General features: G+C 40.9%; 1 protein-coding gene across 1 annotated transcript; it reads left to right on the top strand.

Annotated features, from left to right (window-relative positions):
• The first annotated feature begins 49,855 nt into the window (after positions 1-49,855).
• LOC134358662 (deleted in malignant brain tumors 1 protein-like) lies at positions 49,856-135,592 on the top strand. Its single transcript, XM_063071116.1, has 42 exons — positions 49,856-49,919; positions 50,270-50,287; positions 53,507-53,533; positions 57,458-57,484; positions 61,412-61,438; positions 67,965-67,976; positions 69,489-69,611; positions 70,945-70,971; positions 72,786-72,812; positions 75,404-75,526; positions 76,855-76,881; positions 78,696-78,722; positions 81,325-81,447; positions 83,066-83,089; positions 84,912-84,938; positions 87,541-87,663; positions 89,282-89,305; positions 91,128-91,154; positions 93,757-93,879; positions 95,498-95,521; positions 97,344-97,370; positions 99,972-100,094; positions 101,715-101,738; positions 103,561-103,587; positions 107,265-107,387; positions 109,128-109,157; positions 113,412-113,534; positions 114,284-114,313; positions 116,482-116,604; positions 117,356-117,385; positions 120,603-120,629; positions 120,749-120,871; positions 122,227-122,250; positions 123,466-123,477; positions 124,224-124,368; positions 126,777-126,985; positions 128,658-128,805; positions 130,647-130,855; positions 131,504-131,679; positions 133,553-133,953; positions 134,752-135,023; positions 135,108-135,592. Exons 1-41 carry the CDS (start codon positions 49,856-49,858, stop codon positions 135,002-135,004), a joined length of 3,411 nt encoding a protein of 1,136 aa, XP_062927186.1. The 3' UTR covers positions 135,005-135,023; positions 135,108-135,592.
• The last annotated feature ends 8,587 nt before the right edge of the window (positions 135,593-144,179 follow it).

Genomic DNA, 144,179 nt, shown 5'->3' with positions numbered 1-144,179 from the left:
CTTCATAACTCGGAGTATTGAGTATAAGAGTTGCTTTGTTATGTTGAGGTTGTATTGGTGGGATCTATATTGTGTGCAGTTCTGGTCACCTACCTACAGGAAAGATATCAATAAGATTAAAAAGGCACAGTGAAAACTTACAGGGATTTTGCCGGGTCTTGAGGACCTGAGTTATCTGGAAACATTTAATTTTATTCACTGGAAGGCAGGAGAACGAGAGAAGACATAACAGAAGTATACAACACTGTGAGGGGTATAGATAGGGTAAATGCAAGCAGACTTTCCCCACTGAGGTTGGATGAGACTAGAACTACAGGACATAAGTTTAGGGTGAAAAGGGAAATACTTAAGGGGAACCTGAGGGGGGAACTTCTTCACTCAGAGGTTGGGGCGAGTGTGGAATGAGCTGACGCTGGAAGTGGTGGATGTGGGTTTGATTACATCGTTTAAGCGTAGTACGTAGATGAGAGAATGGGAGAGCTATGGTCCAGATGCCGGTCAATGGCACCAGGCAAAATAGCAGACTGGCATGGACTAGATGGGCCTGTCTCTGTGTGGTAATCCTCTATAATTTTATGTCCTTTGCAGAGTTACTCAAATAATTTTTGCAATTGTTTTAAAAGTAGAAGCATCCATCATTGTCTGATTTTGTTAAAGTTAATTAATAAATAAATAAAAATTATTGTGAAATTCATTTTCAAACTGTCATCATTCTCTTAATAGCCTGGAAGTTTCATCAGGTTGTCATTATGATTATGTTGCAATATATGACGGACCTTCTACATCTTATAATTTGCTTGAAAAACTCTGCCGTGCTTCAAATGGAACATTTACATCATCATCCAACAGTATGACAGTCCATTTTCGAACAGATTCTAGCGTAACTAGACGTGGTTTCGCTGCAAATTACCGCTCTCTGCCCATCAATAATGGTGAGCTTTCTGAAATTACTTGTTCAAAGTTCCATACTAGAAAGATTAGGAAATGGATCATGTTATAACCTAAGTTGCCTTAAAACATTTTATATTTTTGAATTCAAAAAATCCAAAAATTCGAAAAAGAGATAACTGCAGAAATTATAATTGTAATCAAGAATCTTGCGAATGCCTAGTGTGCTTTAGGACCACACATAAAATGCTGGAGGAACTCAGCAGATCAGGCAGCTTCTATGGAAACGAAGAGACATAGAAACATAGAAAACCTACAGTACAGTATAGGCCCTTTGACCCATAAAGCTGTGCCGAACATGTCCTTAACTTCGAAATTACCTAGGCTTACCCATACCCCTCTATTTTTCTAAGCACCGTGTACTTATCTAAGAGTCTCTTAAAAGACCCTATCATATCTGCCTCCACCACCGTCACCGGCAACCCATTCCATGCATTCACCAACCTCTGTGTAAAAAACTTACCCCTGATGTCTCCTCTGTACCTACTTCAAAGCACCTTAAAACTATGCCCTCTCATGCTAGCCATTTCAGCCCTGGGGAGAAAAACCTCTGACTATCCACATGATCAATGCCTCTCATCAGCTTGTACACCTCTATCGGGTCAGACATTTGATGTTTCAGGCCAAGACCCTTCTTCAGGACTGAGAAGGAAGGGGAAAGATGCCAGAATAAAAAGGGTGGAAGGGATGGGGGTGTTTGGGGGGGGGGGGAAGAAGCTAGTTGGAAGGTGATGGGTGAGGCCAGGTGGGTGGGAAAGGTCAAGGGCTGGAGAAGAAGGAATCATGCACATTTTAAATTTTGAAATCTATGTTAATATAATTGTGAAATACCTTGTAACTATGTGTTAATGAATCTAATCCACAAATTTTATAAATAATAAAAGTACAGTGTCCTTAACTTTGAAACATTTTAGAGCTTCAACGTATTTACATTGCCATTGTTTCAAGTTACAATAGTGTTACAATTTGTATTAGTAAACACAGAATGGAAGTTGGTAGCTCATTGTTAATAAGCCAGTAGCCCGCTGAACACCAACGCCATCTAGTCAAAACATTTTAATTTTGCCATTCAGTCTGCCAGTTGTGTTGCTTGCTTGACATAGTTTGTTTGTGTTGTGAATTGTAGTTTGTGTTTGTTCGATATGCATATAACAAAAAAAGAACAGTTAAAATGCCATGCAATTTTCAGGCTGTGTAAAAAAATAAATAAATAAATAAATTCCTCCTCGGAGCAATGGTTGGTTCATGCAGCTATAAAAAAAAATTGAGGGAAAGTTGCAATGTACAAGTTTCTTGCATTTATAAGTTACAATGTGGCAAGTTTATCCCATCCAGTCAATAAGTGTGATTTTAAGATAGGAAATTCCCAGAGTCTATATCCTTTTGAAGTACCTTCACTGCAGAAGGGCACAGAAAAGGATGTTATAATTGGCCACAGCATCCAGATTAGAAGGGATGCAATCTAATGATTCATTGAGACCAGGAATTGTCATTGTCAAGGTTCAGTAAATCACCAGTAGGACATGCTGACAAGCTGCTTTAGAAAATTATTGCAATGAAGAGTAATTGAATTGAACAATGAATGTAAAGAAAGTTTTAAGGGAAAGACAAAGAAAAAATATTTTTACTATATTTTCTTACCTAGACATATCCATTTCCTTATTGGTCACAGGTTATTCATGTGGCGGTTTCCTTGATGAGGCCTTTGGATCCATTATGAGTCCTAATTATCCAAACTTGTATCCAAATAGCGCAGAATGCACTTGGTACATAAGAACAAACAGCTCAAAAGTAATATATTTGCGGATCACTGACTTAGAGTAAGTGAAGTTGCTGTCACCTTCTCTTTATAATTTTTATTTTATGAAGTTCAAAGTCAATGTATTATCAATCTACATATATGTCACCATGTACAACCCTGAGATTCATTTTCTTGCAGGCATAATCAATCAATCTATAGAACAATAGCCATTAACAGAATCAATGAAGGACCATATCAGTTGGGATGTTCAACCAGAGTGCAGAAGACAACAAACTGTGCAAATACATAAATAAATTAATTAAATAAATAAATAAGCAATAAATCTTGAGAACATGTGATGAAGTGTCCTTAAAAGTTAGTTCCTATGATCATTTTGCCTAAATTTTTGTATATATTCCAATCAGTCCCAATTTTCATCCCAAAATCTTATTTGATAATGTAGATTCAAAAATTTCCTCATATATTTGGCAGAATAAAAATCCTAGGTTAGGTAAAAGGTATTTACAGAAGTCTAAAAAGGAGCGGGGGCTTGCCCTCCCAAATTTTAGATTCTATTATTGGGCAATTAATATTCGATATTTAAAATTTTGGTTACGAGATCTGGACGTATCTTTAAACCCCCATTGGGTAAATCTTGAATCTAATTCATTACAAGGGCTTTCCTTGGGTTCGGTTTTAGGAACTTCACTTCCTTTTACTTCTTTTAAATTATATAAACAAATGAATAACCCAATAGTTAAGCATACTTTACGTATATGGTTTCAATTTCGAAGATTTTTTGGGTTCAATCAATTTATCCTAGCAAACCCTATCTTGTCAAACTTTCTTTTTCAACCTTCCACGATGGATCAAGCCTACTCTGATTGGAAAATTAAAGGTATAATATCTTTTCGCGATTTATTTATGGATAATAGTTTTATGTCTTTTGATCAACTTTCTAATAAATATAACTTACCCAGATCTCATTTTTTCAGATATTTACAAATTAGGAACTTTTTAATTACTGTTTCCCCTAATTTCCCACATCCATATCCAATGGATATTTTGGAAAAAATTTTAGATTTAAATCTCTCTCAGAAAAGTGTTGTAGCAATCATATATGATATAATTTTGAATTTATGTCCTGATGCTTCTAATAAAATTAAAGCTGACTGGGAAAGAGAACTTGAGATTAACATACCGACTGAAAAATGGGAAAAAATTCTTCAGTTGGTGAATTCATCCTCGGTATGTGCTAAGCATGTGTTGATACAGTTTAAAGCAGTGCACAGGGCTCATATGTCCAAAGATAAACTATCTCGTTATTACTCTTATATTAATCCAATATGTGACAGATCTCATTCCGAGATAGCTTCTTTAACCCACATGTTCTGGTCATGTCCCTTGTTGCAGAAATATTGGAAAGATATTTTTGATATTATTTCAACGGTTTTAAATATAGACTTACAACCGCATCCAATTACTGCTATCTTTGGGCTACCAATGATAGATTTAAATAATTTAACCTCTTCATCACGAAGAATGATTGCATTTCTTACTTTAATGGCCAGAAGGTCTATTTTATTGAATTGGAAAGAGATTAACCCTCCTAAGGTATTTCATTGGTTTTCACAAACTATGCTGTGTTTGAATTTGGAGAAAATTAGAAGTGCAGTTTATGACCCTTCCATCAAGTTTGAAAAAACTTGGAGGCCATTCATTGAGCATTTTCACTTAATGTAATATCTTTATTTCCAAACCTATTCTATTTCTCTGTATTGTTGTTGGAGGGGAATGGAGTCGTCGGCACTGAGGTTTTCTTCTTTTTCATTTTGAAGTTCTTAGATTTGCCCAAGTCTTTTAGTTTAGTTGATTAATTTTGTCTTTCTTTTGGGTTGGGTTTTTTTTTTTGGTTTTGGTTTTTTTTTTCTTTTTCATGTTTTTTTTAGTTTTTTTTTGATCTGTATTATCCGTTGTTAGTTTTACATGATTGGGAGTTTTGTCAAATTTCAATTTTGGACTTTACGATTACTGTTTGTAAGTGTAACAATTTATCTCCTATTATTTTATCATTGCTATGTTTTGTTTATATATTCTAAAATTAATAAAGAGATTGAAAAAGAAAAGTTAGTTCCTTGGTTGTGGGAACATTTCAGTGATGGATAAATGAAGTTGAGTGATGTTATCTCATTGGGTCCAAGAGCCTGATGGTTGAGAGGTAGTAACTGTTTCTGAACATGGGATGAATCATTTGAATTTGTGTGCAAAAGAAGCTGTGTTGGAACTTAGGACTCTCCACTTTTACCAAGCATATTGACTGTGTTTGATTTCTCTGAATATGTCTAATTGCCCTGCCAAAACTTCTTTAACTAGAGGTTTTAGTCTTGATCATATGATTAGTGTTAAGTACACTGTCCTGTAGTTTTGTTTTTCATGTCACCCACCCTTTCTAAAACAAACTGATCTGAATGTGGTAACTGTTCATTAATTATGGATGTTCTTTGCCTAGAAAACTACTGGATTTGAGGATAACCCAATCAGAAGTGATATGGTAGCATGAATGCTACGTTACTGGACTATTCTCTGGCGGGGGGGGTGGTGCTGGACCAATGAGGTGGTGAGATGAGGTTGAATCTTACAATGGTGACTAGAGAATTCATGGGCCATCAAACTTTACAACTCCTCCCTTGGAGGGTCAGACATCTTGAGCCAATAGGCTGGTCCTGGACTTATTTCATAATTTACTGGCATATTACTATTTAACTATTTATGGTTCTATTACTATTTATTATTTATGGAGCAACTGTAACGAAAACCAATTTCCCCTGGGATTAATAAAGTATGACTATGACTATGAAATAAATCTAGAATAAAGATCACAGTTGGTTTGGATATATTAAAGGCTCAAGGGTTCATTTAATATTAGAGAATGTATACAATAAACATCCTGAAACTCACAGACATCACAAAACAAGAACCCCATAGAATGAGTGATAGAGAAATCAAAGCCCCGAAGCCTCCCCTTCAAAACAAACAAAATTGATCTCATAAGGGAATGATTGGAAAATAGAGATTGATGGGTAATAGTTACAGTGAGTATGTGAAGTAAAGATTTTTTTTAACAAGCGTGCGTCTTAGATTCTGATCTCACTGATGGAAAGTGAGTCAACGCAAGCTTTCATAAGGGAATTGGACAGCCAGGCGAGAAAAAGAAAAATTACAGACATAAGGGAAAGTGGGGAATATTGGGACTAATTGGACTGCTGTACACACAGCTGGCATGAACCTTATTATCCACATATGTAGCCTTAAGTATTCTATGCTAGGTTATATCACAAAGTTGGAGTTAATATCAGGAGGCATATTCAGTATAGAAAGAAGCTATTTAATCTGATTTGAGAGTAGAAAGGTAAGGAGCAGTATATTAATATTTGGGAAGGAAGAAGGCTGTGATAAGTAATCAGAGGAGAAGTTGGATAATATTCTGGCAAATGCTGATTCACCTTGAAGGATTAGAGAAGTGATTTTGCACGTGAGAATGTTAAAATTTTTGCTAATACAAATATACTGAAGGAATAGACTGAGTATCAAACTCTAGCCAGTTTTTTTTCTTCTGCTCTTTTTTAGCTATTTTGCCTTATTTATTAACTCTGGTTATTTTCTTGACAGGCTCGAGGCTCCATCAAGTTGCCCGTATGATTTTGTTGCAGTGTATGATGGACGTACAAGAAATTCTCCTCTGCTTGCCAAGTTTTGCCATGAGCCAAATTCGGCTTTCACATCATCATCCAACAGTATGACAGTTTATTTCCGGACAGATGGCAGTGTAACCAAACGTGGCTTCACTGCAAGCTACCACACTCTGCCCAGCAATTACGGTTAGTTTTATTAAAATACTTGTCTCAACTAGAACACAAATTTTAACTAAAATTACTTATCCATTTGCTTCTATTTCCATTAATTTCTTGCAAAGAAATATATTGACTGTAATTAAAAAGTGGAACAATAAAGCATTTTCAAAGCATGACACAACCTGGTCAGTTTTTTACTTTAAAGTTCTAAGTTCAAAGTAAACGTATTATCAAAGTATATATATAAAATGCCACCATGTACAACCCTGAGATTAATTTTCCTGTGGGCTTACTCAGCATACCTATAGAATAGTAACTATAACAGGATCAATGAAAGATCAGTCAGAGTGCAGAGGATAACAAACTGTGGAAATGCAAATATAAATAGATAGCAGTAAATAGTGAGATAACATTATAAAGAGTCCTTAAATTAAGATCATTGGTTGTGAAAACATCTCAATGGATGGGCAAGTGAGTGTAGTTATCTGCATTTATTCAAGAGCCTGATAGCTGTGGGGTAGTAACTGTTCTTGATCCTGCTGGTGTGAGTCCTGAGGCTCTTGTTCCTTTGATCTGATGGCAGCAGCAAGATGGAAGTGTGATCCAGGTGGTGGGGATCTCTGATGTTTCATGTAGATGTGCTCAATGGTTGGAAGAGCTTTACTGTGATGTACTGGTCTGAATCCACTACCTTTTGTTTGATTTTCCATACAAGGGCATTGGTAATTCCATACCTGGTCATTCTGCAGCCAGTCAATACATTCTCCACTACATATGTATAGAAATTTGTTAGTTTTAGATGTCATGCTGAATCTCCACAGACTTCTAAGGAAGCAAAGGCACTGACGTGCTTTCTTCCCAATTGCATGTGTTGAGACTTCATTTTATTAATATAAAATTAAAAACGCAAAGTGTTGGAAACACTCATCAGGTCACACTTGTTAATGTTTCAGGTCACCAGCAATTAACAAGTCTTCACATTCCTCTCTTAGCTTGCCTTACCACAGTTTGCCTTATTCAGTCTCTTCATCCCTTCCAATTGATACTTCCTTTTCTGTGTCCTAATGGTACCTGAGTTGCAAGTTGGTGAAACATAATTTCCTGCTCTTAATCAAATTGGCTCTACTTGATTGAATTATGATATTCTAAATATGCTATTTGCACCATATAAATAATAAATTCCACCATTCCCCCAAAAGTCTCTGATTTCCTGCATTTTATCTCTCTCTTTCCCTGAATGGGAGAATTACCTTTGTGGTTTTCCTATCTTCAGTGTCTTCTACTATAAAGACTAATCTACATTAATTGCTTAGATTTTCAGTGGTTATCTTTATTTCCCATTATTAATTCTTCAGTCCATCTTTCAAGGGCCAATATTTACTTGAAGTACACTCTCAATTTTTGCTTACCTGTGGAATCTTTTATTGTCTCATAATATTAATTCTTATTATTGTCTTTCTTCTTTCTTCTTCCTGCTTTGGTCATTGTCTGTTGACTTCAGAGAAGTTTCCAATCCTCTGACCCATCATTATTCTCGGCAATTTTATATAGCTTTTCTTTTAATTTGGTATCATCCTTAACTTTCTTAGGATGCCACAAATGGTACATGCTTCTTCTGGAGCTATTCCTCCTCACAGCAATACAGATTTTAAAATATCTCCTTAAATGGCTGCCAAATTTGAGCTGGCTTTTAATCTATTTTCTCAGTTTATTTTAGAGCACAAGACCATAAGACATTGGAGAAGAATTAGGTCATTCGACCCATCAGGTCTGCTCCATCATTCAATCATGGCTGCTTTATTACTCCTTTTCAATCCCATTCCCCTGCCTTTACTCCATAACCTTTTACTAATCAAGAGCCATCAAACTCTGCTTTAAATATACCAGTGACTTGGCCTCCACAGCCCTCCTCATATCATAGTAATTGTGACCAGGGAACAAGAAAGTAGTCTTTCAAATTGCCTAACTGGTATGAGATAATCTAATCTAATACCTCCTACTTCTGTGGATGAGACCAAGGACCTCAGAAAGTTGAGTAAACTAATTATTTATTATGGTGTCGGATCTGTTCAAGTGGAGGTAGTGAAAAGGACTATGCTAGTTGCTGGGCTGATATAGTTAGAGGATATATGCACCCTGCATCTAGAATCAGAAGTCCCAATGGAAACTGTCCATTTGCTCCTCAGCAACCATTGAAGTCAAAATGAAGTTCTGCTAAAAAGAATTTGAGGGACTTGGGAGCAAAGTGTAAAGTAAGGGTGACAACGATAACAAACAATTAGGCACGGTGGTTACATAGCGGTTAGTCGATGCTATTCAGCTTGGGGCATTGGAGTTTGGAGCTCAATTCCACTGTCATCTGTACGTCCTCCCAGTGGAAAACATGGGTTTTCTCTGGATGCTCCAATTTCCTCTCACAGTCCAAAGACGTTAGTAGGTTAATTAGTTATTGTAAATTGTCCTGTGATTAGACTAGGGTTGATTGGGTTTATCGGGGGTTGCTGGGGCGGGTGTGGCTTAAAAGGCCAGAAGGGCCTACTCAGAGCTGTATTACTAAATAAATAAATGTACCAGTTGGTAGGTTAGTTTGTCATTGTAAATTGTCCCGTGATTTGGCCGGGGTAAAATCCAGGGTTCCTGGGTAGTGTGGCTTGAAGGACTGGGAAGGTCTATTTCGTGCTGTATCTCAGTCAATCAATCAATCAATCAATAAATAAATAAATAAATAAATAAATAAGGTAATGTTCTAGGGATTGTTCCTTAAGATTCCCAAGAATTTACAGAGTGTCATACAAATCAGGCAGTTTAATGCTTGGCTTAGGATTTTCATCAGTTCAATACAGTGAATTTGCAATTTCAGAAGACTTTTCCAAAGGTCCCACACAAGTATTGACCAGTATGGTTAAAGAGGGATATTATGCTGACATTGATTGGAAAAAATGGTTATTGGTTGGTAAGCTGTGACAATGGTGGTACCACAGGGCTCAATTTGGCCCCAACTATTTATTATAAACAATCTATGATAATGATCTGCACAACAGCACCAAATGTCTTATTTCTAGTTTTGCTGATTATATTAATCGGATGGGATTGTGTGTGGGGAAGTGCAGGCAAATAGAGGGCTTTAAGGGGGTAGAGAGAAGCAGCATGAATAGCAAGATGCGATGCAGTACACAAAACAGAAAAGCTGAGTAATTTTTAAAATAGTGAGCGGTTGAGTAATATTTGTTTTCAAAGGGATCTAAGTATCTCAACACACAAGTCACTGAAAGCCAACGAGTAGCTGTATCAGGTGACTAGAAAGATAGATGGTCATACCGTCATATAGCTGTACAGAAATGGGTACTTAAGCCCACCTTGTCCATGGGGAATGTTGGCCTTTATTGAAATAAGATTCGAATACAGGCTTGATGCTGATTTATGCAATTATACAGGGCCTTGGTGAAACAATGTAACATTTTGGTCTGCTTATCACATGCTATGTTTTTAGAAACATAGAAAACCTACAGCACAATACAGGCCCTTCGACCCACAAAGCTGTGCTGAACTTGTCTTTACCTTAGTACTACTTTGGCTTACCCATGGCCCCCTATTTTTCTAAGCTCCATGTGCTCATCCAGGAGTCTCTTAAAAGATCCTATCATTTCTGCCTCCACCACCGCTGCCGGCAGCCCATTCCACGCACTCACCGCTCTCTGAGTAAAAACTTACCTCTAACATCTCCTCTGTACCTACTTCCAAGTACCTTAAAACTATTCCCTCTTGTGCTAGCCATTTCAGCCCTCGGAAAAAGCCTCTGATTATCCACACGACTAATGCCTCTCATTATCTTGTACACCTCTATCAGGTCACCTCTCATCCTCCATCGCTCCAAGGAGAAAAGGCCAACTTCACTCAACCTACTCTCATAAGGCGTGCTCCCCAATCCAGGCAACATCCTTGTAAATCTCTTCTGCACCCTTTCTATGGTTTCCACGTCCTTCCTGTAGTGAGGCGACCAGAATTGAGCACAGTACTCCAAGTGGGGCCTGACCAGGGTCCTATGTAGCTGCAACATTACCTCTCGGCTCTTAAACTCAAACCCACAGTTGATGAAGGCCAATGCACCATATGCCTTCTTAACCACAGAGTCAACCCACGTAACAGCTTTGAATGTCCTATGGACTCGGACCCCAAGATCCCTCTGATCCTCCACACTGCCAAGAGTCTTACCATTAATGCTATATTCTGCCATCATATTTGACCTACCAAAATGAACCACTTCACACTCATAATAGGACTTTCTGTAGAACTTCTTGCTCACCACTGACCAGGAGAGACTTTGTGCTATCCAAGAAAATCTAGCTCGGAAATGAGACTTTAAAATTCTGCTTTCTGAATATCCCACAAATCTTCGTTCTCATGAGAGGTATATATGGAATAGTTATGATTAAATTCAGGAGAGGAATTTATGAAATACACATTTACTCTTTTACTGGTTGCAATAAACCAACATGGTTCAACAATGGATTTTTTTAATTGACAGATGCCATTCAACATTTAACAAATTAACTCAATAAATCACAGTGAAAGGCGCTAAATACAGCATTTATTCAGATTAACAATTATATCATCAACATAAGTTAACTGAGAATTATTATGAAAGAATTTAAACAGTTTGCCTTTGTAATGTACGGATCTGTTTCTTTTAGAGCAATGACTACCCTTAGCACTATGTATGAACTGTTGTCTGTGCATGTGCCTTGATTGATTGTCTATGCATGCACGTTGTTTTCTCTCTCTCTCTCTCTCTCTCACTGCAATGTGAATACACCCATTAAAAACATCTCCCATGTGTGTGATGATGAAGCATAGAGTTTCAGACATTTTTTTAATTGAAACATTGCTGAATCAGAATGTAGGACAGTGAGCAGAAAATGAGAGTTTAAGGAATGGATGACATTGTAATGGACTTCTTAAGTTTCTGGAAACTGGAAAACAGAAGAAAGACCAAGATTGTACTGGAAGAGTGAAGTCTAAAGAGCACTTAAGGATAAGCAGTTTCAGTAACAGAGGAGAGGTCATGTGGTATAGTATAGGAAAGGAGTCTTAATCATGGCATAGTTATACATCTGAAGAGAGCTCCATTATCTCAAATAACCATATGAGGGGAAAAAAGGAAATAGACTTCAAATCCTAAACAAGCATTGAATTTGATCATGGCTAAAATTTGTAATTGTTTGCAATTTTCTTGAATATGCTACTTAACAACTCAATCCATTAACTAGTAATATCACAAACATGAGAAAATCCGCAGATGCTGGAAATCCAAAGCGACACACACAAAATGCTGGAGAAACTTCATTTGTCCTGATGAAGGGTCTCAGCCCAAAATGTTGACTGTTTGCTCTTTTCCATAGATACTGCCTGGCCTGCTGAGTTCTTCCAGCATTTTGTGTGTGTTCCATTAACTTGTAATGCAATTTCAATATATTGTGAAGATTCTTTTTTGTGAACACTCAGTGCTGTTGCCCAATTTCTTAAGTTTATTTTGAATACATAATGTGACAATACAGCTTTCTGTGAATCTCAAAATGTTAAGTTATCCACTTAATTTAAACATAGCTGAGACCTTTATTAATTTATCGGCTTGAAATATGTGCTAAGACTTAAATAGGTTGGAGATAATTCAGAAGGTATGAAGCTCAGACTGTTGATGGTTGGGCTGAGTTGTTCTCCAGTCTTGGCTATTTACTTGCAAACATTTTGTCACTATGCGAGGAGATATCATCAGGGTGCTGTTAATTGTGGCATCCTCTGAATACTTGGCCTTTATATACATATGAATCAGCTGATTAGTCATCATTACAGAAACTCAATTGTAATTTGGGGATGAAATCTTGGTCAAACTGGGAGAAAATTATCCGTAAGTATCCATGAACATCAACTTGCTATAGAGCAGCATGACGAACTCTCCCTCGTCTCTACCCAAGACCACCTCTCCCTAGTCTCTACCCACGAAGATCGAGAGAGACACAAATTCAACTGGGCATCAGTGAAAGTTATGGCACAAGCAAACACCTGACATGCAAGAGAATTCCTAGAAGTGAGACTTTCCGTGAACAATTCTGTAAGCAAACACATAGACCTTGATCCTCTTTATGAGCTGATGATGGCAAAATTCCAGACCACAATGCTTAAAGTTTGCCACACAGCCAATCAATGACGAGATATCCTCCCCCCAGCTGAGTTTCCAAAATAGCAACCAGTCAGCTGATCGATAATAATATAAAGGCCAAACATTTGTGGGACACACCACAATTAACAGCCGCATTGACAATGTCTTCTTGTATGGTGATGAAACATTTGCAAGTAAACTGCCAAGATCAGAGAACAACTCAACCCAACTCAGATAGGTATTACACTTGCATTTTATGATCGTGAGCAGAGAACACCAAAGTATACAGCAAAGAAAATCTGTATAGCGGAATCTAAAATTATTCTGTCACATTAACCTTATAGCTAGCTTTGTTCCAAATATTTACTTAGTTTCCATTTTAAAGTTGCAACATTTACCATCATAATTTCCATACCAGTGATCCACATCACTACCCATTGTCAAGGACATAAATACAGAAAGGTGCCAGATAACAGCCAGAGCATCATGAAGGATCCCACCCACCTTGCTCATGGACTATTTGTCCCACTCCCATCAGGGGGGAGTCTGCATAGCATCCATGCTGGGACCACCAGTTATTAGTAATCTTCATCACATGTTCTCAATATTTATTGCTTATTTATCTATTATTATAATTTCTTCCTTTTCCTTTTGCACAGTTTGTTGTCTAGGTGGGTGGTCTTTCATTAATTCTGTTATGGTTATTATTCTATAGATTTATTGAATATTCCCACAAGAACTGAATCTCAGGATTGTACATGATAACATAAATGTACTTTGATAAATTACTTTGAACCTTGAGTCTTGAGTTACGGACTTTGAAAAGGATAATTGAGACTGTTTTGTATCTGTCACTCAGAAGGTTCAAACATTCATTTTATTGTCAACGTAGGCAGGTACAATACAACACTGATATTTGTCTTCTCTAGAAAGCCATTAAATACAGGAAGGCCATGAGAGATGATGAAAGTAAAGACATCAACTCCCCACCCGGCACGATAAAGAAAATAAATAAAGTTTTCAGACCCCAAATCCGCCCTTCCCCTGCAGCAAAAACAGTGACAATAACAGTCCCCGACCCCCTCAGTCGCAGAAAAGAACAGTGACAGTAGCACCAAACACCCTCCCACACTCACATATACACACAAATTAACAGATCACCAACCTGCCAATTCGCCACAAGAAAGAAAACACTGAAAAGCTGAAGGAAGCCAATATAAAGTACAGTCCAATAATCACATAAACCTCAGAATATGAGAAACGTCTTTTCATCTGCATCCGAGAAGAGGAACCGCATGAGTTAGTCCTTCCATAAAGAGTGACCACAGACTCAGGTCCTAATGCTGCCAATCTGGCTGCTTCTGTTGGGGACCATTGCTGACCCCCCACCCCCAGCGTATTCACCTTAATGCTTCAATCCCTCTCTCCATTTCGAGATGGCGTTACTCATGACTTCGCGCCTCGCCTCTGCTCTTTTCCACGAGTCAGCTTCTGTTCTCAGTCCTTTTCGCCCCTCCCCCCATCTCTAATGTCCACGGGGCAGCTTTCCGGACACAGTATCAGTCTGGAGCCTGCCGTCGAGTTCCGAACTGTACGTCATTGGCTCCAACAGGTTCCGTAACTCCAACAACACAAAAAGAACAAGCAGGAGGCATAGAAAAGTGAAATAATTGGAGAGATGTGCTATCAGGAAAATATTGCCCGAAGAATCATTGTTTGCTGGTGCTGTCTTGCTCGGAAGTCTTCATTTCGACTGGATAAAGCAGATCCACGTGGAGATATCAGGTCTGCGTAGTGGCACAACCTTGCAGAGACCTGGGTTCATTACCAACCTAAGGTGCAGTCTGTATGGGGTATGCATATTCTGTCTCGGACCACGTAGATTTCCCATCTCAACTTATCTTCCACATCTCACACAGGTTGGTCAGCGAGTTGGCCACAGTTAATCATGACTGAGTAGTAGAAGTTGGATAGAGAACGTGGAGGGAATAAAAAAATCGGGTGAATTCTTTTGAAAACATAGAAACATAGAAACATAGAAAATAGGTGCTGGAGTAGGCCATTCGGCCCTTCGAGCCTGCACCGCCATTTATTATGATCATGGCTGATCATCCATCTCAGAACCCCGCCCCAGCCTTCCCTCCATACCCCCTGACCCCCATAGCCACAAGGGCCATATCTAACTCCCTCTTAAATATAGCCAATGAACTGGCCTCAACTGTTTCCTGTGGCAGAGAATTCCACAGATTCACCACTCTCTGTGTGAAGAAGTTTTTCCTAATCTCGGTCCTAAAAGGCTTCCCCTCTATCCTCAAACTGTGGCCCCTCGTTCTGGACTTCCCCAACATCGGGAACAATCTTCCTGCATCTAGCCTGTCCAATCCCTTTAGGATCGTATACGTTTCAATCAGATACCCCCTCAATCTTCTAAATTCCAACGAGTACAAGCCCAGTTCATCCAGTCTTTCTTCATATGAAAGTCCTGCCATCCCAGGAGTCAATCTGGTGAATCTTCTTTGTACTCCCTCTAAGGCAAGGATGTCTTTCCTCAGATTAGGGGACCAAAACTGCACACAATACTCCAGGTGTGGTCTCACCAAGGCCTTGTACAACTGCAGTAGTACCTCCCTGCTCCTGTACTCGAATCCTCTCGCTATAAATGCCAGCATACCATTCACCTTTTTCACCGCCTGCTGTACCTGCATGCCCACTTTCAATGACTGGTGTATAATGACACCCAGGTCTCGTTGCACCTCCCCTTTTCCTAGTCGGCCACCATTCAGATAATAATCTGTTTTCCTATTTTTGCCACCCAAGTGGATAACTTCACATTTATCCACATTAAATTACATCTGCCATGAATTTGCCCACTCACCCAACCTATCCAAGTCACCCTGCATCCTCTTAGCATCCTTCTCACAGCTAACACTGCCACCCAGCTTCGTGTCATCCGCAAACTTGGAGATGCTGTATTCAATTCCCTCATCCAAGTCATTAATATATATTGTAAACAACTGGGGTCCCAGCACTGAGCCTTGCGGTACCCCACTAGTCACCGCCTGCCATTCTGAAAAGGTCCCGTTTATTCGCACTCTTTGCTTCCTGTCTGCTAATCAATTCTCCACCCACACCAATACCTTACCCCCAATACTGTGTGCTTTAAGTTTGCACACTAATCTCCTGTGTGGGACCTTGTCAAAAGCCTTTTGAAAATCCAAATATACCACATCCACTGGTTCTCCCCTATCCACTCTACTAGTTACATCCTCAAAAAATTCTATGAGATTCGTCAGACATGATTTTCCTTTCACAAATCCATGCTGACTTTGTCCGATCATTTCACCACTTTCCAAATGTGCTGTTATCACATCCTTGATAACTGACTCCAGCAGTTTCCCCACCACCGACGTTAGGCTAACCGGTCTATAATTCCCCGGTTTCTCTCTCCCTCCTTTTTTAAAAAGTGGAGTTACATTAGCCACCCTCCAATCCTCAGGAACTAGTCCAGAATCTAACGAGTTTTGAAAAATAATCACTAATGCATCCACTATTTCTTGGGCTACTTCCTTAAGCACTCTAGGATGCAAACCATCTGGCCCTGGGGATTTATCTGCCTTCAATCCCTTCAATTTACCTAACACCACTTCCCTACTAACATGTATTTCGCTCAGTTCCTCCATCTCACTGGACCCTCTGTCCCCTACTATTTCTGGAAGATTATTTATGTCCTCCTTAGTGAAGACAGAACCAAAGTAATTATTCAATTGGTCTGCCATGTCCTTGCTCCCCATAATCAATTCACCTGTTTCTGTCTGCAGGAGACCTACATTTGTCTTTACCAGTCTTTTCCTTTTTACATATCTATAAAAGTGGCTGGTTGATGCTCAACATGGACTTAGTGCGCCAAAAGGCCCGTTACTGTGGTGTATCTCTGTGTGAAACTATTAGACTGTGAACTTGCAGTGTTCAAATTACATTTATTATTGAAGTATGCATGCAGTACACAACTCTGAGATATGTCTTCCCACAGACAGCGACGAAACAAAGAAAAACATCAAACTCCCAACACACAAACAAAAGAACTAATTGTGCAAACGGCAAAGAAGTGTGAAAAACACAGAATGTAAAACATCAATCCACCAAAGTCATCGAAAATGTCCAGACCTATTCAGTTCAGCTCAGTCTAATGCAGTGTTGTATTTTACTGAAGGCGCAGAGCCAATCCGCCCAGACCAAAAGTGCACAAAATAGCAACAAACAAAGGAGCAACCAGAAAACAGAAGCACATCAAGACATGAACCACAGAGCCCAATCCACAAACTGAGTCAATTAAACCTTGCACAAGACCCAAGACTCTGACACCATCGTCCGGCAGCTTCAAGTGAGAGGGAGAGAGAGGGACCGTTCCTCCAGAGGCACCATCCTCCTGGAGCAACAGGTGAGAGTGAGAGAGAGACCGATCACATGCAGGTAGACAGCGCTGAACACCCACTCACCTTCTGCCTTCCTGCTCATTGAAATCAATCTTCCTCGACACTTTAAATCAGCGAGATCGACAAGAAATGGAGTCGATCATGGGCTGATGCCCCATCTCCAGGCTGCATACTTTGCTCTAAACCTTGCTAAACCCCCTTGGAGACAGCAGAGCGCCAAATCACTCAGTCAGCCAGAAAACACACCAGTAAAATGCAGATCACAGGCTCCAACACTAGCAGCACCATATTTGAAAGAAAAAGCAGTAAAAGAGGTTAAAGAAGTAGTTTTGTGAACTGCCTGGAGGACGTCGCACTTGGTCACATTGTTCACTGGCGCCATCTTCCTCATCTGGAAAGTTAACTTACATTAAGTTATTTGTTGAATAAGACAACCTAATTTGTTCTTCATCCTATTCTTTTCAGAGATGAAAAAAATGTAACAGTCTAATGTTAGAGACTGATACTTAATAAAGTAGGGAAAGTGGAAATGCAGCTAGAGTCAGCGTTTAGCATCTTTTCATCCATCACTAATTTTCTGTGCCTAAGCCCTTGTAAGCCAACTTCATCCTGATTAGATACTGAGGCAGGTAACTTTATTTCAGATCTGTAATAAAGTGGAAGTAATGGAATCCGATGTCGTTAAGACTAATAGCTAATGTGGCCTGTAGTGCAATAACTCATTCAGATTTAGACTCTATAATTTACTTATCACGGCTCCAAGTTGGCCAGACATTCCTATTTCTAAACAGCTCTCTCCCTTTCTCTCTGTTGATTCAGCTGAGAATAATTACACAAAATAGACATAAATATTGGTTGACTTCTGTCCGACAATTTAATATGAATATGTAACTATACAGCACTGAACATTTTTGATTAACCTTTAAATTGTGTTACAAATGCTCATGGCATAAAATATATGCATCAGCTTCTGTGGCAGTGAATTTTTCCGGACTTCATCTGTAACACCAGTGGGCGTAACTTTGACGAAAATCCCAATTTAAACAGTAAATTGGCATTCCACTGAAGTTGCAGTAAAGGGATTGAAGAGGACCTCAATATATTTACTTCACATCTGATATTAATTCTGTAGATTTATGAGGGCAGACATGCAGAAAATCAAAACTAATCCACAATGTTCAATGTCACCTATGTTCAGACTTTTAAATTATAAAATTATGTATTTATTTAGCAATACAGGTTGAAAGAGTGCAGAGACAATTTACAATGATGTTGCCGGGTCTGGAGGACCTGAGTTATAAGGGAAGATTGAATAGGTTGGAACCTTGGAACGTAGAAGATTGAGGGGAGATTTGATAGAGATAGACAGAATAATGAGATGTATGGATAGGACAAATGAAAACAGGCTTTTTCCACTGAGGGACTACAACTAAGATTATGGGTTAAGGGTGAAAGGTGAAAGGTGAAAAGCTTGAAGTGAACATAAGGGGAACGTCTTCACTCAGAAGGTAGTGAGAGTGTGGAACAAGCTGCCAGCGCAAGTGATGCATGCAAACTCAATTCCAACGTTTTGAGAAAAGTTTGGATAGGTACATGGATGGTAGGGGTGCAGGTCAATGGGAGCAGGCAATGTAAATGGTTCAGCATGGACTAGGTGGGCCAAAGGGCCTGTTTCTGTGTTGTATTTTTCTGTGTTGGATTTTCAGAAGGCATTTGATAAGGTGCCACAGGTGAGGCTGCTTAACAAGATAAAATCCTATGGTGTTACAGGAAAGATACTGGCATGGATAGAGGCATGGCTGATAGGCAGGAGGCAGTGAGTGGGAATAAAGGGGACCTTTTCTGGTTGGCTGCCAGTGACCAGTGGTGTTCCTCAGGAGTCAGTATTTGGACCACTACTTTTCACATTGTTTTGTCAATGATTTAGATAGTGGAATTGATAATTGATGGTTTTGTGGCAAAGTTTGGGGATGATACAAAGATAGGTGGAGGGGTAGGTAGTGCTGAGGAAACAATGCAGTTGCAACAGGACTTAGACAAATTGGAAACACGGGTAAAAAAGTGGCAGATGGAATACTGTGTTGGGAAATGTCTGATAATGCATTTTAGTAAAAGGGACAATAGTGCAGACTGTTATCTAAATGGGGAGAAGGTTCAAACGTCAGAAAAGCAGAGGGACTTAGGAGTCCTCATGCAATCCTCCCAGAAGATTAATTTACAGGTTGAATCTGTGGTAAAGAAGGCAAATGCAATGTTGGCATTTATTTCAAGGGGAATAGAATATAAAAGCAAGGAGATAATGCACTATCAGGCTGCTCTTGGAGTATTGTCAACAGTTTTGGGCCCCATATCTCAGAAAGGATGTGTTGTCATTGGAGAGAGTCCAGAGAATTTTCACGAGGATGATTCTGGGAATGAAGGGGTTAACGTATGAGGACCGTTTGGCAGCTTTGGGCCTGTACTCACCGGGATTTAGAAGAATGCATCGAGACCTCATTGAAACATACTGAATGTTGAAAGGTCTAGACAGGGTGGATGTGGAGAGGATGTTTCCTATGGTGGGGGTATCCAGAACAAGAGGCCAGAGCCTCAAAATTGAGGTGCGACCTTTTAGACCAGAGGTAAGGAGGAATTATTTTAGGCAGAGAGTAGTGTATCTGTGGAATGCTCTGCCACACACTGTGATGGAGGCTAAGTCTGTGGATATGTTTAAGGCAGAAGTTGATAGTTTCCTGATTGGTCAGGGCATCAAAGGATATGGTGAGAAGGCAGCTGTATGGGGTTGAGTGGGATCCGGGATCAGCCATGATGGAATGGTGGAGCAGACTAGGATGAGTGGCCTAATTCTGCTCCTGTGTCTTTGGCCTTATGGACTATCTTTGGACAGTGGGAGTAAGCTGAAAGACTTGGAGAAAAGCCACGAGTTCCCTAGGGAGGACATACTGAGACTCCTTATAGAAACTATATACTATATATTCTATAAATGGCATGATAACCCGATAATAAAGATTATTTAATCATTTTTTGAGTCTTTCTGATAGAGCTCAATGCTAAAAATCATAGCTGCAGTTTTGTGTGATGAACAATTATTAAATACCAGTGGTAAATAGATATATCTAGTTACTTACAAAGATGATGTAAACACACATAAGTAAAAATTTGGTTTAAGGAAAATATTTATGTTTTTCTGGTTTATCTCCGGCCAATGGTGTAGTGGTATTCGCACCAGACTTCAAGGCCGGTGCTCCCAGGTTTGAATCTAACCTGCTCCTTGCACACTTTCCATTCGTGCTGGATTGAGTGTCGAGCTAGCAACTTGGCCACATAAAAAACAGACAAGGATGCTAAAGAAACAGAAAAGTTGCTGCCAGATGCGCCACAAAGCGTGCAAAAAAATGGGGAGGGGGTTAGTTCTGTGCAATGCATGCAACATTCTTTCTGTGCTTCTTATGAATTTACAAAGCCTTTCAAGTCTATGTACTGTAAATTCACTTTTGATTTGAAGCAGATTGTGCTCCTCGCCAATGCCAGCTTACATAACTATACAGCACACCAGCTGAAGCTTAACGACTCGATACCAACTAACAAGAAGCCTTTTACTGTCAATAATATGCATCTGCTTGTTATTGTTGTTCCATTCATTCTAAATTGGTCAATGATTTAATCAAAAAAATGCCAGAGGAATGTCAAGGGAACATTTGAACTATTCATTTATGAAGATTGTCAACTGTCTTTCCTGGATTTTAAATCTGATCCATTGAAATTTGATCTCCATGCACATATAATCTGGCCTGTAATGGACTACCTCCAAACCAGACCTGTTCGCATTTTGATACACACAACAGATTCTGCAGATGCTGGAAATCAAGAGTAACACATACAAGATGTTGGAGGAACTCAGCAGGTCAGGCAATGGAAAGGAATAAACAGTTGATGTTTTGGGCCTGATAAAGACACTCGACCTGAAACTTTATTTATTCCCTTCCATAGATGCTGCCTGATCTTCTGAGTTCCTCCAGCATTTTGTGTGCTTCCATTTTGAGCAAACGGCATCAATGATGATACTTCATTCTAACCAGAATGGATCTTCAGTATAATTCACCATCACATAATATGGAGGAGATGTGTCTTGCAGCTAACAAATTAGCCTCTAGTTTGATTTTCCAGTGGAGGGATGAAAAAGCATGGATCTTAAATTACAACTATTTTATTGACCCTGATCTATTTTCATAATTATGTTCTATGGTGCTAAAATACAAACCAATTGAGGCAATTCTGATGCCATGTTCTCAATGGGAGCTTTGCCCAGCAGGAATACACAGCAGAAATCCACAATCCCTGTGCATTAAAAAATTAAGCCATACTGCATGCAATATAAATATCTGTTTTGCACGGACTGGACTAGCACCACAATCTCACTGTCCTGAGCAAAGCAACAAATTCCTATTCTATTCCATTCTAATATTTTCCAATTGTTTGAGTTCAAGGTCAGAAATCACTTACAGTCTGTGGTTAGAAATAAACTACCTCGAAGTATCTTGGATTTGTTTGTCTGGATTTGAAAGTTTAAACAGCAAAATTTTTTAAAGTGCTCAAGAATCTTTCTTCAGGAGTTCTTTCTGACGTTATATTAATTGTTAGGTACCCCGTAACTGGGTTGCCAAACCAGCAGAAATGGGCCACTTAGTTGGAGTCTGGATTACTGGAACTAAGAAAGTTTTATTAAAGAAATAAGTAACACAGTACTCTAATAGTAAGGATATAAATGCAACAGGTTAGCAATGAATAAACACACATGTACACAGAACTAGGATAATAGGATCAATCAAGCTCTATCGCAGTCTAGGGGTAAAATGATCAGTCTCAAGTGACACAGAGTTCAGTTCAATTTAGTTCAGTTCGCAGTAATCGCTGTTGTGCCGTTGGGGAGCGAGAGAGAGCGAATGAATATGCAGATCGGATTCCAAACAGACCTTCGATATTCCTCGCAGTTAGCTTTCGGGCGAGCCCTTTGTAATGTCTTCTGAGGTCACCGACTGTGACCCCTCCGTTCCGGATACAATCGTTCTTCTGCGGTGAACCCGGCACCCAGGCAAGGGCGGACACACACACCGGGTTCCCGCCCGACCGTACCTTTCCACCCCGTGCGTCTATGGCTGGACCCATGACCAGACCTCCAAAAACTCTCACCAACTTGTGGGGGCACACCGCTTCCAGGGTCTCGGTACCTCATGGTGTCATGGTGTCTGTTGCCTTAGCGAACCTGTCCCTTTTATCCCCCTGCTGGGGTATCGCCTGTCCATCAAACTTCAAACAGTTCAGGTTCAAAGCAACCGGTCTTGACAATACTCGGAACTGTGTCTCCCTTTCGTTAATCTCTTTCGTCTCCAATTAACATTTCTGAATGTTCCCCCATTGTCCTCTTATCGGCATCAATCTTCTGATAATTTGGTCTGTTGTCACATAATGCAGTGACTTTGTGTAGTTGCCAATGACAACAACCGTCAGTTCCCTCTGTGAAGCTCTTAATGTAATAATCAGTTATAAAAATAGGAGAGAATAGCTTTATTTCTCAGAGTACATTAAAACATCAGTTTCCAATGTTGAAACAGCAGGAAGGATTATTTTTTAAGACGATTACTTTTAGCTGAAAATATGATTTGTGTGAAGGTATTTCCTGTCTTAAGTTCAAATTATCTTTATGCTTGACAACAATAGCTGTCACTGTAAATTTTTGGGCATATTGTATGAGTACGCAACCCAGTTTCCATTGTTACCAAGTACACTGGAAACTGTAAATAAATTGGCATCTGATTTAAACAACTGCAGTTAGTCTGCGGAATCTGCTTAGTAAACTGGAGATACTCCTCTACCTCAGCCAAGGTTCTACCTCGGCCAAGGTTCTCCTTCACCCTCTCTCTGGCCTGTCTGTTTGATATTTCCTTTCTTTTTTTAATAATTTGAAGTCGTTAGCGAGTTATTTAGGGGCGGCACAGTAATGTAACACTACTACAGCACCAGCGACCTGGGATCAATTACACCACTATCTGTGAGGACTCTCTCCATGACCGTGTGGGTTTCTCCAGGTGCTCTGGTTTTCTCCCAGATTCCTAAGACATGGAATTGTAGGATGAGGGCCTGTTACTGTGCTGTGTCTCTAAATAAAACAAAGCATTTCAGAATGAATTTTAAGTATTATATTCCTTGTGAATTCTCTGTCATTGATAAATAAAGTTGTCATTCCACTTTCCTCCTGTATATTTTTTTTACCCAAGACTTGGGTCTATTTATATTTCATCTGTAGTTGAGTAGTGTGCTAGCAGGAATCATGGCTGATTAAACGTGCTGGAGACTGATCAGGCTTAATTAATTAGAAAAGGGATTATAACAGTGATATTTCTTCACTCATTGGAGGCAGATTGCCTCACAATTTTATTACACTGTTCACAATCTTGAGAAGTCCCAAAAGCATTCTACAAACAACAAAATACTTTTAACGTATGGTCATTGACATGTTAAAGAAAGCACGGTAGGCGAGTTAGTATACTGCAAGGGGAAGGGACGTTGGCCCCAGAGCTCATTGTTTGTGCCAACTGCTGAGTGGCCTGTATTTATAGGACAACCTTACAGAGGCAAAAAATTTGTGCATTTTCTGAATCAATGTCTGGACTTCTAAATAAAGAAAGGGGGAGTTGCTGACTGTAGTCCAAACATTCCGTGGCCTAAAAATGCAGCCTAGCAACTATTTCTGTAGGAATGCCCTGCATTGATTTTAGTTTTCTGGAACAGATAGGAGCTGTTGGTTCCCAAAATTTTTTTTCCACATTGTATTGGAGTATGCTTTTCAACTATTTCACACCACCTCTACATCACAGCATCTCCTCTTTGTAGCCAAAACCCTGCATAAGACTCAATGATGGTATACAGAACAGATGGAAATCTGGTACATCAGCGACAATATATGTACGTGTCATTCTCAAGAGGCTCTGATGTGACCAACCATGATGGGGTAATTAGGAAGCTGTTATATTACCTCAATGTTTATAGTCTTACATTTTGGTAGATTTTATTTTCTGAACAGAATGGGATAAAAAAGTCAAAATACTTTAGGACCATAGAACCATAGAACATTACAGCACAGAAACAGGCATTTTGGCCCTTCTTGGCTGTGCTGAACCATTTTTCTGCCTCGTTCCACCGACCTGCACCTGGACCATATCCCTACATACACCTCTCATCCATGTACCTGTCCAAGTTTTTCTTAAATTTTAAAAGTGAGCCCGCATTTACCACTTCATCTGGCAGCTCATTCCACACTCCCATTTTATTATTAATGGCCGATGATATACAGTATTTTAATATCGATTCATAGAAACTATCTACTATATATATAGGGGAGCAGCGTCGGTGCTGGTGATGCAAAAAGTCTAAATAAACTCATCAAAAAGGCTGGAATCGTCCTTGACTACAACCTGAACTTTTTTGAGTTAGTGGTGGAGAGAAGGTCACTAAACAAACTACTATCTATTATGGACAATCAGGCACATTCTCTCCATGACTTACTGAATGAGCAGCCGAGCACCCTTTTGAACAGGCTCATTCAGCTCCGCTGTCACAAGGATCGTTACAGATAATCTTTCCTACCAAATGCAATAAGCAACCGTTCACCTCAGTGTAACAGGAGAACATACATCATACTACAACAGTCTCTGCTTCATTGTTTCGTACATTATTATTGTGTATATTAGTGTTCTGTACATTATTGTTACTTAAGTCTGTGCACTGCTAAGTATGTTTTTAAATGTTGCTGCTGTAACGAAAGTATTTCCCACTCAGGACCAGTAAAGTACTTATTATTATTTTATGCACAGATGTTTTTGTGATTAAATAAGACAGTGAATGAATTAGTGAGGGTTTTGTACTTTGAACATTTTCACTTCTGTAAGTCAGACAAGTGCAGATGGTAAAAAATCTGAGGGCTGACCAGAAATATTAACTCTTTGCACAAATACTGCCTGACCTGCTGTGTATATCCAACATTTGCTGTTTTTATTGATTGCCTGTGAATTTACTGACAATGAATTTCAGTTTCAAAAAATTCTTATGATTTGGGCATTATCCACTGTATAAAGCTTCTCTGTACTCTTTGTTCAAATAGTCTCTATTTAATGCTAGAATCTGATACCTTCTGCTTTGTGTTTGCCAGTCACCAGTTTGTAAAATATCATTAAAGGCTTTCAAGTGTTTTGCTCAATGCTTCTCTTGTCCCCTCTTACAGTCATGCTTCTGTTCATTCCTTTTTCACGTTCTACAGGTTGATGGGAGTAGGTGGTTTAAATGGCTCAGCACAGACTGGATGGGCCAAAGGGCCTGTTTCTGTGCTGTACTTCTTTATGACTCTTCTCAACACTCATATCACAGCACCTTCATCCAAAGTGAAATGGTTATAAAAGCTGTAAGACTCATCACATGTTGTGGAACATGGAATGAAACTGAAATTCAAAGAATGCTTTTACTTTTACTTTTGGGATATTGATGGGCCAGTACCCTTTGCCTCCTTTCCCATGTCTCTCAAGAAACATAATTCCATTCTGAGTCCCTTTCATTCTCCTCATCTGACCATCGCCTTCCTCTGGTGCCCCTGCTCCTTGCTTTCCTGCCATGGTCCATTCTCCTCTCCTATCAGATTTCTTCTTTTTCAGGCCTTTACCTCTTCCCCCTCTCTTTATCCCCCCTCCACTACACACCCATCTTTCCTGTCACTTGGTTTCATCTATTACTTGCTTGCTTGTACTCCTTCTCCCCCACCCCCCACCCCAACTTCTTATTCTGGCTTCTCCCTCCTTCCTTTCCATTCTTTTCCAGTCTCAGCCTGAAATGTTGACTGTTTATTCCTTTCCATTGACTTGCTGAGTTCCTCCACCGTTTTTTGTATGTTGCTCTGGATTTCCAGCATCTGCTGAGTCCCTTGTGTTTACATTACCTCTGTTCCTCGTCTCCCTTCCTCACCACCAACTTCTCCAAGTTTATCCACCACCTGAGACTCTCCTCCTGTCCCTTAATCTCCCTCAACCTTCGAGAATCCGATTCACTTGTTTTAATTAATGAATCCCATTCACAAGCAGATAAAAACAGGGAAAATGTCAAAAATAAAAATAATATTACAAATAAACTGCCAACATTTGAAAAGAACTGACACATGAAAAGCACATGCACACAGACACATGCATTGGTGTATTTAAACTTACTGAATTAAATCAAAATATCTGCTTGCTCTTTCATCTTCAGCTGTTAGTTCTAACGTTTCACTGCTCTATTTTCACCTGGTTGAACCTGGCATGTAGGAACTGAGGAGAACTGCACTGACCTACTGGTCTCCAATGCTGCACTAAGGTTTCAATATCCAAACCAATCTCCCAGCTTTACGTGGAAAATTGAGCCATTTTCCCAACATAGACACCGAGCCACGGTTTCTAATTCCTTTAATTTCTCTTGCAATTGTCTGAGGCAGCAATGCACTGTTCACAAATTGGCATCCATTTTCACCAGGAGTTACACTACACCACCAAAACAGCCATAGTTAACTCCCTAACAATGTCTGCCTCCAGATTTACTCCAGCTCATATCTTATGGAAACCTTTATCAATGCATTTTCTTATATCTTTATAACCAATCATTCCAGTTCCCTCAGGGGATGGTTTCCCAGGTTACACCCATAAGTTCATAAACTCATCCAGAACGCTGCCTCTAATTAGTATTATGTCTCACTTGCAAATCACCATCCCTAATATAGCCCAGCACCACACCCCATCTCAGTACCCAACCATACTCATCAACCTTCGAACATCACACTGTTTATTAATTTCTGGCCTTTTGTATATTTTTAAATTTTTATTACCTTGCATTGGCAGCAAAAGCCTGAGTTCTAGGATGTCATGCTATACATAGAAACATAGAAAATAGGTGCAGGAGTAGGCCATTCGGCCCTTCGAGCCTGCACCGCCATTTATTATGATCATGGCTGATCATCCAACTCAGAATCCCACCCCAGCCTTCCCTCCATACCCCCTGACCCCCGTAGCCACAAGGGCCATATCTAACTCCCTCTTAAATATAGCCAATGAACTGGCTTCAACTGTTTCCTGTGGCAGAGAATTCCACAGATTCACCACTCTCTGTGTAAAGAAGTTTTTCCTAATCTCGGTCCTAAAAGGCTTCCCCTCTATCCTCAAACTGTGGCCCCTTGTTCTGGACTTCCCCAACATCAGGAACAATCTTCCTGCATCTAGCCTGTCCAATCCCTTTAGGATTTTATACGTTTCAATCAGATCCCCCCTCAATCTTCTAAATTCCAACGAGTACAAGCCCAGTTCATCCAGTCTTTCTTCATATGAAAGTCCTGCCATCCCAGGAATCAATCTGGTGAACCTTCTTTGTACTCCCTCTATGGCAAGGATGTCTTTCCTCAGATTAGGGGACCAAAACTGCACACAATACTCCAGGTGTGGTCTCACCAAGGCCTTGTACAACTGCAGTAGTACCTCCCTGCTCCTGTACTCGAATCCTCTCGCTATAAATGCCAGCATACCATTCGCCTTTTTCACCGCCTGCTGTACCTGCATGCCCACTTTCAATGACTGGTGTATAATGACACCCAGGTCTCGTTGCACCTCCCCTTTTCGTAATTGGCCACCATTCAGATAATAAACTGTTTTCCTATTTTTGCCACCAAAGTGGATAACTTCACATTTATCCACATTAAGTTGCATCTGCCATGAATTTGCCCACTCACCCAACCTATCCAAGTCACCCTGCATCCTCTTAGCATCCTCCTCACAGCTAACACTGCCACCCAGCTTCGTGTCATCCGCAAACTTGGAGATGCTGCATTCAATTCCCTCATCCAAGTCATTAATATATATTTTAAACAACTGGGGTCCCAGCACTGAGCCTTGCGGTATCCCACCAGTCACCGCCTGCCATTCTGAAAAGGTCCCGTTTATTCCCACTCTTTGCTTCCTGTCTGCTAACCAATTCTCCACCCACACCAATACCTTACCCCCATTAGCGTGTGCTTTAAGTTTGCACACTAATCTCCTGTGTGGGACCTTGTCAAAAGCCTTTTGAAAATCCAAATATACCACATCCACTGGTTCTCCCCTATCCACTCTACTAGTTACATCCTCAAAAAATTCTATGAGATTCGTCAGACATGATTTTCCTTTCACAAATCCATGCTGACTTTGTCCGATCATTTCACCGCTTTCCAAATGTGCTGTTATCACATCCTTGATAACTGACTCCAGCAGTTTCCCCACCACCGACGTTAGGCTAACCGGTCTATAATTCCCCGGTTTCTCTCTCCCTCCTTTTTTAAAAAGTGGGGTTACATTAGCCACCCTCCAATCCTCAAGAACTAGTCCAGAATCTAACGAGTTTTGAAAAATAATCACTAATGCATCCACTATTTCTTGGGCTACTTCCTTAAGCACTCTAGGATGCAGACCATCTGGCCCTGGGGATTTATCTGCCTTCAATCCCTTCAATTTACCTAACACCACTTCTCTGCTAACATGTATTTCGCTCAGTTCCTCCATCTCACTGGACCCTCTGTCCCCTACTATTTCTGGAAGGTTATTTATGTCCTCCTTAGTGAAGACAGAACCAAAGTAATTATTCAATTGGTCTGCCATGTCCTTGCTCCCTATAATCAATTCACCTGTTTCTGTCTGCAGGGGACCTACATTTGTCTTTACCAGTCTTTTCCTTTTTACATATCTATAAAAGCTTTTACAGTCCGTTTTTATGTTCCCTGCCAGTTTTCTCTCATAATCTTTTTTCCCCTTCCTAATTAAGCCCTTTGTCCTCCTCTGCTGAACTCTGAATTTCTCCCAGTCCTCAGGTGAGCCACTTTCTCTGGCTAATTTGTATGCTTCTTCTTTGGAATTGATACTATCCCTAATTTCTCTTGTCAACCACGGGTGCACTACCTTCCTTGATTTATTCTTTTGCCAAACTGGGATGAACAATTGTTGTAGTTCATCCATGTAACCTTTAAATGCTTGCCATTGCATATCCACCGTCAATCCTTTAAGTGTCATTTGCCAGTCTATCTTAGCTAATTCACGTCTCATACCTTCAAAGTTACCCCTCTTTAAGTTCAGAACCTTTGTTTCTGAATTAACTATGTCACTCTCCATCTTAATGAAGAATTCCACCATATTATTGTCACTCTTACCCAAGGGGCCTCTCATGACAAGATTGCTAATTAACCCTTCCTCATTCCTCAAAACCCAGTCCAGAATAGCCTGCTCTCTAGTTGGTTCATCGACATGTTGGTTCAAAAAACCATCCCGCATACATTCCAAGAAATCCTCTTCCTCAGCACCTTTACCAATTTGGTTCACCCAATCTACATGGAGATTGAAGTCACCCATTATAACTGCTGTTCCTTTATTGCACACATTTCTAATTTCCTGTTTAATATCATCTCCGACCTCACTACTACTGTTAGGTGGCCTGTACACAACTCCCACCAGCGTCTTCTGCCCCTTAGTGTTACGCAGCTCTACCCATATCGATTCCACATCTTCCCGGCTTATGTCCTTCCTTTCTATTGCGTTAATCTCTTCTTTAACCAGCAACGCCACCCCACCTCCCCTTCCTTCATGTCTATCCCTCCTGAATATTGAATATCCCTGAACATTGAGCTCCCATCCCTGGTCACCCTGGAGCCATGTCTCTGTGATCAGAACTATAACATAATCATTAATAACAATCTGCACTTTCAATTCATCCACCTTATTACGAATGCTCCTTGCATTGACACACAAAGCCTTCAGGCGCTCTTTTACAACTCTCTTAGCCCTTATACAATTATGTTGAAAAGTGGCCCTTTTTAATGCTTGCCCTGGATTTGACGGCCTGCCACTTTTACTTTTCTCCTTAGTACTTTTTGCTTCTACCCCCACTTTACACCCCTCTGTCTCTCTGCACTGGTTCCCATCCCCCTGTTGTGAATTAACCTCCTCACGCCTAGCCTCTTTAATTTGATTCCCACCCCCCAACCATTCTAGCTTAAAGTCACCTCAGTAGCCCCCGCTAATCTCCCTGCCAGGATATTGGTCCCCCTCGGATTCAAGTGTAACCCGTCCTTTTTGTACAGGTCACGCCTGTGCCAAAAGAGGTCCCAATGATCCAAAAACTTAAATCCCTGCCCCCTGCTCCAATCCCTCAGCCACGCATTTATCCTCCACCTCATCGCATTCCTACTCTCACTGTCGCATGGCACAGGCAGTAATCCCGAGATTACTACCTTTGCGGTCCTTTTTCTCAACTCCCTTCCTAGCTCCCTATATTCTCCTTTCAGGACCTCATCCCTTTTCCTACCTATGTCATTGGTACCTATATGTACCACGACCTCTGACTCCTCACCCTCCCACTTCAGGATATCTTGGACATGATCAGAAATATCCCGGACCCTGGCACCAGGGAGGCAAACTACCATCCGGGTCTCTGGACTGCGTCCACAGAATCGCCTATCTGACCCCCTTACTATCGAGTCCCCTATCACAACTGCCCTCCTCTTCCTTGCCCTACCTTTCTGAGCTACAGGGCCAGACTCTGTGCCGGAGGCACGGCCGCTGTCGCTTCCCCCGGGTAAGCTGTCCCCCCCAACAGTACTCAAACAGGAGTACCTATTGTCAAGAGGCACAGCCACCGGGGTACTCTCTATTACCTGACTCTTCCCCTTCCCCCTCCTAACCGTGACCCACTTGTCTGCCTCCCGTGTCCCCGGCGTGACCACCTGCCTGCAACTCCTCTCTATCAACTCCTCACTCTCCCTGACCAGATGAAGGTCATCGAGCTGCAGCTCCAGTTCCGTAACGCGGTCCCTTAGGAGCTGCATCTCGATGCACTTGGTGCAGATGTAGACGTCCGGGAGGCTTGGAGACTCCAGGGCCTCCCACATCCGACACCGAGAACAGCAAACTGCCCTCCCACTCATACTGCCCCTCCCCTCAAATAACAACAGAAAATGAGTGCCAAACCTTCCTCGCCTCGCCCGTTTCTGCCTAAGCCCGTTGAGCCGAAGCCCTTAAGTCTTCACTCTGCTCCCGGCTCACTCCGCCACCCGCAAACTATGCTGCCCGCTCTATGAGGCTCTGTTCCTTTTAAATCTGCTGCACTGCACTGCCCGACGTCACATGCCTTCCATCTTTCCTTCCTCCTTGACCACCTGCCCTATTGTTCGGGCTTCGTGGTAAGGTATTGGTCACATGCTCTAGTATAACATTATGGGGTTCACTGTTAATTGTTCTTTGTCTGATTTTGTTCTTGTGGAACGATAATGCTCTTTTGAAGCATCTTGGTCCATTTAAAAGCACGTTTAGATTGAAATTAATTTTGCGTAGAATCGCGGTATGAAAATGCGAGGACAGTGCCATCTAATAACTAAAAATTTAAATACAATACAGTGCATTCCGGTTAACTGGGACACATAGGGGCCAGGACATTTTGGCCCAATTAAGCGGCTGCTTCAACTAGCTGGACACTCAGTTCTCATCTGTGGCAGGGTCCATTATCTAGTTCAGATAACAGACTGCCTTCATACAGTGCTTTCAATGATTGCCCTCTCCAAATCTTAATCTTCATTGTAGTATTCAAGATGATTGTTAATACTTTCAAATTCTTCATAGTTCCTAACTTGTTAAAGTAGTGAAATCATTTCATTTTGACTCCTGGTCATGTCTAGCAACCCCAAGCTTGAATGCTTGAAACCACAGTGAGCAAAACAATTCTAAATTGTCTTGCTGCTTATGTCTCACCAGTTATCAGTGACAAAAATCACTGTTTTCTGAACACAAGCACATGCAACTGACACTGAAAACTGTTCGCTCTAAAGCATGGTATAGCGTTTAATGGCTACACAAGTTCATACAACAGCTATTAGTTAGAAATCGATTGGCAGCTATATCCTGTCCCAATTAAGTGGCATAGTGACCCAAATAAATGAGGGGAATCCTGGCTGTTTTCTGGATTAGTTTTTGCTCTTTAAGAGTTTTCCCAAAGAAGCAGCTGTTCTGATTTACTGGCGCTAAGTTAAACACAATCCAAAGTACACAATTTCTGAAGTAAAGCTAATACAGCATAAACACCAACCCCACATACACTTAATTAGAAACAAAAACTAAACATTAAAAATAGTAAAACAACTGTAATGTTCTTAACTTTCCTCCTCTGAACTGTAAGTGCTAGGAAATTCCAATTTGTGATCATCTTATCTGGCAGAACTTATTTTTGGACAAATGTCTGCAATTCCGAGGAAATAAAATAGATTTTTGAAGATTAATCGTAATATTCTGGGAATTTCAATGCATGGAAAGAATGGATTTAATGTCAGATAAAGAGAAAAATAAAATGACATAACATTAGATCTTCCTTCGGCAATGTATTGGGATTAAGGATGACATATTCCCAGTCTAGTTACATTGATTCAGAGTTGAATATTGAGGCCTATGAGAGATCCACAAAATTTTCCATGAAAGGGACAGAAGGTGACTGATGGGTGGGTAGGACGTGCATTGATTGATGTTTATGTAGGTTTTCTGTGTGCGCCCAGTATAGATACCTGAGATTCTCAATGCTGATTCTCCATACTGAGTGGCAAATGGCTCAGCTTTCTCGGGAGTTAGGGGGATGTTCCATTTTTTTAAGTTCTTCAGCACATCCTTGAATCTTTTTGTTCAAAATTCAGAGTAAATTTATCATCCAAGTACATGTATGTCACCATATACAACCCCAAGATTCATTCTCTTGTGGGATTACTGAATAAATCCTTAATGGAATAATAACCCTAATAGAATCTATGGAAGACTGCATCAACTTAAGTGCTCAACCAGTGTGCAAAAGACATAAACTGTGCAAATACAAAAAGAAAGAAATAATAACAATAAATAAATAAGAAACAAATATTGAGAACTTGAGATGAAAGTCCTTTGAAAGTCAGCCACAGGTTGTGGGAATGTTAAATGATGGGGCAAGTGAAGTTATCCCCTTTGGTTCAAGAGCCTTATGGTTGAAGAGTAATAACTGCTCCAGAACCTGGTGGTGTGAGTCCTGGGGCTCCTGTACCTTCTTCCTGATGGCAGCAGTGAGAACAGAGCATGTCCTAAGTGGTGGGGGTCCTTGATGATGGATGCTGCTTTCCTGCGACAACAGTTCGTGTAGATGTGCTCAGTTCTAGAGAGGCCCTTGTCCATGATAGACTGGACCATATCCACTACTTTTTGTAGGATTTGTTTTTCAAGGGCATTGGTGTTTCCATACCAGGCTGTAATGCAGCCAATCAATAAACTCTCCAAGGTGCATCTATAGACATTTGTCAAAGTTTTAGATGTCATGCTGAATCTTTGCATCCATCTCCAGTAATCCCTTCCATTACAGAGCTCAAAGTTTGTTGCACGAGTCTGGTGTTGAACAATGCAAGAATACTAAATAACTATAATTGTCATAAGGAGGTGGCTGGGAACGGGCTCAAGTGCAAGACACAGACACTGAAGTACTAGGGACAGGACTAGGATACAGGGTGAGAGCAAGGACATGGACATGAAAACCAGGAACCCGGAACAGAACTGGACAAGAAAGCTAGGAGCCTGGGCTTGGACTCCGAGCCAGAGACTGGACAAGGACGAAGTACCTGGGTCTTGCCTCTGGCTCGGACCCCAGAACTAGGCAAGGATGAGGCTTGGCTGGCAGGCAGGACGAGGCTTGTCAGGAGGCAGGAGATTCGAGGCAAGGATTGGCAGGAGGCAGGAAACTCGAGGCGAGGCTTGGCAGGAGGCAGGAGGCTAGAGACTCGAGGCAAGGCTTGGCAGGAGGCAGGAGGATAGAGACTCGAGGAAAGGCTTGGCAGGAGGCAGGAGGCTAGAGACGCGAGGTGAAGCTTGGCAGGAGGCTAGAGACTCAAGGCGAGGCTTGGCAAGAGGTGAGAGACTCGAGGCGAGGCTTGGCAGGAGGCGAGAGACTCGAGGCGAGGCTTGCAGGAAGCAGGAGGCGGGAGGCTGGAGCCTTCAGGCTTGAGGCTAGGCGGGCTCCTTCTGGGCAGGGCGCGGATCACCACCCGATGGAGGCATGGAACAGGAAAGGACAGAACCAACCGCAGGTAACTGCAAGATGGCCTGGCTTACCCGACGGAGGCAAGGGACAGGAAGGGACCTAAGTACAGGGTGGCTCCAGGACAAGACTGCAGGCGAGATGAGGCGAGAGTTACCAGCAAGACAAAGCAAGGCTTCGGGCAATGCAAGGCGAGACGAGAACTTCAGGTGAGGCGAGAGTTACCGGCAAGACAAGGCAAGGCTTCTGGCAAAGCAAAGCTAGACGAGAACTTCAGGCGAAGCGAGAGTTACTGGCAAGACAAGGCAGGGCTTCAGGCGAGGAAACAGAAGGCAGAGGAAGGGATACAAGAGGTAAGGACAAGAGCAATCCACCACCTGCGCCCTGGTCTCTGAAGGTATTTATGCAGCCAGCCCCAATGAGCAACAGTGGCCTCAATTAGAGCTCAACAAGAACAGAAACAGGGTAGACAGGAAAACCTGGAGCAAGGGTCGATGGACCAGACCGTGAACCGGAATATGGTCTTCACGGACCGGACCAGGACAGTATCCCCCCTCTACGGGAGCCTCCTGGCAACCAAACAGGGTATCCAGACTATGGACGACCCATGTGGGTGGGAGGGTATTTAACAGAAAGGAACCCTGGGTGGCAAGAGGAAAACGACAGTGTCTGTGTCACTGGGTCCATGGGTGGCTGGATCGTTCTGTCGTAAGGAGGTGGCTGGGAATGAACTCAAGATTAAGACACAGACACTGAAGTAGTAGGGACAGGACTAGGATATAGGGTGAGAGCAAGGACATGGACACGAAAAACGGGAACCCAGAACAGGACTGGACAAGACAGCTAGGAGCCTGGGCTTGGACTCCGAGCCAGAGACTGGACAGGGACCCAGTACCTGGGTCTTGCCTCTGGCTCAGACCCCAGACCTAGGCAAGGACGAGGCTGGAGTCTTAGAGACCTGAGGCTTGAGGCTAGGCAGGAGGCTGGAGGCTAGAGACCCAAGGCTTGAGGCTAGGTAAGAGGCTGGAGGGTAGAGACCTGAGGCTTGAGGCTAGGCAGGAGGCTGGAGGCTAGAGACCCAAGGCTTGAGGCTAGGCAGGAGGCTGGAGTCGTCAGGCTTGAGGCTTGACATGAGGCTGGAGTTGTCAGGCTTGAGGCTGGCCATGAGGCTGGAGTCATCAGGCTTGAGGCTGGCCATGAGGCTGGAGTCATCAGGCTTGAGGCTGGCCATGAGGCTGGAGTCGTCAGGCTTGAGGCTAGGCAGGAAGCTGGAGTCTTCAGGCTTGAGGCTAGGCAGGAGGCTGGAGTCTTCAGGCTTGAGGCTAGGCAGGCTCCTCCTAGGCCGCGCGCGGATACTCCTGGGCAGGGCGCAGATACTCCTGGGCGGGGCACGGATCACCACCCGACGGAGGCATGGAACAGGAAGGGACAGAACCAACTGCAGGTAATGGCAAGATGGCCTGGCTTACCCGACAGAGGCAAGGGACAGGAAGGGACAGAACCAACCGCAGGTGACGGCAAGACAGCCTGGCTTACCCGACAGAGGCAAGGGACAGGAAGGGAGCTAGGTACAGGGTGGCTCCAGGACAAGACTGCAGGCAAGACGAGGCGAGAGTTACCAGCAAGACAAGGCAGAGGAAGGGATACAAGGAGTAAGGACAAGGGTAACCCACCACCCACACCCTGGTCTCTGAAGGTATTTATGCAGCCAGCCCCAACGAGCAACAGCTGCCTCAATTAGAGCTCAACAAGAACAGAAACAGGGTAGACAGGAAAACCTGGAGCAAAGGTCGATGGACCGGACCATGAACCGGAATACGGACTTCACGGACCGGACCATGACAATAATTGAGAAATAAAAACAGGCTACTGAAGGAACTCAGTGGGTCAGAGAGCATCTGCTTGGCAGTTGGCATTTTAGATTAAGTGAGACTGTAAAGAGGTGAGGGGGATGCAACAGCAGACAAACAATAGATGAATCCAGGTGAGGATTGATCAGAACCACATTGACACCAAATTACACACACAAAATAGTTTAATTTGAGCCTGGTGCATGGCTTTCTTCCATCAGAGAATGTTCCCCTTTTCCACCTACTGCCGTATCTCATCTTCACTGCTACCTAGACCAACGTGTTTCACCCTTTCTCAAGTTCAATGAAGCATCCCTTATATGAGACATTTAACTATTTCTCTTTCCCCAAATTCTGCTTTATCTGTCTTTTTCCCATTTTTTTCCAATTTTTTGTTTTATAACATGTCAACTCAGTTTTTCTTATTCTGCTTGTATAGTCTGATCTCCCCAACAGGCCCCACAACTGTACCATTAACAACTCATTGCACAAACCAAGATATTTAAAATGCTGGTAAAATACACCCCTCCCCTTTATACCTATTCAACTCTAACAGAGATATTCCCTTATTTCTACACACCCCTCCCCCAACCTACTCTCTCATTGACAAATAACAAACTTCTCTCTTTCCCAGTTCTGATGAAGGATTGCAGACCGGAAGTATTAACTGTTTCTCTGACCATCATTGCTGCCTGACCTGCTGAGTTTTTCCAGTATTTCCTTCCTCTTTACATAATATTGTACTCACTGCCCAGGAGGGCTACCTCGAGTAAATTGAACATTGTTCTCACCTCATAAGCCTCTCAAAATCTGCAGTCTTCATTGATTGTCAGTTCAATTGCTGCTGGTACCTATTGTGCTTGTGCAAAATGATCATGTCTGTTACATTCATTTCGGTGATTTACTGTTTAAAATAAACTAGGTTAAAGGAGTTAAGCTTTTATGTATTTACTGGATAATATATGTTAGTTTTCTGACTGGATTTTTGCCCTTGTGTTGCAACAAGGTAAATCTGAGTCTGTGAGCTGGTGCGAAACACTCAGATGTTGTATCCTGGTTCAATAAGACTGCTAATTCCAAATGATTACTTTTATGACTTAAGTGCTCACTAGAAAAGTTTTATCTTTATTTAAGCAAGTTTAGACAGATACGAAGAGTACACAACACAGTCAAGATGATAGTAAATTGCAGATTAGAATGGGAACAACGTCATATTGAATTCATTAATAAACATGCATGTTTATAAAAGCTAATAAAAGTACGACTAAATAATACATTGCTCTGTGCGGGTGCAAACACAAAAGGGCGTCTTCTATGTAAAGAGAGTAACAACTTCCTATTACACAGAAGCATTTTACTAATAATGCCCTCTCCTCTGAACAGACACTGCTGAGGATTTGACTTGTCCAAATATTGCTTCTGCTTTTGATCTGTACAGAGCTTTCTGTTTATACAAAAGACAATTTTCAGCCTTCCTATCCACCCCTGTGAGGATTATATCCCACTCTCACAACTACTCCTACAATACTTACCGTCTTCCAAATGTTACAGCAACAGAGCAGCTAGTGAGAAACTATTACTGTTCCATAGTTTGGAGTTCAATTCTGTTCTGCAAGGAGTCTCTGTACATTCTCCCCGTGGAATATGTGCATTTTCACTGGGTGCTCTGGTTTCCACCCACAGTCCAAAGATGTACCAGGTAGGTTAATTGGTCACTGGAAATTGTGTGATGAAGTTAGAGTTAATCAGGGCTCTGGAGTTGTTGGGGTGGTGTAGCTCAAAGGGCTGGAAGGTCCTATTCCACACTATATCAATAAATAAAATAAGAAAATCTAATCCCAGCTGTCATCCATGGGAAAGATGAGGGTAAAGTGTGAACAACTGACCCTAATAAGCAACAGGCTCAAAATGCTGGAGGAATTCAGTAAGTCAGGCAGCATCTATGGAAATGAATAAACAGTCAATGTTTTTAACCAAGAACCTTCTTCAGGATGAGGCTGAGGATATTTAGGTCCTTCTGAATTTAGTTAACAAACTCTGCCCCAGAAAATAATCCTGTGGCTCACTCCTGCTCCTATTTTCTTATGTGTATCTTCACGCTATTTTTCTGATCTAGAACCAGGCCTCACTTGGGTCCGTTGCTCACAAAAATGGAAGTCAGGAGAAAATGAAAGGGGGCAGATGATTGCTGTCTGGCTGCTTGTCTGACAATGAGGGGATGTGTTATAAATCAAAACCTGGTAGTGGAGAGGGAGCTCTCAGTTGGTAACAGGAGGGTGAGATGTGATCACGTGAATAGGGAAGTTACTATCAAGAGGAAGAGTGACTCTTGGAGAGGGGAGCAGGACTAAGGTCAGGAGGGAAAGTAGGAGACATTTAACATGGAGGAAAAGCTGTGATTGGAGGGTGGGGATGGGCCAAAGGCTCTGTCTTGAGTGGTATTGGTAGAGGCTGTTATATAAAGTGAATAACAGTTGCAATCAACAGAAGGGAAAGGGACTATGGTTGTGAGAGGAGAGGCTAGATTGAGAAATGGGCAAAACATCCACATTTAGGATTGTCGAGAGAGACTGGAAATGAGATGGACAAAGAAACTGTGATATATAATGGGAGCAGAGAAGTGGTTGATTCAATGCACCGTTTTAAATTGGACTTGATTTACATATAAATGGGGCATCATGGTAGTGTAGTGATTAGCACAATTCTTTACAGTACAGGCGACCTGGGTTCAATTCCCACCACTGCCTGTAAGGAGCTTGTAAGTTCTCCCCGTGACCGCGTGGGTTTCCTCCTGGTAAGGCATACTGGTTCATAGGTTAATTGGTCATTGTAAATTGTCCTGAGATTAGGCCAGGATTAAATCAGGGGACTGCTGGGTGGCGTGGCTCGATGGGCCGGAAGAGCCTATCCTACGCTGTATCTCAATAAATAAATCAACAAACAAACAAACAAATAAATAAATAAACTAATGCAAATTGAACCTATTTGTGGTAGGATAGCGACTTGCCCAATATCAGCTATTGTATAAAAAGTAATGTGTTTGTACCACTCAAACAGATGTTTCCTATTCTTGACCCCTTAACATTCTGTTCCCTTCCTTGAAACTTTGCGAAGCTTAAAACGCAAGTACCACTGCAGTTAATTGACATCTTCCAGTGAGCAGATGAGATATCTTAACATTGATACATTCAGAGTTCAGGTTTACTCTGTATCTCGAAGTTGTGCATAAGACCATAAGACATAGGAATGGAATTAGGCCATTTACCTCATTGAATCTTCTCCACCATTTCACCATGGCTGACCCACTGTCCCTCTCAACTCCATTCTCCTATCGTCTCCCCATAACTTTTCACGCCCTGACTAATCAAGAATTGATCAACCTCTACCTTAAGCTACTGAAAATCTGAGCAACACACACAAAATGCTGGAGGAACTCAGCAGGCCAGGAAGTATCTATGGATAAAAGTACAGCTGATGTTTTCGTCCGAAACCCTTCAGCTGGACAGAAGGAACTTCCAACTTAAATTCACCCAATGACCTGGCCTCCACAACTGCCTGTGGCAAAGAATTCCACAGATTCACCATTATCCGGCTAAAGAAATTCCTCCTCATCTCCATTCTAAGTGGACGTCACTCCATTCTGAGGTTATGCCCTTTGGTCCTAGACTTCCCCACAACAGGAAGCATCTTCCCCACATTCACTCTATTTAGGCCTTTCAACTTTCAATAGATTCTTCTAAATTTCAGTGAGTAAACACCCAGAGCCATCAAATGCTCCTCATGCAGTAAGCCTTTCGCTCCTGGAATCATTCTCGTGAACCTCCTTTGAACCCACTCTAATGTCAGCACATCCTCACTAAAATAAGGGGCCCAAAATTGCTCAAAATTCTCCAAGTGAGGCCTCACCAGTACCTTGTAAAGCTTCAGCATTGCAACCTTTCTTTTATATTCTAGTGCTCTTCAAATGAATGCTAACATTGCACTTGCCTTCCTCAGCACTGACTCAACATGTAAATTTACATTTAGGGAATCCCCAGTCCTCCCAAGTCCCTTTGTGTCTTGGATTTTTGAGTTTATCTAAATTTAGAATATATTCTATGCTTTTATTCCTTCTACCAAAGTTCATGACCATACACTTCCTGACACTATTCCATCTGCCACTTACTTGCCCATTCTCTTAAACTGCCTATGTCCTTTTGCAACCTCTCTGCTTCCTCAACTCTACCTACCCCTCCACCCCTCCACCTACCTTTGTATCAACCTCAAACTTGATCTCAAAGCCATCAATTCCATCATCCAAATTACTGACATACAACAGAAAAAGAAACAGTCCTATCACAGACCCATGTGGAACACCACCAGTCATCAGCTGGCGACTAGAAAAGGCTCCCTTTATTCCCAGTCTTTGCTTCCTACCAATCAGTTAACTCTCTATCCATGCTAGTATCTTTCTGGTAATACCATGGCTCATGTGTGGCACCTTGTCAAAGATATTCTGAAAATCCAAATACACAACATCAACCTGTGAATTTGTCTATCCTGCTTATTAGTTTATCAAAGAATTCCAATAGATTTGTCAGGTAAGATTTTCCCTTAAGGAAACTATGCTGACTTTGCCTACTTTATCATGTGCCTCCAAGTACCCCAAAACCACATCCTTAACAATCAACTCCAATGACTTCCCAACCACTGAAGGCAGGCTAATTGACCTATACTTTCCATTCTTCAGCCTAGCTCCCTTCGTGAAGAGTGGAATGACATTTACGATTTTCCAGTCCTCCAGAAACATGCCAGAATTACTATTAATGCCTCCACAATCTCTTCAGCCACCTCTATCATAACCCTGGGGAGTAGTCCATCTGGTCCAGGGGACTTAGCTACCTTTAGACCTTTCACTTTCGTAAGCACGTTTTCCTATAGTAATAACAACTGCACTCACTCCTGCCCCCTAATACTCTTGAACTTCCAATTTTCTGCTAGTGTCTTCCACAGTGAAGGGATGCAAAGTAGTTGTTCTGTTCATCCGCCATTTCGTTGTCCCCTATTATCTCCTCTTCAGCGTCATTTGCCAATAGTCCAATATCTACTCACTTCTCTTTTACTCCTTATATATCTGAAAAAAAGTTTTAGTATCCTCTTCGATATTATTGGCTTCATACGCATTTAATCTTTTCACCTTTTTTAGCTGGCTTCTATTTTTAAACGTTTCCCAATCGCTTAAAATCTCACTAATTATTAATCTATTATGTGTGTGTTGCCCTTAAGGAATTTATTTGACTTTGTTGAGTCTATGCTTTAAATGATATGTTTGTAACTATTTTCTAGTTAAAGTTAAAGGTTGATAACTACGTTACAGTCTAACAAAGGTAAATTCGTTGTCTATGGTACACCGCGGCCATGTGATGACGTCCTTCCGGTTTTGCCGCGTCTCGGTTCGGAGAAGGTGTGAAGGTGGGCGCATGCGTGCGGCATGATCGTGAAGAGCTCCGTTTCTACCCACAAAGAAACATTATAGAAGCAACGCCGTAAGTTCATAAGAATGTATTTGAAGTAAATATATTAACGCGGTTTCTGTTAAGGAAGCGGCGGTTGGGGCGGCGCGCGTGCCGGCTTTTCAATTTCAGACGCGGGGTGGGCTCGAGCCGGATGGTGGTTTGACGCGACCCCCTCGCGCGCTTCTTGGGGTGGCTGGAGACTCTCGCGCAAAGAGAGAGCTCCTGGTCTCCAGAATGAAACAGACGCTGTCTATGTTTGCGTTTCTTTAGCAACAGTTTTCACCATACGATGTTAGTATGGAAGAGTGCACAGTAAATGGTTAACCTTACTATGACTCTGTCTTCATTGGCTCGGGTTTAACTTGGTGTTTAGCCAGAGTTTCAACACACTGCATGAGAACACTACAATGAAAAGGCGAGATCATTAGACGTTTCAACAAGTGGTACGATGGCTTTGCGATCAGTCGTCAAGTCACTTGCACTCCGCGCCAAGAGCAGTAGGACGTCGACAAGTGTGGCTGCCCTCGCAGGAGCTAAAGCAGAAGCCGCCAAGATGCGAGCATCATACGCTAACCAAGAAGCAAAACTGAAAATGGAAAAGGCTGCCAGAGAAGCGGAAAACCAGTTGGAAAAGGCAAGGATAGATACAGAGTTAGAAGTGCTGACGCTAGAATGAGAAGCTGATGGGGCCACAGTGGAAGCACATGTGTTGGAAAACGCTGAAGAAATGCATGTTCTAGATGAAACAGGAAAATCTATGTCAGAAAGGGCCAAATTGGAACGCACCAGCGAATATGTCCAATCTCAAATTGACCTGCAGATTCATTCTCTCTCTCCGTACTTGCCTGTTGGCTTCCCATCTCATGTGAAATCACAGGGAAGCTTCGTAGCATTGCATCCAGAACGAGGGGTCACAGTTTGAGGATAAAGGGGAAGCCTTTTAGGACCGAGATTAGGAAAAACTTCTTCACACAGAGAGTGGTGAATCTGTGGAATTCTCTGCCACAGGAAACAGTTGAGGCCAGTTCATTGGCTATATTTAAGAGGGAGTTAGATATGGTCCTTGTGGCTACGAGGATCAGGGGGTATGGAGGGAAGGCTGGTGCAGGGTTCTGAGTTGGATGATCAGCCATGATCATAATAAATGGCAGTGCAGGCTCGAAGGGCCGAATGGCCTACTCCTGCACATATTTTCTATGTTTCTATGTTTCTATGTCCACCTGGGGAAGACAACTCACAATTGCACCCTTGCCACAAACTCAAGTATGAAAGGGCTGACTACAAATACTTCCCAACACCAAACTTACCAGATCCGGTGCAATCAGAGACAAAGGCTGAAGTCAGAACATCAAATCCCATCATGAACGTACACGCTCAGTCATATGTTCCCCAACATATTCCCCCAGCTAGCACACCACCTGCAGCAGAACCCTTGGCACAGTATTTAGCGCGACGAGACCTCGTCAATTCAGGACTGTACCAGTTTGATGATAAGCCTGAAAATTACCATGCGTGGTACTCCTCATTGACCAGTGCCACCGGCGGAGTCCGGCTCACAGCAGCCCAAGAGTTGGACCTTATGACTAAATGGCTGGGAAAGGAATCGAATGAACAGGTGAAATGCATACGTTGACTGTACGTCAGCAACCCCAAACTAGCCTTACACAAAGCATGGGAGAGACTTTGGGACTGCTATGCGGCCCCTGAAATTATTGAGAGGGCGCTATTTCAACGGCTAGCCAATTTTCCTAGGGTTTCAGCCAAGGACCACACTAGATTACGAGAACTCGGAGATTTACTCATGGAGATTCAAGGTGCTAAAGAAGACGACTATTTAACTGGCCTGTTGTATCTGGATACCTCACGCGGAGTTGGACCTATTGTGAGCAAGCTTCCATTTGGGCTGCAGGAAAGATGGGTGTCTATTGGCTCAGAGTACAAGGAAGAGAACGGTGGTCGATTCCCTCCCTTTGAGTATTTTAGTAGGTTTGTGTGCAAGGAGGCGAAGAGACAAAACAACCCTAGCCTTATGAATCAAGGCAGCACCACAACTCACACCAACCCAGTCAAACCCATTTTGAACAACTTTGTCATCAATAAACCCGTCTCAGTGCATAAAACCGGTCTCCGTAATCAACGATGACCCTTGCAAGAATTGTCCATTGCACAACAAACCCCACCCCCTCAAAAAATGCAGAATGTTTCAAAGCAAACCCTTTGATGAAAGAAAGGCCCTTCTCAAGGAAAAACGAATATGTTTTAAGTGCTGTTCCTCTACCTCCCACCTCGCTAAAGAGTGTACGTTCCTCGTAAAGTGCTCAGAATGTAACAGCACTAATCACGATGGAGCCATGCATCCTGGCCCGTCACCGCAAACTGCCAAGGCTCCTCTGCTCCCACAAGAGGATGGTGGGGAGGGAGAGCATCACTCTGATACAACTATTGTCAGCTCGAGCTGCACAGAGGTTTGCAGTCCAGGTCAGTCCAGTCGTTCGTGCTCAAAGATCTGCCTCACTAAGGTATACCCTAAGGAAGCCAAAGGCAAGGCCATCAAGGCCTATGTAATTGTGGATGACCAGAGCAACTGCTCACTAGTGAGACCAGAATTCTTCAAGTTGTTCAGCGTAAAGGGTAATCCATTCCCATACTACCTCAGAACTTGCTCTGGCATCGCAGAAACATATGACAGGAAGGCAGAAGGCTTCCAGCTCGAGTTGCTGGATGGCAAAGTCGTCATTAGTCTCCCTCCACTCTTAGAGTGCAATGAGATCTTAAATAACCGATCTGAGATTCCAACGCCAAGCGCAGTGCTACACCAGCCCCATCTCCACCACATTGCCAAGCACATCCCAGAACTGGATCCGGAAGCAGAAATACTCCTGCTACTCGGAAGAGACATTCTTAGGGTGCACAAAGTCAGGCAGCAGGTCAATGGACCACACGACGCCCTCTTCACCCAACGTCTGGATCTGGGCTGGGTGGTGATAGGAGAGGTGTGCCCTGGCAATGTGCACAAACTGACAGTTAACACGTTCAAGACTAACATGCTAGAGAGAGGCCACCGTTCAATTTCTCAGCCCTCCACAAGTGTTATGTGTATGAAGGAAGCACAAAAAAGGCACGAGCATAGTAAAGTAACTGAGAAGGCACTGGGACAGTCAGTCTTCGCTCAAACTGAGCACGATAATAAACTTGCTCCACCGGTGGAAGACGCCATCTCCTTAAAAATAATGAACACAAGGGTCTTTAGAGACGAAGCGAACAACTGGGTCGCCCCACTACCATTCAGAGTACCATGCCAGCGCTTGCCAAACAACAAAGAGCAGGCAGTCAACCAGTTTACATCTTTACAACGACCCCTGAAAAGGAAACCTGAGACCAGTTACAGAGGTTGTTCTACTTCTACCTAAAGACTGATCTAGAGACTAAAGTTCTATACCATGTTTATAGTGACCTTACAAAGGTCAGGTGGGGAGTGTGTTGCCCTTAAGGCATTTATTTGACTTTGTTGGGTCTACGTTTTAAATGATTTGTTTAACTATTTTCTAGTTAAAGGTTTACATATAAATGGGGCATCATGGTAGTGTAGTGGTTAGCACAATTCTTTACAGTACAGGCGACCTGGGTTCAATTCTCACCACTGCCTGTAAGGAGCTTGTAAGTTCTCCCTGTGACGGCATAGGTTTCCTCCTAGTAAGGCATACTGGTTGGTAGGTTAATTGGTCATTTTAAATTGTCTTGAGATTAGGCCAGGATTAAATTGGGGGACTGCTGGGTGGTGTGGCTCGATGGGCCGGAAGAGCCTATTCTACGCTGTATCTCAATAAATAAATAAACAAACAAACAAACAAATAGATAAATAAACTAATGCAAATTGAACCTATTTGTGGTAGGACAGTGACTTGCCCAATATCAGCTATTGTCTAAAAAGTAATGTGTTTGTACCACTCAAACGGATGTTTCCTATTCTTGACCCCTTAATATTCTGTTCCCTTCCTTGAAACTTTGCGAAGCTTAAAACGCAAGTACCACTGCAGTTAATTGACATCTTCCAGTGAGCAGATGAGATATCTTAACATTGATACATTCGGAGTTCAGGTTTACTCTGTATCTCGAAGTTGTGCATAAGACCATAAGACATAGGAATGGAATTAGGCCATTTAGCTCATTGAATCTTCTCCACCATTTCATCATGGCTGATCCACTTTCCCTCTCAACTCCATTCTCCTATCTTCTCCCCATAACTTTTCACGTCCTGACTGATCAAGAATTGATCAACCTCTATCTTAAGCTACTGAAAATCTGCAGATGCTGGAAATCTGAGCAACACACACAAAATGCTGGAGGAACTCAGCAGGCCAGGAAGTATCTATGGATAAAAGTACAGTTGATGTTTTCGTCCGAAACCCTTCAACAGGACAGAAAGAACTTCCAACTTAAATTCATCCAATGACCTGGCCTCCACAACTGCCTGTGGCAAAGAATTCCACAGATTCACCATTATCCGGCTAAAGAAATTCCTCCTCATCTCCATTCTAAGTGGACGTCACTCCATTCTGAGGCTATGCCCTCTGGTCCTAGACTTCACCACAATATGAAACATCTTCCCCACATTCACTCTATTAGGCCTTTCAACTTTCAATAGGTTCTTCTAAATTTCAGCGAGTAAACACCCAGAGCCATCAAATGTTCCTCATGCAATAAGCCTTTCGTTCATTCTCATGAACCTCCTTTGAACCCACTCTAATGTCAGCACATCCTCTCTTAAATAAGAGGCCCAAAATTGCTCAAAATTCTCCAAGTGAGGCTTCACCAGTGCCCTGTAAAGCTTCAGCATTGCAACCTTTCTTTTATATTCTAGTGCTCTTCAAATGAATGCGAACATTGCACTTGCCTTCCTCAATACTGACTCAACATGCAAATTTACATTTAGGGAATCCCCAGTCCTCCCAAGTCCCTTTGTGTCTTGGATTTTTGAGTTTATCTAAGTTTAGAATATAATCTATGCTTTTATTCCTTCTACCAAAGTTCATGACCATGTATTTCCTGACACTATTCCATCTCTTAAACTGCCTATGTCCTTTTGCAAACTCCCTGCTTCCTCAACTCTACCTACCGCTCCACCTACCTTTGTATCACCGTCAAACTTGACCACAAAGCCACCGATTCCATCATCCAAATTATTGACATACAACAGAAAAAGAAACAGTCCTATCACAGACCCATGTGGAACACCACCAGTCATCAGCTGGCGACTAGAAAAGGCTCCCTTTATTCCCACTTTTTGCTTCCTGCCAATCAGTCAACTCTCTATCCATGCTGATACCTTTCTGATAATACCATTACCAAGGTGTGGCACCTTGTCAAAGGCATTCTGAAAATCTAAATACACAGCATCAACCGATCCTCCTTTGTCTATCCTGCTTATTAGTTTATCAAAGAATTCCAATAGATTTGTCAGGTAAGATTTTCCCTTAAGGAGCTATGCTGACTTTGCCTATTTTATCATGTGTTTCCAAGTACCCCAAAACCACATCCTGAACAATTGACTCCAACAACTTCCCAAGTACTGAAGGCAGGCTAATTGGTCTATAATTTGCCTTCTTCAGCCTCGCTTCCTTCTTGATGAGTGAGGTGACATTTACAATTTTCCAGTTCTCCAGAAACATGATAGAAACACTACTAATGCCTCCACAATCTCTTCAGCCACCTCTATCATAACCCTGGGGAGTAGTCCATCTGGTCCAGGGGACTTGGCTACCTTTAGACCTTTCACTTTCGTCAGCACTTTTTCCCTAGCAATAGCAACTGCACTCACTCCTGCCCCCTAATACTCTTGAACTTCCAATTTTCTGCTAGTGTCTTCCACAGTGAAGGGATGCAAAGTAGTTGTTCTGTTCATCCGCCATTTCGTTGTCCCCTATTATCTCCTCTTCAGCGTCATTTGCCAATAGTCCAATATCTACTCACCTCTCTTTTACTCCTTATATATCTGGAAAAGACTTTTGGTATCTTCTTTGATATTATTGGCTAGCTTACCTTCATATGTATTTAATCTTTTCACCTTTTTTAGTTGGCTTCTATTTTTAAAAGTTTCCCAATCCCTTAATGTCACACTAATTATTGCTCTATTATATGATATGCCCTCTTTTATTTTTATGTTGACTTTGACTTCCTTTGTCAGCCTCAGTTACATCATCCTGCCTTTTGAAAAGTTCTTCTTTGGGATGTATCTATCCTGTGCCTTCCAAACGGCTCCCAGAAACTCAAGCCTTTGCTGCTCTGCTATCATCCCTGCTAGTGTCTTCTTCCAGTCAACTTTCACCACCTCCTCTCTCACACCTTCGTAATTCCCTTTTCTCCACTGTAATACTAATATTTCTGACTTTAGCTTCTCCCTTCCAAGTGCAGGGTGAATTCTATCATATTATGATCACTGGCTCCTAAGGGGCCCCCTTGCCTTAAGCTCCCTAATCAAATCTGGTTCACTCAACACCCATCCAGACTTGACTTTCCCCTAGTGGGCTCAACCACAATCTGCTCTGTAAAGCTACCCTGTACGCATTCTACAAATTCTCTGCCTTGGGATCCAGCATCAACCAGATTTTCCCAATCTACCTGAATATTGAAATCCCCTATGACTATCCTAACATTGCCCTTTTTACATGCCTTTTCTATGTCCCATTCTAATTTGTATCCCACACCCTGGCTTCTCTTCAGAGGTCTGTATGTAACTCCAATCAGGGTCCTTTTACCTTTGCAGTTTCTTAACGCTACCCACGAGGATTCAACATTTTCCGATCCTATGATGCTTCTTTCTAAGAACTTGATATCACCTTTTACCAACAGGGCCATGTCACCCCCTCTGCCTACCTGCCTGCCTTTCAATACAATCACTTTCAGGCTGGCCTCTTTCTCCTCTCTGCACCTTTTTATTCTGGGATCTTCCCCCTTCCTTCTCAGTCCTGAAGAAGGATCTTTGCCTGAAATGTTGACTATATATTCATTTCCACAGACGCTGCCTGAGCTGCTGAGTTCCTCTAGCATTTTGTGTGCATGGCTTTGAATCTTAATCACACTGTAGATTTAATATAAAAGAGTACCCATAAACCTCTTCATGTCTGCCTTTCTGAGATATCTTCAGCATTAAAGCCTCTCTTCCTGAAAACAACCTTAATCTGGGTAATTTTTGCCCCTATTTCACTGCTTTAACTCCTATCCTAAAGTAGAAAATTCAGTTTCTTCTGGGTTCTCCTGATTAGCTGGTTCAATATTATGAAAACTTAATTTGAAACTTTGTTAAAGTTGCCGTGAACAAAATATCTAATTAATATAACAAATTTCACACGATTGTCTAATTTATGCTTAAAATCATTATTCCTTCTTTATAAATAATATATATTACTTTTGAAATTCCCCTTTATTAATCAGTACTCCATTGTTCAATGGGCTAGAAATTATGCTATACTTAAATAACAGGACTGAATGCAATGGGCTTGGTTTAATGAACTAGATTGATTTAGATTAGAGTTACATTTAGGTTGATTTACTATCAGAGAATGTATACAGTATATAACCTGAAATTTGTAGTCTTCACAGACATCCACGAAACAAGAGACCCCACAGAATGATAGAACATTGAAGTCCCTAAACAAACTCTCCCACCCTTTTCAAAAATAGCAACAGCAAAATCATCAACACCCCCTCCGCCCACCTATTTGTGATGGTAAATGCAACATAGAAGTACATTAATACTTTGAACCAACTTCTTATGAAATGTTTTAATATCAATGCAGATCAAATTTAGCTGATATTATTTCACTCAACAGAGTAGTACAAAATAGTGTAGAATAAAATCAAGCAATATCATGATATGAGAAATGCACATACAGTAATAGCAGGCATGGGACCAATTGTGATTAATCAGTTTGCGTAAAATTGTAAGGAAATCCTTATTTAAAAAGATAATGCAAGATGTTTTTGTTCACAAATAATAAAACTAAACTTTATAGTCAATGTCCAACATGGATAACATTTGAAAGTCCAATAAAGTAACAGTTGTCCAATTCCCATGCCTATGTTTGAAATTAACAAACATTCTAATTTACACATATGTGTTTATTGGGTAGTGTATTCAAAACATCAATACGTTTCAGGAATTAAGAAATTATATTACTTAATTTAGTGGGAGATAATGACACACCCATTCCACTAGTTTAAGTATAAATGAAAGGTGTGTATCGGTGTCTTATGCCAGATGAGAAAATGGCTTTGAAAGCAAGAGTTCTTTTATGTGCCTTTCTCATTACCTTCTTTGCGCCGAGCCATGGTAAGTCAGAAATTATGCATTGTTAAGACATTTAGTGTTCAAAAGTAATATTGTTACTTGATGAAAGGACAATTCTTCTTATTGTATTGGGTTGATTGAGTGTCTTTAAGATAAAAAGTACAAATTAAAACTGAACAAAATGCAGGGTATGTTTTCCTATTTTAATTTTATTAGTCTCATCATAATTTTAAGAGAGAAAAGCAGAAATAAAGGTGAACTGAACAATGTGTGTGACCCATTTGGTGTTCAAGGGTATATATCGTTGTTGTTAGATTTCTTTATTTGTTGATGAGCTTTAACGTGTGTTGAAGTAATTTTACTAACTGAAATTTTGTTTGCAATACCCACAGAATACACAATAATAGCAGGTAATGAAAATATCCTTCATTTATAGTTTATGTTTTTGAGACTGTCATATAGAAGTGAAATGAGGTTGGTTGAATAATATTTTTGACATAAACAATTGGCACCAGTTCCTGTGCCTCTCCTCGGAAGGCACTGGTTTATGTATAATTGCTATTCCTTCAGTTAGTTACTGTCCAGCCTTTTTGCCATTGGCATTTTACTTCAGTGTTCTCGCATGTCTTTTTTTTCTGCATTGCCTCTTTTTGGCTGAAACCTTGTTAATTCACATTGCTATCACTTTCTTCTGAGTACAAGATGTTAGCACATAAGGGTGGATGAGACTCCTTTTGGGTGTTCTGTGATTCTGGGGGATGAGGAGAACCATTCTCCAATCTAATGTAATATCTTCTCCAATGTAATATCTTCCAATCTAATTATACTTCAAGCTCGAACTTTAATTCTATCAATTAAAGTTGATAGAACTTGCGGTTACAGTAGATATTCCTGCTTTCTAAATATATCACAGGAATTCACTATTCACTGTTTACACAATGCAGGTGTTGTAGTCAGGAAATTCTATTTGCATATCTGGTGGATGTAGGAGGGATGGGGAGGTGAAAGAATGGCCGATGCAAACTGCTTCTCAATGGCATTATAGAATTAAGCTTCTATGCAAGCAGAAGCTTTTCCTCCACTGTATCAAATGATAGAGAATCCTGCTTGCACTTCATACTGTTAAAAATTGTCATTGATATTATAATTCAGAGGTTCATCACTTCTATGACTTTCTCAGTGAGGTGAAGACATCTTCTGGAAAGGACATAGAATTTCTGGAAGCAGTCAAGACCATGCCAATGATGATGAGCTTAATGTTTTCTGACCTGCAACATAGCCAATATTCCAAAAGGGAGGAAAATCTGTGTTAGGAAGTTAGTCTTGGGTAGTGGAGATGTTATAGGATCGCTGTGGCCTTAAACCACTTCATTTGGATTTATAGATATTGAGAGGGAGCGAATTCATGAGTTATATAACCAGTTGCATTGTCTTAGTCAACTGCAGATATTCCTCCATTGATCTTGGGGACAATGAACCTAGGTAACTGAAAAGATAGCCTGAACAGAAAGATAGCCTTGGCTACTTGAAGGACTACTCTCCTTCATGCACTTCCTGCAGAAAGACCATCAACAAATTAAACATAAGCAAGATGGTTTCATTATTATTGGGAATTTGCCTATTTTAGCCAAGAACATTATGCAGTCACCCCACTCCCAGGTGCGAACTGGCAGCTCACCAGTCAGAGGCACCCGAGATCCGAAAAAAGAATGAAATGACTTGCATTTCTGTAGCAGCTTCCTAATTCCAGGATTGCCCAAATGTGCATTATAGCCATGTACTGTGCAAAATACAGTAGACAATTGCATCCGACAAATTCTCAAAAGTAGCATTTTAATAGTTTAACAAATCATCTGTTTTTGTTGAGGTAAAATTGAGAGCCAATTTCCTTCTTTTTCTTAGAATAATAAAAAGGATTTTTTTTCGCTTTCACAAATGGGCAGCTTACTCCAGTTTCTTGACTGGAAGACATTGCTTTCAATTTTGTTTTATTATTTATATGAAATACTTGTGTTCCCTTCAACACCTCTTTATACTTTACAACCATGAATATGTCCAACATTGGAAATAACTGAAAATGTGCAGCTTGGGTGGTTGATGGTTGGGTTGAGTTATTCTTCAATATTGGCAATCCATTTGCAAACGTTTCATCTCCATTTGAGGTGACATCATGAAATATTCCATCTGTGAGCAGGTTCTTCAGAATTGTATCAGTCCTGGATGGGATTTTTTAAATGGTAATTTCTCAGATATTCTTGGCCTTGCGAAACCCTCGCAGTCTACCTCAAACCCTCTATTTCTTTGATCCAATGATGTGTTGTCAGTGTCCCACTGAGCTTCAAAAATCAAAATAAATATACACTGCTGCTGAAAAGCTAAAATAAAAAATCAGGAAAAGCAGGAAAACCTCTACACGTCAGGTAACTTCTGTAGAAAGAGAAACAGTTAATGTTTTACATCTAGGACCTTCCACCAGAAGTTCCGTCAAAATAAAAGTTATTTTGCTGTTATCAGTGGAAAGAATGCCCAAATATTAGAAATAAGTTTAGCATCACTCTTCAAGGGCTTTACTGCACAGGACTGAAATAAGCTGCAGAGTTTGTAAACTCAGTCAGCGCCAGCATGGGCACTAGTCTCCATAGTATCGAGGATATCTTCAAGGAGCAGTGCCTCAAAAAAGTGGTGTCCATCATTAGGGAGTCCCACCACCCAGGATACGGCCTATTCACATTGCTACCATCAGGTGGAGGTACAGGAGCCTGAAGGCACACACTCAATGATTCAGAAACAGATTCTTCCCTTCTGCCATCCAATTTCTGAGTGGACAGCGAACCCATGAAACTAACTCACTACCTTTTTATTTTGATTTTTGCATACTTATTTAACTATTTATTAACTATTTTTTCTATTATTATGTACTGCATTGTACTGCTGCTGCACAACAACAAATTTCACAACATATGTCAGTGATATTAAACCTAATTCTGATCCTGATTCATTCCTCCCTTCCAACCCAGCCCCAGATGAACAAATGCAAAACATCACCTACCTTCAGTAGGGGACAGGAATAAATACTTGTGTTCCATGACATTGTCTGAGCGGGTGTAAAACAAACAGTAAAATAAACCTGAAGCTCCATTTCAGAGTATCTGAGCTGTGATCTTTAGGAGCATCATTTACAAACATCACTGATGAGGATTCAGTTCTAGCATTCCAATCATCTGAAGGCCCCTCGTCTCTTCAGGACATAACAAATTGATGATTCCCTTCAAGACCTCATGTCCCCACATATGGTATTGGGAAAGGAGATGTAATTTTCAAGTCTGAATAAAGACACATCCTTTTTAAATCTGAATGGTTGATGCTTTCTATTCATTAAGGTAACTCAATGTTAAATGCTGAACAGCACGAACACGCTCTGGTCAGTAATTAGAAACATTATTTACCTTTTGGGATCTGTTCTGGCCAAGTGAGAAATCCAGACTGTTGGACCTCCTTCCTATTTGATTCTTTTTGTGATGGGAGTGCATTCCTATAGAAATAGGTTCTTTCAGAGCATAATATTTGAAAAAATAGTTTGAGACTTAAACAGAAATAGACTATTCTAACTTCTTTTTGTATTGTAACAGACACGACTGAAACAACAACTGGAACAGGTATGAAATCAAAGTTTAAAGTTCAAAGTAAATTTATTATCAAAGTACATATATGTCACCAATACAACCCTGATATTCATTTTTGTGGGCATACTCAGCAAATACAAGAATCATAATATAATTAATGACATTTCAGTGGAATAAAGGAAATTACAATGGCATTGGAGGGGAACTGGCCAAAGTTGACTGGAAAGGGACATTTTCAGGAAGGACAGCAAAGCAGCAATGGCTGGAGTTTCTGCGAAAAATGAGGGAAGTGCAAGGCAGATATATTCCAAATAAGAAGTTTTCAAAGGGAAGAAGGACACTACCGTGGCTGACAAGTGAAATCAGAGCCAAAGTAAAAGCAAAAGAGAGGGCATACAAGGAAGCCAGAGCTAGTGGGAAGATAGAGGATTGGAGAGCTTTTAAAAACTTGCAGAATGAAGCTAAAAAGGTCATTCTGAAGGAAAAGATGAATTATGAAAGGAAGCTGGTGACTAATAACAAAGAAGATACTAAAAGCTTTTTTAACTATATAAAGGGTAAAAGAGAGTCGAAGGTAGATATAGGATCAATACAAAATGACGCTGGAGATATTGTAATGAGAGAAGTAGAAATGGCAGAAGAACTGAATGCGTATTTTGCATCAGTCTTCACAGTGGTAGGACGTCTGCAGTATACTGAACATTCAAGAGTGTCAGGGAAGTGAAGTTTGTGCAGTGAAAATTATGACTGAGAAGTTGCTGAGGAAGCTTAATGATCTGAAGGTGGATAATTCTCCTGGACCTGATGGAATGCACACTCGGGGTCTGAAGGAAGTAGCTGGAGAGATTGTGGAGGCATTAACAATGATCTTTCAAGAATCGGATGACTAGAAAATTGCAAGCATTACTCCTTTATTTAAGAAGGGTTGGGAGGCAGCAGAAAGGAAACTATAGACCTGTTAGCCTGACATCAGTGGTTGGGAAGTTCTTGGAATTGATTGTTAGGGATGAGATTACAGAGTACCTGGAGGCACATGATAAGATAGGCCAAAGCCAGCATGATATCCTGAAAGGAAAATCCAGCCTGACAAACCTACTGCAATTCTTTGAGAAAATTACAAGCAGAGTAGACAAAGGACATGCAGTAGACGTGGTCTACTTAGATTTTCAGAAGGCCTTTGTCAAAGTGCCGCACATGAGGCTGCTTAGCAAGACAAGAACCCATGGAATTATGGGGAAGTTACTAGAGTGGGTGCAGCATTGGCTGGTCCGCAGAAAACAGAGTGTGGGAATAAAGGGATCCTATTCTGGCTGGCTGCCAGTTAGAAGTGGAGTTCCACATGGGTTGGTGATGGGACTTCTGCTTTTTACAATGTATGTCAATGATTTAGATTATGGTATTAATGGGTTTGTGGCTAAATTTAGTGATGATACAAAGATAGGTGGAGGAGCGGGTATTGCTGAGGAAACAGAGTGCCTGCAGTGAGACTTAAATAGTTTAGGGGAATGAGCAAAAAAGTGACAAATTAAATACAATGTTGGAAAGAGTATGGTCATGCACTCTGGTTGAAGAAATAAATGGGCAAACTATTACTTAGATGGGGAGAGAACTCAAAATGCAGAGGTGCAAATTGACTAGGGAGTCCTTGTGCAAGATGCACTAAAGGTTAACCTCCAGGTTGAGTCGGTTGTGAAGAGGCAAATGAAATGTTTGCATTCATTTCTAGAGGTATAGAATATAAGAGCAGGGATGTGATGCTTCACTTCATTCACAGTTTACAGTTCCAAACCCATCTCCAAACTTTGCTCAAAGAAGTTGTTTTTACCAAGTTTATCAATGCATTTTTCATCCCTAAGATTTTGCACTTTGACTACCTAACCCCTTTCCTCACCTGTGTTAAGACCTCATCAAACTTGTGTATTTCCTGAATCAACAGTCTCCATCAGAATCAGAAGGCAATATGTCATTCTTCATGGGCATGTGACCTCCTTCCCCAATTATCTGTGTCACCATTATGAAAAGGAAGAAGAAAAACAACACAAAATAAAGTGACGACAGGAACAATGGATCGATGAGATTGTCAAGCTCCCTATCAGCATCCAGTTAATCAGACTTGGGCTATATCAGTACCTAAATGAAAGACCATCCTACAGTAGGCTTGCTGCTAGCCAAATAGATGATTCAATAAGAACAGTGAATTCATATCCCACCATGAATCGTAGTCCATGGCCTCCTCTTGTGCCAAGATGAGGCCACCCCGGGGTGGAGGAGCAATACCTTATTTTCCATCTGGGTACCCTCCAGATTGATGGCATGTATATTGATTTCTGCTTCCAGTAAACAAATTCCAGCCCCCGTCAGGTAACTTCTGTAGAAAGAGAAACAGTTAATGTTTTACATCTAGGACCTTTCACCAGAAGTTCCATCAAATTAAAAGTTATTTTGGTGTTGTTGGTGGAAAGAATGCCCAAATATTAGAAATTAATTTAGCATCACTCTTTGCTTTCTCATTAACAACTTTGTATTCTAACTACACGATACAACCTACCTTGAGAAATTTCTTTAGTTCACTTCCACCAAACCAAAGAGATTTCATTCAAAATCAAAGTTGAAAGTGATTTTTATTATTAGAGTACATATATGTCACCACATATAACCCTGAGATTCAATTTCCTGCGGGCGTACTCAGCAGATCTATAGAATAGAACCTATAACAGGATCAATGAAAGATGAAGTAGAGTGCAAAAGATAGCAAACTATCCGAATGCAAATATAAATAAATAGCCATAAATAACGAGAACATGAAATAACAAGTTAAAGAGCCCTTAAAGTGAGATGGTGGAACAGTTCAATGATGGGGCAAATGAGTGTAGTTATCACCTTTTGATCAAGAACTTCAAGGGCTTTACTGCACAGAACTGAAATAAGCTGCAGAGTTGTAAACTCAGTCAGCTCCAGCATGGGCACTAGTCTCCATAGTGTCCAGGACATCTTCAAGGAGCAGTGCCTCAAAAAAGTGGTGTCCATCATCAGGGAATCCTATCACCCAGGATACGGCCTATTCACATTGTACCGTCAGGAGGAGGTACAGGAGCCTGAAGGCACACACTCAATGATTCAGAAACAGATTCTTCCCTTCTGCCATCCAATTTCTGAATGGACACCGAACCCATGAAATTAACTCACTACCTTTTTATTTTGATTTTTGCATACTTATTTAACTATTTATTAACTATTTTTTCTATTAATATATACTGCATTGTACTGCTGCTGCACAACAACAAATTTCACAACATATGTCAGTGATATTAAACCTAATTCTGATCCTCATTTATTCCTCCCTCCCAATCCAGCCCCGGATGAACAAATGCAAAACATCACCTACCTTCACTAGGGGACAGGAATAAATACTTGTGTTCCATGACATTGTCTGAGAGGGTATAAAACAAACAGTAAAATAAACCTGAAGCTCCATTTCAAAGTATCTGAGCTGTGATCTTTAGGAGCATCATTTACAAACTTCACTGATGAGGATTCAGTTCCAGCATTCCAATCATCTGAAGGCCCCTCGTCTTTTCAGGACATAACAAATTGATGATTCCCTTCAAGACCTCATGTCCCCACATATGGTATTGGGAAAGGAGATGTAATTTTCAAGTCTGAATAAAGACACATCCTTTTTAAATCTAAATGATTGATGCTTTCTATTCATTAAGCTAACTCAACGTTAAATGCTGAACAGCACGAACAGGCTCTGGTTAGTAGTTAGGAACATTATGTACCTTTTGGGATCTGTTTTGGCCAAGTGACAAATCCCTGTTGGACCTCCTTCCTATTTGATTCTTTTTGTGGTGGGAGTGCATTCCTGTAGGTTCTTTCGGAGCATCATGTTTGAAAAAATAGTTTGAGACTTCAACAGAAATAAACTATTCTAACTTCTTTTTGTTATTGTAACAGACACGACTGAAACAACAACTGGAACAGGTATGAAATCAAAGTTTAAAGTTCAAAGTAAATTTATGATCAAAGTACATATTTGTCACCAATACAACCCTGATATTCATTTTTGTGGGCGTACTCAGTAAATCCAAGATTCATAATATAATTGATAATATTTCATTGGAATAAAGGAAATTACAATGGAATTGGAGGGGAACTGGCCGAAGTTGACAGGGACATTTTCAGGAAGGACAGCAAAGCAGCAATGGCTGGAGTTTCTGCGAAAAATAAGGGAATTGCAAGGCAGATATATTCCGAATAAGAAGTTTTCAAAGGGAAGAAGGACACTACCCTGGCTGACAAGTGAAGTCAGAGCCAAAGTAAAAGCAAAAGAGAGGGCATACAAGGAAGCCAGAGCTAGTGGGAAGATAGAAGATTGGAGAGCTCTTAAAAACTTGCAGAAGGAAACTAAAAAGGTCATTCGGAAGGAAAAGATGAATTATGAAAGGAAGCTGGTGACTAATATCAAAGAAGATACTAAAAGCTTTTTTAAGTATATAAAGGGTAAAAGAGAGTCGAAGGTAGATATAGGATCAATACAAAATGATGCTGGAGATATTGTAATGAGAGATGCAGAAATGGCAGAAGAACTGAATGCATATTTTGCATCAGTCTTCACAGTGTTAGGACGTCTGCAGTATACTGAACATTCAAGAGTGTCAGGGAAGTGAAGGTTGTACAGTGAAAATTACGACTGAGAAGGTGCTCAGGAAGCTTAATGGTCTGAGGGTGGATAATTCTCCTGGACCTGATGGAATGCACCCTGGGGTTCTGAAGGAAGTAGCTGGAGAAATTGCGGAGGCATTAACAATGATCTTTCAAGAATCAGATGACTGGAAAATTACTAATGTTACCCCTTTACTTAAGAAGTGTGGGAGGCAGCAGAAAGGAAACTATAGACCTGTTAGCCTGACATCAGTGGTTGGGAAGTTCTTGGAATCGATTGTTAGGGATGAGATTACGGAGGACCTGGAGGCACATGATAAGATAGGCCAAAGCCAGCATGGTTTCCTGAAAGGAAAATCCTACCTGACAAACCTGCTGCAATTCTTTGAGAAAATTACAAGTTGGGTAGACAAAGGAGATGCAGTAGGCGTGGTCTACTTGGATTTTCAGAAGGCCTTTGTCAAAGTGCCGCACATGAGGCTGCTTAGCAAGATGAGAACCCATGGAATTATGGGGAAGTTACTAGAGTGGGTGCAGCATTGGCTGGTCTGCAGAAAACAGAGTGTGGGAATAAAGGGATCCTATTCTGGCTCGCTGCCAGTTACAAGTGGAGTTCCACAGGGGTTGGTGATGGGACTGCTGCTTTTTACGATGTATGTCAATGATTTAGATTATGGTATTAATGGATTTGTGGCTAAATTTAGTGATGATACAAAGATAGGTGGAGGAGCGGGTATTGCTGAGGAAACAGAGTGCCTGCAGTGAGACTTAAATAGTTTAGGGGAATGAGCAAAAAAGTGACAAATTAAATACAATGTTGGAAAGAGTATGGTCATGCACTCTGGTTGAAGAAATAAATGGGCAAACTATTACTTAGATGGGGAGAGAACTCAAAATGCAGAGGTGCAAATTGACTAGGGAGTCCTTGTGCAAGATGCACTAAAGGTTAACCTCCAGGTTGAGTCGGTTGTGAAGAGGCAAATGAAATGTTTGCATTCATTTCTAGAGGTATAGAATATAAGAGCAGGGATGTGATGCTTCACTTCATTCACAGTTTACAGTTCCAAACCCATCTCCAAACTTTGCTCAAAGAAGTTGTTTTTACCAAGTTTATCAATGCATTTTTCATCCCTAAGATTTTGCACTTTGACTACCTAACCCCTTTCCTCACCTGTGTTAAGACCTCATCAAACTTGTGTATTTCCTGAATCAACAGTCTCCATCAGAATCAGAAGGCAATATGTCATTCTTCATGGGCATGTGACCTCCTTCCCCAATTATCTGTGTCACCATTATGAAAAGGAAGAAGAAAAACAACACAAAATAAAGTGACGACAGGAACAATGGATCGATGAGATTGTCAAGCTCCCTATCAGCATCCAGTTAATCAGACTTGGGCTATATCAGTACCTAAATGAAAGACCATCCTACAGTAGGCTTGCTGCTAGCCAAATAGATGATTCAATAAGAACAGTGAATTCATATCCCACCATGAATCGTAGTCCATGGCCTCCTCTTGTGCCAAGATGAGGCCACCCCGGGGTGGAGGAGCAATACCTTATTTTCCATCTGGGTACCCTCCAGATTGATGGCATGTATATTGATTTCTGCTTCCAGTAAACAAATTCCAGCCCCCGTCAGGTAACTTCTGTAGAAAGAGAAACAGTTAATGTTTTACATCTAGGACCTTCCACCAGAAGTTCCATCAAATTAAAAGTTATTTTGGTGTTGTTGGTGGAAAGAATGCCCAAATATTAGAAATTAATTTAGCATCACTCTTTGCTTTCTCATTAACAACTTTGTATTCCAACTACGCGATACAACCTACCCTGAGAAATTTCTTTAATTCACTTCCACCAAACCAAAGAGATTTCATTCAAAATCAAAGTTGAAAGTGATTTTTATTATTAGAGTACATATATGTCGCCACATATAACCCTGAGATTCATTTTCCTGCGGGCGTACTCAGCAAATCTATAGAATAGAACCTATAACAGGATCAATGAAAGATGAAGCAGAGTGCAAAAGACAGCAAACTATGCGAATGCAAATATAAATAAATAGCAATAAATAATGAGAACATGAAATAACAAGTTAAAGAGCCCTTAAAGTGAGATCGTGGAATAGTTCAATGATGGGGCAAATGAGTGTAGTTATCACCTTTTGATCAAGAACTTCAAGGGCTTTACTGCACAGGACTGAAATAAGCTGCAGAGTTGTAAACTCAGTCAGCTCCAGCATGGGCACTAGTCTCCATAGTGTCCAGGACATCTTCAAGGAGCAGTGCCTCAAAAAAGTGGTGTCCATCATTAGGGAATCCTATCACCCAGGATACGGCCTATTCACATTGTACCGTCAGGAGGAGGCACAGGAGCCTGAAGGCACACACTCAATGATTCAGAAACAGATTCTTCCCTTCTGCCATCCAATTTCTGAATGGACACCGAACCCATGAATCTAACTCACTACCTTTTTATTTTGATTTTTGCATACTTATTTAACTACTTATTAACTATTTTTTCTATTAATATATACTGCATTGTACTGCTGCTGCACAATAACAAATTTCGCAACATATGTTAGTGATATTAAACCTAATTCTGATCCTGATTCATTCCTCCCTCCCAACCCAGTCCCAGATGAACAAATGCAAAACATCACCTACCTTCAGTAGGGGACAGGAATAAACACTTGTGTTCCATGACATTGTCTGAGAGGGTGTAAAACAAACAGTAAAATAAACCTGAAGCTCCATTTCAAAGTATCTGAGCTGTGATCTTTAGGAGCATCATTTACAAACATCACTGATAAGGATTCAGTTCTAGCATTCCAATCATCTGAAGGCCCCTCATCTCTTCAGGACATAACAAATTGATGATTCCCTTCAAGACCTCATGTCCCCACATATGGTACTGGGAAAGGAGATGTAATTTTCAAGTCTGAATAAAGACACATCCTTTTTAAATCTGAATGATTGGTGCTTTCTATTCATTAAGGTAACTCAATGTTAAAAGCTGAACAGCAAGAACATGCACTGGTCAGCAATTAGGAACATTATTTACCTTTTGGGATCTGTTTTGGCCAAGTGACAAATCCAGAATGTTGGACCTCCTTCCTATTTGATTCTTTTTGTGGTGGGAGTGTATTCCTACAGAAGTAGATTCTTTCAGAACAGAATGTTTGAAAAAATAGTTTGAGACTTCAACAGAAATAAACTATTCTAACTTCTTTTTGTTATTGTAACAGACACGACTGAAACAACAACTGGAACAGGTATGAAATCAAAGTTTAAAGTTCAAAGTAAATTTATTATCAAGGTACATATATGTCACCAATACAACCCTGATATTCATTTTTGTGAGCATACTCAGCAAATCCAAGAATCATAATATAATTATTGATATTTCATTGGAATAAAGGAAATTACAATGGCATTGGAGGGGAACTGGCCAAAGTTGACTGGAAAGGGACATTTTCAGGAAGGACAGCAAAGCAGCAATGGCTGGAGTTTCTGTGAAAAATGAGGGAAGTGCAAGGCAGATATATTCCAAATAAGAAGAAGTTTTCAAAGGGAAGAAGGGCACTACCGTGGCTGACAAGTGAAGTCAGAGATAAAGTAAAAGCAAAAGAGAGGGCACACAAGGAAGCCAGAGCTAGTGGAAAGATAGAAGATTGGAGAGCTTTTAAAAACTTGCAGAAGGAAACTAAAAAGGTCATTCGGAAGGAAAAGATGAATTATGAAAGAAAGCTTGTGACTAATATCAAAGAAGATACTAAAAGCTTTTTTAAGTATATAAAGGGTAGAAGAGAGTCGAAGGTAGATATAGGATCAATACAAAATGTCGCTGGAGATATTGTAATGAGAGATGCAGAAATGGCAGAAGAACTGAATGCGTATTTTGTATCAGTCTTCACAGTGTTAGGACGTCTGCAGTATACCGAACATTCAAGAGTGTCAGGGAAGTGAAGTTTGTGCAGTGAAAATTACGACTGAGAAGGTGGTCAGGAAGCTTAATGATCTGAGGGTGGATAATTCTCCTGGACCTGATGGATTGCACCCAGAGGTTCTGAAGGAAGTAGCTGGAGAGATTGCGGAGGCATTACCAATGATCTTTCAAGAATCGGATGACTGGAAAATTACAAACGTTATTCCTTTATTTAAGAAGGGTGGGAGGCAGCAGAAAGGAAACTATAGACCTGTTAGCCTGACATCAGTAGTTGGGAAGTTCTTAGAATCGATTGCTAGGGATGAGATTACGGAGTACCTGGAAGCACATGATAAGATAGGCCAAAGCCAGCATGGTTTCCTGAAAGGAAAATCCTGCCTGACAAACCTACTGCAATTCTTTGAGAAATTTACAAGCAGAGTAGACAAAGGAGATATTGTAGGCGTGGTCTACTTGGATTTTCAGAAGGCCTTTGACAAAGTGCCGCACATGAGGCTGCTTAGCAAGACAAGAACCCATGGAATTATGGGGAAGTTACTAGAGTGGGTGCAGCATTGGCTGGTCTGCAGAAAACAGAGTGTGGGAATAAAGGGATCCTATTCTGGCTCGCTGCTGGTTACCAGTGGAGTTCCACAGGGTTTGGTGTTGGGACCGCTGCTTTTTACGATGCATGTCAATGACTTAGATTATGGTATTAATGGATTTGTGGCTTAATTTGCTGATGATACAAAGATAGGTGGAGGAGTAGGTATTGCTGAGGAAACAGAGAGACTTAGATAGTTTAGGGGAATGGGTAAAGAAGTGACAAATGAAATACCATTTTGGAAAGAGTATGGTCATGCACTTCGGTGGAAGAAATAAATGGGCAAATTATTATTTAGATGGGGAGAGAACTCAAACTGCAAAGGTGCAAAGAGACTTGGGAGCCCTTGTGCAAGATACACTAAAGGTTAACCTCCAGGTTGAGTCGGTTGTGAAGAGGCAAATGAAATGTTGGCATTGATTTCTAGAGGTATAGAATATAAGCACAGGGATGTGATGTTGAGGCTCTATAAGGCACTTGTGAGATCATACTTGGAGTATTGTGTATAGTTTTGGGCTGCTTATTTTAGAAAGGATATACCGACATTAGAGAGGATTCAAAGAAGATTCACAAGAATGATTCCAGGAATGAAGGGGATACTGTATTAGGAACATCTGGCAGCTCTTGGGCTATATTCCCTGGAGTTCAGGAGAATGAAGGGGGATCTCAAAGAAACATTTCAAATGACGAAAGGCCTGAACAGATTAGATATGGCAAAGTTATTTCCCATGGTAGGGGATTCTAGGACAAGAGGGCATGACTTCAGGATTTAAGGGCATCCATCTAGAACTGAGATGCACAGAAATTACTTTAGTCAGAGGGTGGTAAATTTGTTGCCACAAGCGGCTGTAGAGGCCAAGTCATTGGGTGTATTTAAGGCAGAGATAGATAGGTTCTTGATTAGCTAGGGCATCAAAGGGTATGGGGTGAAAGCAGGGGAGTAGGGATGACTGGAAGAATTGGATCAGCTCATGATTGAATGACAGAGGAGATTCGATAGGCCAAATAGCCTACTTCTGCTCCAATATCTTATGGTCTTAAGGTCTTATGATAGACAACACCAACAAGGCGGACAAACAACCAACAAACAGGGCAAATACAAAAGAGAAATAGGAACAATAATAATAATTTTAGAAATCAATTGATATTCATATTGGCTATCTTCAAGCAATCAATTTTATTTCCTAAAGATTTTCTACACTGTGTAAAATCTTAGAACAATTCCATAGTAAATGAGTGTGTTGTTGATTATATTTTTTGATACATTTCCTCTGAGGATTAGAACTTTATCCAATACTTGCTGTAAGATTGAAATTAGACTCACTGTCCTGTACATACCTGGCTGTTTTTATGCTACCTATATTGGATAAAGGTACTACATTTATTGTCCTCTTCACTTCTGTTTCCTATTCTGTGAACAGAAGGGTAGTGAAATTTATTTTCAGTATTCTCTCTTGATTCCAATTGTAGCCTGGGAACATCTCATCACGCCAAGGTTGATTCTCTAAATGCCTATAGATCCTATCTCTAAGAATTGATAGGATGCAGAAGTGGGCTGAGAAGTGTCAGATGGATATCAACCCGGAGAAGTGTGAGGTGGTACACTTTGGAAGGACAAACTCCAAGGCAGAGTACAAAGTAAATGGCAGGATACTTGGTAGTGTGGAGGAGCAGAGGAATCTCGGCGTACATGTCCACAGATCCCTGAAAGTTGCCTCACAGGTGGATAGGGTAGTTAAGAAAGCATATGGGGTGTTAGCTTTCATAAGTTGAGGGATAGAGTTTAAGAGTCGCGATGTAATGATGCAGCTCTATAAAACTCTGGTTAGGCCACACTTGAAGTATTGTGTCCAGTTCTGGTCACCTTACTATAGGAAGGATGTGGAAGCATTGGAAAGGGTACAGAGGAGAATTACCAGAATGCTGCCTGGTTTAGAAAGTATGCATTATGATCAGAGATTAAGGGAGCTAGGACTTTACTCTTTGGAGAGAAGGAGGATGAGAGGAGACATGATAGAGGTGTACAAGATAATAAGAGGAATAGATAGAGTGGATAGCCAGCGCCTCTTCCCCAGGGCACCACTGCTCAATACAAGAGGACATGGCTTTAAGGTAAGGGGTGGGAAATTCAAGGGGGATATTAGAGGAAGGTTTTTTACTCAGAGAGTGGTTGGTGCGTAGAATGCACTGCCTGAGTCAGTGGTGGAGGCAGATACACTAGTGAAGTTTAAGAGACTACTAGACAGGTATATTGAGGAATTTAAGTTGGGGGGTTATATGGGAGGCAGGGTCTGAGGGTTGGCACAACATTGTGGTCCGAAGGGCCTGTACTGTGCTGTACTATTCTATGTTCTATGTTCTATCAATGTCTCTCTGCAATCTTCGATAATCCTCTACACTATCTACAACACCACCAACCTTTGTGTCGCCTGCAAACTTGCCAACCCACCCTTCTACCCCCACATCCAGGTCATTAATAAAAATCACGAAAAGCAGAGGTCCCAGAACAGTGGGACACCACTAGTCACAGTCCTCCAATCTGAATGTACTCCCTCCACCACCACCCTCTGCCTTCTGCAGGCAAGCCAATTCTGAATCCACCTGACCAAACTTCCCTGGATCCCATGCCTTCTGGCTTTCTGAATAAGCCTACCGTGTGGAACCTTGTTAAATGCCTTGCTAAAATCCATACAGATCACATCCACTGCACTACCCTCATCTATATGCATTGTCACCTCTTCAAAGAACTCTATCAGGCTTGTTAGACACGATCTGCCCTTCACAAAGCCATGCTGACTGTCCCTGATCAGATCATGATTCTCTAAATGCCCATAGATCCTATCTCTAAGAATCTTTTCCAATAGCTTTCCCACCACAGACATAAGGCTCACTGGTTTATAATTATCCGGACTATCCCTACTACCTCTTTTGAACATGGGGACAACATTCGCCTCCCTCCAATCCTCTTGTACCATTCCCGTGGACAAGGAGGACATAAAGATGCTAGCCAGAGGCTCAGCAATCTCTTCCCTTGCCTCGTGGAGCAGCCTGGGGAATATTACGTCAGGCCCCGGGGACTTATCCATCCTACTGTATTTTAACAACTCCAACACCTCCTCTCCCTTAATATCAACATGCTCCAGAACATCAACCTCACTCATAATGTCCTCACCATCCTCAAGTTCCCTCTCATTGCTGAATACCGAAGAGACGTATTCATTGAGGACCTCGCTCACTTCCACAGCCGCCAGGCACATCTTCCCACCTTTATCTCTAATCAGTCCTACCTTAACACCTGTCATCCTTTTTTTCTTCTTCACATAATTGAAGAATGCCTTGGGGTTTTCCTCTACCCTACTCGCCAAGGCCTTCTCATGCCCCCTTCTTGCTCTTCTCAGCCCCTTCTTAAGCTCCTTTCTTGCTCTCTATATTCCTCAATAGACCCATCTGATCCTTGCTTCCTAAACCTCATGTTTGCTGCCTTCTTCCACCTGACTAGGTTTTCCACCTCACTTGTCACCCATGGTTCCTTCACCCTACCATTCTTTATCTTCCTCACCGAGACAAATTTATCCCTATCATCCTGCAAGAGATCTCTAAACATCGACCACATTTCCCTGCAAAAACATCATCCCAATTCACACCCGCAAGTTCTAGTCTTATAGCCTCATAATTTGCCCTTCCCCTATTAAAAATTTTCCTGTCCTCTCTGATTCTATCCTTTTCCATGATAATACTAAAGGCCAGGGAGCGGTGGTCACTGTCCCCTAGATGCTCACCTACTGAGAGATCTGTGACCTGACCCGGTTCATTACCTAGTAGTAGATCTAGTGTGGCATTCCCCCTAGTCGGCCTGTCCACATACTGTGACAGGAATCCGTCCTGGACACACTTAACAAAGTCTGCCCTATCTAAACCCTTGGAACTAATCAGGTGCCAATCAATATTGGGGAAGTTAAAGTCACCCATGATAACAACCCTGTTATTTTTGCACCTTTCCAAAATCTGCCTCCCAATCTGCTCCTCTGTATCTCTACTGCTACCAGGGGGCCTATAGAATATCCCCAATAGAGTAACTTCTCCCTTCCTGTTCCTAACTTCCTGCCCCGGCACTCCTTCTCTGCCACCTGTCTCACACCTCTCCTGCAGCACTCCACCCTCACCATTGTCAATATCCTTTGCTCCCACCATATTTACAAACTTGTTTTCTGCTCCACATGGAGAGACACAGTTCTCTGCTAAAGTCTTAGTCATCCTTCACTTCTTATGTGTGAATAAGACTTTTGCACAGTACTGTATATCTATTTGGATTTAAAATCGTCAATACTCCCGAGGATCAACATCAATTAAGACAAGATATTTTGCTTCCATCTCAATTATCTTAGACAGATATCTCTTTAGTTATTGGATGCTGTGTGATATTTTACAAAATGTAATGCAGTAACCTATTTGGGCAACCTTGAAAGCGGCTTCACCCAAGGGAAAAGGACAGAAGGTTGATATGTAAAACTCCCATCTAAATCTGATTTGCAAACATATTAATATTCCTCATCATTACCAGATCATCCTCCTAGTATTCCCAATCTAAAGATGCAAGGGGAGCAATCGAAGGACTGTAACTATTGGAGTTGTCTCCCATCAGTATTTCTCAACAATATGTAGGTGTGGCAATGAGAGTTAGCTTTGCTACAGGCACCAATCTGTGAGAATGGATCCAAAAAAATGAATTAAAGAAATGGTCTTTACCCAACATTATAATGAACAGCACAGCTACTAGGGTCAGTCTGGATTCCTGAAATAATGAGCACTGAGTAATCATTAAATAATTTGATTATATGTGATTTACATAATTGAAAATGCAGACAGTACTCATTTAGACTTGTGAAGCAATGATGCAGGATAGATGGAAACCAAGAGTGTAGAATAAGCGAAATAATCAAGGAAAATGGTGAGATTTAGAAAATGTCAGAAAAGGAGGTATAATTCACTTTTACACTGAGGAACTGAGGCAAAAGTTGAAATATCTTTCAAGATTAGATTGAATGTGTGGAAGAGGAATTGAAGGAATTTGGAAACAGGAAGTGTTAATGTAATTAGAACTTTTGATGTCTGTGTAGACAAATTTGACCTTGATGTTGACATTTTGGTGAGCAATAAAACGTTAAATCTTCAATAGTTTGCACACTTTAATAGATACCCTGTCAAAAATTGTTTATTATTGTGTATGGTAATTATGTTTTCTAATTTTAATCTTTTTCCTTCTTTACAGAACCAATAACAGGTAACTAATTTCAAATGCTATGCATCTTTACCTAAAACTATAGATATTTCTGCAAAAAGTCAATGTACATGATGATTTATGACTGGGTCCAGTAATTCCTACAAAGGGGATATGCATGTCTTCACCAAATAAGTGTTTTCATTTCTGACACTTAAATGTTCATGAAAACTTAACAATAAAAACACTATATTAAACAAACCAACACAGTTTATCAATATAGATCTATGGCAGTCCGGAAGATACAGTGATCCAATAACCTGTACTGAAGCAACAAACGACAACAGGTGATTGAAGATGATTGGACACTTTTTTGAATAAACTCTTGCAGTCCATTCACACCTTCTGATCAAAAACTTATTCTTCTGCATACTTACCACAAGTGGCCTCATTTTTGTTGATTATTGCAGAGACGGATAACATTGGGCTCCAGCAAGAGCTCTGGACAAATAAGGTTTAAAAAATGAGATTTTCAGATTTGATTCTATTATAATCAGCTTATCTAAAGCACACTGATCTTGCCAAGTTGTTATAATTGGAGGTGCCCAGTTTGCAAATGAAAGAAAATTAAATAAGTCTGCTCTGGCCAATTGCCAAAGACAGCCAATAACTGTTCCTGCTACAATTAATAAAGCGTTCAGGGAGCAGACAGTCAAGCAAGTGAACAAATGGCCAGAGACACAAGCGACTGTAGATGCTGAAGTTTGAATCACCAAACAATCTTCTGGAGGAACTCAACTGGTTGAGCATCATCTGAGGATGAAAAGGAGTTTTCCTCCAGCTGATCATCTGTTGCTCCAAAGACAGCTTCCTTCAGTAGTGACACAATCAAAATGCTGGAGGACGTCAGCAGGTCAGGCAGCATCTGTGGAGGGAAATAAACAGTTTGCTTTTCGGGCAAGGACCCTTCTTCAGGACTGGAAAGGAACGGGGCAGATACCAGAATAAAGGTGGTGGAGGGTAGGAATACAAGCAGGCAGTGATAGGTGAGACCAGGTGAGGGGGAACCCTCCATCAGTGAGATTCTCCAGCATTGTATTTATTTAGAGGTACAGTGTGTAGCACGCCCTTCTGGCCCAACACAGACCCCCTCTGAATCAGCTCTAGCCTGATCAGAGAGCAATTTACAATAACCACTTAGCTTACCAGATGGTATATCTTTGGATTGTGGGACGAAACTGCTCCACTATCTTCTCAATATATACAGCATCTCTTGTGAATCCCTTCAATATGCACATTTCCGTGTAACAGATGGATATTAGCTGCACTGCTCATTTGTACATTAATTTCTTTCCAGAAATTTTGAACAAAGTTTGGAGATTGAACAGAAAGAGACAATTCTGACTTTATTATTTTGAGAGGGGCACCGAGAAAGAATAGGGGGAACAGGCATTAAAACATCCTTAGAGAAAATATGGATCATCTGTAAAGAGATAACACCTTTATTGCCTTTAATTGAAAATTGTGAAGTTTCAAAACTCAATTAATAGTAACTTGTCATTTACTGGATCACAGGAGACGGTTCCTGCCGATACAACTGTGGGAGATATTCATATGGTTGCTCCTGTGATTACAACTGTCGTTACTATGGCAACTGTTGTATGGATTTCTGTGACTACTGCGCCTACATGGATTATGGTAAAGATACATTTATAACGCAAACTAATATTTAAATATACGCTCAACTTAGAATATTTGTTTCCAAAAGGGACTCCAATTTATTAAAGAGAATCATTTGGAAAGTTGTTACATGAAAGCAGTTTGGCTTGGGCCAGACGATATGAGAGAGCAGTGTATAATGTGATCTTTAGCATCGAGATTTCTCTCCTGTATATCAAATACAGGATGGAAACAAGCCATTTGGTCCAGTTGGCCCATGCGGAATAAAACATTTAATCCAGTCCCATTTGCCTGCATATAGTCTGTATCTGTACATTCTAAACTGTTCCTGTCCATGTGTGTGTCCAAATGCCTCATAAACGAGATACACAATGCATATAACTGTGGTTCTGAACAGGTTTTTTTGTAGTTTATTGTACTTGAGAATATTTACAGCAAGCTTTTGACTTCTCGAGTGAATGCTGATGCACTGGTTTACAATGATTTTCAGACCATGGGACTCCTTAACTAATATTGATTGGATGTAAATTTTATTTTATCTTTACTGACATACAGAGTGGAGTACTTCCTTCCGGCCCTTTAAGTCGTGCTACCCAGAAATACTCCAGATTAATCCTAGTATAATCACGGGACAATTTACAATGACCAATTAACCTACCATCCGGTTTTTATTATAATGTGGGAGGAGACCAGAGCACCTGGAAGAAACCCACACGGGGAGAATGTACAGATTACTTACTGGCTCCAGAAGGAATTGTACCCAGGTCACTGGTACTGTATAAGCATTGTGGTAACAAGAACGCTACCATGTCACCCCGTCCTCGCTTTCTCTCCACCACCATGAGAATGTAATTGCTCACTTAAGGCAATGCAAAAATTCTGGGTGATGTGTGAAATTGGGGCTGTGTATGTAGCAGAGTAAGGGGTGGAGATTTGTACACTGGGTTTGACATTTTGGTCTTGAGAATATGTGGGAGCTCTGTATAATGTGATTGTTAGCATAGAGACGCAAACAACAGGAATTCTGCAGATGCTGGAAATTCAAGCAACACACATCAAAGTTGCTGGTGAGTGCAGCAGGCCAGGCAGCATCTCTAGGAAGAGGTACAGTCGACGTTTCAGGACCTGACGAAGGGTCTCAGCCTGAAACGTCGACTGTACCTCTTCCTAGAGATGCTGCCTGGCCTGCTGCGTTCACCAGCAACTTTGATGTGTGTTGTTAGCATAGAGATTTTGCTGGATGTTCCATCTGCACTTGCTGAACTTTATTGTTTCAATTCTGTCACATATTCAATTAATTCAGAAAAAGCAGTGAATACAGCAAGTAATTCAATCTTTGTCTGACCTCTAGGATACTGTGGTGTTCCACCTACAGAAGGTCAGTGATATTTTAAGTCGATTTTCTTATAAAATTATTAGTCTATTCATGTAGGTATTTTTTAGAGATCAATTGATATTCGTATTGGCTATCTTCAAGAAATAATTTTTATTTCCTAAATATTTTCTACACTGCCTAAAATCTTAGAACTGTTCTATATTAAATTAGTGTGTTGATTATACTTTTTTGATGCATTTCATCTGAGGATTAGAACTTTATCCAATACTTGATGTAAGATTGAAATTAGACTCACTGTCCTGTAAATACCTGTTTTTTTTCGTGCTACCTATTTTGGATAAAGATACCATGTTTATTGTCCTCTTTACTTCTGCTTCCTGTTCAAAAAGTTGTGAAATTTTCCGTTGTAGATCCAGCAGTCTTCTCTCTTGATTCCGATTACAGTCTGGGAATATCTCAGCTAGCCAAGGGGATATATGTATTTTTAAGTCGGCGAACACATCTTATACCTCCTCCTTTAAAATAGCTATCTATTTTCAAATATCACTGTACTTATCAATGAGTTCTCCAATGAACGTCTTCCTCTCTCGTACGTACAAAGGCAACATATTTATTATGCCTTCATCTTGATCTTCCAGCTCAATGCACAGATTCCACATTGGTCTCCAATTGACCTTCAATGACCTATTTCTTGAGAATCATTTCAAGCAATTTGTTGCCACTTACAAAAAAGATGCTCATCCTGTGGGCTTCAAAGCAAGAATGTGACAAAGGCTTTATTTCCAGCAGTTTATGAGGTTATGTCCAGATTCCAATTACAGAATGACAAGGTTCACTAATGAAGTTCAACGTTCAAAGTACTCTTATTATCAGAGTATGTATACTATAGAGAACCTTGAGATTCATCTCCTTACAGGCAGCCACAAAACAAAGAAACCCACTAGAATGCACTAACAAAGAAAACCGTCAAACACCCATGGTGCAAAAAAAAATCAAATGGTGCAAACAGTAAAAATAAACAAATGATATTCAGAACTGAAGTTCACAAAAGTTCACAATCACAGAGCCAGTCATGACTGTAGAAAATGCAGTCCCTTTTCTCATGTTAATTGAGATGAAATGTTATATTTTACAATATTACCCTTCAGCTGATCAAATTCAAAGTGCTATATGTAATTAGCAGTGAATCACTAGTACACCATGACATTGTCAGAGGAGTTATGGAAGAGTGCAAGCAAACTATTAAAAAGATGGTGTAGGTCCACTTTCCAAAAGTTCCCACGCCATCATCTTTAGAAACATGATTTACAAATTGCACCTGTGGAGATTCAGTCCCCATGAATTACCTGTTGTCCTTCTCTTTTCAGGACATAATGAACAGACAATTTACTATAAAAACTAGTCAGCTTTACAGCTAGCACTGGAGAAAAGAGAAGTCGTTGTTAATTTTGTACAAAGACAAATCAAGTCCATTTTTCATGTGAAATAGTAACACTTACCTTGCACTGACCTGACAGTGAGAGCTGCTGAGTACCACAAGCACATCAATAATTATTATCAATTATGATTGTAATCAAGTATTACAAGCACGTCAATTATTAGATACAACATTCACAGCTAAGGAGCTGAATTGACCAACTGACACACACAGACTGTGGCATCACCTTCTTACACTTCCTAGGGATGCAGAGATCAGACTGGCAGTCTTCCATCTTCAATATACACATTCCCAATGAATGGATATTTCCTCGCCCGGCCATTTCTACTGTATTTCTTTCCTATTAAGAAAGTTTGATAAATGTTTGAGGCTTCAACAGAAATAAATGATTCTGCCTTTATTTATATTATTTTTACAGTGTCAACGCTGATATGGGAGACAACAGGTAATAAACAATTTTTGAGAATATATTGATCCTCCTTAAAACATATAATATCTTTACATCAAAATTGTAGATTTCAAATTTCAAAATCAAAATCTCAGAAGATACAGTGATCCAATAGTTTGTTCTGAAGCATGAGTAAATTTTTTGGATAAACTTCTGTAGCCCTTTCATATCTACTGATCAAAAACTTAATCTTTTGGATAATTAACACAAGTGGCCTCCTGAAATCAAATACTTATGGAAACATTTTTGTTTATTACTGTGGAGCAGGGTAACATTGGCCCCATTGAGCGCTCTGGAAAAGTAGGATTTAGAAAATAAGATTCTCAGATTTGATTCTGTTATAATCAGCTCATTTCAAGCACACAGAGTTTGTCAAGTTGTTAGAATTGGAAGTGCCCAGTATGGAAAGTAAAGCAAATTCAATAACAAAACGAATTCTGCAGATGCTGGAAATTCAAGCAACACACATCAAAGTTGCTGGTGAACGCAGCAGGCCAGGCAGCATCTCTAGGAAGAGGTGCAGTCGACGTTTCAGGCCGAGGCCCTTCGTCAGGACTAACTGAAGGAAGAATTAGTAAGAGATTTGAAAGTGGGAGGGAGAGGGGGAGATCCAAAATGATAGGAGAAGACAGGAGGGGAAGGATGGAGCCAAGAGCTGGACAGGTGATTGGCAAAGGGGATACGAGAGGATCATGGGACAGGAGGTCCGGGGAGAAAGACGGGGGGGGGAACCCAGAGGATTGGCAAGGGGTATAGTCAGAGGGACAGAGGGAGAAAAAGGAGAGAGAGAAAGAATGTGTGTATATAAATAAATACGGGATGGGGTACGAGGGGGAGGTGGGGCATTAGCGGAAGTTAGAGAACACCTACGCTCTGTCCGCCAGAGAAAGCAGCATCTCCCAGTGGCCACACATTTTAATTCCACGTCCCATTCCCATTCTGACATGTCTATCCACGGCCTCCTCTACTGTAAAGATGAAGCCACACTCAGGTTGGAGGAACAACTCCTTATATTCCGTTTGGGTAGCCTCCAACCTGACGGCATGAACATTGACTTCTCTAACTTCTGCTAATGCCCCACCTCCCCTTCGTACCCCATCCATTATTTATTTATATACACACATTCTTTCTCTCACTCTCCTTTTTCTCCCTCTGTCCCTCTGACTATACCCCTTTCCCATCCTCTGGGTCCCCCCCCCGCCCGTCTTTCTCCCCGGACCTCCTGTCCCATGATCCTCTCATATCCCCTTTGCCAATCACCTTTCCAGCTCTTGGCTCCATCCCTCCCCCTCCTGTCTTCTCCTATCATTTTGGATCTCCCCCTCCCCCTCCCACTTTCAAATCTCTTACTAACTCTTCCTTCAGTTAGTCCTGACGAAGGATCTCGGCCTGAAACGTCGACTGTACCTCTTCCTAGAGATGCTGCCTGACCTGCTGCATTCACCAGCAACTTTGATGTAAATTCAATAAATTGGTTCTGGCTGATTGCCAAACATAGCCAATAACTGTTCCTGTTACAATCAACAAAGTGTTCATGAAGCAGGCATTCAAGCAGATGGACAAGTGTCCGGAGACACAAGAAACTGCAGATGCTGGAGTCTAAAACACCAAACCTCTGCTGGAGGAACTCAGCTGGTCGAGCAGCATCTGAGGATGGAACGGAATTTTCCTCCAGCAGATCGTTTGTTGCTCCAAAGACGGCTTCCTTCAGTAGTAACACACACACGTCAACAGGTCAGGCCGCATCTATGGACGGAAATAAACTATTGACTTTTTAGGCTGAGACCCTTCATCAGGACTGGAAAGGAAGGGGGCTGATACCAGAATAAAGGTGGTGGAGGGGAGGAATACAAGCAGGCAGTGATAGGTGAGACCAGGTGAGGGGGACCCTCCACTGATGCTGTCTGACCTGCTGAGATTGTGCAGCAGTTTATTTATTTAGAGATACCGTGTGGAGTAGGCCCTTTTGGCCCATCGAGCTGCACAGCCCCAATTCTACCCTGGTCTAATCATGCGACAATATACAATGACCAACTAACCTGCTAAGTGGTACGTCTTTGGATTCTGGGAGGGAACTGGAGCGCCCAGAGAAAACCCATGCATTCCACAGGAGGGATGTACTGACACCCTGCAGAGGATGCTGGAATTAAACTTCAAACTCAAATGCACACTGTAATACCATCATGCAAACACTGCACTATTCTCTCAAAGTATCCAGGATCTGCAAAAGCTCTTGTGGATACACACATGTTCAATACACACATGTCCAATGTAACAGATGGATTATTGGCTGTCCTGGTCTTTTCTACATTAGTTTCTTTCCTTAATGTACTAGTCATTTTACTTCAGTTTCTTAACTTTATGCTGTTCTGAAATTTTGAACAAAGTTAGGTGATTGAACAGAGACAAACAATACTGTCTTTATTATTTTGAGATGTGCACTGAGAAGGAAATTAGGGAACAGGTATTAAAACAACCCTTGTAAACAAATGGCTCGACAATAAAAAGATAAAACTTCATTACATTTATTTGAAAATTGTTAAGTTTCAAACCTCATTTATTGCACATTTTCATTTACTGAACCACAGCATATGGTTCCTGCCGATACAACTGTGGGGGATATTCATCTGATTGCTCCTGTGATTACAACTGTCGTTACAATGGCAACTGTTGTATGGATTTCTGTGACTACTGCGCCTACATGGATTACGGTAAAGATGCATTTGTCAGGCAAAGTAATATCTAAATATATGCTCAATTTAAAATATTTCTTTCCTGTAGGCTCTCCAATTTATTGAAAGGAATTAGTTGGAAGATTTTAACATGAACACAGTTTGGCTTGGGCCAGAGGATACGAGAGAGCAGTGTATAATGTGATCTTTAGCATCGAGATTTCTCTCCTGTACATCAAATACAGGATGAAAACAAGCCATTTGGTCCAATTGGCCCATGCGGAATAAAACATTTAATCCAGTCCCATTTGCCTGCATATAGTCTGTATCACTCTGAACTGTTCCTGTCCATGTGTGTGTCCAAATGCCTCATAAACGAGATATACAATGAATATAACTGTGGTTCTGAACAGGTTTTTTTGTAGTTTATTGTACTTGAGAATATTTACAGCAAGCTTTTGACTTCTCGAGTGAATGCTGATGCACTGGTTTACAATGATTTTCAGACCATGGGACTCCTTAACTAATATTGATTGGATATAAATTTTATTTTATCTTTATTGACATACAGAGTGGAGTAGTTCCTTCCGGCCCTTTAAGTCTTGCTACCCAGAAATACTCCAGATTAATCCTAGTATAATCACGGGACAATTTACAATGACCAATTAACCTACCATCCGGTTGTTATTATAATGTGGGAGGAGACCAGAGCACCTGGAAGAAACCCACGCGGGGAGAATGTACAGATTACTTACTGGCTCCAGAAGGAATTGTACCCAGGTCACTGGTACTATATAAGCATTGTGGTAACAAGAACGCTACCATGTCACCCCGTCCTCGCTTTCTCTCCACCACCATGAGAATGTAATTGCTCACTTAAGGCAATGCAAAAATTCTGGGTGATGTGTGAAATTGGGGCTGTGTATGTAGCAGAGTAAGGGGTGGAGATTTGTACACTGGGTTTGACATTTTGGTCTTGAGAATATGTGGGAGCTCTGTATAATGTGATTGTTAGCATAGAGACGCAAACAACAGGAATTCTGCAGATGCTGGAAATTCAAGCAACACACATCAAAGTTGCTGGTGAGTGCAGCAGGCCAGGCAGCATCTCTAGGAAGAGGTACAGTCGACGTTTCAGGACCTGACGAAGGGTCTCGGCCTGAAACGTCGACTGTACCTCTTCCTAGAGATGCTGCCTGGCCTGCTGCATTCACCAGCAACTTTGATGTGTGTTGTTAGCATAGAGATTTTGCTGGATGTTCCATCTGCACTTGCTGAACTTTATTGTTTCAATTCTGTCACATATTCAATTAATTCAGAAAAAGCAGTGAATACAGCAAGTAATTCAATCTTTGTCTGACCTCTAGGATACTGTGGTGTTCCACCTACAGAAGGTCAGTGATATTTTAAGTCGATTTTCTTATAAAATTATTAGTCTATTCATGTAGGTATTTTTTAGAGATCAATTGATATTCGTATTGGCTATCTTCAAGAAATAATTTTTATTTCCTAAATATTTTCTACACTGCCTAAAATCTTAGAACTGTTCTATATTAAATTAGTGTGTTGATTATACCTTTTTGATGCATTTCATCTGAGGATTAGAACTTTATCCAATACTTGATGTAAGATTGAAATTAGACTCACTGTCCTGTAAATACCTGTTTTTTTTCGTGCTACCTATTTTGGATAAAGATACCATGTTTATTGTCCTCTTTACTTCTGCTTCCTGTTCAAAAAGTTGTGAAATTTTCCGTTGTAGATCCAGCAGTCTTCTCTCTTGATTCCGATTACAGTCTGGGAATATCTCAGCTAGCCAAGGGGATATATGTATTTTTAAGTCGGCGAACACATCTTATACCTCCTCCTTTAAAATAGCTATCTATTTTCAAATATCACTGTACTTATCAATGAGTTCTCCAATGAACGTCTTCCTCTCTCGTACGTACAAAGGCAACATATTTATTATGCCTTCATCTTGATCTTCCAGCTCAATGCACAGATTCCACATTGGTCTCCAATTGACCTTCAATGACCTATTTCTTGAGAATCATTTCAAGCAATTTGTTGCCACTTACAAAAAAGATGCTCATCCTGTGGGCTTCAAAGCAAGAATGTGACAAAGGCTTTATTTCCAGCAGTTTATGAGGTTATGTCCAGATTCCAATTACAGAATGACAAGGTTCACTAATGAAGTTCAACGTTCAAAGTACTCTTATTATCAGAGTATGTATACTATAGAGAACCTTGAGATTCATCTCCTTACAGGCAGCCACAAAACAAAGAAACCCACTAGAATGCACTAACAAAGAAAACCGTCAAACACCCATGGTGCAAAAAAAAATCAAATGGTGCAAACAGTAAAAATAAACAAATGATATTCAGAACTGAAGTTCACAAAAGTTCACAATCACAGAGCCAGTCATGACTGTAGAAAATGCAGTCCCTTTTCTCATGTTAATTGAGATGAAATGTTATATTTTACAATATTACCCTTCAGCTGATCAAATTCAAAGTGCTATATGTAATTAGCAGTGAATCACTAGTACACCATGACATTGTCAGAGGAGTTATGGAAGAGTGCAAGCAAACTATTAAAAAGATGGTGTAGGTCCACTTTCCAAAAGTTCCCACGCCATCATCTTTAGAAACATGATTTACAAATTGCACCTGTGGAGATTCAGTCCCCATGAATTACCTGTTGTCCTTCTCTTTTCAGGACATAACAAACAGACAATTTACTATAAAAACTAGTCAGCTTTACAGCTAGCACTGGAGAAAAGAGAAGTCATTGTTAATTTTGTACAAAGACAAATCAAGTCCATTTTTCATGTGAAATAGTAACACTTACCTTGCACTGACCTGACAGTGAGAGCTGCTGAGTACCACAAGCACATCAATAATTATTATCAATTATGATTGTAATCAAGTATTACAAGCACGTCAATTATTAGATACAACATTCACAGCTAAGGAGCTGAATTGACCAACTGACACACACAGACTGTGGCATCACCTTCTTACACTTCCTAGGGATGCAGAGATCAGACTGGCAGTCTTCCATCTGCAATATACACATTCCCAATGAATGGATATTTCCTCGCCCGGCCATTTCTACTGTATTTCTTTCCTATTAAGAAAGTTTGATAAATGTTTGAGGCTTCAACAGAAATAAATGATTCTGCCTTTATTTATATTATTTTTACAGTGTCAACGCTGATATGGGAGACAACAGGTAATAAACAATTTTTGAGAATATATTGATCCTCCTTAAAACATATAATATCTTTACATCAAAATTGTAGATTTCAAATTTCAAAATCAAAATCTCAGAAGATACAGTGATCCAATAGTTTGTTCTGAAGCATGAGTAAATTTTTTGGATAAACTTCTGTAGCCCTTTCATATCTACTGATCAAAAACTTAATCTTTTGGATAATTAACACAAGTGGCCTCCTGAAATCAAATACTTATGGAAACATTTTTGTTTATTACTGTGGAGCAGGGTAACATTGGCCCCATTGAGCGCTCTGGAAAAGTAGGATTTAGAAAATAAGATTCTCAGATTTGATTCTGTTATAATCAGCTCATTTCAAGCACACAGAGTTTGTCAAGTTGTTAGAATTGGAAGTGCCCAGTATGGAAAGTAAAGTAAATTCAATAACAAAACGAATTCTGCAGATGCTGGAAATTCAAGCAACACACATCAAAGTTGCTGGTGAACGCAGCAGGCCAGGCAGCATCTCTAGGAAGAGGTGCAGTCGACGTTTCAGGCCGAGGCCCTTCGTCAGGATTAACTGAATGGAAGAGTTAGTAAGAGATTTGAAAGTGGGAGGGGGAGGGCGAGATCCAAAATGATGGGAGAAGACAGGAGGGGAAGGATGGAGCCAAGAGCTGGACAGGTGATTGGCAAAGGGGATACGAGAGGATCATGGGACAGGAAGTCCGGTGAGAAAGACAGTGGGGGGGAGAACCCAGAGGATGGGCAAGGGGTATAGTCAGAGGGACAGAGGGAGAAAAAGGAGAGAGAGAAAGAATGTGTGTATATAAATAAATACGGGATGGGGTACGAGGGGGCGGGGGGGCATTAGCGGAAGTTAGAGGACACCTACGCTCTGTCCGCCAGAGAAAGCAGGATCTCCCAGTGGCCACACATTTTAATTCCACGTCCCATTCCTATTCTGACATGTCTATCCACGGCCTCCTCTACTGTAAAGATGAAGCCACACTCAGGTTGGAGGAAGAACACCTTATATTCTGTCTGGGTAGCCTCCAACCTGATGGCATGGACATTGACTTCTCTAACTTCTGCTAATGCCCCACCTCCCCTTCGTACCCCATCCGTTATTTATTTATATACACACATTCTTTCTCTCACTCTCCTTTTTCTCCCTCTGTCCCTCTGACTATACCCCTTTCCCATCCTCTGGGTTCCCCCCCCCCCCGCCCACCGAGTTTCTTCCCGGACCTCCTGTCCCATGATCCTCTCATATCCCCTTTGCCAATCACCTGTCCAGCTCTTGGCTCCATCCCTCCCCCTCCTGTCTTCTCCTCTCATTTTGGATCTCCCCCTCCCCCTCCCCCTTTCAAATCTCTTACTAACTCTTCCTTCAGTTAGTCCTGACGAAGGATCTCGGCCTGAAACATTGACTGTACCACTTCCTAGAGATGCTGCCTGACCTGCTGCGTTCACCAGCAACTTTGATGTAAATTCAATAAATTGGTTCTGGCTGATTGCCAAACATAGCCAATAACTGTTCCTGTTACAATCAACAAAGTGTTCATGAAGCAGGCATTCAAGCAGATGGACAAGTGTCCGGAGACACAAGAAACTGCAGATGCTGGAGTCTAAAACCCCTAACCTCTGCTAGAGGAACTCAGCTGGTCGAGCAGCATCTGAGGATGGAACAGAATTTTCCTCCAGCAGATCGTTTGTTGCTTCAAAGACGGCTTCCTTTAGTAGTAGCACACACACGTCAACAGGTCAGGCCGCATCTATGGACGGAAATAAACTATTGACTTTTTAGGCTGAGACCCTTCATCAGGACTGGAAAGGAAGGGGGCTGATACCAGAATAAAGGTGGTGGAGGGGAGGAATACAAGCAGGCAGTGATAGGTGAGACCAGGTGAGGGGGACCCTCCATTGATGCTGCCTGACCTGCTGAGATTGTGCAGCAGTTTATTTATTTAGAGATACCGTGTGGAGTAGGCCCTTTTGGCCCATCGAGCTGCACAGCCCCAATTCTACCCTGGTCTAATCATGCGACAATATACAATGACCAACTAACCTGCTAAGTGGTACGTCTTTGGTTTCTGGGAGGGAACTGGAGCGCCCAGAGAAAACCCATGCATTCCACAGGAGGGATGTACTGACACCCTACAGAGGATGCTGGAATTAAACTTCAAACTCAAATGCACACTGTAATACCATCATGCAAACACTGCACTATTCTCTCAAAGTATCCAGGATCTGCAAAAGCTCTTGTGGATACACACATGTTCAATACACACATGTCCAATGTAACAGATGGATTATTGGCTGTCCTGGTCTTTTCTACATTAGTTTCTTTCCTTAATGTACTAGTCATTTTACTTCAGTTTCTTAACTTTATGCTGTTCTGAAATTTTGAACAAAGTTAGGTGATTGAACAGAGACAAACAATACTGTCTTTATTATTTTGAGATGTGTACTGAGAAGGAAATTAGGGAACAGGTACTAAAACAACTCTTGGAAACAAATGGCTCGACGATAAAAAGATAAAACTTCATTATATTTATTTGAAAATCGTTAAGTTTCAAACCTCATTTATTGCAAATTTTCATTTACTGAACCACAGCATATGGTTCCTGCCGATACAACTGTGGGGGATATTCATCTGATTGCTCCTGTAATTACAACTGTCGTTACAATGGCAACTGTTGTATGGATTTCTGTGACTACTGCGCCTACATGGATTACGGTAAAGATGCATTTGTCAGGCAAAGTAATATCTAAATATATGCTCAATTTAAAATATTTCTTTCCTGTAGGCTCTCCAATTTATTGAAAGGAATTAGTTGGAAGATTTTAACATGAACACAGTTTGGCTTGGGCCAGAGGATACGAGAGAGCAGTGTATAATGTGATCTTTAGCATTCAGATTTCTCTCCTGTACATCAAATACAGGATGAAAACAGGCCATTTGGTCCAATTGGCCCATTCAGAATAAAACATTTAATCCAGTCCCCTTTGCCTGCATATAGTCTGTATCGCTCTGAACCATTCCTGTCCGTGTGTGTCCAAGTGCCACATAAACGTGATATGCAATGCATGTAACTGTGGTTCTGAACAGGTTTTTTTGTAGTTATTGTACCTGAGTGTTGGTGCGTGGCCAAGTGGTTAAGGTGTCGGTCTAGTGATCTGAAGGTCGCTAGTTTGAGCCTCAGCTGAGACAGCATGTTGTGTCCTCGAGCAAGGCGCTTAACCACACATTGCTCTGCGACGACACCAGTGCCAAGCTGTATTGGCTCTTGTGTCCATCCCTTGGACAACATCGGTGGCATGGAGAGGGGAGACTTGCAGCATGGGCAACTGCCGGTCTTCCATACAGCCTTGCCCAGGCCTGCGCCCTGGAAACCTTCCAAGGTGCAAATCCATGGTCTCACGAGATTAACAGATGCCTATTGTTCCTGAGAATATTTACAGCAAGCTCCTGATTCCTCGATGATGCACTGGTTTACAATGACTTTCAGACCATGAGACTCCTTAACTAATATTGATTGGATATAAATTTTATTTTATTTTTATTGACATATGGTGTGGAGTAGTTCTTTCCAGCCCCTTGAGCTGCCTACAAATACCCCAGGTTAATCCTGGTACAATCACGGGACAATTTACAAGGACCAATTAACCTACCATCTGGGATGTCCTTGAAGGTGGGAGGAAACCAGAGCACACAGACAAAACCCACACAGAGAGAACTTACAAATTCACTACCGGCAACAGTGGGAATTGAACCCAGGTCGCTGGTACTGTAAAAGCATTGTGCTAACCATTATGCTACCGTGCCACCCCGCCTTCTGTTTCTCTCCGCTTCCATGAGAATGTAATTGCCTCACTTAAAGGCAATACAAAAATTCTGGGGTTCGTGTGAAATTGGGACTGTGTATGCAGCAGAGTGAGGGGTGGTGACTTGTACACTGGGTTTGACATTTTGGTCTTGAGAATATGTGGGAGCTCTGCATAATGTGATTGTTAGCATAGAGACATAAACAACAGGAATTCCGCAGATGCTAGAAATTCAAGCAACACACATCAAAGTTGCTGGTGAATGCAGCAGGCCAGGCAGCATCTCTAGGAAGAGGTACAGTCAACGTTTCAGGACGAGACCGTTCGTCAGAACTGTATCTCTTCCTAGAGATGCTGCCTGGCCTGCTGTGTTCACCAGCAACTTTCATATGTGTTGTTAGCATAGAGATTTTGCTGGATGTTCCATCTGCACTTGCTGAACTTTATTGTTTCAATTCCGTCACATATTCAATTAATTCAGAAAAAGCAGTGAATAAAGCAAGTAACTTAATCTTTGTCTTTACCTCTAGGATACTGTGGTGTTTCAACTGCAGGTTAGTGATATTTTAAGTCAATTTTCTTATAAAATTATTAGTCTATTCATGTGGGGATTTTTTAGAAATCAATTGATACTCTTATTAGATATCTTCAAGCATTCATTTTTAATTTCCTAAATATTTTCTGCACTGCCTAAAATCTTAGAACAAGTCCATAGTAAGTTAGTGTGTTGTTGATTATACTTTTTTGATGCATTTCATCAGAGGATTAGAACTTTATCCAATACTTGATGTAAGATTGAAATTAGACTCACTGTCCTGTAAATACCTGTTTTTCTTTCATGCTACCTATTTTGGATAAGGATACCATGATTATTGTCTTCTTTACTCCTGCTTCCTGTTTGAAAAGTTGTGAAATTTTCCGTTGTAGATCCAGCAGTCTTCTCTCTTGATTCCGATTACAGTCTGGTAATATCTCATCTAGCTAAGGGGATTTATGTATTTTTAAGTCAGCGAACACATCTTATACCTCCTCCTTTAAAATAGCTATCTATTTTCAAATATCACTGTACTCATCAATGAGTTCTCCAATGAACGTCTTTCTCTCTCGTACGTACAAAGGCAACATATTTATTATGCCTTCATCTTGATCCTCCAGCTCAATGCACAGATTCCACATTGGTCTCCAATTGACCCTCAATGACCTATTTCTTGAGAATCATTTCAGGCAATTTGTTGCCACTTACAAAAAAGATGCTCATCCTGTGGGTTTCAAAGCAAGAATGTGACAAAGGCTTTACTTCCAGCAGCTTATGAGGTTATGTCCAGATTCCAATTACAGAATGACAAGGTTCACTGATGAAGTTCAACGTTCAAAGTACTCTTATTATCAGAGTATGTATACTATAGAGAACCTTGAGATTCATCTCTTTACAGGCAGCCACAAAACAAAGAAACCCACTAGAACCCATGAACAAAGAAAACCGTCAAACACCCATGGTGCAATAAAAATCAAATGGTGCAAACAGTAAAAATAAACAAATGACATTCAGAACTGAAGTTCACAAAAGTGAGTTCACCATCACAGAGCCAGTCATGACTGTAGAAAATGCAGTCCCTTTCCTCATGTGTATTGAGATGAAATGTTATATTTTAAAATATTACTCTTCAGCTGATCAAATTCAAAGTGCTATATGTAATTAGCAGTGAATCACTAGTACACCATGACATTGTCAGAGGAGTTATGGAAGAGTGCAAGCAAACTATTAAAAAGGTGGTGTAGGTCCACTTTCCAAAAGTTCCCACGCCATCATCTTTAGAAACATGATTTACAAATTGCACCTGTGGAGATTCAGTCCCCATGAATTACCTGTCGTCCTTCTCTTTTCAGGACATAACAAACAGACAATTTACTATAAAAACTAGTCAGCTTTACAGCTAGCACTGGAGAAAAGAGAAGTCGTTGTTAATTTTGTACAAAGACAAATCAAGTCCATTTTTCATGTGAAATAGTAACACTTACCTTGCACTGACCTGACAGTGAGAGCTGCTGAGTACCACAAGCACATCAATAATTATTATCAATTATGATTGTAATCAAGTATTACAAGCACGTCAATTATTAGATACAGCATTCAAAGCTAAGGAGCTGCATTAACCAACTGACACACACAGACTGTGGCATCTCCTTCTTACACTTCCTAGGGATGCAGAGATCAGACTGGCAGTCTTCCATCTTCAATATACACATTCCCAATGAATGGATATTTCCTCGCCCGGCCATTTCTACTGTATTTCTTTCCTATTAAGAAAGTTTGATAAATGTTTGAGGCTTCAACAGAAATAAATGATTCTGCCTTTATTTATATTATTTTTACAGTGTCAACGCCAATATGGGAGACAACAGGTAATAAACAATTTTTTGAGAATATATTGATCCTCCTTAAAACATATAATATCTTTACATCAAAATTGTAGATTTCAAATTTCAAAATCAAAATCTCAGAAGATACAGTGATCCAATAGTTTGTTCTGAAGCATGAGTAAATTTTTTGGATAAACTTCTGTAGCCCTTTCATATCTACTGATCAAAAACTTAATCTTTTGGATAATTAACACAAGTGGCCTCCTGAAATCAAATACTTATGGAAACATTTTTGTTTATTACTGTGGAGCAGGGTAACATTGGCCCCATTGAGCGCTCTGGAAAAGTAGGATTTAGAAAATGAGATTCTCAGATTTGATTCTGTTATAATCAGCTCATCTCAAGCACACAGAGTTTGTCAAGTTGTTAGAATTGGACGTGCCCAGTATGGAAAGTAAAGTAAATTCAATAACAAAACGAATTCTGCAGATGCTGGAAATTCAAGCAACACACATCAAAGTTGCTGGTGAACGCAGCAGGCCAGGCAGCATCTCTAGGAAGAGGTGCAGTCGACGTTTCAAGCCGAGGCCCTTCGTCAGGATTAACTGAATGGAAGAGTTAGTAAGAGATTTGAAAGTGGGAGGGGGAGGGCGAGATCCAAAATGATGGGAGAAGACAGGAGGGGAAGGATGGAGCCAAGAGCTGGACAGGTGATTGGCAAAGGGGATACGAGAGGATCATGGGACAGGAAGTCCGGTGAGAAAGACAGTGGGGGGGAGAACCCAGAGGATGGGCAAGGGGTATAGTCAGAGGGACAGAGGGAGAAAAAGGAGAGAGAGAAAGAATGTGTGTATATAAATAAATACGGGATGGGGTACGAGGGGGAGGTGGGGCATTAGCGGAAGTTAGAGGACACCTACGCTCTGTCCGCCAGAGAAAGCAGGATCTCCCAGTGGCCACACATTTTAATTCCACGTCCCATTCCTATTCTGACATGTCTATCCACGGCCTCCTCTACTGTAAAGATGAAGCCACACTCAGGTTGGAGGAAGAACACCTTATATTCTGTCTGGGTAGCCTCCAACCTGATGGCATGGACATTGACTTCTCTAACTTCTGCTAATGCCCCACCTCCCCTTCGTACCCCATCCGTTATTTATTTATATACACACATTCTTTCTCTCACTCTCCTTTTTCTCCCTCTGTCCCTCTGACTATACCCCTTTCCCATCCTCTGGGTTCCCCCCCCCCCGCCCACCGAGTTTCTTCCCGGACCTCCTGTCCCATGATCCTCTCATATCCCCTTTGCCAATCACCTGTCCAGCTCTTGGCTCCATCCCTCCCCCTCCTGTCTTCTCCTCTCATTTTGGATCTCCCCCTCCCCCTCCCCCTTTCAAATCTCTTACTAACTCTTCCTTCAGTTAGTCCTGACGAAGGATCTCGGCCTGAAACATTGACTGTACCACTTCCTAGAGATGCTGCCTGACCTGCTGCGTTCACCAGCAACTTTGATGTAAATTCAATAAATTGGTTCTGGCTGATTGCCAAACATAGCCAATAACTGTTCCTGTTACAATCAACAAAGTGTTCATGAAGCAGGCATTCAAGCAGATGGACAAGTGTCCGGAGACACAAGAAACTGCAGATGCTGGAGTCTAAAACCCCTAACCTCTGCTAGAGGAACTCAGCTGGTCGAGCAGCATCTGAGGATGGAACAGAATTTTCCTCCAGCAGATCGTTTGTTGCTTCAAAGACGGCTTCCTTTAGTAGTAGCACACACACGTCAACAGGTCAGGCCGCATCTATGGACGGAAATAAACTATTGACTTTTTAGGCTGAGACCCTTCATCAGGACTGGAAAGGAAGGGGGCTGATACCAGAATAAAGGTGGTGGAGGGGAGGAATACAAGCAGGCAGTGATAGGTGAGACCAGGTGAGGGGGACCCTCCATTGATGCTGCCTGACCTGCTGAGATTGTGCAGCAGTTTATTTATTTAGAGATACCGTGTGGAGTAGGCCCTTTTGGCCCATCGAGCTGCACAGCCCCAATTCTACCCTGGTCTAATCATGCGACAATATACAATGACCAACTAACCTGCTAAGTGGTACGTCTTTGGTTTCTGGGAGGGAACTGGAGCGCCCAGAGAAAACCCATGCATTCCACAGGAGGGATGTACTGACACCCTACAGAGGATGCTGGAATTAAACTTCAAACTCAAATGCACACTGTAATACCATCATGCAAACACTGCACTATTCTCTCAAAGTATCCAGGATCTGCAAAAGCTCTTGTGGATACACACATGTTCAATACACACATGTCCAATGTAACAGATGGATTATTGGCTGTCCTGGTCTTTTCTACATTAGTTTCTTTCCTTAATGTACTAGTCATTTTACTTCAGTTTCTTAACTTTATGCTGTTCTGAAATTTTGAACAAAGTTAGGTGATTGAACAGAGACAAACAATACTGTCTTTATTATTTTGAGATGTGTACTGAGAAGGAAATTAGGGAACAGGTACTAAAACAACTCTTGGAAACAAATGGCTCGACGATAAAAAGATAAAACTTCATTATATTTATTTGAAAATCGTTAAGTTTCAAACCTCATTTATTGCAAATTTTCATTTACTGAACCACAGCATATGGTTCCTGCCGATACAACTGTGGGGGATATTCATCTGATTGCTCCTGTAATTACAACTGTCGTTACAATGGCAACTGTTGTATGGATTTCTGTGACTACTGCGCCTACATGGATTACGGTAAAGATGCATTTGTCAGGCAAAGTAATATCTAAATATATGCTCAATTTAAAATATTTCTTTCCTGTAGGCTCTCCAATTTATTGAAAGGAATTAGTTGGAAGATTTTAACATGAACACAGTTTGGCTTGGGCCAGAGGATACGAGAGAGCAGTGTATAATGTGATCTTTAGCATTCAGATTTCTCTCCTGTACATCAAATACAGGATGAAAACAGGCCATTTGGTCCAATTGGCCCATTCAGAATAAAACATTTAATCCAGTCCCCTTTGCCTGCATATAGTCTGTATCGCTCTGAACCATTCCTGTCCGTGTGTGTCCAAGTGCCACATAAACGTGATATGCAATGCATGTAACTGTGGTTCTGAACAGGTTTTTTTGTAGTTATTGTACCTGAGTGTTGGTGCGTGGCCAAGTGGTTAAGGTGTCGGTCTAGTGATCTGAAGGTCGCTAGTTTGAGCCTCAGCTGAGACAGCATGTTGTGTCCTCGAGCAAGGCGCTTAACCACACATTGCTCTGCGACGACACCAGTGCCAAGCTGTATTGGCTCTTGTGTCCATCCCTTGGACAACATCGGTGGCATGGAGAGGGGAGACTTGCAGCATGGGCAACTGCCGGTCTTCCATACAGCCTTGCCCAGGCCTGCGCCCTGGAAACCTTCCAAGGTGCAAATCCATGGTCTCACGAGATTAACAGATGCCTATTGTTCCTGAGAATATTTACAGCAAGCTCCTGATTCCTCGATGATGCACTGGTTTACAATGACTTTCAGACCATGAGACTCCTTAACTAATATTGATTGGATATAAATTTTATTTTATTTTTATTGACATATGGTGTGGAGTAGTTCTTTCCAGCCCCTTGAGCTGCCTACAAATACCCCAGGTTAATCCTGGTACAATCACGGGACAATTTACAAGGACCAATTAACCTACCATCTGGGATGTCCTTGAAGGTGGGAGGAAACCAGAGCACACAGACAAAACCCACACAGAGAGAACTTACAAATTCACTACCGGCAACAGTGGGAATTGAACCCAGGTCGCTGGTACTGTAAAAGCATTGTGCTAACCATTATGCTACCGTGCCACCCCGCCTTCTGTTTCTCTCCGCTTCCATGAGAATGTAATTGCCTCACTTAAAGGCAATACAAAAATTCTGGGGTTCGTGTGAAATTGGGACTGTGTATGCAGCAGAGTGAGGGGTGGTGACTTGTACACTGGGTTTGACATTTTGGTCTTGAGAATATGTGGGAGCTCTGCATAATGTGATTGTTAGCATAGAGACATAAACAACAGGAATTCCGCAGATGCTAGAAATTCAAGCAACACACATCAAAGTTGCTGGTGAATGCAGCAGGCCAGGCAGCATCTCTAGGAAGAGGTACAGTCAACGTTTCAGGACGAGACCGTTCGTCAGAACTGTATCTCTTCCTAGAGATGCTGCCTGGCCTGCTGTGTTCACCAGCAACTTTCATATGTGTTGTTAGCATAGAGATTTTGCTGGATGTTCCATCTGCACTTGCTGAACTTTATTGTTTCAATTCCGTCACATATTCAATTAATTCAGAAAAAGCAGTGAATAAAGCAAGTAACTTAATCTTTGTCTTTACCTCTAGGATACTGTGGTGTTTCAACTGCAGGTTAGTGATATTTTAAGTCAATTTTCTTATAAAATTATTAGTCTATTCATGTGGGGATTTTTTAGAAATCAATTGATACTCTTATTAGATATCTTCAAGCATTCATTTTTAATTTCCTAAATATTTTCTGCACTGCCTAAAATCTTAGAACAAGTCCATAGTAAGTTAGTGTGTTGTTGATTATACTTTTTTGATGCATTTCATCAGAGGATTAGAACTTTATCCAATACTTGATGTAAGATTGAAATTAGACTCACTGTCCTGTAAATACCTGTTTTTCTTTCATGCTACCTATTTTGGATAAGGATACCATGATTATTGTCTTCTTTACTCCTGCTTCCTGTTTGAAAAGTTGTGAAATTTTCCGTTGTAGATCCAGCAGTCTTCTCTCTTGATTCCGATTACAGTCTGGTAATATCTCATCTAGCTAAGGGGATTTATGTATTTTTAAGTCAGCGAACACATCTTATACCTCCTCCTTTAAAATAGCTATCTATTTTCAAATATCACTGTACTCATCAATGAGTTCTCCAATGAACGTCTTTCTCTCTCGTACGTACAAAGGCAACATATTTATTATGCCTTCATCTTGATCCTCCAGCTCAATGCACAGATTCCACATTGGTCTCCAATTGACCCTCAATGACCTATTTCTTGAGAATCATTTCAGGCAATTTGTTGCCACTTACAAAAAAGATGCTCATCCTGTGGGTTTCAAAGCAAGAATGTGACAAAGGCTTTACTTCCAGCAGCTTATGAGGTTATGTCCAGATTCCAATTACAGAATGACAAGGTTCACTGATGAAGTTCAACGTTCAAAGTACTCTTATTATCAGAGTATGTATACTATAGAGAACCTTGAGATTCATCTCTTTACAGGCAGCCACAAAACAAAGAAACCCACTAGAACCCATGAACAAAGAAAACCGTCAAACACCCATGGTGCAATAAAAATCAAATGGTGCAAACAGTAAAAATAAACAAATGACATTCAGAACTGAAGTTCACAAAAGTGAGTTCACCATCACAGAGCCAGTCATGACTGTAGAAAATGCAGTCCCTTTCCTCATGTGTATTGAGATGAAATGTTATATTTTAAAATATTACTCTTCAGCTGATCAAATTCAAAGTGCTATATGTAATTAGCAGTGAATCACTAGTACACCATGACATTGTCAGAGGAGTTATGGAAGAGTGCAAGCAAACTATTAAAAAGGTGGTGTAGGTCCACTTTCCAAAAGTTCCCACGCCATCATCTTTAGAAACATGATTTACAAATTGCACCTGTGGAGATTCAGTCCCCATGAATTACCTGTCGTCCTTCTCTTTTCAGGACATAACAAACAGACAATTTACTATAAAAACTAGTCAGCTTTACAGCTAGCACTGGAGAAAAGAGAAGTCGTTGTTAATTTTGTACAAAGACAAATCAAGTCCATTTTTCATGTGAAATAGTAACACTTACCTTGCACTGACCTGACAGTGAGAGCTGCTGAGTACCACAAGCACATCAATAATTATTATCAATTATGATTGTAATCAAGTATTACAAGCACGTCAATTATTAGATACAGCATTCAAAGCTAAGGAGCTGCATTAACCAACTGACACACACAGACTGTGGCATCTCCTTCTTACACTTCCTAGGGATGCAGAGATCAGACTGGCAGTCTTCCATCTTCAATATACACATTCCCAATGAATGGATATTTCCTCGCCCGGCCATTTCTACTGTATTTCTTTCCTATTAAGAAAGTTTGATAAATGTTTGAGGCTTCAACAGAAATAAATGATTCTGCCTTTATTTATATTATTTTTACAGTGTCAACGCCAATATGGGAGACAACAGGTAATAAACAATTTTTTGAGAATATATTGATCCTCCTTAAAACATATAATATCTTTACATCAAAATTGTAGATTTCAAATTTCAAAATCAAAATCTCAGAAGATACAGTGATCCAATAGTTTGTTCTGAAGCATGAGTAAATTTTTTGGATAAACTTCTGTAGCCCTTTCATATCTACTGATCAAAAACTTAATCTTTTGGATAATTAACACAAGTGGCCTCCTGAAATCAAATACTTATGGAAACATTTTTGTTTATTACTGTGGAGCAGGGTAACATTGGCCCCATTGAGCGCTCTGGAAAAGTAGGATTTAGAAAATGAGATTCTCAGATTTGATTCTGTTATAATCAGCTCATCTCAAGCACACAGAGTTTGTCAAGTTGTTAGAATTGGACGTGCCCAGTATGGAAAGTAAAGTAAATTCAATAACAAAACGAATTCTGCAGATGCTGGAAATTCAAGCAACACACATCAAAGTTGCTGGTGAACGCAGCAGGCCAGGCAGCATCTCTAGGAAGAGGTGCAGTCGACGTTTCAAGCCGAGGCCCTTCGTCAGGATTAACTGAATGGAAGAGTTAGTAAGAGATTTGAAAGTGGGAGGGGGAGGGCGAGATCCAAAATGATGGGAGAAGACAGGAGGGGAAGGATGGAGCCAAGAGCTGGACAGGTGATTGGCAAAGGGGATACGAGAGGATCATGGGACAGGAAGTCCGGTGAGAAAGACAGTGGGGGGGAGAACCCAGAGGATGGGCAAGGGGTATAGTCAGAGGGACAGAGGGAGAAAAAGGAGAGAGAGAAAGAATGTGTGTATATAAATAAATACGGGATGGGGTACGAGGGGGAGGTGGGGCATTAGCGGAAGTTAGAGGACACCTACGCTCTGTCCGCCAGAGAAAGCAGGATCTCCCAGTGGCCACACATTTTAATTCCACGTCCCATTCCTATTCTGACATGTCTATCCACGGCCTCCTCTACTGTAAAGATGAAGCCACACTCAGGTTGGAGGAAGAACACCTTATATTCTGTCTGGGTAGCCTCCAACCTGATGGCATGGACATTGACTTCTCTAACTTCTGCTAATGCCCCACCTCCCCTTCGTACCCCATCCGTTATTTATTTATATACACACATTCTTTCTCTCACTCTCCTTTTTCTCCCTCTGTCCCTCTGACTATACCCCTTTCCCATCCTCTGGGTTCCCCCCCCCCCGCCCACCGAGTTTCTTCCCGGACCTCCTGTCCCATGATCCTCTCATATCCCCTTTGCCAATCACCTGTCCAGCTCTTGGCTCCATCCCTCCCCCTCCTGTCTTCTCCTCTCATTTTGGATCTCCCCCTCCCCCTCCCCCTTTCAAATCTCTTACTAACTCTTCCTTCAGTTAGTCCTGACGAAGGATCTCGGCCTGAAACATTGACTGTACCACTTCCTAGAGATGCTGCCTGACCTGCTGCGTTCACCAGCAACTTTGATGTAAATTCAATAAATTGGTTCTGGCTGATTGCCAAACATAGCCAATAACTGTTCCTGTTACAATCAACAAAGTGTTCATGAAGCAGGCATTCAAGCAGATGGACAAGTGTCCGGAGACACAAGAAACTGCAGATGCTGGAGTCTAAAACCCCTAACCTCTGCTAGAGGAACTCAGCTGGTCGAGCAGCATCTGAGGATGGAACAGAATTTTCCTCCAGCAGATCGTTTGTTGCTTCAAAGACGGCTTCCTTTAGTAGTAGCACACACACGTCAACAGGTCAGGCCGCATCTATGGACGGAAATAAACTATTGACTTTTTAGGCTGAGACCCTTCATCAGGACTGGAAAGGAAGGGGGCTGATACCAGAATAAAGGTGGTGGAGGGGAGGAATACAAGCAGGCAGTGATAGGTGAGACCAGGTGAGGGGGACCCTCCATTGATGCTGCCTGACCTGCTGAGATTGTGCAGCAGTTTATTTATTTAGAGATACCGTGTGGAGTAGGCCCTTTTGGCCCATCGAGCTGCACAGCCCCAATTCTACCCTGGTCTAATCATGCGACAATATACAATGACCAACTAACCTGCTAAGTGGTACGTCTTTGGTTTCTGGGAGGGAACTGGAGCGCCCAGAGAAAACCCATGCATTCCACAGGAGGGATGTACTGACACCCTACAGAGGATGCTGGAATTAAACTTCAAACTCAAATGCACACTGTAATACCATCATGCAAACACTGCACTATTCTCTCAAAGTATCCAGGATCTGCAAAAGCTCTTGTGGATACACACATGTTCAATACACACATGTCCAATGTAACAGATGGATTATTGGCTGTCCTGGTCTTTTCTACATTAGTTTCTTTCCTTAATGTACTAGTCATTTTACTTCAGTTTCTTAACTTTATGCTGTTCTGAAATTTTGAACAAAGTTAGGTGATTGAACAGAGACAAACAATACTGTCTTTATTATTTTGAGATGTGTACTGAGAAGGAAATTAGGGAACAGGTACTAAAACAACTCTTGGAAACAAATGGCTCGACGATAAAAAGATAAAACTTCATTATATTTATTTGAAAATCGTTAAGTTTCAAACCTCATTTATTGCAAATTTTCATTTACTGAACCACAGCATATGGTTCCTGCCGATACAACTGTGGGGGATATTCATCTGATTGCTCCTGTAATTACAACTGTCGTTACAATGGCAACTGTTGTATGGATTTCTGTGACTACTGCGCCTACATGGATTACGGTAAAGATGCATTTGTCAGGCAAAGTAATATCTAAATATATGCTCAATTTAAAATATTTCTTTCCTGTAGGCTCTCCAATTTATTGAAAGGAATTAGTTGGAAGATTTTAACATGAACACAGTTTGGCTTGGGCCAGAGGATACGAGAGAGCAGTGTATAATGTGATCTTTAGCATTCAGATTTCTCTCCTGTACATCAAATACAGGATGAAAACAGGCCATTTGGTCCAATTGGCCCATTCAGAATAAAACATTTAATCCAGTCCCCTTTGCCTGCATATAGTCTGTATCGCTCTGAACCATTCCTGTCCGTGTGTGTCCAAGTGCCACATAAACGTGATATGCAATGCATGTAACTGTGGTTCTGAACAGGTTTTTTTGTAGTTATTGTACCTGAGTGTTGGTGCGTGGCCAAGTGGTTAAGGTGTCGGTCTAGTGATCTGAAGGTCGCTAGTTTGAGCCTCAGCTGAGACAGCATGTTGTGTCCTCGAGCAAGGCGCTTAACCACACATTGCTCTGCGACGACACCAGTGCCAAGCTGTATTGGCTCTTGTGTCCATCCCTTGGACAACATCGGTGGCATGGAGAGGGGAGACTTGCAGCATGGGCAACTGCCGGTCTTCCATACAGCCTTGCCCAGGCCTGCGCCCTGGAAACCTTCCAAGGTGCAAATCCATGGTCTCACGAGATTAACAGATGCCTATTGTTCCTGAGAATATTTACAGCAAGCTCCTGATTCCTCGATGATGCACTGGTTTACAATGACTTTCAGACCATGAGACTCCTTAACTAATATTGATTGGATATAAATTTTATTTTATTTTTATTGACATATGGTGTGGAGTAGTTCTTTCCAGCCCCTTGAGCTGCCTACAAATACCCCAGGTTAATCCTGGTACAATCACGGGACAATTTACAAGGACCAATTAACCTACCATCTGGGATGTCCTTGAAGGTGGGAGGAAACCAGAGCACACAGACAAAACCCACACAGAGAGAACTTACAAATTCACTACCGGCAACAGTGGGAATTGAACCCAGGTCGCTGGTACTGTAAAAGCATTGTGCTAACCATTATGCTACCGTGCCACCCCGCCTTCTGTTTCTCTCCGCTTCCATGAGAATGTAATTGCCTCACTTAAAGGCAATACAAAAATTCTGGGGTTCGTGTGAAATTGGGACTGTGTATGCAGCAGAGTGAGGGGTGGTGACTTGTACACTGGGTTTGACATTTTGGTCTTGAGAATATGTGGGAGCTCTGCATAATGTGATTGTTAGCATAGAGACATAAACAACAGGAATTCTGCAGATGCTAGAAATTCAAGCAACACACATCAAAGTTGCTGGTGAATGCAGCAGGCCAGGCAGCATCTCTAGGAAGAGGTACAGTCAACGTTTCAGGACGAGACCGTTCGTCAGAACTGTATCTCTTCCTAGAGATGCTGCCTGGCCTGCTGTGTTCACCAGCAACTTTCATATGTGTTGTTAGCATAGAGATTTTGCTGGATGTTCCATCTGCACTTGCTGAACTTTATTGTTTCAATTCCGTCACATATTCAATTAATTCAGAAAAAGCAGTGAATAAAGCAAGTAACTTAATCTTTGTCTTTACCTCTAGGATACTGTGGTGTTTCAACTGCAGGTTAGTGATATTTTAAGTCAATTTTCTTATAAAATTATTAGTCTATTCATGTGGGGATTTTTTAGAAATCAATTGATACTCTTATTAGGTATCTTCAAGCATTCATTTTTAATTTCCTAAATATTTTCTGCACTGCCTAAAATCTTAGAACAAGTCCATAGTAAGTTAGTGTGTTGTTGATTATACTTTTTTGATGCATTTCATCAGAGGATTAGAACTTTATCCAATACTTGATGTAAGATTGAAATTAGACTCACTGTCCTGTAAATACCTGTTTTTCTTTCATGCTACCTATTTTGGATAAGGATACCATGATTATTGTCTTCTTTACTCCTGCTTCCTGTTTGAAAAGTTGTGAAATTTTCCGTTGTAGATCCAGCAGTCTTCTCTCTTGATTCCGATTACAGTCTGGTAATATCTCATCTAGCTAAGGGGATTTATGTATTTTTAAGTCAGCGAACACATCTTATACCTCCTCCTTTAAAATAGCTATCTATTTTCAAATATCACTGTACTCATCAATGAGTTCTCCAATGAACGTCTTTCTCTCTTGTACGTACAAAGGCAACATATTTATTATGCCTTCATCTTGATCCTCCAGCTCAATGCACAGATTCCACATTGGTCTCCAATTGACCCTCAATGACCTATTTCTTGAGAATCATTTCAGGCAATTTGTTGCCACTTACAAAAAAGATGCTCATCCTGTGGGTTTCAAAGCAAGAATGTGACAAAGGCTTTACTTCCAGCAGCTTATGAGGTTATGTCCAGATTCCAATTACAGAATGACAAGGTTCACTGATGAAGTTCAATGTTCAAAGTACTCTTATTATCAGAGTATGTATACTATAGAGAACCTTGAGATTCATCTCTTTACAGGCAGCCACAAAACAAAGAAACCCACTAGAACCCATGAACAAAGAAAACCGTCAAACACCCATGGTGCAATAAAAATCAAATGGTGCAAACAGTAAAAATAAACAAATGACATTCAGAACTGAAGTTCACAAAAGTGAGTTCACCATCACAGAGACAGTCATGACTGTAGAAAATGCAGTCCCTTTCCTCATGTGTATTGAGATGAAATGTTATATTTTAAAATATTACTCTTCAGCTGATCAAATTCAAAGTGCTATATGTAATTAGCAGTGAATCACTAGTACACCATGACATTGTCAGAGGAGTTATGGAAGAGTGCAAGCAAACTATTAAAAAGGTGGTGTAGGTCCACTTTCCAAAAGTTCCCACGCCATCATCTTTAGAAACATGATTTACAAATTGCACCTGTGGAGATTCAGTCCCCATGAATTACCTGTCGTCCTTCTCTTTTCAGGACATAACAAACAGACAATTTACTATAAAAACTAGTCAGCTTTACAGCTAGCACTGGAGAAAAGAGAAGTCGTTGTTAATTTTGTACAAAGACAAATCAAGTCCATTTTTCATGTGAAATAGTAACACTTACCTTGCACTGACCTGACAGTGAGAGCTGCTGAGTACCACAAGCACATCAATAATTATTATCAATTATGATTGTAATCAAGTATTACAAGCACGTCAATTATTAGATACAGCATTCAAAGCTAAGGAGCTGCATTAACCAACTGACACACACAGACTGTGGCATCTCCTTCTTACACTTCCTAGGGATGCAGAGATCAGACTGGCAGTCTTCCATCTTCAATATACACATTCCCAATGAATGGATATTTCCTCGCCCGGCCATTTCTACTGTATTTCTTTCCTATTAAGAAAGTTTGATAAATGTTTGAGGCTTCAACAGAAATAAATGATTCTGCCTTTATTTATATTATTTTTACAGTGTCAACGCCAATATGGGAGACAACAGGTAATAAACAATTTTTTGAGAATATATTGATCCTCCTTAAAACATATAATATCTTTACATCAAAATTGTAGATTTCAAATTTCAAAATCAAAATCTCAGAAGATACAGTGATCCAATAGTTTGTTCTGAAGCATGAGTAAATTTTTTGGATAAACTTCTGTAGCCCTTTCATATCTACTGATCAAAAACTTAATCTTTTGGATAATTAACACAAGTGGCCTCCTGAAATCAAATACTTATGGAAACATTTTTGTTTATTACTGTGGAGCAGGGTAACATTGGCCCCATTGAGCGCTCTGGAAAAGTAGGATTTAGAAAATGAGATTCTCAGATTTGATTCTGTTATAATCAGCTCATCTCAAGCACACAGAGTTGGTCAAGTTGTTAGAATTGGACGTGCCCAGTATGGAAAGTAAAGTAAATTCAATAACAAAACGAATTCTGCAGATGCTGGAAATTCAAGCAACACACATCAAAGTTGCTGGTGAACGCAGCAGGCCAGGCAGCATCTCTAGGAAGAGGTGCAGTCGACGTTTCAAGCCGAGGCCCTTCGTCAGGATTAACTGAATGGAAGAGTTAGTAAGAGATTTGAAAGTGGGAGGGGGAGGGCGAGATCCAAAATGATGGGAGAAGACAGGAGGGGAAGGATGGAGCCAAGAGCTGGACAGGTGATTGGCAAAGGGGATACGAGAGGATCATGGGACAGGAAGTCCGGTGAGAAAGACAGTGGGGGGGAGAACCCAGAGGATGGGCAAGGGGTATAGTCAGAGGGACAGAGGGAGAAAAAGGAGAGAGAGAAAGAATGTGTGTATATAAATAAATACGGGATGGGGTACGAGGGGGAGGTGGGGCATTAGCGGAAGTTAGAGGACACCTACGCTCTGTCCGCCAGAGAAAGCAGGATCTCCCAGTGGCCACACATTTTAATTCCACGTCCCATTCCTATTCTGACATGTCTATCCACGGCCTCCTCTACTGTACAGATGAAGCCACACTCAGGTTGGAGGAAGAACACCTTATATTCTGTCTGGGTAGCCTCCAACCTGATGGCATGGACATTGACTTCTCTAACTTCTGCTAATGCCCCACCTCCCCTTCGTACCCCATCCGTTATTTATTTATATACACACATTCTTTCTCTCACTCTCCTTTTTCTCCCTCTGTCCCTCTGACTATACCCCTTTCCCATCCTCTGGGTTCCCCCCCCCCGCCCACCGAGTTTCTTCCCGGACCTCCTGTCCCATGATCCTCTCATATCCCCTTTGCCAATCACCTGTCCAGCTCTTGGCTCCATCCCTCCCCCTCCTGTCTTCTCCTCTCATTTTGGATCTCCCCCTCCCCCTCCCCCTTTCAAATCTCTTACTAACTCTTCCTTCAGTTAGTCCTGACGAAGGATCTCGGCCTGAAACATTGACTGTACCACTTCCTAGAGATGCTGCCTGACCTGCTGCGTTCACCAGCAACTTTGATGTAAATTCAATAAATTGGTTCTGGCTGATTGCCAAACATAGCCAATAACTGTTCCTGTTACAATCAACAAAGTGTTCATGAAGCAGGCATTCAAGCAGATGGACAAGTGTCCGGAGACACAAGAAACTGCAGATGCTGGAGTCTAAAACCCCTAACCTCTGCTAGAGGAACTCAGCTGGTCGAGCAGCATCTGAGGATGGAACAGAATTTTCCTCCAGCAGATCGTTTGTTGCTTCAAAGACGGCTTCCTTTAGTAGTAGCACACACACGTCAACAGGTCAGGCCGCATCTATGGACGGAAATAAACTATTGACTTTTTAGGCTGAGACCCTTCATCAGGACTGGAAAGGAAGGGGGCTGATACCAGAATAAAGGTGGTGGAGGGGAGGAATACAAGCAGGCAGTGATAGGTGAGACCAGGTGAGGGGGACCCTCCATTGATGCTGCCTGACCTGCTGAGATTGTGCAGCAGTTTATTTATTTAGAGATACCGTGTGGAGTAGGCCCTTTTGGCCCATCGAGCTGCACAGCCCCAATTCTACCCTGGTCTAATCATGCGACAATATACAATGACCAACTAACCTGCTAAGTGGTACGTCTTTGGTTTCTGGGAGGGAACTGGAGCGCCCAGAGAAAACCCATGCATTCCACAGGAGGGATGTACTGACACCCTACAGAGGATGCTGGAATTAAACTTCAAACTCAAATGCACACTGTAATACCATCATGCAAACACTGCACTATTCTCTCAAAGTATCCAGGATCTGCAAAAGCTCTTGTGGATACACACATGTTCAATACACACATGTCCAATGTAACAGATGGATTATTGGCTGTCCTGGTCTTTTCTACATTAGTTTCTTTCCTTAATGTACTAGTCATTTTACTTCAGTTTCTTAACTTTATGCTGTTCTGAAATTTTGAACAAAGTTAGGTGATTGAACAGAGACAAACAATACTGTCTTTATTATTTTGAGATGTGTACTGAGAAGGAAATTAGGGAACAGGTACTAAAACAACTCTTGGAAACAAATGGCTCGACGATAAAAAGATAAAACTTCATTATATTTATTTGAAAATCGTTAAGTTTCAAACCTCATTTATTGCAAATTTTCATTTACTGAACCACAGCATATGGTTCCTGCCGATACAACTGTGGGGGATATTCATCTGATTGCTCCTGTAATTACAACTGTCGTTACAATGGCAACTGTTGTATGGATTTCTGTGACTACTGCGCCTACATGGATTACGGTAAAGATGCATTTGTCAGGCAAAGTAATATCTAAATATATGCTCAATTTAAAATATTTCTTTCCTGTAGGCTCTCCAATTTATTGAAAGGAATTAGTTGGAAGATTTTAACATGAACACAGTTTGGCTTGGGCCAGAGGATACGAGAGAGCAGTGTATAATGTGATCTTTAGCATTCAGATTTCTCTCCTGTACATCAAATACAGGATGAAAACAGGCCATTTGGTCCAATTGGCCCATTCAGAATAAAACATTTAATCCAGTCCCCTTTGCCTGCATATAGTCTGTATCGCTCTGAACCATTCCTGTCCGTGTGTGTCCAAGTGCCACATAAACGTGATATGCAATGCATGTAACTGTGGTTCTGAACAGGTTTTTTTGTAGTTATTGTACCTGAGTGTTGGTGCGTGGCCAAGTGGTTAAGGTGTCGGTCTAGTGATCTGAAGGTCGCTAGTTTGAGCCTCAGCTGAGACAGCATGTTGTGTCCTCGAGCAAGGCGCTTAACCACACATTGCTCTCTGCGACGACACCAGTGCCAAGCTGTATTGGCTCTTGTGTCCATCCCTTGGACAACATCGGTGGCATGGAGAGGGGAGACTTGCAGCATGGGCAACTGCCGGTCTTCCATACAGCCTTGCCCAGGCCTGCGCCCTGGAAACCTTCCAAGGTGCAAATCCATGGTCTCACGAGATTAACAGATGCCTATTGTTCCTGAGAATATTTACAGCAAGCTCCTGATTCCTCGATGATGCACTGGTTTACAATGACTTTCAGACCATGAGACTCCTTAACTAATATTGATTGGATATAAATTTTATTTTATTTTTATTGACATATGGTGTGGAGTAGTTCTTTCCAGCCCCTTGAGCTGCCTACAAATACCCCAGGTTAATCCTGGTACAATCACGGGACAATTTACAAGGACCAATTAACCTACCATCTGGGATGTCCTTGAAGGTGGGAGGAAACCAGAGCACACAGACAAAACCCACACAGAGAGAACTTACAAATTCACTACCGGCAACAGTGGGAATTGAACCCAGGTCGCTGGTACTGTAAAAGCATTGTGCTAACCATTATGCTACCGTGCCACCCCGCCTTCTGTTTCTCTCCGCTTCCATGAGAATGTAATTGCCTCACTTAAAGGCAATACAAAAATTCTGGGGTTCGTGTGAAATTGGGACTGTGTATGCAGCAGAGTGAGGGGTGGTGACTTGTACACTGGGTTTGACATTTTGGTCTTGAGAATATGTGGGAGCTCTGCATAATGTGATTGTTAGCATAGAGACATAAACAACAGGAATTCTGCAGATGCTAGAAATTCAAGCAACACACATCAAAGTTGCTGGTGAATGCAGCAGGCCAGGCAGCATCTCTAGGAAGAGGTACAGTCAACGTTTCAGGACGAGACCGTTCGTCAGAACTGTATCTCTTCCTAGAGATGCTGCCTGGCCTGCTGTGTTCACCAGCAACTTTCATATGTGTTGTTAGCATAGAGATTTTGCTGGATGTTCCATCTGCACTTGCTGAACTTTATTGTTTCAATTCCGTCACATATTCAATTAATTCAGAAAAAGCAGTGAATAAAGCAAGTAACTTAATCTTTGTCTTTACCTCTAGGATACTGTGGTGTTTCAACTGCAGGTTAGTGATATTTTAAGTCAATTTTCTTATAAAATTATTAGTCTATTCATGTGGGGATTTTTTAGAAATCAATTGATACTCTTATTAGGTATCTTCAAGCATTCATTTTTAATTTCCTAAATATTTTCTGCACTGCCTAAAATCTTAGAACAAGTCCATAGTAAGTTAGTGTGTTGTTGATTATACTTTTTTGATGCATTTCATCAGAGGATTAGAACTTTATCCAATACTTGATGTAAGATTGAAATTAGACTCACTGTCCTGTAAATACCTGTTTTTCTTTCATGCTACCTATTTTGGATAAGGATACCATGATTATTGTCTTCTTTACTCCTGCTTCCTGTTTGAAAAGTTGTGAAATTTTCCGTTGTAGATCCAGCAGTCTTCTCTCTTGATTCCGATTACAGTCTGGTAATATCTCATCTAGCTAAGGGGATTTATGTATTTTTAAGTCAGCGAACACATCTTATACCTCCTCCTTTAAAATAGCTATCTATTTTCAAATATCACTGTACTCATCAATGAGTTCTCCAATGAACGTCTTTCTCTCTCGTACGTACAAAGGCAACATATTTATTATGCCTTCATCTTGATCCTCCAGCTCAATGCACAGATTCCACATTGGTCTCCAATTGACCCTCAATGACCTATTTCTTGAGAATCATTTCAAGCAATTTGTTGCCACTTACAAAAAAGATGCTCATCCTGTGGGTTTCAAAGCAAGAATGTGACAAAGGCTTTACTTCCAGCAGCTTATGAGGTTATGTCCAGATTCCAATTACAGAATGACAAGGTTCACTGATGAAGTTCAACGTTCAAAGTACTCTTATTATCAGAGTATGTATACTATAGAGAACCTTGAGATTCATCTCTTTACAGGCAGCCACAAAACAAAGAAACCCACTAGAACCCATGAACAAAGAAAACCGTCAAACACCCATGGTGCAATAAAAATCAAATGGTGCAAACAGTAAAAATAAACAAATGACATTCAGAACTGAAGTTCACAAAAGTGAGTTCACCATCACAGAGACAGTCATGACTGTAGAAAATGCAGTCCCTTTCCTCATGTGTATTGAGATGAAATGTTATGTTTTAAAATATTACTCTTCAGCTGATCAAATTCAAAGTGCTATATGTAATTAGCAGTGAATCACTAGTGTACCATGACATTGTCAGAGGAATCATGGAAGAGTGCAAGCAAACTATTGAAAGGATGGTGTAGATCCACTTTCCAAGAGTTCCCACGTCGTGATCTTTAGAAACATGATTTACAAATTGCACCTGTGGAGATTCAGTCCCCGCCAATTTCCTGTACTCCTTCTCTTTTCGGGACATAACAAACAGACAATTGATTATAAAAGCCAGTTAGCTCCACGACTAGCACTGGAGAAAAGAGTAGTAGTTGTTAATTTTGTGCAAAGACAAATCAAATCCATTTTACATGTGAAAGAATAACACTTACCTTGCACTGACCTGACAGTGAGAGCTGCTGAGTACCACAAGCACATCAATAATTATTATCAATTATGATTGTAATCAAGTATTACAAGCACGTCAATTATTAGATACAGCATTCAAAGCTAAGGAGCTGCATTAACCAACTGAGAAATGCAGACTGTGGCATCTCCCGCTTACAATTCCTAGCAGTGCATAGATCAGACTGGCACTCTTCCATCTTCAATATACACATTCTCACTGAATGGATATTTCCTCACCCAGACATTTCTACTGTATTTCTTTCCTATTTAGAAAGTCTGATAAATGTTTGAAGCTTCAACAGAAATAAATGATGCTGTCTTTATTTATATTATTTTGACAGGACCAACGACGGCATGGGAGACAACAGGTAATGAACAATTTTTGAGAATATATTGATCCTCCTTAAAATATATAATATCTTTACATTAAAATTGTAGATTTCAAATTTCAAAATCAAAATTTCAGAAGATGCAGTGATCCAATAGTCTGTTCTGATGCAACAAAGGACGAAATACCTTTGGGAAATGAATAAATTTTTTGGATAAACTTTTGTAGCCCATTCATATCTACTGATCGAAAACTTAATCGTTTGGATATTTTCCACAAGTGGCTTCCTGAAATCAAATACTTATGGAAATATTTTTGTTGATTATTGTAAAGAGGGATTACATTGGGCTAAACCAAGAGCTGGAAAAATAAATTTTAAGAAGTAGTCAGTGCAATAGTTTGGTATAGACTGGATGTCCGTAGGGCCGATTAGTGTGCTGTAGTTTTCCTTGAATGTGTCACTAAGACCATTATGCCTGCTTGCTAAGTACTAAACTATATCATCCCAATTCCAGTACTCAGCCTGTAGTCTTCTATATCCTGGCACTTAAACATCTAAATACTTGTTAAATGTAATCAAAGTCAATGTCTCCTTCGCTTACTTAGTTTGGAATCACACTCTGATCCTCAAGCCCCTCTGAAAATCCGTCATCATCATCATCATCATCATCATCATCATCATGTGCCATGCCCAGTTTGAGCTTTGACTGCCATGGCCCACACACTCCTGTTTCGGGTCAAGTGGATCAATTCATTGGTACTCATTTCCAGTTCTCTGGCTGCTGTCTCCATCATCATTTATCTTTGCCTTCCTCTTGCTTTCTTCCCTTCAATCTTTCCCATAATTACTGTACATTCTAACTCCTCTTTCCTAATCACATGTCCAATGAAATTACGTTGCCTTTTTATGATCTCATACATTATTGCTCTTTTTGTGCTTGCTCTGTTCATGACATCCTCATTAGATATTCATCTTGTCCACGATATTCTTTGCATCATCCTCAAAAACCACATCTCTGCTGCCCCAATTTGTTTCCTCATTTTACTAGATATTGTCCAACATTCTGAACCATATAACATAACTGGATAAACGTAACATTTCAGTACTCTGAGACAGGTTGTCATGCCTAGTTTAATGTTGGTCATTATACTCTTCATTCTCGTAAAGGTGTCTTTTACCGTCCCTATTCTTCTTTCGATGTCCATGTCACACCTGCCTTCTGATGTCACCCAACTTCCTAAGTAGCAGAAGTTCTGTACTTGTTTTATGTTTTCCCCATTTATTTTCAGCCTGCAGATTGGACTCTCCTTTTTGGATATCACCATATATTCTGTCTTTTTGCAATTGATAGATGGACCCATGTTTGCACTTTCTTCAACAACTATATCAATTAAGTTTTGTAGTTCTTCCTCCATATGTGCAATTAACACAGTGTCATCCGCATATCTGAAATTATTGACGTTTTCACCGCCAACTTTGATTCCCAAGATGTCTCTTATTTTTTGTAATATTATTTCACTGTACACATTGAACAATTCCGGGGAGAAAACACACCCTTGTCTCTCTTGATTTTTGTAAACTGACTCACTTCTCCATCTATTCTTCCAGCAGCAGTGTGTTCCCAGTACAGATTTCTGATAGGTGGAGGTCTTTCAAATCTAGATCTAGAGTTTCCTGTAATATTTCAAATAACTTATTGTGCTTCACTTTATCAAATGCTTTTGTGTAGTCGATAAAACAAACAAACAAATCTTTTTGCACTTGAATAGCTCGTCTGATAGTATCCTTAACATCAATATTGCGTTTCTTGTACCTTTTGTCTTTCACAAAACCACATTGTTCTTTACCTATTTCAGCTTGTATCTTACTTTTAGCCCTTGTCATCAAAATTCTTAGAAGTATCTTAGTGATATGACTCATTAAACTTATGGTCCTATGTAATTTACATTCTATTGTTCCAGATTTCTTAGGAAGAGCGATAAATACTGATTTTTTCATCTCTTCTGGTATTATTCCAGTCTCATAAATATCATTGATTAAACAAGATATTTTGTTTCCGTTACAATTATCTTAGACAGTCACCTGTTCGTGATTGGATGCTGTGTGTATATTTTACAAGCTGTAGTGCAGTAACCTATAGTGGCCACTTTGAAAGCAGCTTAACCCAAAGGAAAAGGGCAGAAAGTTAATATGTAAAACTTCCATACAAATCACACTATAATCGGATTTGCAAACATATTAACATTCCTCATCATCACCAGATCATCCTCCTGGTATTCCTAATCTAAAGATGCAGGGTAGATGGAAGTAAATAGTTTCCAGTAATAGACAACCCAGAGTGGAGAACAAGCGAAATAACCAGAAAGGGTGAGATTTAGAAAATGTCAGAGAGAAGGTATAATTCACTTGTAAACTGAGTGACTGAGGCAAAAGTTGGATCATCTTTCAATATTAGATTGAATGTGTGGAAGAGGAATTGTAGAAATGTGGAAACAGGAAGTGTTAATGTAATTAGAACTTCTAATTTTTATGTAGATAAATTTTGACATTGATTGAAATGTTAAAGCTTCAAAGCATGTGGGTTCATACTCTTATCTACCTGTGTGCTCCCTACTAGAACCCCTGACACTCCATGAACAGTCAATGAAGAGAAAAATATATTACCCGGGAAAGCAGTCTACGCTGGCCAGGTGATCTCCATGTGTCCGTGGGGTCCTCCTTATCCGCAATGATTGGTTTCTGGCCGCTGGAGTGTTATCGCCCCTATGTATTTGGAGCTCCTAAGCTGGATACTGTTCCTCATCAATTGAACCATTGGATCTCCATCCCAATGGCTCAAGGTCACCTGACCTACCTGGTCATTGTACAGGGCTACAGCCAACATTGTTCCATGGCTCTGCCCACCCCAGCCATGTGTATTTGTGTCTTTGCACTCTGACTGGTCCAAACCAGTTAAATGAGGCAACCCAGACAAACAAGATTACCAATTGCAGGTCTGGCATTTTAAATAACAAGTAGCTACTCCTCTGAGAATGCTCTCAGGTATATTTCTCTGATTAGATTGTCCCAGAACAAGAATCAGTTCAGAGTCCATGCCCTTTACGTAACAATTGGCTACTTATTTGAGAATGGTCTCTGGTTCAGCAGAACATTACCTGAAGCTTCCTATGTCCACATTCAGTTGCTCTGAATAGATTATCCAAGACCAAGAAACTGTTCAGAGTCCACAAAATGTGGGGAAACAAAGACAACTGGCTTGTCTGCTTCCCCTGTCCTTGATCCGACTGCAGTTTCTTCGGGCCAACAGGACTCTGGGAGGGAACTGGAGCACCCAGAGAAAACACATGCATTCCACATGAAGGATGTACTGACACTGAAAAAAGAATGCTGTAATACCATCATGCAAACACTGCACTATTCTCTCAAATGATCCAGCATCTGCAAAATCTCTTGTGAGTTCCTTCAATACACACATGTCCAATGTAATAGATGGATATTGGCTGTCCTGATCTTTTCTATATTACTTTCTCTCCTTAATGCTGCTCAGAAATTTTGAACAAAGTTTTGAGATTGAACTGAAACAAGAAATTCTGACTTCAAAACGTCCTTAGAGAAAATATGGATTGACTACAAAAAGATAAAACTTCATTACTTTTATTTGAACATTCATGTTTCCAACCTTATTTAATTGCAAATTGTCATTTACTGAATCACAGCATACGGTTCCTGCCAATACAACTGTGGGGGATATTCATCTGATTGCTCCTGTGATTACAACTGTCATTACAATGGCAACTGTTGTACGGATTTCTGTGACTACTGTGCCTACATCGATTATGGTAATGATTCTGATTCCTCTAGTGAATGGTGATATCCATTAATGATTTCGATGAAGGGATTAAAAGTAACATTAGCAAATTTTCAGATGACACAAAGCTGTGTGAAATGTAAGGAGGATGTTGAGATAATGCAGGATGACTTGGACAGGTTGGGTGAGTGGGAAGATGCATGGCAGATGCAGTTTAATGAGGATAAATGTGAGGTTATCCACTTTGGTGGCAAGAACAGGAAGGCAGGTTACTATTTGAATGGTGTCAAGTTAGGAAAAGGGGAAGTACAACGTGATCTAGGTGTCCTAGTTTATCAGTCGCTGAAAGTAAGCATGCAGGTACAGCAGGCAGTGAAGAAAGCTAATGGCATGTTGGCCTTCATAACAAGCGGAGTTGAGTATAGGAGCAAAGAGGTCCTTCTGCAGTTGTACAGGGCTCTGGTGAGACCGCACCTGGAGTATTGTGTACAGTTTTGGTCTCCAAATTTGAGGAAGGACATTCGTGCTATTGAGGGAGTACAGCGTAGGTTCACGAGGTTAATTCCCAGGATGGCGGGACTGTCATATGTTGAAAGATTGGAGCGACTGTGCTTGTATACACTGGAATTTAGAAGGATGAGAGGGGATCTGATTGAAACATATAAGATTATTAAGGGTTTGGACACGCTAGAGGCAGGAAACATGTTCCCGATGTTGGGGGAGGCCAGAACCAGAGGCCACAATTTGAGAATAAGGGGTAGGCCATTTGGAACGGAGTTGAGGGAAAACTTTTTCACCCAGAGAGTTGTGGATCTGTGGAATGCTCTGCCCCAGAAGGCAGTGGAGGCCAATTCTCTGGATGCTTTCAAGAAAGAGTTAGATAGAGCTCTTAATGATGGCGGAGTCAAGGGATATGGGGAGAAGGCAGGTATGGGGTACTGATTGTGGATGATCAGCCATGATCACAGTGAATGGCGGTTCTGGCTCGAAGGGCCGAATGGCCTACTCCTGCACCTATTGTCTATTGTCTGTTGCCTATCTCTATTGTGATGCACTAGTTTACATTGATATTCATGAATTAAATAATTTTGATCGGATACAAACTTTATTTTTTATTTTTATTGGCATAAAGCATGGAATAGACCCCTCCAGCACTTCAGGCTTTGCAGTTTGCAGAGGAAGGAAGCTGATAGGAGAGGAGAGTTGACCTTAGGAGAAAGGGAAGGAGGAAGGGCCACCAGAAGGAGGTGACAGGCAAGTGAGATGAAGTAAGAGGCCAGAGTAGAGAATTGAAGAAGAAGAGAGGGGAAAGGAAAATTTTTTTAACTGGAAGGAGAAATTGATGTTTATGCCATCAGGTTGTAGGCTACTGAAACGGAATATAATGTGTTGCTCTTCCACCCTGAGGGTAGCCTCATCTTGGCACGAGGAGGCCGTGGATGATCATGTTGGAACGAAAATGGGAATTCAAACCTTTGGCCAACAGGATGTGCCACATTTAGCAGATGGTGCGGAGTTGCTCGATGAAGCGGTCTCACAATTGAAATACTTGGGAAATCAGTAATTTTTTCAGATAATAGAACCTTATTGAAGAATAGTGAGGTACAGTGGATGTGAGCAATTTCTCAGCAATACATAATGTGATCGTAGCTGAAGGTGATAATTTCCTTTCTATCATGTGTTCAATTAGTATTTTTGAATATGACTGGAAACTGATTGACAAAAAAAACTGAAGGTAGCAAATGACTGATGTCTTTGTCTTTATCTATAGGATACTGTGGTCTTACCACCACTGCACCAGGTCAGTAATATTTAAGTTCAATCTGCTTTATGAATTTGTTATTTTACACCTTGACAGAATCTTTGTAAATCAATTGATGTTCACAATGATGAGGAATTCTGCAGATGCTGGAAATTTAAGCAACACACATCAAAGTTGCTGGTGAACGCAGCAGGCCAGGCAGCATCTCTAGGAAGAGGTACAGTCGACGTTTCAGGCCGAGACCCTTCGTCAGGACTAACTGAAGGAAGAGCTAGTAAGATATTTGAAAGTGGGAGGGGGAGGGGGAGATCCAAAATGATAGGAGAAGACAGAAGGGGGAGGGATGTAGCCAAGAGCTGGACAATCCCTTGTTCAATCCCTTCCTACCTATGTTCGTGACACTTCTCACGCTCTTAAACTTTTCAATGATTGTAAGTTCCCTGGCCCCCACCGGTTTATTTTCACCATGGATGTCCAGTCCCTATATACTTCTATTCCCCATCAGAAAGGTCTCAAAGCTCTCCGCTTCTTTTTGGATTCCAGACCTAATCAGTTCCCCCGTACCACCACTCTGCTCAGTCTAGCGGAATTAGTCCTTACTCTTAATAATTTCTCCTTTGGCTCCTCCCACTTCCCCCAAACTAAAGGTGTAGCTATGGGCACCCGCATGGGTCCAAGATATGCCTGCCTTTTTGTTGGCTTTGTGGAACAATCTATGTTCTGAACCTATTCTGGTATCTGTCCCCCACTTTTCCTTCGCTACATTGACAACTGCATTGGCACTGCTTCCTGCACGCATGCTGAGCTCGTTGACTTTATTAACTTTGCCTCCAACTTTCACCCTGCCCTCAAGTTTACCTGGTCCGTTTCCAACACCTCCCTCCCCTTTCTAGATCTTTCTGTCTCTATCTCTGGAGACAGCTTATCTACTGATGTCTACTATAAGGCTACTGACTCTCACGGCTATCTGGACTATTCCTCTTCTCACCCTGTCTCTTGCAAAAATGCCATCCCCTTCTCGCAATTCCTCCGTCTTCGCTGCATCTGCTGTCAGGATGAAGCTTTTCATTCCAGGACGAGGGAGATGTCCTCCTTTTTTAAAGAAAGGGGCATCCCTTCCTCCACCATCAACTCTGCTCTCAAACGCATCTCCCCTATTTCACGCACATCTGCTCTCACTCCATCCTCCCGCCACCCCACTAGGAATTGGGTTCCCCTAGTCCTCACCTACCACCCCACTAGCCTCCGGGTCCAACATATTATTCTCCGTAACTTCCACCACCTCCAACGGAATCCCACCACTAAGCACATCTTTCCCTCCCCACCTCTCTCTGCTTTCCACAAGGATCGCTCCCTACGTGACTCCCTTGTCAATTCGTCCCCCTCATCCCTCCCCACTGATCTCCCTCCTGGCACTTATCCTTGTAAGCGGAACAAGTGCTACACATGCCCTTACACTTCCTCCCTTACCACCATTCAGGGCCCCAGACAGTCCATCCAGGTGAGGCGACACTTCACCTGTGAGTCGGCTGGGGTGATATACTGCGTCCGGTGCTCCCGATGTGGCCTTCTATATATTGGCGAGACCCGACACAGACTGGGAGATCATTTTGCTGAACACCTACGCTCTGTCCGCCAAAGAAAGCAGGATCTCCCAGTGGCCACACATTTTATTTCCACATCCCATTCCCATTCTGACATGTCTATCCACGGCCTCCTCTACTGTAAAGATGAAGCCACACTTAGGATGGAGGAACAACACCTTATATTCCGTCTGGGTAGCCTCCAACTTGATAGCATGAACATTGACTTCTCAAACTTCCGCTAATGCCCCACCTCCCCCAGTACCCCATGCGTTATTTATATACACACATTCTTTCTCTCACTCTCCTTTTTCTCCCTCTGTCCCTCTGACTATACCCCTTGCCCATCCTCTGGGCTTTTTCTCCACTCCCCCTTTTCCTTCTCCCTGGGCCTCCTGTCCCATGATCCTCTCATATCCCTTTTGCCAGTCACCTGTCCAGCTCTTGGCTCTATCCCTCCCCCTCCCGTCTTCTCCTATCATTTTGGATCTCCCCCTCCCCCTCCCTCTTTCAAATCTCTTACTAGCTCTTCCTTCAGTTAGTCCCGACGAAGGGTCTCGACCTGAAACGTCGATTGTACCTCTTCCTAGAGATGCTGCCTGGCCTGCGATATTCACAATGTGTGTCCTCGATGGTGAGAGAGAGTTTGCTGTTGATCTCGAGTTCTGGGAACTCAAAAGTAGAAGTGATGCTGCAGACTGTAACATCGAGACAGCGAGCTGCTGGTCTTCTCTCTCGCTGTTGTAGGAGTGATACCTCTCTCTCTCTTGTTAGGGAGGGAGAGCTTGTGAGAGTCGAGGTATTGTGATGAACAGCGGTCTTTGATGGACTCTAGATAAAGGTCTCTCTGTGAGCTTTGCTTTAGCCTGCATGGTGGCTGGTGGAGGGGGGGCTGATTGGTTCTTCTGGAACTGGGGGGGGAGGGAGTGGGAGGGGGAAGGATGAGGTTTTGCTGCTGTGTATGATTGGGAGCGGGGAGGGGGGCATTGGGGTTCCAATGTTTTTCTGTCATACATTCTTTGGGGTTTTACCTCTGTTTCGCGGGTGTCTGTGAAGAGTAAGAATTTCAGGTTGTATACGGTATACATTCTCTGATATTGAATGGAACCACTGAAACATTGAAAAAATCAATTTTGAGTTTGAATAATCCTGTATATTGCCACCAATATACTGTAATCATTCACCAAGCATCATAGTTTGTTTTTCATTTTGCTGTTTCAATGCAATTTAAATGAGCATCTTTCTCACTCTGATTACGTAAACCACATCAGTCATCAGAGAACATTAGGCCAGCTTGGCTACTGAACGGAAACTGTGATTTAAGAATAATATCTACATGTACTGATAAAAATTTTGCAACAATTATTCATGAAGTCACAGCCCAATGGCATCGAATAACACTATGACTGTGACTGGAGGTCATGGCTAATGGGTGAGAGGTGAAACGTTTTGGGGAAATATGAGGGGAAACCTCTTCACTCAGAAGGTGACAGGAGTGTGGAATGAGCTGCCAGCACAAGTGGTGCTTGCGATTTTGATTTCAACGTTTCAGAGAAGTTTTGATGGGAGGGGAATGGAGGGCTATGATCCCGGTACAGGTTGATGGAATTAGGCCGTGTAAATGGCTTGGTGTGGACTGGATCGGTCGATGGTCCTGATTCTGTGCTGTAGTTTTCTATGACCATGAATCCAGGACTAAACACTTTATAACTGATTGTCAAGTACTAATCTCTATCATCCCAATCACAGTAGTCTTCTGCGTCCTGGCACTTAAAGCAACTATCTAAATACTTGTTAAATGTAATGAAAGTCACTGTTTGCATCACCTTCTCAGAAATGTATTCTAGTTCCAACTACCCTCTGATCCTCAAGCCCCTCTGAAAATCCTTAGTTTTGTTTAATCATCTATTACAACCACGTCAATTATTAGATACAGCATTCGCAGTTAAGGAGCTGAATTGACCAACTGACAAATGCAGACTGTGGCATCTCCCTCTTACACTTCCTCGGGATACAGAGATCAGACTGGCAGTCTTCCATCTTCAATATGCACATTCCCAATGAATGGATATTTCCTTGCCCGGCCATTTAGAGATACAATGAGGCGTAGGCCATTCTGGCCCATTGAGCTACACAGCCCTAGAAACCCCCGATTCAACCCTAGACTAATCATGAGACATTATACTATAAGCACTTCATCTACCAAACGGTATGTCTTTGGGCTCTGGGAGGAAACTGGAGCACCCGTTGAAAACCCACACATTCCACAGGAGGGATGTACTGACTCTGAATATAGAATGCTGGAACTGAACTTCAAACTCTGACACCTGACTCTATAATACTATCATGCAAACACTGCACTATTCTCTCAAAGTATCCAGTATCTGCATAATCTCTTGTGAGTTCCTTCAATACACACATGTTCAATATAACAGATGGATATTGGCTGTCCTGGTCTTTTCCACATTACTTTCTCTCCTTCATGCTGCTCAGAACTTTTGAACAAGGTTTTGTAATTGAACAGAGGCAAACTATTCTGACTTTATTATTTTGAGAAACACACTGAGAAGGAATAGAGGGAGCAGGTATTAAAACATCCTTAGAGAAAATATGGATCCAGTATAGAAAGATAAAATTTCATTACATTTATTTGAAAATGGTTAAGTTTCAAACTTCATTTAATTGCAAGTTGTCATTTACTGAATCATAGCATACGGTTCCTGCCGATACAACTGTGGGGGATATTCATCTTATTGCTCCTGTGATTACAACTGTCGTTACAATGGCAACTGTTGTACGGATTTCTGTGACTACTGCGCCTACATGGATTATGGTAATGATTCTGATTCCTCTAGTGAATGGTGAAGCACCGCTTTACATTGACATTCATGAGTTAAATAATTTTGATCGGATACAAACTTTCTTTTTTATTTTGATTGGCATAAGGCACGGAATAGACCCTTCCAGCACCTCAGGCTTTGCAGACTGCAGAGGACAGAATCTGATAGGAGAGGAGAGTGGACCATAGGAGAAAGGGAAGGAGGAGGGGCACCGGGGGAGGTGACAGGCAAGTGAAGTGAAGTAAGAGGCCAAAGAGGGGAATTGAAGAAGAGAGGGGAAAGGAAAGTTTTTTAGCTGGAAGGAGAAATTGCTATTTATGCCATCAGGTTGTAGGTTACCGAAACAGAATATAATGTGTTGCTCTTCCACCCTGAGGGTGGCCTCATCTTGGTACAAGAGGAGGCCGTGGATGAACATGTTGGAACGGGAGTGGGAATTCAAACCTTTGGCCAATGGGATGTGCCACATTTAGCAGATGGTGCGGAGTTGCTCGATGAAGCGGTGCCCCAACTAAAATACTTGGGAAATCAGTAATTTTTTCAGATAATAGAACCTTATCGAAGAATAGTGAGGTAAAGTGGATGTGAGCAATTTCTCAGCAATACATAATGTGATCGTAGCTGAAGGTGATCATTTCCTTTCTATCATGTGTTCAATTAATATTTTTGAATATGACTGGAAACTGATTGAGAAAAAGAACTGAAGGTAGCAAATGACTGATGTCTTTGTCTTTATCTATAGGATACTGTGGTCTTACCACCACTCCACCAGGTCAGTAATATTTAAGTTCAATCTGCTTGATGAATTTGTTATTTAACACCTTGACAGAATCTTTGTAAGTCAATTGATGTTCACAATGTGTGTCCTCGATGGTGAGAGAGGGTTTGCTGTTGATCTCGAGTTCTGGGAACTCAAAAGTAGAAGTGATGCTGCAGACTGTAACATCGAGACTGCGAGTTGTTAGTCTTCTCTCTCGCTGTTGTAGGAGTGATACCTCTCTCTCTCTTGTTAGGGAGGGAGAGCTTGTGGGAGTCGAGGTCTTGTGGTGGAACAGTGGTCTGTGATGGACTCTGGATCAAAGTCTCTCTGTGAGCTTTGCTTTTGCCTGCGTGGTGGCTGATGGCAGGGGGGCTGATTGGTTCTTCTGGACCAAGAGTGGGGAGGGGGAGGGATGAGGCTTTGCTGCTGTGTATGATTGGGAGCCGGGAGGCGGGGTGTTGAGGTTCCAATATTTTTCTGTCATACATTCTTTGGGGTTTTACCTCTGTTTCACGGGTGTCTGTGAAGAGTAAGAATTTCAGGTTGTATACTGTATACATTCTCTGATATTGAATAGAACCACTGAAACACTGAAAGATTCAATTTTGAGTTTGAATAATCCTGTATATTGCCACGTATATACTGCAATCATTCCCCAAGCAGAATAGTTTGTTCTTCATTTTGCTGTTTCAATGCAATTTAAATGAGCATCTTTCTCACTCTGATTACGTAAACCACATCAGTCATCAGAGATCATTAGGCCAGCTTGGGTACTGAAGGAAAACTGTGATTTAAGAATGATATCTACATTTACTGATAAAAATTTTGCAATAATTATTCATGAAGTCACAGCCCAATGGCATCGAATAACACTATGATTATGACTGGAGGTCATGGGTAATGGGTGAGAGGTGAAATGTGTTGGGGAAACATGAGGGGAAACCTCTTCACTCAGAAGCCGGTGTGAGTGTGGAATGAGCTGTCAGCACAAGTGGTACTTGCGATTTTGATTTCAACATTTCAGAGGAGTTTTGTTGGGAGGGGAATGGAGGGCTATGGTCCCGGTGCAGGTCGATGGAATTAGGCCGTGTAAATGGCTTGGTGTGGACTGGATCGGCCGATGGTCCTGATTCTGTGCTGTAGTTTTCTATGACCATGAACCCAGGACTAAACCCTTTATAACACATTGTCAAGTACTAATCTATATCATCCTAATCCCTGTAGTCTTCTAAGTCATGGCACTTAAAGCAACTATCTAAATACTTGTTAAATGTAATGAAAGTCACTGTTTGCATCACCTTCTCAGAAATGTATTCTAGTTCCAACTACCCTCTGATCCTCAAGCCCCTCTGAAAATCCTCAGTTTTGTTTAATCATCTATTACAACCACGTCAATTATTAGACACAGCATTCGCAGTTAAGGAGCTGAACTGACCAACTGACAAATGCAGACTGTGGCATCTCCCTCTTACACTTCCTCGGGAAACAGAGATCAGACTGGCAGTCTTCCATCTTCAATATGCACATTCCCAATGAATGGATATTTCCTTGCCCGGCCATTTAGAGATACAATGAGGTGTAGGCCATTCTGGCCCATTGAGCTACACAGCCCTAGAAACCCCCGATTCAACCCTAGACTAATCATGAGACATTATACAATGAGCACTTCATCTACCAAACAGTGTCTTTGGGCTCTGGGAGGAAACTGGAGCACCCGTTGAAAACCCACACATTCCACAGGAGGGATGTACTGACTCTGAATATAGAATGCTGGAACTGAACTTCAAACTTTGACACCTGACTCTGTAATACCATTATGCAAACACTGCACTATTCTCTCAAAGTATCCAGTATCTGCATAATCTCTTGTGAGTTCCTTCAATACGCACATGTCCAATGTAACAGATGGATATTGGCTGTCCTGGTCTTTTCCACATTACTTTCTCTCCTTCATGCTGCTCAGAAATTTTGAACAAGGTTTTGTAATTGAACAGAGGCAAACTATTCTGACTTTATTATTTTGAGAAACACACTGAGAAGGAATAGAGGGAGCAGGTATTAAAACATCCTTAGAGAAAATATGGATCCAGTATAGAAAGATAAAATTTCATTACATTTATTTGAAAATGGTTAAGTTTCAAACTTCATTTAATTGCAAGTTGTCATTTACTGAATCATAGCATACGGTTCCTGCCGATACAACTGTGGGGGATATTCATCTGATTGCTCCTGTGATTACAACTGTCGTTACAATGGCAACTGTTGTACGGATTTCTGTGACTACTGCGCCTACATGGATTATGGTAATGATTCTGATTCCTCTAGTGAATGGTGATGCACCGCTTTACATTGACATTCATGAGTTAAATAATTTTGATCGGATACAAACTTTCTTTTTTATTTTGATTGGCATAAGGCACGGAATAGACCCTTCCAGCACCTCAGGCTTTGCAGACTGCAGAGGACAGAATCTGATAGGAGAGGAGAGCGGACCATAGGAGAAAGGGAAGGAGGGGGGGCACCAGGTGGAGGTGACAGGCAAGTGAAGTGAAGTAAGAGGCCAGAGGGGGGAATTGAAGAAGAGAGGGGAAAGGAAAGTTTTTTAACTGGTTTGAGAAATTGATGTTTATGCCATCAGGTTGTAGGCTACCGAAATGCAATATAATGTGATGCTCTTCCACCCTGAGGGTGGCCTCATCTTGGCACAAGAGGAGGCTATGGATGGAGATGTTGGAATGGGAAAGGGAATGGGATTTAAAACCTTTGGCCAATGGCATGTTCCAAGTTTGGCAGAGGGAGAGGAAGTGCTCAATGGAACAGTCCCCCAATTGAAATACTTGGTAACTCTGAAATTATTCAGATAATAGAAGCTTATCGAAGAATAGTAAGGCACAGTGGATGTGAGAAATTTCTCGCCAATACATAATGTGATCATTGCCGATGGTGATAATTTCCTTTCTTTTTTGTGTTCAATTCATATTTTTGAATATGATTGGAAACTGATTGACAAAAAGAACTGAAGGTTGCAAATAACTGATATCTTTGTCTTTATAGGATACTGCGGTCTTACCACCACTGCACCAGGTCAGTAATATTTAAGTTCAATCTGTTTAATGAATTTGTTATTGACACCTTGACAGAATCTTTGTAAATAAATTGATGTTCACACTGTGTGTCCTCGATGGTGAGAAAGAGTTTGATAGGCTGAAGGTACTGTCACTGTGCTGTGGTTTTCTTTGAATATGTGACTAAACCGATTATAGCTGCTTGCGAACTACTGAGCTATATCATTCCAGTTACCTGTCCAAATGCATCTTCAATGGTGTTACTCTTCCAGTCTCCTCCACCCTCTCTGGCAGCTCATTCCCGATACCAAGTACTCTCTGTGTGAAACGTTTACTCCTCAGATCCCTATAAACCATCTCTGTCTCATATCTGCTCATGAGCAAACTTTCTCACTATCTGCCCTGGTTACACGCCCGCATAAATATCAGATCCAATTTGCCTCAGTGCCGGCTTCTCTCCAAGGAAATCAAATACATCCTGTCTAGTGTGTGATGGGACAGTGTGGAGGGAGATTCACTCTGTGTCTGACCCCTGGAGTGTGTGATGGGACGGTGTGGAGGGAGCTTCACTCTGTGTCTGACCCCCGGAGTGTGGGATGGGACAGTGTGGAGGGAGATTCACTCTGTGTCTGACCCTGGGAGTGTGTGATGGGACGGTATGGAGGGAGCTTCACTCTTGTGTCTGACCCCCGGAGTGTGGGATGGGACAGTGTGGAGGGAGCTTCACTCTGTGTCTGACCCCTGGAGTGTGGGATGGGACGGTGTGGAGGGAGCTTCACTCTGTGTCTGACCCCCGGAGTGTGGGATGGGACGGTGTGGAGGGAGCTTCACTCTGGGTCTGACCCCCGGAGTGTGTGATGGGACGGTGCGGAGGGAGCTTCACTCTGTGTCTGACCCCCGGAGTGTGGGATGGGACGGTGTGGAGGGAGCTTCACTCTGGGTCTGACCCCCGGAGTGTGGGATGGGACGGTGCGGAGGGAGCTTCACTCTGTGTCTGACCCCTAGAGTGTGTGATGGGACGGTGTGGAGGGAGCTTCACTCTGGGTCTGACCCCCGGAGTGTGGGATGGGACAGTGTGGAGGGAGCTTCACTCTGTGTCTGACCCTGGGAGTGTGTGATGGGACGGTATGGAGGGAGCTTCACTCTTGTGTCTGACCCCTGGAGTGTGGGATGGGACGGTGTGGAGGGAGCTTCACTCTGGGTCTGACCCCCGGAGTGTGGGATGGGACAGTGTGGAGGGAGCTTCACTCTGTGACTGACCCCTTTTTTTTATATAACAAAATTCTTTATTACAAATGTCGGTGCTATACAATACGTACAAAAACAGTGACTAACACATTTACTTCACTACAAACAGACAATACATGTTAAACTAATATATTACCATCTGTATCAATGATGGCATTTAAACCCTGCGGAGCCCAATGGTCCCGGAACACCTCTATGGTCGTCGTGGACTGTGCGTATTCCTTTCCAATATTCACCCGAACACGAACATACCCCCTAAACATAGCCAGGCAGTCCGCCCGGGGAGATCCTCCTGCCACCCTTTTCCAGGAGCCATGGATGGCAATTTTCGCCAGCCCCAGGAGCAAGTTGACAAGGACATCCTCATCCCTCTGTGCCCCCCTCCTTACTTTATCCAATACTTGCTGTAAGATTGAAATTAGACTCACTGTCCTGTAAATACCTGGCTGTTTTTATGCTACCTATATTGGATAAAGGTACTATGTTTATTGTCTTCTTTACTTCTGCTTCCTGTTCAAAAAGTTGTGAAATTTTCCATTGGAGATCCAGCAGTATTCTCTCTTGATTCTGATTACAGTCTGGGAACATCTCATCTAGCCAAGGAGATTTATGTACTTTTAGGTCGGCGAACACATCTAAGACCTCCTCCTTTAAAATAGCTATTTATTTTCAAATAACACCGTACTCATCTATGAGTTCTCCAATGAGCATCTTTCTCTCCCATGCCTACAAAGGCAAAGTATTTATTATGTCCTCATCCTGTCCCTCCAGTTCATTGCAGATTCCACATTGGTCTCTTATTGACCCTAAATGGCTCTTTTCCCTGATAAGCATTTCAAGCAATTTGTTGCCACTTCCAATTTTTTTCAAAAAAAATGATGCTCTTCCTGTGGGTTTCAAAGCAAGAATGTGACAAAGACCTTACTTCCAGCAGCTTCTAATATTATGTCCACATTCCAATTATGGAATGACAGGGTTCACTAGTAAAGTTCAAAGTACACTGATAATCAAATATGTATACTATAGAGAACCTTGAGATCCATCTCCTTACAGGCAGCCACAAAACAAAGAAACCCACTAGAACCCATTAACAAAGAAGACCATCAAACACACAATATGTAAAGAAAAGCAAATTGTGCAAACAATAGAAGTAAACAAATGACATTCAGAACTGAAGTTCACAAAAGTGAGTTCACAATGACGGAGCCAGTCATGACTGTCGAAAATGCAGTCCCTTTCCTCATGTTAATTGAGATGAAATGCTATATTTTACAGTATTACCCTTCAGCTGATCAAATTTAAAGTGCCACCTGTAATTAGCAGTGAATCACTAGTGTACCATGATATTGTCAGAGGAGTCATGGAAGAGTGCAAGCAAACTATTGAAAAGATATTGTAGGTCCACTTTCCCAAAGTTCCCACATCATGATCTTTAGAAACATGATTTACAAATTGCACCTGTGGAAATTCAGTCCTCATGAATTGCCTGTTGTCCTTCTCCTTTCGGGACATAACTAACAGACTGAAAACTCTTCTTAGCTCCACAAGTAGCACTGGAGAAAAGAGAGGTAGTTGTTAATTTTGTGCAAAGACAAATCAAGTCCATTTTACATGTGAAATAATAACACTTACCTTGCACTGACCTGACAGTGAGAGCTGCTGAGTACCACAAGCACATCAATATTATTATCAATTATGATTGTAATCAAGTATTACAAGCACGTCAATTATTAGATACAGCATTCAAAGCTAAGGAGATTAATTGACCACCTGAGAAAGGCAGACTGTGGCATCTCTCTCTTGCACTTCCTAGCTGTGCATAGATCAGACTGGCAGACTTCCATCTTCAATATACACATTCCCAATGAATGGATATTTCCTCGCCCGGTCATTTCTACTGTATTTCTTTCCTATTAAGAAAGTTTGATAGATGTTTGAAGTTTCAACAGAAATAAATGATTCTGCCTTTATTTATGTTATTTTTACAGTGTCAACGCCGATATGGGAGACAACAGGTAATCAGCAATCTTTGAGAATATATTGATCCTCCTTTAAAAATATAAAATACCTTCACATCAAAATTGTAAATCTTGAACTGCCTTCAATCTTTAACCTAACATTCTCTTTACAACAGGGTATGGTTCTTGCAGATACAACTGTGGGGGGTCTTCATTCGGATGTTCCTGTGATTCCAGCTGCCAGTATTATGGCCGCTGTTGTCCTGATTTCTGTGACCATTGTGCTTACATCGATTATGGTAAGCAAATACTTAAAAAGGGAACTAATCCTTAAATATGTATGAAATTATAATTATAACAAGGCTTACAAAATTATCAAAATATCACTCATGGCCAATTATTCTGGCAACTCAGTACAGATGGATCTTGGTGCTAAGGAATTTTCTGGCCGTATAGAATGTAATCAATAACATTGCCATTGGTATAATTCAATTACGAACACCCGGCATTTCGACATATTCCGCAGGGTTTTGATGTTGTTCTCATGCATCATAGAACATAGAACAGTACAGCATAGGAACACACCATTCAGTGCACAATGTTGTGCGAACCAGCTAAAAAGCAAATTAATAACATCCAAACATTAATCCCTCATACCTACATGATATCAACATCCCTCTATCTTCTTTACATCCATGTTACCATTCAAACATCTTTTAAAAGCCTCTAATATATTTGTTTCTATCACCACACAAGGCAGAGAATTCCAAGCATCCACGACTCTCTGAGTAAAAAAACTTAACTCTCCCATCCACTTTAACCTACCCCATCTCACCTTCAATGCATGCCCTCTGGTACTAGACATTTCAACCCTGGGAAACAGACACTGCCTGTCTACGCTATCTGTGCCTCTCATAACCTTATAACTCTCTATCAGATCTCCCTTCAGCCTTCAGTTCTCCCAAGAAGATTGCCCAAGTTTATTGAACCTCTCATGATAGCACATGCCCTCCAAACCAGGCAGCATCCTGGTGAACCCTCTTCAAAGCCTCAAAACCCTTCCTATAGTCGGGTGACCAGAACAGTACACAATATTCCAGATGTGGCCTAACCAGAGTTCTATAAATTTGCAGCATAACCTCTTGACTTTTGAACTCAATGCCTTGACTAATAAAAGCAAGCATTCTTTCAAACTTTCAGCCTGTGTAGCCACTTCCAAGGAACTATGCCTTTCTTTGGCATTGTGTTTAATGTGAGGATAATTCCATCGAGAAAGGATAAGATCTAGCAGTGCCAGGCAGGAAGTAAATTCTGACAGAACAACATTTTTAGTGGAATATATTTATATTCCTGTACAACTTACGGAAACAAACCTTTCAATGAATTATTGCTGTAGCTCAGTGGCTGAAGAAGGTGGCTGATGACCACACTATCAAAAGCAAAAAATGGATTGACTATAAATGCTGGGTTTGCTAACAGTGCTCTTACTTTAATACATAGAGAAAAATAAATGTGTTCATTCATGTGAATCATAGCTTTCATTGATCATTTAATTTCTATCATTTACCTATTTATTATTTCTGTGAGTAAGACTGGAAGAAGACTGATCAAATATGTTTAACAATGCAAACAAATTGTATGTGTTTTTCTTTAGGGTACTGTGGAATTAGCACAACAGGTCAGTTCAGTTTATATTTCTGTTCAAACATGTTCATGGGTTGCTTCAGTTAACCCTTGCACTTTGGGCAAGCTGTGTTGGTGCTGAAATATGTGGGGACTCGTGCAGAATACCCCCAGCAAGTCCTTATGTTGTGTCGGTTGTTCACACAAAAGGCACATTTCACTCTGTTTCGATGTACGGGTGATAAATAAAATCAAGCTGAATCTAAATCTGAGTTTGATACATGACAGAAAAATGAGTTATTAGTCTCAGTGACTGTTTCCAAAGAGTCATTATTCAGTTAATGGTTCTAGTGCTGTACAAAATCAGTTTTGTTCATTCATGGAAGCATTGAATGTGACGTTTGATGCACTTTATCTGAGTGTAACTAGATTTTTCTGGTTCGATCAGCAACATTATGGGAAACATGAAGGAAAGTGGAGATGAGTCTCAGACCAGATCAGCTTTGATCTTATTGAATGGCAGGACTCGATCAAGGGGCAATGTTGCTGGGTCTTACTTCTTTTCCATTATGTTCTTTTATTTGAGGTTATGGGATGCCAAGGTGAAAGATGCTGTAGAAGTTCACTTCAGTTCATGTTTCTGACCACTGTCATTTCAGCTACCTCACCACTGCCACAACTCCTTTGGGTACTTTTGTGAGCTAGGAGAAGTGCTCCAGCTCTCCTTTAATCAGGGTAACTGGAGGAAATAGTATCATATCATTGATAATGAGCAGCAAAGTAATCATTAAATAATTTGATTATTTGTGATTTACACAATTGAAAATGCAGAGTGTGCTCATGGAATTGGTTAAGCTTATGAAACAATGATGCAGGGTAGATGGAAGCAAAGAGCTTCCAGCAGTTGACACCCCAGAGTGGAGAACAAGTGAAATAATTAAAGAAAGAGTGAGATTTAGAAACCATTATTGAGGAGGAATAATTCACTTCAAAATTGAATGACTTAGACAAAATTTGGATCTTCATTCAATATTAGATTGGACGTGTGGAAGAGGAATTGAAGGAATGTAGAAACAGGACTTGGTAATGTAATTAGAACTTCTGAATTCTGTGTCAATAAATTTTGACCTTGATCTGTCGGGGCAAAACGAGCATTAAAATGTTAAAGCTTTAATGGTTTGCACTCTTTAATAGATACCCTGTCAAAAATACTTTATTATTATATATGGTAAATTATCTTTCTGATTTTAATCTTTTTTCTTCTTTACAGAACCAGTAACAGGTAACTAATTTCAAATGCTCTACGTGGTTTCTGTTCAAACTATTCTCTGCTCATCAGTGATGGTGAGCTTTGTGAAATTGTTCCTCACAAATTTGCATTTTTCATCATTTGAAATGGAAACACATTACAGATTTAAATTGCTTAAAAACATATAAGTTTGACAATAACTTCAAAGCACTTCTAACTAGATTTACTAACCTTGGTACGGCATAGTGTACATCAGGAAGTTGTGTGGTTCACATGCATATGAAGCACAATGAACTAGAGGATACTGGGTTTATTTACAGTAATGTCAATTGTCATATAATAAGGAGCCACCAATATATATCTATCATTTTATCACTTATAAATGCCTTACAATGTGGCAAGTTTGTCTTGTCCTACCAGCTGCTGACATCTTAAAAAATGAAAATCCTACGTGACTTTCTTTTCAATCATCCCAACTCCAGCAGGGCAAATGTATGTGCTTTAGAATTGACCACAATGTCCAGATTAGAAACAGAGGTAAAATAAGGATTAATCGAGACCAGAAACTGTAATTGGAAGGATATAAACATTCAGGATTAGATCAACATGTAGCAGAGGTGGACGGGCAGTTGCAGAAGCTTATTTCAGTGAACGGCAGTTTGCCTGAACACAGAAGGAAAGAAAATTGGTGGCAAATACTAGCAAAGAGACAAAATAAGTTGTTTATTTTTACTAGTTATCGTCTCACCTCAACGTATGTATTTCCTTATTGTTCATAGGTGTATGTGGAGGTTATCTCTATAATCTTGATGGATCTTTCCTCAGTCCTGGCTATCCATACAGCTATTCAAATTCTGACACCTGCGTCTGGTACATAAGAGTGAGCCATAGATATATAATAGATCTGTGGTTTACTGACATTGAGTAAGTGAAAATGATTTCACCGTCATTTTTAACTTTATAAATATGTACTTTCAAGGTTCATGTTGTCAAGTAACTATTGTGTCTTGACTGATTCAGATTACCTCAATGCATTCCTGCCATCAATCTTTTTAAGCTGTATCGAATCATATGTTTATTCCTTTTCATAAAACCATGTTAACTTTGCTTGATTTTCTTGAATTTTTTTCAAGGGCATTGTCCAAACACGTTTATAAGAGCTTTTCGCATTTTCCCTATGATAGATATTAATAACTGCTCTGTATTTTCCCCTTTTCTACAGCCCGTTATCTCTTTAAACAATCAACTTCCCAGATCTTTACTTCATCTCCATCCCCCAGTTCCACCTATCACCTGCGACCTTGTACTTCTTCCTCCCCTCCCCCCACTCTTCGTATCGGACTTCTCCCCTTCCTTTCCAGTCCTGATGAAGCGTCTTGGCCCAATATGTGAACTATTTTCTCCTTTTTATAGATGCTCCAGCATTTTGTGTGCGTGTGTGTGTGTTGCTTTGGATTTCCAGCGTATGCAGATTTTCTTGTGTCTGTATTTTCCGGCTTGGTTCCATCCTCCTCTTTCTGAAAACAATGTGAAAATCTATTCTGGAATGCAAAAGAAATACTCTTGGTTATGGGTATTCCTTGAAAGTGAAGGAACTGAACAGTCAAATCAAAAATGTTATGGTAGTTAAGTTACGAGTGTGTTGGAAATGAGCATTAAAACCTTACAAATGTCAGCTGAGCAATTCATGGAATGAAATAAATCTGGAATACAGATTATGATGGCCTTAGACATTGTAAATTGAGAAAACCTAATCCCATAAGGGGATGATTTAGGAATATAGATTCAGAATAATGGAACAATAGTTATACCAAGTTTGTGAGGTCGAAGTTTTTTTATGCAGTTTGCCTTGTTTCAGATATCACTGATTGTAAAGGTGTTGGAAACTGAGTCACTCTCAGCTTTCAGAATAGAAAAATAAACTGCAGGAATAGATAAAGGGGGAAAAGTGCAAAGGAATTGAATGAACTGACATGAACCTGGGCCATAACAATTCTTTCTTCTTTAAATGCCAAGATGCATCTCAAAGATGAAGTAAATATTACGAGGCATATTTAGTGTGTAAGGAAGCTATGTATTTTCAATTAAGAGCAGAAAATTGAAGGACACGCATGGAAAAATGTTATTCCATGTAGAGGAGAAGCAGACTTACTTGAATAATAGGAATTTACTATGAATGCAAAACTATTGTGTGTGGGGACAGTGTTGGATTAGCTGGCCGGTGGCATAATGGCATCCGCACTGAACTTCGAGGCAAGTTGTCCCAAGTTCGCAACTGGTGGCCCTTTGCAGGCTTTCCATCCGTGCTGGGTTGAGCATCGAGCTAGCAACTCGGCCGTGTACAAAACAGACAAAATGCTAAAGTAACAGCAAGGTTGCCACCCAATGCACCACAAGGTGTGCATAGGAACAACTACAACAACTGTGTGTGTAATGTGAGTTGAAATCACATCTATAGTTGAGTATACACTTTATAAACTTGGGAAGTCAGGTGATTGATTTTATGAATAAGTCTGTTAGATTTTGTCAGAAGATAAATGGTATCATAATGCATGCTCCAGAAGGTATGGATATCCAGGAGTAGTCCAGTATTTTCTTATGGTGTGGGCCTTCATAACTCAGAGTATTGAGTACAAGAGTTGCTTTGTTATGTTGAGGTTGTATTGGTGGGATCTATATTGTGTGCAGTTCTGGTCACCTACCTACAGGAAGGATATCAATAAGATTAAAAAGGCACAGTGAAAACTTACAGGGATTTTGCCGGGTCTTGAGGACCTGAGTTATCTGGAAACATTTAATTTTATTCACTGGAAGGCAGGAGAATGAGGGAAGACATAACAGAAGTATACAACACTGTGAGGGGTATAGATAGGGTAAATGCAAGCAGACTTTCCCCACTGAGGTTGGATGAGACTAGAACTACAGGACATAAGTTTAGGGTGAAAAGGGAAATACTTAAGGGGAACCTGAGGGGGAAACTTCTTCATTCAGAGGTTGGGGCGAGTGTGGAATGAGCTGACGCTGGAAGTGGTGGATGTGGGTTTGATTACATCGTTTAAGCGTAGTACGTAGATGAGAGAATGGGAGAGCTATGGTCCAGATGCCGGTCAATGGAACCAGGCAAAATAGCAGACTGGCATGGACTAGATGGGCCTGTCTCTGTGTGGTAATCCTCTATAATTTTATGTCCTTTGCAGAGTTACTCAAATAATTTCTGCAATTGTTTTAAAAGTAGAAGCATCCATCATTGTCTGATTTTGTTAAAGTTAATTAATAAATAAATAAAAATTATTGTGAAATTCATTTTCAAACTGTCATCATTCTCTTAATAGCCTGGAAGTTTCATCAGGTTGTCATTATGATTATGTTGCAATATATGACGGACCTTCTACATCTTATAATTTGCTTGAAAAACTCTGCCGTGCTTCAAATGGAACATTTACATCATCATCCAACAGTATGACAGTCCATTTTCGAACAGATTCTAGCGTAACTAGACGTGGTTTCGCTGCAAATTACCGCTCTCTGCCCATCAATAATGGTGAGCTTTCTGAAATTACTTATTCAAAGTTCCATACTAGAAAGATTAGGAAATGGATCATGTTATAACCTAAGTTGCCTTAAAACATTTTATATTTTTGAATTCAAAAAATCCAAAAATTCAAAAAAGAGATAACTGCAGAAATTATAATTGTAATCAAGAACCTTGCGAATGCCTAGTGTGCTTTAGGACCACACATAAAATGCTGGAGGAACTCAGCAGATCAGGCAGCTTCTATGGAAATGAAGAGACATAGAAACATAGAAAACCTACAGCACATTATAGGCCCTTTGACCCACAAAGCTGTGCCAAACATGTCCTTAACTTAGAAATTACCTAGGCTTACCCATACCCCTCTATTTTTCTGAGCTCCATATACCTATCTAAGAGTCTCTTAAAAGACCTATCGTATCTGCCTCCACCACCGTCACCGGCAACCCATTCCATGCATTCACCACTCTCTGTGTAAAAAACTTACCCCTGATGTCTCCTCTGTACCTACTTCCAAGCACGTTAAAACTGTGCCCTCTCATGCTAGCCATTTCAGCCCTGGGGAGAAAAACCTCTGACTATCCACATGATCAATGCCTCTCATCAGCTTGCACACCTCTATCGGGTCAGACATTTGATGTTTCAGGCCAAGACCCTTCTTCAGAACTGAGAAGGAAGGGGGAAGATGCCAGAATAAAAAGGGTGGAGGGGATGGGGGGGTTGGGGGGGAAAGAAGCTAGTTGGAAGGTGATGGGTGAGGCCAGGTGGGTGGGAAAGGTCAAGGGCTGGAGAAGAAGGAATCATGCACATTTTAAATTTTGAAATCTATGTTAATATAATTGTGAAATACCTTGTAACTATGTGTTAATGAATCTAATCCACAAATTTTATAAATAATAAAAGTACAATGTCCTTAACTTTGAAACATTTTAGAGCTTCAACGTATTTACATTGCCATTGTTTCAAGTTACAATAGTGTTACAATTTGTATTAGTAAACACAGAATGGAAGTTGGTAGCTCATTGTTAATAAACCACTAGCCCGCTGAACACCAACACCATCTAGTCAAAACATTTTACTTTTGCCATTGAGTCTGCCAGTTGTTTTTTTTGCTTGACATAGTTTGTGTTGTGAATTGCGGTTTGTGTTTGTTTGATATGCATATAACAAAAAAAAACATTTAAAATGCCATGCAATTTTCAGGCTGTGTAAAAAAATAAATAAATAAATAAATTCCTCCTCGGAGCAATGGTTGGTTCCTGCAGCTGTAAAAAAAAAAATGAGGGAAGTTGCAATGTACAAGTTTCTTGCATTTATAAGTTATAATGTGGCAAGTTTATCCCATCCGGTCAATAAGTGTGATTTTAAGATAGGAAATTCCCAGAGTCTATACCCTTTTGAAGTACCTCCACTCCAGAAGGGCACAGAAAAGGATGTTATGATTGGCCACAGCATCCAAATTAGAAGCAATCTAATGATTCATTGAGACCAGGAATTGTCATTGTCAAGGTTCAGTAAATCACCAGTAGGACATGCTGACCGGCTGCTTTAGAAAATTATTGCAATGAAGAGTAACTGAATTGAACAATGAATGTAAAGAAAGTTTTAAGGGAAAGACAAAGAAAAAATATTTTTACTATATTTTCTTACCTAGACATATCCATTTCCTTATTGGTCACAGGTTATTCGTGTGGAGGTTTCCTTGATGAGGCCTTTGGATCCATTATGAGTCCTAATTATCCAAACTTGTATCCAAATAGCGCAGAATGCACTTGGTACATAAGAACAAACAGCTCAAAAGTAATATATTTGCGGATCACTGACTTAGAGTAAGTGAAGTTGCTGTCACCTTCTCTTTATAATTTTTATTTTATGAAGTTCAAAGTCAATGTATTATCAATCTACATATATGTCACCATGTACAACCCTGAGATTCATTTTCTTGCAGGCATAATCAATCAATCTATAGAACAATAGCCATTAACAGAATCAATGAAGGACCATATCAGTTGGGATGTTCAACCAGAGTGCAGAAGACAACAAAATGTGCAAATACATAAATAAATAAATTAAATAAATAAATAAGTAATAAATCTTGAGAACATGTGATGAAGTGTCCTTAAAAGTTAGTTCCTTGGTTGTGGGAACATTTCAGTGATGGATAAATGAAGTTGAGTGATGTTATCTCATTGGGTCCAAGAGCCTGATGGTTGAGGGGTAGTAACTTTTTCTGAACATGGGATGAACCATTTGAATTTGTGTGCAAAAGAAGCTGTGTTGGAACTTAGGACTCTCCACTTTTACCAAGCATATTGACTGTGTTTGATTTCTCTGAATGTGTCTAATTGCCCTGCCAAAACTTCTTTAACTAGAGGTTTTAGTCTTGATCATATGATTAGTGTTAAGTACACTGTCCTGTAGTTTTGTTTTTCATGTCACCCACCCTTTCTAAAACAAACTGATCTGAATGTGGTAACTGTTCATTAATTATGCATGTTCTTTGCCTAGAAAACTACTGGATTTGAGGATAACCCAATCAGAAGTGATATGGTAGCATGAATGCTACGTTACTGGACTATTCTCTGGCGGGGGGGGGGTGGTGCTGGACCAATGAGGTGGTGAGATGAGGTTGAATCTTACAATGGTGACTAGAGAATTCATGGGCCATCAAACTTTACAACTCCTCCCTTGGAGGGTCAGACATCTTGAGCCAATAGGCTTGTCCTGGACTTATTTCATAATTTACTGGCATGTTACTATTTAACTATTTATGGTTCTATTATTATTTATTATTTATGGAGCAACTGTAACGAAAACCAATTTCCCCTGGGATTAATAAAGTATGACTATGACTATGAAATAAATCTAGAATAAAGATCACAGTTGGTTTGAATATATTAAAGGCTCAAGGGTTCATTTAATATTAGAGAATGTATACAAAAAACATCCTGAAACTCACAGACATCACAAAACAAGAACCCCATAGAATGAGTGATAGAGAAATCAAAGCCCCGAAGCCCCCCACTTCAAAACAAACAAAATTGATCTCATAAGGGAATGATTGGAAAATAGAGATTGATGGGTAATAGTTACAGTGAGTATGTGAAGTAAAGATTTTTTTTAACAAGCGTGCGTCTTAGATTCTGATCTCACTGATGGAAAGTGAGTCAACGTGAGCTTTCATCAGGGAATTGGACAGCCAGGCGAGAAAAAGAAAAATTACAGACATAAGGGAAAATGGGGAATACTGGGACTAATTGGACTGCTGTACACACAGCTGGCATGAACCTTATTATCCACATATGTAGCCTTAAGTATTCTATGCTAGGTTATATCACGAAGTTGGAGTTAATATCAGGAGGCATATTCAGTATAGAAAGAAGCTATTTAATCTGATTTGAGAGTAGAAAGGTAAGGAGCAGTATATTAATATTTGGGAAGGAAGAAGGCTGTGATGTAATCGGAGGAGAAGTTGGATAATATTCTGGCAAATGCTGATTCACCTTGAAGGATTCGAGAAGTGATTTTGCACGTGAAAATGTTAAAAATTTTTGCTAATACAAATATACTGAAGAAATAGACTGAGTATCAAACTCTAGCCAGTTTTTTTTCTTCTGCTCTTTTTTAACTATTTTGCCCTATTTATTAACTCTGGTTATTTTCTTGACAGGCTCGAGGCTCCATCAAGTTGCCCGTATGATTTTGTTGCAGTGTATGATGGACCTACAAGAAATTCTCCTCTGCTTGCCAAGTTTTGCCATGAGCCAAATTCGGCTTTCACATCATCATCCAACAGTATGACAGTTTATTTCCGGACAGATGGCAGTGTAACCAGACGTGGCTTCACTGCAAGCTACCACACTCTGCCCAGCAATTACGGTTAGCTTTATTAAAATACTTGTCTCAAAATTGCATTACTGGAGAAATTAGGAATTGAAGGATATTAGGCATTTAAATTACCTTAACAAGCATTTACAACAAACAAAGCCATAAAGTTTAAAAATAGCCAGTTGAAAATTTACTACATTACATTCTATTTTTATACATTTGAAATCCATTGATACATTGGAAATCCATTTGCTATTCATAATTGAGAGCCATGGTCCACCTCAGGTAGTTATGGTGTGGTACTCTGTGCAGATGAGGCAGAAACAGTTGGAAGACATGGGAAAACAGGTGGCACAGTAGCGTAACAGTTAGCACAATGCTTTACAGTAACAGTGACCTGGGTTTAATTCCCTCTGCTGTCTGTACGGAGTTTGTACATTCTCCCCATGACTGCGTGAGTTACCTCCAGGTGCTCTGGTTTCCTTCTACAGTCCAAAGACGTACCGATTGGTCGGATAATTGGTCATTGTAAATTGTCCTGTGATTAGGCTGGGATTAAATCGGGGGGTTGCTGGGTGGTGTGGCTCGAAGGGCCGGAAGGGCCTATTCTGCGCTGTATGTCAATAAATAAGTAAATGACTTGTATATCTAATTTGTAGGATTCATGAGATTAAGCTTATTTTTTTTTAATTTTTCTAGCAATTTTAACCTGTTCAACAAATTATATGGATGCAAAAATTGATAAATCGTATCTCAGCATTCTGGGTTTTAATGAGTCCAGTCTCCACTTGAATGACCAAAGCTGCACGCCAATAATAACAGCTGATAAAGTGGAATTCACAATACCACTTGATCAATGTGGTACAATACGGGAGGTAAAGAAAAAAGTTGTGGGAAGATTGGTTCCAAAACAAATACAACAAACTTCCCATTCCTCATGACAAAGTAGTTGTAAAAGTATTTAAGATCATCTCTCTTATTCATTCAATGCTACACTTTTGCCTTTGATTAAACTCTGAAGTAATATACAAGGTGGCCATTTTAATAGGTACGCCTGCTCATTAATGCAAGTATCTAATAAGTCAATCATGTGGAATGAACTCATTGCATAAAAAAAGCATGCAGACATGGTCAAGAGGTTCAGTTGTTGTTCAGACCAAACATCAGAATGGGGAAGAAACGTGATCTAAGTGATTGTGGAACGAGTACCTCAGAAACTGTTGATCTGCTGGGGTGTTCACACAAAACAGTCTTTAGAGTTTACAGAGAATGATGCAGTTCTGTGGGCAAAAGCGCCTTGTTAATCAGAGAGGTCAGAGGAGAATGGCCAGATTGATTCATGCTGACGGGAAAGCAACAGTAACTCTAATAACCATGCATTACTACAGTGGTATGCAGAAAAGCATCTCTGAATGCAAACACATCAAACCTTGAGGTGGATGGGCTACAGCAGCAGAAGGCAACACCAGGTTCCTCCCCTATACCTAATAAAGTGGCCACTGAGTGTATATTCAATTGGTAACATTGAAATTAATTATTACTTTTGATCTTGGCATGACCCTTCTGCTCTCGGACTAAGGTGAATTTTTGAATTAAATGATTTGAACATCTGAAGATGTGACTGTGCCAAATCTTCTCAGATAATGTTCTCCTAACTCTGATCTTGACCACTTTTATTGAAATCTATCTATCTTTTGGCAAAATTTGAGTTATTCTTCAACTTGTTTTCCATTGATCCCATTGTGTTAGTGGTCTCAAACTCATGAAGATCTGCAGATACTGAAAATCCAAAGCAACACACACAAAATGCTGGAGGAACTCAGCAGGCCAGACAGCATTGATGGAAAAGAGTAGGCAGTCAGCATTTTGTGCTGAGACCCTTCTTCAAGACTGACGAAGGGTCTCGGCCCAAAATGTTGACTATTTATCCTTTTCCATAGATGCTGCCTGGTCGAATGAGTTCCTCCAGCAATTTGTGTGTGTTGTGTTAGTGGTCTTCACTGCTTCTTTACATCAATGAGTTCCCCCTACTCTTCTTCTTTCTATTCAACTTCACATTCATCTACTTCCTCAGAAAGATCAATTTTTATTACATTTACACTCTCAATAACTTTTTTTTTCTCAGTAGAATGGATATGTATCCTTTCATATTATCACTTCAAACACATACATTATAAAATAGCCATTAGATCCAAACATTTTTTTCTTCGACAATTCTACATTTTAATTCTCATTTTAATGTGTTGGTGTCTTGTTTCTTGCCTCTACCTTTTTGCAGCGGCAAGAAAAGGAGGTTATTTTTCATTCTAGCAGTTTACATGAATATTTTAAGTCTGGTTAAGACCTAGTCTTACCCAATTCTTGACTGTCAAATAGTTATGAATACTTTTCTGGAACTGCACTTCCACACTTGGACAGGATAGTTGAAAAAGCATCATCAGTAGTCACTTTCACAAGTTGTTTATTTTTTTTCTCTTTTGCTACTATATTGATGCCGTTCTATTCTTATTGCTACTATAAATTAAAAATACAAGATTCTACACATCGTTGTCCTCCTTAAAGTCTCTCAGCTTTGAAATTGTGTGTTTAGGCACAGGGAACAGCTGGTTTTTCTCTTGATAAATTGCATTTTTGCCATAATTATACTATTTCTTAATTGCAGAAAACTAGCTCGTTGATATTATAGAAAAATACTTCATCATACAAAGTATTTGAATTCTAAAAAATATTTGAATTTTGCTCTCTTAGGTAAACAATGGCAGCATCATTTATTCCAATACCATCCGATCTTCACCTTCTGACTCCACTATAGTTCGTACGCAATACCTGCAGATTAATATTGGCTGTGAAATGCAACAGGATACGATGGTTAAGGTCATGTATGTGGCAAATGAAAACTCAGCACCTGAAATAATTCATAATTTAACAGAATCTGGCATGTTTAGAGCCAGCATGAATTTCTATGAATCATCACTCTTTGCCACACCAGTGTCAGATTCACCTTACTACGTGGATCTCCTACAGAATCTTTTCGTACAGGTTAACCTGAGCAGCTCTGATGCCCGTCTTAAAGTTTTTGTGGATACCTGCGTTGCATCGCCATATAATTTCAGCTGGCCATCAATAACCTATTATCTCATCAAGAATGGGTAAGCTTGGCTAAACTTTAAAAAGTAACCTTCCTACCTAATTATCCAAGGTGACAAATTATAACAAGATGACCGCTATGCACATATGTTGTTAAGTTAGTCAGCAGATGTGTTTGCAGCCTCCTCCACTCTGTTCAAGGAGAACAACCTTGCTGTCTCCTGAATATCCTCAGAACACAAGTCCTTCATTCCTGGAATCAATAATATAAATCCCTGCTGCATCCTTTCCTAATCCTTACATCTTTTCAGAATTGGGTTATGTTTCTACAGCTCAATCCAACCCAGTATTCTATAGACATGAAAAAGTCTGCAGATGCTGGAAATCCAAAGCAACACACACACAATTCTAGAAAACTCAGCAGGTCAGGCAGCATCTGTGGAAATAAATGAACAGTCAGCGTTTCAACCCAAGACCCTTCTTCAGGACTGAGAAGGAAGTGGAGAAGATGCCAAAATAAAAATGTGGGGCGGGGGGGGGGTGGTAGGAAAGAGGCTGGCTGGAAGATAATAGGTGAAGCCAAGTGGATGGGAAAGATCAAGGGCGAGAAGAAAGAACCTGTTAGGGAAAACGAGTGGACAATTTTATAAAGATTAATCATGACACTGTACTCTGCCTCCTTTTGTAAAGTGTTCTTTATGCTTATTATGTTTTTATGCTGCGTCAGATCTGGAGTAACTATCATTTTGTTCTCCTTTACACTTATGTACCGAAGAATGACAATCTTAAATCCTGAATCTTGAACTATGCTTTGGCCTAAGTTCATTAAAGGAATTAATCTTGAAATATTTGTTTTATAGGTGTGTGAGGGATGAGACGTATGACACATTGCCCTCACCAGCCAACAACATCGCACGATTCCAATTCAGTGCCTTTAAATTCCTGAACGCACATTCCTCAGTCTACCTGCGCTGTGAACTTGTGATATGTGAAGCTTATGATTACTCCTCCCGTTGCTACCGTGGGTGCATGTCTCGGCAAAAGAGGGCCACAGTTTCTTCAAAGGGAAATACTGATGTTACGTTGGGACCAATTGAACTCAAAGGAGATTAATGATATTATGAAAATTCAGGTGAAACAAACATGGTATTTTCTGAGCAGCTTTTCCTTTTGCATAGATATGGCCTTGGAAGTACTAAATTGTAATATCTTTCAGATCTGGAAAAGATGCGGACAAGGCTGAACAGACAAATATCCAATCCAATTTACCATTTATCCTGCCTCTGCTGGTTCTGTTTGGAGTTGTTTCACCACTGGATGCCACTGTGATAGAATAATTCAGGAATCTGCAAGAAAAAGAAAAAAACATTTTCATGAACATCTTTTACATTTTATGTGGAATTCTACTGTGAAGTGATGCTTTTAATTGATTGTTGACCTGAGTAGATCCAAAACACTCCAAGCTAATTATACAGCAACCTTACATGCACAAATATCAAAAGATGATCAAAGTTATCTCTAAGGTTATCCTAAGCAATTAACTTGGTTCTTGAGATTATTTATGAACATATGTCATTTATTATAACTCCCAATTAGAACACAAATTTTAACTAAAATTACTTGTCCATTTGCTTCTATTTCCATTAATTCATTGCAAAGAAATACATTAACTGTAATTAAAAAGTGGAACAATAAAGCATTTTCAAAGCATGACACAACCTGGTCAGTTTTTTACTTTAAAGTTCTAAGTTCAAAGTAAACGTATTATCAATGTATATACATAATGTCACCATGTACAACCCTGAGATTAATTTTCCTGCTGGCTTACTCAGCATATCTATAGAATAGTAAGTAAGTAAGATCAATGAAAGATCAGTCAGTGCAGAGGACAACAAACTGTGCAATTCAAATATAAATAGATAGCAATAAATAGTGAGATAACATTATAAAGAGTCCTTAAATTAAGATCATTGGTTGTGAAAACATCTCAATGGATGGGCAAGTGAGTGTAGTTATCTGCATTTATTCAAGAGCCTGATAGCTGTGGGGTAGTAACTGTTCTTGATCCTGCTGGTGTGAGTCCTGAGGCTCTTGCTCCTTTGATCTGATGGCAGCAGCAAGATGGAAGTGTGATCCGGGTGGTGGGGATCAGTGATGTTTCATGTAGATGTGCTCAATGGTTGGAAGAGCTTTACTGTGATGTACTGGTCTGAATCCACTACCTTTTGTTTGATTTTCCATACAAGGGCATTGGTAATTCCATACCTGGTCATTCTGCAGCCAGTCAATACATTCTCCACTACATATGTATAGAAATTTGTTAGTTTTAGATGTCATGCTGAATCTCCACAAACTACGAAGGAAGCAAAGGCACTGACGTGCTTTCTTCCCAATTGCATGTGTTGAGACTTCATTTTATTAATATAAAATTAAAAACGCAGTGTTGGAAACACTCATCAGGTCACACTTGTTAATGTTTCAGGTCACCGGCAATTAACAAGTCTTCACATTCCTCTCTTAGCTTGCCTTACCACAGTTTGCCTTATTCAGTCTCTTCATCCTTTCCAATTGATACTTCCTTTTCTGTGTCCTAATGGTACCTGAGTTGCAAGTTGGTGAAACATAATTTCCTGTTCTTAATCAAATTGGCTCTACTTGATTGAATTATGATATTCTAAATATGCTATTCGCACCATATAAATAATAAATTCCACCATTCCCCCAAAAGTCTCTGATTTCCTGCATTTTACCTCTCTCTTTCCCTGAATGGGAGAATTACCTTTGTGGTTTTCCTATCTTCAGTGTCTTCTAGTATAAAGACTAATCTCCATTAATTGCTTAGATTTTCAGTGGTTATCTTTATTTCCCATTATTAATTCTTCAGTCCATCTTTCAAGGGCCAATATTTACTTGAAGTACACTCTCAATTTTTGCTTACCTGTGGAATCTTTTATTGTCTCATAATATTAATTCTTATTATTGTCTTTCTTCTTTCTTCTTCCTGCTTTGGTCATTGTCTGTTGACTTCAGAGAAGTTTCCAATCCTCTGACCCATCATTATTCTCGGCAATTTTACATAGCTTTTCTTTTAATTTGGTATCATCCTTAACTTTCTTAGGATGCCACAAATGGTACATGCTTCTTCTGGAGGTATTCCTCCTCAGTGCAATACAGATTTTAAAATATCTCCTTAAATGGCGGCCAACTTTGAGTTGGCTTTTAATCTATTTTCTCAGTTTATTCTAGAGCACAAGACCATAAGACGTTGGAGAAGAATTAGGTCATTCGACCCATTAGATCTGCTCCATCGTTCAATCATGGCTGCTTTATTACTCCCTTTCAATCCCATTCCCCTGCCTTTACTCCATAACCTTTTACTAATCAAGAGTCATCAAACTCTGCTTTAAATATATCCAGTGACTTGGCCTCTACAGCCCTCCTCATATCATAGTAATTGTGACCAGGGAACAAGAAAGTAGTCTTTCAAATTGCCTAACTGGTATGAGATAATCTAATCTAATACCTCCTACTTCTGTGGATGAGACCAAGGACCTCAGAAAATTGAGTAAGCTAATTATTCATTATGGTGTCGGATCTATTCAAGTGGAGGTAGTGAAAAGGACTGTGCTGGTTGCTAGGCTGATATAGTTAGAGGTAGATGCACCCTGCATCTAGAATCAGAAGTCCCAATGGAAACTGTCCATTTGCTCCTCAGAGCAACCATTGAAGCCGGAATGAAGTTCTGCTAAAAAGAATTTGAGGGACTTGGGAGCAAAGTGTAAAGTAAGGGTGACAACGATAATAAACAATTAGGCACGGTGGTTGCATAGTGGTTAGTCGATGCTATTCAGCTTGGGGCATTGGAGTTTGGAGTTCAATTCCACTGTCATCTGTACGTCCCCCCAGTGGAAAACATGGGTTTTCTCTGGATGCTCCAATTTCCTCTCACAGTCCAAAGACGTTAGTAGGTTAATTAGTTATTGTAAATTGTCCTGTAATTAGACTAGGGTTGATCAGGTTTATCGGGGGTTGCTGGGGCGGGTGTGGCTTACAAGGCCAGAAGGGCCTACTCAGAGCTGTATTACTAAATAAATAAATGTACCAGTTGGTAGGTTAGTTTGTCGTTGTAAATTGTCCCGTGATTTGGCCGGGGTAAAATCCGGGGTTCCTGGGTAGTGTGGCTTGAAGGACTGGGAAGGTCTATTTCGTGCTGTATCTCAGTCAATCAATCAATCAATCAATCAATAAATAAATAAATAAGGTAATGTTCTATGGATTGTTCCTTAAGATTCCCAAGAATTTACAGAGTGTCATACAAATCAGGCAGTTTAATGCTTGGCTTAGGACCTCCATCAGTTCAATACAGTGAATTTGCAATTTCAGAAGACTTTTCCTAAGGTCCCACACAAGTATTGACCAGTATGGTTAAAGAGGGATATTATGCTGACATTGATTGGAAAAAATGGTTATTGGTTGGTAAGCTGTGACAATGGTGGTACCACAGGGCTCAATTTGGCCCCAACGATTTATTATAAACAATCTATGATAATGATCTGCACAACACCAAATGTCTTATTTCTAGTTTCGCTGATTATATTAATCGGATGGGATTGTGTGTGGGGATGTGGAGGCAAATAGAGGGCTTTAAGGGGGTAGAGAGAAGCAGCATGAATAGCAAGATGCGATGCAGTACACAAAACAGAAAAGCTGAGTAATTTTTAAAATAGTGAGCGGTTGAGTAATATTTGTTTTCAAAGGGATCTAAGTATCTCAACACACAAGTCACTGAAAGCCAACGAGTAGCTGTATCAGGTGACTAGAAAGATAGATGGTCATACCGTCTTATAGCTGTACAGAAATGGGTCCTTAAGCCCACCTTGTCCACGGGGAATGTTGGCCCTTATTGAAATCAGATTTGAATACAGGCTCGATGCTGATTTATGCAATTATACAGGGCCTTGGTGAAACAATGTAACATTTTGGTCTGCTTATCACATGCTATGTTTTTAGAAACATAGAAAAACTACAGCACAATACAGGCCCTTTGACCCACAAAGCTGTGCTGAACATGTCCTTACCTTAGAACTACCTAGGCTTACCCATAGCCCTCTATTTTTCTAAGCTCCATGTACCTATCCAGGAGTCTCTTAAAAGACCCTATCACATCCGCCTCCACCACCGTTGCCGGCAGCCCATTCCACGCACTCACGACTCTCTGCATAAGAAAACTTACCTCTAACATCTCCTCTGTACCTGCTTCCAAGCACCTTAAAACTATTCCCCCTCGTGCTAGCCATTTCAGCCCTGGGAAAAAGCCTCTGATCCTCCATCACTCCAAGGAGATAAGGCCGAGTTCACTGAACATATTCTCATAAGGCATCCTCCCCAATCCAGGCAACATCCTCGTAAATCTCCTCTACACCCTTTCTATGGTTTCCACGTCCTTCCTGTAGTGAGGTGACCAGAATTGAGCACGGTACTCCAAGTGGGGCCTGACCAGGGTCCTATATAGCTGCAACATTACCTCTCGGCTCTTAAACTCAATCCCACGGTTGATGAAGGCCAATGCACCATATGCCTCCTTAACCACAGAGTCAACCCACGTAACAGCTTGGAATGTCCTATGGACTCAGCCCCCAAGATCCCTCTGATCCTCCACACTGCCAAGAGTCTTACCATTAATGCTATATTCTGCCATCATATTTGACCTACCAAAATGAACCACTTCACACGTATAATAGGACTTTTTGTAGAACTTCTTGTTCACCACTGACCAGAAGAGACTTTGTGCTATCAAAGAAAATCTAGCTGGGAAATGAGACTTTAAAATTCTGCTTTCTGAATGTCCCACAAATCTTCATTCTCATGAGAGGTATACTGTATATGGAATGGTTGTGATTAAATTCAGGAGGGGAATTTATGAAATACACATTTACTCTTTTACTGGTTGCAATATGCCAACATTGTTCAACAATGGATTTTTTTTAATTGACAGATGCCATTCAACATCAAACGTATTAATTCAATAAATCACAGTAAAGGGCGCTAAATACAGCATTTATTCAGATTAACAATTATATTATCAACATAAGTTAACTGAGAATTATTATGAAGCGATTTAAACAGTTTGCCTTCATAATGTATGGATCAATTTCTTTTAGAGCAATGACTCCCCTTAGCACTACATATGAACTGTTATCTATGCATGTGCCTTGATTGGTTGTCTACACATGCACATTGTTCTCTCTCTCTCTCACTGCAATGTGAATACATCCATTAAAAACATCTCCCGTGTGTGCTGTTATTTAATTGATATGTAGCTGCACAGACGCAACAAATTGACGATGAGTACAAAAATGAATGTCAGAGAATATCACCATCTGCGTCGACTGTTATGGGATGATTATGGGATGAAACAACAAGAGGAAAGAATTAAACAGTAGGAGTAGGCTGTCATGGACTCTAACAAAGGGACACATGAGTAACTGCATAGTACTCAGTGAAAGACAGCACAACTAGCAAAATTTAAACTGAAAATAACGTGCTGACAGTTTTAGTCAGGAAAGATAATGAATTTGATGATGCTAATGAAGGCTGGGAGTCATATATCGAGAGGGTTGAACAGTATTGTAACATGAATAATGTAGAGGAACAAAAGAAATCCCCCCCTGCTTCTTAGCTTAATGGGTGCTACAACATACAGTTGCTTACGCAACTTAGTGACACCTGAAAAGCCAGCAAGCAAGACATTTGATAAAATTGATACAATTTCACAAAGTCAATTGAGCCCTAAACCAGTGGTAATAGCTGAGAGATTTAGATTTTACAAACTGAAACAGTCAAAGGATGAAAGCATTTCTGGACTACGCAAACTTTCCCAGTTCTGTGACTTTAGAGATGGACTTTATGATGCATTATGGGGCTTGTATGTGGCATGTATAGTCAAAGCACTCAAAAGAGGCTACTGTCAGAATGAGACCAAACCTTAGAACAGGCATTAACCATTGCAATATTGTTAGAAACTGCAACAAAGGATGCAGCAGAACTACAGAAAAAGAGTTTAGGATGTGAAATGCACAAAATGTCCCTGTCCCTGAATGGTGCAAAAAGCTAAAGATGTTATCGATGTGGCAAATCTTCCTATAATGGAATTGACTGTTGGGTCAAAGATAATATTTACAGAGAGTGTCACAGACAAGGTCACACAGAGAGATTGTGCAAGTCAGATAAAAAGTACAACCAAAGAGAAAAACCACACCGAGTGAAAACTTTCAAACACAAAACTAAGCAACTGCTTAAAGTGACCGAATGCGAATCAGAATCAGACAACACAGAGTCTGACTCAGGTGAGTTGTCATGTCTAGAGTCGCATAGTATAACTGAAGCAGATCACAAAATCATATGGATTTCAATAGCTGTGTCTGGTGTAAAACTGAAAATGGAGCTGGATACAGGGTTAGCTTTGTCTATAATTCCAGAGGCTGACGACAGCATACTGTTTTCTAATTTACCATTAGAGAAGACCTCAGTGACGCTAAAGACCTACACAGGAGAAAAAGTGTCCCCCAAAGCAAACTGAAAGTAAATGATGTTTGGAAACCAAACATAACAGTTAGGGCTTGATGTGTTGAAAAGTGGAGGGCCAGCACTTTTCATATGTGAATGGCTGAGAAAAATCCACCTAGACTGGCACTCAAGCAAAGCTCTCAGGGTGACATCAACAGGCAACTGCAGCCCAAATGGTAGCACTAACCAGAGACAGGCACAGCTGCCTAATACTAATAAGAAGGTGTCTGAGAAGGGTATTGGTAAACTTAAGGACATTAAGGCTAGAATTGAACTGGATGAAGCAGCAACACCAAGATTCCATAACATGATTTCAGTGCCTTACGCACTACATCCTAAAGTGGATGCTGAACTTCAGAGCTTGGAGGCATCTGGAATTCTCTCCAAGGTCAAGTGGAGTGATTGGGCCATGCCCATTGTCCCAGTGATCAAGAAAGGGAAGGCCGGAGCTGTTCGTATATATGAAGATTTCAAAGTGAGCATCAACTCAGTGCTGCGTACTATGCAGTATAGAAGATGTTTTTACGACGTTGACAAGTGTGAAGAGGTTTTCTGAGACTGACTTGTCACAAGCCTGTTTGCAAATAGAGATTGAGGAGTCAAGCAGAAAGTTCCTCACAATCAACACTCACAAGGAACTGTTCCAGTATAATAGACTCGTCTTTGGCATCGCATCAGCTGCAGCAATGGCGAAGACTAATGGACCAAGTGCTCCAAGATATCCCAGGAACACAACGTTACCTTGATGACATCATCGCGATGGGAAAGAATGATGAAGAGCACCTCCAGAAAATTGGTAAAGAGCTTTTAGGACCGAGATGAGGAAAAACTTCTTCACACAGAGAGTGGTGAATCTGTGGAATTCTCTGCCACAGGAAATAATTGAGGCCAGTTCATTGGCTATATTTAAGAGGGAGTTAGATATGGCCCTTGTGGCTAAAGGGATCAGGGGGTATGGAGAGAAGGCAGGTACAGGGTTCTGAGTTGGATGATCAGCCATGATCATACTGAATGGTGGTGCAGGCTTGAAGGGCTGAATGGCCTACTCCTGCACCTATTTTCTATGTTTCTATGTTTACCAGGCTGAGTATGGTCTGCGTGCGAAGAGAGAGAATTATGAGCTTTTCTTTTTTTATTGTAATTTATTTTTTATTGAATTTCATCATCAAACAAACATTTCCACAAGATGTATTTCAGACACTCTACATATATATCATATAATCATATTTGTCACAAATCTCCATGTAATACTTATCTGAGGTATACACTTATAGAAAGGAGAGGAAAGAAAGAACAATCAAAAGAAGAAAACTATATACAGAGTAGGGAGTGATCTTTTTTTTTACAATAAATTCATTGATTTGTGAGAAAAAAATCAGGCCTGTGAGGTGTTATGTAGTTAAACCATTCTTTCCAGTATGAATAAAATTGTTCCATCTTATGATTAACAGATGCTGTCATCTTCTCCATTCTGTAAATGTCCATTGTAGTTTCCATCCATACATTTAAAGTTGGGCTCTCCTGTGATACCCAAGAAGGTGGAGATATCATTGACAAGCATGGCTTACACAAGTCACAAGAGAAGACTGAAGCAGTGCTACAAGCACCCAAACCGGAAAATGTGTCACAACTCAGGTCATACTTGGGCCTTGTAAACTACTACCACCGGTTTCTCCCAAACATTGCGACAGTGCTGCATCCACTGAATGTACTGCTGCAGGCAGGAGCAAAGAGGGAATGGTCAGGAAGATGTGGAAGAGCATTCAAAGAGAAACAAGGAATGATCTGACATTGCCAAAGGTCTATGATATCATGGATGGCCAGCTCGTGATAATCCTATGCTTCCAGGGTTCTCAGTGAGACAAGACCAACTGTCAGTATGTCAAAGAATGCTGATGTGTGGATCTCGTGTTGTGGTTCCCTCTAAACTGCACACCAGAGTGCTAGAGAATCTGCAGGAAGGACACCTCGGTACAGTCAAGGTGAAGAGCCTTGCCTGGAGTTACATGTGGTGGCCTGGAACAGATAAACAGATTGAAGACTTGGCCAAAAGCTGTTTGGGATGCTAAGAAGTTCAAAATGCACCCTCACAGACACCATTACACCCATGGGAGTGGCTGTCATCACCATGGCAAAGAGTACACATTGACTTTGCTGGGCCATTCATGAACCTCATGTTTCTGACTGCTGTAGATGCTCATTCAAAGTGGCCGGAGGTCATATCAATGAAGTCAATCACCTCAGAAATGACTGTTTCTGTTCTGAGGACTATCTTTACCAGAAACGGCTTACCAGAACCAATTGTGAGTGACAACAGACTAAAATACACATCAAAAGAATTCAGCCTGTTCATGAAGAAAAATGGCATCAGACATTTCAAGTCAGTTCCTCACCATCCAGCAATGAATGGGTTAGCTGAAAGGTTTATCCAAACCTTCAAAAAGTCCATTAAAGCAATAGACAAGGAGGACATTTCTCTACAGCACAAGGTGGACAATTTCCTTTTTGTGTAGCAGAAGTCTGATTATGCGACGACAAATCAAACACCAACAATGCTGTTCATGAACAGGAATGTGAGATCTTACATAGACCTCCTGAAACCAGAACCTATGGAGGGAAGTGCAGAATAACAGTCAGCCAGTTGCCAAGTGAAGCAGCAAGGAGCTTCGAGACTGGACAGGAAGTCTAGTGCATAATTATGAGAAGACAATTGGACACCTGG

This window comes from Mobula hypostoma, chromosome 19 (genome assembly GCF_963921235.1).
Source record: "Mobula hypostoma chromosome 19, sMobHyp1.1, whole genome shotgun sequence".
NCBI classification, from domain to species: Eukaryota; Metazoa; Chordata; class Chondrichthyes; order Myliobatiformes; family Myliobatidae; genus Mobula; species Mobula hypostoma.
The sequence above is the reverse complement of the archived record's forward strand: the minus strand, read 5'-3'. Positions and strand labels throughout refer to the sequence as shown.

Bases quoted from the DNA above. Each gene is read 5' to 3' on its own strand.
- LOC134358662 (XM_063071116.1), top strand. From the start codon at position 49,856: ATGGCTTTGAAAGCAAGAGTTCTTTTATGTGCCTTTCTCATTACCTTC. The intron at 103,588-107,264 runs GTAATGAACAAT...ACTGAATCACAG, and splicing joins GACGGCATGGGAGACAACAG to CATACGGTTCCTGCCAATAC. The intron at 113,535-114,283 runs GTAATGATTCTG...CTTTATCTATAG, and splicing joins CTGCGCCTACATGGATTATG to GATACTGTGGTCTTACCACC.